A 130,373-nucleotide genomic window follows, 5' to 3' on the forward strand; every position below is an offset into this window, starting at 1 on the left:
CATTTTTTGAATTTGATATGATACTAAATAATAATAATATATGATATGGTAATAATAATAGTATAATCAGGGGCGTATTTTTGAACAAAAATGTTGGGGGGGGGAGTGTCCAATTTTTTTTTTTTTGTTCTCATTTATACTCTCAATCTAAGCAACCCCCCCTCATTCGATACTGACCACTAAAAACTTAATTATGTTAGTAAATATTTATATTATAATAGTTTGTATAATTATAAATTAAAGATTTTTACTCGGAACATTTGGTTATATTCATTTTTTGTTTTTTTTTTTAATAACAAAAACTAAATTAATTAAATTATAGAACGAAGAAATCTTTTTTAATTTAGTTTTTGCAGTACATCGTCGGTCTCTACGATTTGTCTATGTATTGTTAAATAAGTGGTTTCATTATAAGAAAAAATGTAATTATTTGTTGTATATTATTTAATACAAATTTGTCATGTATAATACATTTTTTTTAGCCAGGGGGATGTCCAGACACCCTCCCCCCAAAAAAAATACGCCACTGAGTATAATAATTATAATTTATAACTCATAATATTAAAAATTATTATTACAACAATATATTAAATAATTAGTTCTAATTAAATTTGTATTTTAAATTAATAAAATTTAAATTTGCGCATAGAAGCTGAAATAAAAAAAAGCACACACGTTTTAAAATATTATATAATACCTTTTCAGAGTTAACCAACGAATATAATAAAAAGTAGCATAATATTTAAAAAAACAACACATTTTTTTAAAATCAGTTTAATGAACTGTTAATTGTTAATTATCGCGTTAGGTTCAGTATACGGGTTCTTAAAATCCACTCAAGGTTAATATATACTTATGTATATTTATGTAGGTACATTGTAAGCCAACACGCTATTCACAGCTGTACGTAGTACGTTTTAGTTTGTAGTTGTTACTTTAATCGAAATAGTAAACGAGCGTGCATCATATTATATTATTCTGTTTGTTGTTTGTATTATGCTATTCAGAACATTATATTAAAATAATATGTTTTCGCGGCCTATTTATTATCGTTTGCTATAAAAAAAAAGCCTTAACGTATTGGAGTATCGAGTATAATTATTAAATATAAATAATCGATTAAAAAATTCCATATATTTGTAATAAACGGAAAATCGTAGGTATTAAATTTTTACAAGAAAAAAATTTAGCCAAATTTTTTTATATTGTGTGGAACGTTAAAATATATATAAATTATAATAGTTTATTATTCGATACAATACGATGTCCGTGTGAATAGTCGGGGTACTATATACCTATATTCTCGTGGATAAACAGCTATAAGCGAAAAAGGTAAGTGAAAAAATATTAATTTTAGAATTTAAAAAAATTGACAATTTTAATTTTTTATAATATAAATTCGGTTTACTGTAGTTTTCGATTTTCTCGAGTTGTGTACAAAGTATAGGCAGAGGGCGGGAAGCCATTCCTTCACTTTTTTAATTAGTAATTTCCACCACCCCCCAATTTAATTTGTTTAAAATTATCTAGACGTTAGTCAGTTGTGTACAAGTGAAAATACATAAATTTCATTTTTTTTTTTCATGAAAACACAAATTTTAGTAATCAACCAGATTAGTTTCATACCCCTCCCCCCACTTATGGTAACAAAACAAACCCGTTGAGAATAAGACAAAAACTAGAATAAATGATCGTGTACGGCAATCGTTCGGTTTGTTAGTTGTCACAATAAAGAATAATATAATTATTACACTGTTTACTTCATTGTGCGGTCGTTAATAAAACTCGATATAATGTACAGACTGTGTAGTCGATGTCCTTAATACAACCAGTATAATATTGTTTGTTATGGGCAGTATTTGAACTCGAATCGTGACGAATTTTTTGTAGTATTAATTATATAAGAAATCGAAGTTAGTTTTTTAATAATTGTAGCCATTTTGTTGTTTGCGAAAAATGCCTAAAGTGATGGCTGATCATTTTTCATTTGAAGACTTTTCAACAGAAATGCTTCCTGCAGCCAATTTAGGGTTTTAAACGTTTGAATGCGTTAAAGATAATTTTAAAAGCCAGTATAGTGGGGGCGGGGTGGGTCGCAGGTCTGCAGGAATTAATAAATTATGCTGAAAGTGATAAAATTACTTAATGATAAAAATTTCGATGCGAATCTGCAAATGGTAGGAAAACACCTATTAAATATAGATTAAAGCATTGTAAAAGCGAAAATGTATTTAAAATATTTATACTATTCATAATACCGCCATTATCCATGTTTAAGGCATAGACAATTTTTTTTACAAAATCTAAAAAACAACTATCACAAATAATTCTGCGCTGTTTGAGAAAAAAAGGGGAAAAGTCAAAGTTTTGGGTGATGGGAGTGTTAACATTTAACACTATTAGCAAATACCGACCGTTAAGTACCTAGATACTTATTAAAAACTATAATAATTATAAAAAGAAAAAACATAATATAATACATATGTAATTTTATTAATTTGGGAAAACCATGGGAAAGTATTTTGGTAGTATGATTGACCAAAATTATTTTGGTAATATTTAGCTTCACTGTAATTGCTTGACATTGAATTATCATAGTCTAAATACTAAATAGTCGCGTTAAATAAACAGGTGTCGTTTTTATTAAATTCACATAAAATGTCTGTGTGTAATTCAGGTATAATTAATGTATATTAGGTATTATAATGCAAACTTCAAAACGAGTTTGTCTATGATGAGCGATTTTTGTTGTTCGGAGGCCACTTGCAAATGCTACTCCGAGTTTATTGGAAATTAAAAACAATACTAATGAAAATAATTATTACTTATTCAAAACAATGATAATTAATAATTACACATATATATATATATATAATTTTATTCAATCGGGAAGACCGTGGGAATGTTTATCGGTAGTACGATTAAAAAAAAAAAAATTAATTAATTATAATATTAGCTTCACTGTAATTGCTTGACATTGAATTATTATACATACAATGTTTGAGTAAAATTCAGATAAAATGTACATACATACTGTGTACAAATTTTTTATTTTAGAATATTTTTGTAACGGTTTGAAGATAAGAATCATGTTTAGTCAGGTACCTATACATAATTTTAGCACCCCCTAAAATGTAGGTCTAGTTGCGCCTATGCTAGCTAATTTATCTATTTTACGAGTAAATTACTTAGTTAATCCATTATTATTTCAATAATTATATATTAGCAACACAGAACACGGACTAAAATTAATTTTAATTTTTAATTCTAGTTCGTGACATGAACATTTTTTTTTTTTTTTGATAATAAAACCCCAATGGCAGGTCAGGTCGTTATCAAGGGCGACGATGATAATCATGATAACGGTTTTCCTTGAACATAATAGTTTTTAATTTTAAACGCATCGATTTGGTGATGAAAACAATTAGAATAGTTATTTCTCTTTTTCTACTCGGAAAACGGGTGTACAATGACTGATTTTTAAATGTTTAGCCATTGTTCGACAAAAACAGGTTTATTCGTTTTTTTAAATTTGTCTCGTCACCTGTTGTGTATTAATTCGTGTTTGAAAATGGAGGCTGTGGAAGTGGCAGGCTTATACAGTTATACCTAACGAAATAGAAAGTTCCATAGTGATTCATTCAATGTCTCCCTACCATTATTAGTATGTATAAAATATTTTTTTTTCTCCATCATGTTATTCCGTCTTATCATTCGTTTTGTTGGCCTTGTTATTGAAAACTGTTAAAACATTTTTTAAAGCAGTTAGAAACCAATTTATAGTACAAAACATTTATAGTTTAGGAATATGTATTTGTTATTAACAAACAGTATGTTAAAGTTAAATTTTTCTTCCAATATTCAAGGTGATTTCATTAAATCATAAGACTTGTAAATAATGAAAATTGAAGGTCAGAAGAGCACGCTCGTTTCACATGGAAGCAGGGATATGGATCAATTTACGTAAGTAAATAACTTGTATTTCAAGACGTTAAAAAAATTTAAATACTTAATGACTTTTTTTATTTTTCAGGTTTTACGTTGTCACTTACAATGTATCTTCGAAATCTCCGAACCGATCGTTGATTAATTTATTACAATGGGAAAGCCAAGACGAAAAAAATTTACCAGACTTTTGTGTATTCGGGTTAGTTGCTTCTTGGATTGATATGTTTCCATTAATTGAGATGGCCGTTGCCAAGAGTCGTATGTTTCGTTTGCCGAAAAAAGTGTAGTAAATTTCCCTATGCCTTATAAACATTTATATTTTCATATTTATTCTAACATTAATTCTCCTTTATTTGCTTTTTAATTGAAGTACAGTCCTGTATTTAGTTTTTGTCGAACAATTTAATATTTTTCTAATGTAGGTATACCATTTGTTTTAATAAATATTGAATATAATAAATTAAAATGCATAATTATAGGCACAATTTTAAACAGCACGTTCGTGTATATATTGTATACTATTTTGGTGTTTAACAAAAAAATACTTTTGACGTGTAGCTGCATAATTTATTTGTCCTAGTTATTAAAGGCTCGTTTCAAATACCAAATATCCTACTAATATAGTAACTAATATTGCACTCGATGGCGTATTTTTGGCGGCAAGGGCTCGTTTGTTTTCGATTGTCTGGGTTTTTGGAAATTTGTTTTATATTTGCAAAGTACCAATACTTATTTTTAGTCATTGACATATTGTTTAAATAAAAAACAAACACTGAAATTAATATACGTTTTAGTTACTACACGTTGCATAAAAAATAACTTTTGCATTTGCGCAAAACTTAGTTTTACTTTATAAATTATAATACTGTTGTTTATTATATTTTATGCAACTTCTTTATTATGTCGTTATATGTTTTATATGTACATTTTAATTGCCAACATACGGTGTGGACCGTCTATTTAATATTTAATTATTGTTACCTCTGTACTATGGGAAACGGAAAGTCATCATTATATTTTATGTAGTTTTGACCTTAACTTGTAATTTTACAACAAATTCATTTTTATTTTATGTTATGTTATAGCTTCCAAGAAATCAAATCACAACCGCAAAACTTATTGTTAGACTCTGTATTCGATGATCCCTGGACCACGGCAATTAGGTATTTAACAAATAACATTTTTATCACCTTATCATTTTACATTATTTAGCTGGTATTGTTTTATGTTTAAATTGTACATTTTTTAGAGACGTATTGAACGGCTTTGATTATGTAAAAATACGTACTGTGAAAATGGTTGGACTGTTACTCAATGTATTTTGCAGACGAAAACACGTTCCCCATTTGACGCATATGGAAACGTCGGAAACACGGACTGGTCTTTTAGGTCTATGGGTAATTTTATTAATATCAATATTTATTTGATAAAATTAAATTTTTTACTTAATTGATATTGTTGCGAGTGAAGTTGTTTTGACTAACAACTATAAGAATAATAAGTTCTGACTTTATTAATATTTGTTTTTCTGTTTAACTGTTAAAGTAAAAATAATTCATTCTCTTTAATCGTTATAAATTCAGCCATAATTTTGAATATTATATTTCTATTTCATTAATTCAATAAACTATAATGTACGGTAACTTTTCATAAAACTATATGTTGTTATCGGTAAAAATAATTATTCATTCAAACAATTATTATACTCTCATTATTCCTAGTGTATTTTTATTTGCAAATAATTGAATAATATTAAATGAATACCGTTAAAAACTAGGTTTATCAGTAATCAAATTTTCATGTTATTATTTTTTTTTTTGAAAAATAAAGAAGTTACTGGCAATAATAAGATTAATCAGTTAAACAATAATGTTTGTATTGATAATTTTATTTTGATTTAATTTAGTTTAAGACAATGTGAAAATTTTAAAAATTATGTGAAATCAATAAAAAAAATGTATAACATTTATAATTAGTGCTAAATTTATAATGATTAAATATTAAATTATTCTTACTTTAAAATTTAAACAAAACACAATTTTTTTCCTATTTATTTAAGTAATGAATAAAGAATATATTGATGTCTTTTTAAAAAAAAAAAACTATCAAATAATGAATAAACTCTTTTAAAAATCTAATTTTAATAAAAAATAGTATTCAAATGATATCACTCTACTTGGTAACAATAATAATAAAACAATAAAGTTTCAATTGCTTGAAAAACATGCATTCCTTTTGTGCCACCCGGTTGGTCCATTTAGTGTAAGACACTCAATTTTTTGGTAAACAATTACAATTTTGTAGTTTTTTTTTATAAATGCTTGTAATTCTTAAGATTCTGATTATTCATTTTTTTATTTCTTTATAGGGAAATAAAGGAGCCGTTAGTTTCAGTTTTAAAATATACAATACTACGATATGTATCGTGAACAGTCATTTTGCGGCACACGAAGAATACTTAAACGACAGAGTGAATAATTATCGCACTATCGTCAATAGTCAATTATTTGGTTTGTCCAGGAAAACAATTTTAAGTCACGAGTAAGTGATGTATATTTTATATTAACAACGACTATTTCAAAAGATGTTTTAGGCGTTGAGCTTATATTTTTTTTTTGTTATAAAATTGACATTGGTCAAACTCTTAAAAGACGCTACTTTTGTCCAATTGTAGAATTTCGTGAAATTGTATTACTTAATTATATTTTGTGTTTTAGTTATGTGTTTTGGATTGGCGATTTGAACTTTCGCTTGGACGACAGCAGAGCTTATTCGTCCGAACTAATAGCACAGATTATTAGCAGCGTAGAACTGACTCGTCGATCAGCAAACACATTGACTGACCTTTGGACGCAGGACGAGTTGCGTACAGTCATGGAAAACGGAAAAGCTTTCGAAAACTTTATCGAACCGTTGCCAATGTTTCCACCGACTTATCGATTTTTAGTCGGCCACAGTCAATACGATCTCAAGTATTGGATTTTGTTTTTATTTACTAGTTTATTTTCTGGCAACAAGTTTCATATATTATATGTGCATTTTTTTCTATAGGAGAAGGCCCGCGTGGACGGATCGTATATTGTACAAAACTAATGCCTCGTCACAAGGTAAATCCTTGTTGGATGTGATGTCGTATAATCATATAGATTCTATAACTCTAAGCGATCATAAACCAGTTTATGGAGAATCTCGCGTTCAGGTAGTGTTTTGTTTTAAATTTTTTTATATACCTATTTTTGTGTAAAAAACTGTATTCTAAAAGACAATTTTATAATAGAATATTTAAATTATGAATAAAATTCTTTTTGAGAAAATATGCCTAAGCTATTTAAAATTCTAACTTTTTTTTTATTTTTCCCTACAATTTAGATAAGTAATAAAAATTGTGTGGAGAGCAACATTCAGACCGTCGTATTCCATCCAATTCAAGAATGGCTTTTGGAATCGGAAAACGAAGTCACTCTTCGCGTCAAAGGATTTACTCCTAATGTGAACGACTGGATCGGTATTTACAACGTAAGTGTCCATACGATTATCGTATTATTATTGTTACTGGTTAACACAATAATATTTTGTTGAAATTATAATATTACCGTTTACAGGAAAATTTCACTAGTCTAAACGATTATTTATCTTACGTTTATTTACCGTCGGAAACCATCGATCCGGAAGAGGACTCCATTAGCGATCCGACCAACTTTAATTCGATATCGCCCATATGCCGAGTTCAGTTCCTCCCGGAAGTGTTTCCAGATGGTTCCAAAAGTGTCTGTTTGAAATTTTCAGAAACGTCAGTGCTCAATCCCGGCAAATACATTTTAATTTACTTCAGCGCCAATAATCATTCGGTGCTCGGAGTGTCGCAGACGTTTGTTGCCGTGCATCGTCAAAACCTACCTTTAACGCCCCCCAGAGAATTTGGCTGGTGATATATTTTTATTTAATGATAATCAATAAAGAATATCTACTTAATGGTAAAAAAAATTTGTCGCGGATTTATATTTTTTTCTTATCGCATTTGGTCTTTCGGTTAAAAATAACAATGTTCCGCTCGTTAACACGTGATTAGTATTGTGCAATTAAGATAGTTTCTAAAGATTATATCTAATAAGCCAGTATTTTAATTTTGTTGTTGTCTTTTTTTTACATATTTATAGGATTGTTTACCGTTGTTAATGTATGGAAATTCTATAATAAATAAATTCTTTTTTTTTGTTGTACGTGGAATTGTTTTTTCTATTTTACTTATTAATATGTAATAATGTACCTACATATTTTTTTGTACGCTATAACTTTTGTTTGGTGTTTTTTTAAAGTTGTCTGCTATCTTTTATATGATATCCAATTTCAACAAGTGCGTCTAAAAAAGAAATTAAAACAAATAGTTTCTATTCGAATTGGGAGAAAATAGTTCTGCTGTCAACATTCTATGATTTTTTTCAAAATTTATACTATAAGTAAATGCTTTAAAAAACATTTTTGTTATAATTGTTTATGCATAACTTAATTTTTTTTTTTTTTAAAGGGAAGGGAGAGGGGTTATATATAGTTTTTGACATAATTTAAGTAATCTATTAATTTATGATTATGTAGTTGGTAACACTTACACAAAGTTAATTGATGCAAAATACACATTGCATAGTAGGAAAAAAATTTTGCTTTGTTATGTTTACGTCAAAAATGCATCTTTAGAGTGTGGGTGAGAGTAGAAAATATAAATAAACAAATAATAATTGTTATTAAAAAAAAAAAAAAATGTATTACAAGTAAATAATAATAATATTGTATACTACAAAATAATAATTGGTATAGGAAGAAAATATGTTTTTTTTTACTATGTGTGGAAAACACGACCTATGATTATTATATACAAAGTAAAAATAATATATATAAAAAAAAAATTCTAATGGAAAAAATAAATAAAACTTGTTTTTTTTTAAATATTTATATAAATATCTATATATATCTAAATACAAATACAATTAAATAATAATATTAAATATATATATAAGTAATTTTTCGTTAAGATTAAAAAAAAAACAAACAAAACAATGAGCTTTTATTTTCAAATGTGGTATAAGATAATTATTAATTATGACGATAAACGAGTTACTTTTTCACATTTTAAACTCGATGATTTAACAAAAAAAAGGACATAAAACGATTACATAATAAAAATAATATAAAAAAAAAGAAGGTGGGGTAGGACAAAATAAATGGGGAATGTAAAAGCTGCAGAAGTAATAATTTTAATATAGAATTTTTTTAATTACATTTATTGCGTATTATATATATATATATATATATATATATGTATGTATATATATTGCACAAATAGCTAATATATGTGGACGGACACAAGCTTTATGTCAAAATACGGATAACCTAAATTTTTTTTTATGTATATATATATATATGGTAATTTATAATGTTAATTATATTATGTTTACTAGTCTGGCCGAAGTAAAAAAAGTTGTCTGATCGTTTTTATGCGGATTAATTTTTTTAATAATTACCATTTCAAGTTTAAATGTATGTTTTCCCGTTTGGAATTACATAACTTGCATCTATTTTTATTCTATAAAAAAAAAAAAATTCAAAGAGTATGTCCGCTAAATTTTTTGTAATTATATGTATACATAAAGTAAAAAAAAAACAACAATGCGATGATGATTTATGGCCGATGAAATCTGAAAAATATCAAATGAAAATATTATTGAAATAATTTGAAATAGGTAAATAGGTTGTATATATTATAATATATAAAAACAAAAATTATATTATGGATACCTATTTGTTTTTGTTTTAAACTTCATACTTAATTGCTTTACTATTATTATTGCTTCAAAAGGAATAAAGAAAAAAAAAATTAAATGATACCGTTAACGTTTGTTTGTTTGTCGGTCGGTAATTGGTAATTTTTGTTATATTATTATCGGATTAATTAAAAAAGCACCTTAATTTCTCAATCGATTAAGATTAAATTAGTTTTTTATTAGTGGAAAACGGCAATTATTTACCTCGTGAGATGTTTGCTTTCTTGATGAACTTCCATTTCTGAACTTTTGAATTCGTTGAGTTCTTTTCGTATAGCTGCTTTGTCTTTGGTTGTTAATCGCGTCCACGGTTTGTCTGCTCGTCGGTCGTAGTCGTGCGCCTGCGTCACTTCTATATAATCGTTGAATCTGATAATCTGCAAGTTGATTTCAATTAATAATGACAATATTATTATTCTATATAAGAAATCTTCTAAAAGTAACAAGGCTTTGCAAGACCCGTTACACCCTGAGCTCGATTCAATAACCCATAACTCGTATTCTAAAAATATTACAATTATCAATAAAATATTATTTGTTCAAAAGCATCAACTGTTTGAAATGCTTTTAAAAATTTAAGTTGAGGATTGTAATTTTTTTTAAATTATCACTTTGCCATCACATCAGGCTATACTTTATTAGTACCTACTATATGCTCAATCAAACTTTAAGGGCATGAGTATTGATAACCGTAACTCGATTTGGGTGCAAAGCCTCAATATTTTTTTTGTAATTTACTTTTTTCTCTTTCAACTCGTCAACCGTAGGCCTAAAACTCAGTTTTCTCAACAACATTCGTTTTTTTTCTTCTTTTAATTTTTTTTCCTCCGCTGCTGTTTGTTCTGAAATTATTTGGATAATAGTTTGTTAAAATTTTCCTTTTTAAAAAAATGTACAAAAATTAAATTTGTTTACTTTTCAATATGTTTCTTTCTTCGAGTTCTTCTTGTGTTGGTCTCATGCTCAATCGTCTACAAACGATAATAATAATTTATTATTAAAAATATGAAAACAAATTTTTATTTTTATCTTATTAATGTTTAAATCATTAATTTTTGGTACCTTGTTAGGCGAGCACCAATCACTTCTTTAGTTTCTAATCGTTCTTTATCGCTTTGAACTTGAAGAATATTCCGATTTATCAGCTCTTGTCGATCAGGACGTAAGGCCAACTTTATAGCTAAACTATCTTTTCTCGCAATTTTTTCAGCCAACCGATCTATTTACAAGTGGAGGATTGATTAATAAACATAATAATCACTCAAAAACAATCAATAGTAAGTTAGCTTATTAATTTTAACTTACTGCTGCCTATATTGTCGTCCCGGTATAATATAGGCCCGTCACCCGAACTGTCATCGTCGCTAGACTCGCTGGGCCTGGCGTTTTCTTTGTTCTCTTGTAAAGAACAAGGTAGCGATATCCCAAACACTACCGGGCGATTGGCCCCGCTAAAAAACAAAGCAAACATGAAATAAGCAACAATTTAACAGACTAAACGAAAAAATTTACCAAAAACGTATCCTAGGTTTAAGCGGAGCCCTTCTGTTATGCAGCCGTAAAAAACAAATCGAAAAAATAAATAGTGAAATCAAGAGCCAAGTCATTGGCAAATAATTGGCAATTGAACAAATTATATTTCTTTTTTTTTTTATCTCTAACCTCAACTTATGCAATTTAGTTTTAGCTTTCATTTTTTTTTTAAATCTGTACTTTGTCATTAATTTTTTTTTTAATAGATTTGTTTGTACTTACTTTGTCTGCGATGACTCTTGTGGGTTTTGGTTGGGAGTCGATGGTTTTTTCAGTGCTGATTTCAGCGGTTGTGCGTTGAACGCGGGCTCTTTGGCTGGTATCTGTTCAACGCGGCTAGGGTAGCTATGGCGATTGCGAGTCCTGAAACCGTTTGAATCGTCTTCGTCATCGACTTCTTCTTCGTCGTCCTCATCGTCTTCTTCTTCTTCATCGTAATCATCGTCGTCGTAATCTTCCTCATTGGTCACCATCTCCATATCGTCGTCGTCATTTTTATCATTAGAATGATGGTGATGATTTTGACGATCGTTATTATCTGTTAGAGAAATGAGATATAAGGAAACAATTCTAATGACACATTAAGAGTGTAATAATTATTTATTTTTCAGAAGAAGGGGAGGAATTAATATTAATTGTGTTATGCTTTTCTTACGTTGATATAAATACGATTGTTGAGCTGGTGAACTAAACATTGGCGGCGGGGGAATGGGACCAACTTCCGACACGGGAATAGGTGGTTCAGGTAGTTCGGAAAGCATTAACGACGATGGATGTCCAGAATGATTGTACATCGTTCTCGGACTGGAATGATAGTAGCCGGTTCGCACGCCGCCGCTCATCTGAGACATATTTTGTCCGGTGATAATCATCGACGACGCTCTATCACAATTAAGTTTGGGGGATTCACAACCTAAGAAATAAATTAAGAGCAAATTAAGATTTGAATAGATAAACTTACAGTTAAAGTTTTTTGACAAAATCAAAAAAATACCTGACGGTAAAAGCGAATTGGGAGGCCTAGTCGGCGACTGGCTTGATGCCGCTAGTAAAGATTGATTGGCTATGGTGTTCGAATGGTAGCAGAACAGACGTCTGGTCAGCGTACCACCGGGCCCGGTTAGCGAATTAGGCCGTTCAGGCTTCGAGCTGCTAGGCTGTTCGACAACATGTGATTGCTGTTGCTGCTGTTCGTAACTCACGTCTGTCGAATCGTAATGGCTTTGTACCGTTTCAGTCTTGTTGTCTTTGTTCAGATCTATGAAAACATACAATATTAATTATTAATACCCATTTAACGGAATAATTTGTAAATTAACAACACAAATATTCACATTTTTTGTTTATCAATTATAATAAAATATACTTTATTGTTCCAAACACGAACGCACAGTTTCATTATTTCAGTTATTATCTTCTCATTAATAGAGAAGTAACAAAAAACGTTTTTCTGCCACCTCGGTGGAATTTTTCATGTAGTATGGTTTTTCTTATTTTCGAGTTTTATATAAATTATACCTATCAGTTGAAAATCCATTTTAAAAGGCCGGATTTCCGGTAAGAAAATAACAGATAATTTGTTCATAGGTAAAATAAGTGTTAAGTTTTTCTCCATTTTTCACACAACAATAACTTCCAAAATATAAAGTTAAATATTTCAATTAAAATTAGTTTTTAATAGGCTTAATATACTTTTTAGGCTAGCCCATTCAGCTGATAAGGGACTAATAATAAGAGACCGCTGATAAGAGATTAGATCACTTTTTGTCATAGTATATAAAAGTATATTGTCAGAATTATTTACGCTGACAGTCTTTTAGTCTGAACTAAAAGCCTTATTTAGTTTGTTGACAAACTTTATAAAACGGTCAATAAATACTTTTAACGATCTAGGAAACGAATTAAGCGAAAAATGTATTCGTTTTAATTAAATTTTACGACAGAAGAAAATTATCGCAACGTTTCCCAAATTGGACACATAAAAAAAATATATTTAAAAACTCTTGAATGCAAGCAGGTTGTAGAGCCTTCAGTAATTTTAATACAGAGTAAAGACATATTCGAGCCATTCTATTGCTGATAAAAAGTTGTAGAGTTTGGCATGGTTTAGCGCAATTTCAGAAACCTTGATCTTGATGAAACATTTTATTCATATTCATTGGATTTCTTAAGGTGTACATAAATAATACTATTGTTATGAGTGTGTACTTAATTCCTATACCTACCAATTCAAACCAATCGGCATAAAATCGTCTCATATATTTAAAAAAAATATTCCAAATTGGAACAAAGAGTGACAATACTGACTAGTTATGAAATAAGTGAATAAAAGTGAAAAAAACTTTTCAATTAAGTCACTAAGTTGCCACCACTATTAATTGTTTAACTTGATTATTGAAATTTAAAAATGTAATTATAATGTATAAATACTCAATTTATATTTATTAATTAAATAATTTATTATTCAACACGATTTTTGACGTATTGCTTATTTTAATACAAAACTTGTTTTTTGTATATTACCTATAAGACATTAATAATTGTTTGTAAATAAAATAATTATTTTACCTAAAAATGTGATATTTTTTTTCTAAAAATTATTATTATTGCACACTAATGTTTTAATCGACGTAATTGTTTTCATAATGTGAATATTGCCGTTAAATCAACTTTGAATGTGTACCAAGAAAGTTTGTTCACGTTAAAATTCAAAACGGTAATCGTTAGTGAAATTAATTAATAACCGTTAACAACGGTTGGTCAGATTATTGTTTAATTAAAACAATAATTACAAATATTAAAAAACATGTTTAACTTGTAAGTACATAAATAGGTCTCACAAGGTCAGATGCGCTACACGCGCCATGTGTTGGATGTGAGTAATAAAATAAAAATGTAAAAAAATTGTATAATTTTTTTTTTTTTATTTATTTATAAGTAGGTACATCCGAGATTTCAATTTTCAGACTTCAGTTATGAACAAAAACACATCATTGTTAAATATTACTACCCACTCAGCATCCCACCGAAGATAAATATGAGCATAATGTTTGTTTACTTGAATCGAGGCAATAAACTAGGTTAAGAATGATAGCTCAGTATTTTCTAGATAATATTAAATAATAATAATGATAAAAACGAGGAACGTCGACTTTATATTACAAACAAGCCATTATATTATGTTAATATAAATTTTTTTAAACTATTCAAAACCGACTCTATTTACTGACAAATGTATTAGGCCTGGGGATATTACAAAATATTGAGCAACTCGAAACAACAATGGACATTAAAAACGCGATTTGGTAATATAAATATTTACTATCATAAATTAGTGTAGCATTCCTCAATAGAATAGAGAATATGAACAATTTTTTTTTAAAGTGCGAAAATGTTTATTTGCTTATAGCTTTCAATGTAAGTAAGTTATTGAATTTATGTCTTCAGCCAGTGGCGAACTTAACAACATAATGCAACTATTTTTCAGATACCTGTTAACTGTTAATTTTACTCTCACATAGCAGCCTAGATATATAACTGCGGTCAACGTGTAATTTTCCACTTTTGTTTTGGTTTTTCTTAAAAAAAAAAAAAATGTAACTAAAAATTTAAAAGGAAATCGAATACGTTATAGCTTCAGTCTAATTTTAAGGCCTTATGCTCTAAAACTACACCTAACAAAGCGAAATAAAGAAAATTGTTCAACCCCTTCTAGAGATAGGGGTTTTGATATTTTTTTTGTATGTTAACGTTTATCGATAATAATAAATAATTTGTTCATAAGTTTTATCACATAAAAAATAATTTTATAGTAACATATTGTTTTTATATTATGTAATATATTTATACAAAATCGTGTTAAAAAAAATTGGTTAATAACAGCACTTAAAGTAATTTGAAAAACATAATAGAAAGTTATTGGAATAATTTCAATTAGTTGCCTAGATGATTATTTAGATAACTTTTTATTCGAATAATGCGCAGATTTGCTAGTTATTTAGTATTTTATTTTATACAAAATTTGGGAATATTGCTTATTAGATCTTTGGATTTCTAAATTGTTGTTAATATACCTATTGAGAAATATTTATCAAAACAATCGACTTTTTTTAGTAGATTATTTGAAATTAAGTATAAATGCAGAAAAAGTATAGGTATATTTAGAATTTTATTTAATTAAAAAAAAAATTTGTTTCCTTTCACCAAATTTGGAGAACGAAATCGTAGTTTCAGTGAATGTTATTTTAAAATATAACATGAATGGGTCGAGTACAATATTTTTTAGAGACACCATATTTTGCAATGCATGCCGCGTATTATTGTTAACATAAAGTTTGAACATTAAACCATGAATTCGCTAAAAGAACGTCATACCCCTTATTTGTTAAGGAGTTAGGTATAGGCAATTTTTAGAAAAATCTTAATTTAAAGGTTAAACTGCGGTGTGTAATTATTAGTTTAGTAATTAAAACTTTTTTTTGATAGTTAATTTATTTTTCCAACTATCACAGCATCCTTGACAGCGGTTTTTATTTCCACGCAAAACAGAAAATGGTAACCCCCTAAGTAATTTTACAAATAAAATGCCTGTAATAAAAACGTATAGAGCACAAGATTTCATACAAGGAACCTGTTTTTTTACAGAAACTTTTTTCCCGATATATATTTTGAAAAACGCACACGAGGTTCCCTTGGAAATCTTGTCCTATATCTTTTTTTATTATGGTTATAAAATCACTTTGAATGGTACTTTTATCAGTTTTACCATTGAAAATCATCGATGAGACGTTCCCTTAAGAGTTAAAACCTAAGTGGGGTATGGGATGGGAGGCCTTTACGGGGAAAAACAAATAGAAGCCCCCCTCAACGTTGTTTTTAATGGATTTGCGCTCATCATCGCCGTGTCTATTGATCTAGCTATAAATGCGTTACCTTTAGATATCCTTTTTTTGGGCCGTACAGAATTCGGTGCTCGGATTTTCACACGGGCCACGGGGGACCCGTACCTGTCCAACGGGAACCCCGTGCGGGTCCGGGGTCTTACGACGATCAGCCTCTCGCGAGCCACTGTGGAAGTCATTTGTCGTGCTTATACTTGACGCGCGCAACGAGAGAGACAAGTACAAACCGTGGTTTACCAACTAATAGACATCAACCCACCAACGCGGCGGGACCGTATCGACTGAGATGGATTGTGGAATTTCGCAAGCGTCGCCTTCGCGTTAACTGCGTTCAGTCGACGGTACAGTGTACGATAATATAATATTTATTATGATTATTATTATTTTTTTTTTTTACAGGATTCTCGCCGTCGAGTCCTATCCCACTATTATTACCACTGCGACGACACCGCTTGGCGCCGGATCGATTGATGAATCGGCACACGGCTGCCATTGCACGCACAGTGTATGCCGTGGAATTTTCTATAAATAAAACGAGGGGCCGAGAGAAAATTTACATATTGTACACGCCTCCACCGCCTCATGGTCCGCGAAACGCGCAGATTTATACTGAGACTTTGTTGTTGTGTCTATTCGCCATTTGCCACAATTAGGGTTGGTAAAAAAAAAATTGAGCAGTATTTCGAGTTTTTAAAAGATGACTTGACCAAGACGACGTTTTTAGGAAACCATTGTTATTTATGTCCCTATCCACACTAAACAGTAAACCATGTATCGCCACCGTGAAGATCATTCTAGTCCATTAAGTCTACAATCAACCAAAAACCGTTCCTATCTAAATGCATTCGATTTATTTTTGTGTAAAGAATTTTGGAACGTACAATCGTTGTAAAAGAAAAACCATTTTTTTTCATTGGGTTAAAACATTCCTCTGGGTTAGGTTTGACCACGTTTCTACAAACTGTACATGGGTATGTTACAGCCCACTGCTGATCTACGTCCAGATAGATTTTTCTCGTTTTTTGAAGGGTTAGGTTAGGTGAAAAGTGTGAACTTTTTTAATGATAATTGGCACAATAAAGTATCTTTTGGGAACGATTTTTAATCTATAGACTTGCTTCACAAAGAAATCGGTTCGGCGGCTTAGATCCTAAGCCTTAGAAGGCATCGCGGGTTCACCCACAAAAAAATAAAAATAAAAACAATGCCTTCTTCTCAGCTACGCATCGAAACCAAAATGAAAATATCATTGTAAAAACAATACATTCTCGGCTTCGCATCGAAGCTAACATATAGAAAACGTATGTATAAATTAAATATTAATACGTTTCGGGCGCAGAAAGGAAAAAAACAAGTAACAACGACCGTGAACAATTCGAGTGGGAGGGAGTAATTTTTAGTTTTAATTAAATAACTAAACTATAATCCGAAATTCAGGGGACTGCAGGAATTTCAAAAATGAAAAATAAACAACACTAATAATTACAGAAGGCAGAAACAATTAACAAACAGCGAGCATGTATTTTTTATTTGAACTTTATACTACTAGCCAAATTTATTGTAATTAATTGTATGAAATTACCGATTTAATAACAAAAACACATTCTCGATTTTGCAATCATAGTTAAAATGTGTATGTGACGTATTGTGACATCACGTTTGAACAACTTTTATGATTTATATTAAATAGTTTTTTGTTGTATTTTCTTCGCTGAATTTGGAACTGGTTTCCAATTTAATGATGAATCTTTAGTTTTTTTTTAACATACAAAGAATATTAGACTATTCTGATTATTATTTTGTAAGTCATGTACGACTTTAGAGGCAATTAAAAGAAAAAAAACAATTAACGTTCTGGAGAAATGTTAAGACCAGATGAACCAAATTCATCTAAAAAAGTTACTAATACACATTCATATTTATTCAGAAGGTCATAGTAGGAATGTCAACTACTTTTGTTTAGAAGTTTATTTGATTTAGACATATTTTTTATGTCATATGTTCATAAATTTTTAAGTGTTAAATAAATAAAAAGTATTTCCAATACTTTTTAATTATTTAAGTAAAATTAATATTATACACAACACTTATATATTTTGAATACGAAAACTATTTTCTTTTTTAATTAAGAAAAAACAAGTTGTTAAAAATAATATTATGTAATATAATTACTAATTAAGAAAACAAGCCTATTATCAAAAATAATTGTTTATAACTATTAAAAGTTTAGTGGTCGGCGTATAATTAATTTTAGAAACATACTATTGATATTATTAACTATGTTTGGACCATAGTATACATAGTATAACCATTATATAGATAAGGCTATAGTCTATGATATGTATATAAACTGCTTTTGCAGTGTATTATTAAAAATTTAAGGAAGCCACGATTAGTCACATTACGTACGTGTTGTTGTTAGACGGGTTTTTGTCGGCATCATTAGAAATATCAACACTTTTATTATGTGTTACCGAAGAGTTTGTTTAAATTAAAATATATTGATTGAATATAAATTAACACTAATGATTCGACATAAATAATATCTTGAACTTGAATTATAAAAAAAAAATACAATTAAAATTTAGTTCTTTTCTAAAATCTAATAACATTTTTTAATTTTTTAATTGTCTAACAAAAAGAAATAACTACCGATAAAATACCTTCAATAAAAGTACCACCTATTTTTTAATGGGATGCATAAATGCACCAATTAAAAATTGTACTTAATACATTTTTGTAATATACAATTAATAGGTTCCAGGTGTTTTTTCATCAAACAGTGCATATTTGAACTATAAGCTATTTTTTTATAATTCAATAAAAGTCCCAACAATTTGTGTCTTTTGACTTTAGTTTTAATTTAACTTTGAGACGCTTTCAAATCAGACGGTTAAAAGTTGTCGTAAATAACTGCTTATTATTTTTATTAAAGAACTTGGTAATAATTTAACTATAATTTTCACCTGTATTCACAAAGTAAAAAATATATAGCTTAAATATCGTTTTTTGTATATACATTATACATATATAGAGAGTATCTGATGTAAAGATGTAAGACACTCATTTTCTCGGAAAATATAAATATTTTAAAAATGATTTGTTTTCTATACTTGTAGGTACATTTTACATTTTGTTAGTATATTTTACTATATTTTTTAATATTCTGAATTTTTTTATTATCAACCCTTATACGTAATATGGGAGCATATTATTTTTTTCAAATTTCATAAATAATATGTAGACAAAAAATTGTTTAGCGTTTGAATAGTTTATTTTCATCAATCTGCTCGATTGCTATGTATGCTGTGTCTTGTAACAACCTTTGTAAAAAAAAAACAGCTCGCATTATGTATTTACATTTATAAATAAAGTTATATTTATTGTCTCTTTTGTTTATACAATTACCCATCTGACCATAAAATATGTTTTCTAATAATACTACCTTTTAGAATCAATTGCACAGTACTTTTTACTAGATGTACATACCTATTTAATATTAACAACCACGTTCTTTCGCAACAATCAGAGAATCACATTCCGAAGGAAAAAAAATATTTCAGGTTAAGTATTTCATAGTGAACAAATATTTTATACATTTTTACTAGAATTTCTGTGAAAAAAAAAATGTGTACGATACGATAATAGGAGCGTAATACGCGGTATGTCATATTATTTGGCCGTCGCTGACGAATCCAAAAAGTATATACCAACACACGTTATATAGATTCTTCTGTGATGTTTTGAACATCCTCAGCTATTTAAACGACGTGGACGCATGCACGGAGAGCAAGGCGTGTAGTTATGTTAGACGGTAGACCATTATTATATGTATTGAAGTGAACAACAAAGCAGCGTGTTTTCAATGTAAAATTTATTTGAAAAAAAAAATCCCGTTTTAATTTTTCTCGTCGACTATGGAATATAATATTATTTAAAAAATATTAAAACGTGTACTTATACTTTTCAACAAACAACAGGTAAAAAAAAAAAAAATCGCCGCATTTTTCCAGCTACATAATTATGATTTGTGCGTGAATAACACTGTCTTATTATTATTAATACTTTTAAAATAGTATCAACATACTTATTCCGTATGAACAACAACAATAATAAAAAAAAATAGTTGACAACCTTAATAAGGAATATATTATATGTATACAACATAATATATACATAAAATAGTTATAGATTTATATAGGTTGATTTATAATCACCACCTACTCTATAGTATATAATATAAAAAAAAAATTCGAAAAATTTCAAGAATTTTAATTACACGCGGTCCAAATTGAAACGAACAAGTGCAAGGTAAATAGAGACGAGTTCTTGATCAAGGTTAATGTAGTTTTGGCACCTGACACACAAATGAAATCGACCGTACCATCTAGCATACAAGCAAAATGACGTCAGTTATTTAAATAGAAAATGCACGTCAACGTACATAAACATACAAAAAATGATCAGAGTTTACGAGCGGTATGTTGAATAGTGTAATTAAAAATATCGTCGATTATTTCATAAGAGGACGTCGCTATATTTTTAGTTTAGATCCGCAGCTGAGAAGGTATTGTTTTAGTGATGTATTAGTATTTTTGTATTTTTTGTCTGGATCCACGATATTTTTTATAAGTCGATGAACTGATTTCTTAATGTAGAAAGTCTTTAGATTAAAAAAAATCGTACTCGACAGGTACTTTCTTGGGCTAAAAATATAAAAAGTCCACCTCTAACTTTTAAACAAAATAATTGAAATTGTTTCCAAATTTTTATGAAATATTTTTAAGACATAGACTGTCGACATATTATATACCCTTATAAAGGGTGGAAATATTTTCTTTATTTCGTTTTATTAGATCAAGTTTTACGGTTTAAGGTCCGAAAATTAGACCGAAGACAAATCTAGATTGAGGCTAAAATATGTAAAATTTTGTCAAAAATCCGTAGTGAAACTTTTTTTTGAAAGAACCGACAAAAAGTGAAAAATTACACTTTGACCGTAGTCAACAGGTGTTAGAAAATATTTTTATTTCATTGTTAATTAAGATATATGCGTAACTGTGGCAATAAATTACCATAGACTTCCAATCAACCCTAACATACTTCAGCTTTAAGAATATTTTTTAAAAATGTATAAATTATTATAATTTAAAAACATTAAAAAAATAACAAAAAATCAACATTTTATCAAAAAGAATACACAAAATTGCAATTACGTTAGAAGAAAATGAATGACTTATGCTTAATAAATCACCCTGTATATATTTTAATACATTGTGTTTCAGGTGATATTATATTAGAACAAAAAAATCATTGCCAAATCGCATAAACACTAAGTGTTACGCATTTCTTAATGATAGCTCATACACTAAAAAACGGAGTACGCGTACAAATAACCAACAGAACAATATGAATAAATTGAATACTAAAATAGAATTCTTCATTATTTAGGTTACGTAAAAAAAGAATAAAAAGTTATTTTTGTTTAAACGCTGTTACGGATTTGAGCAGTTGCCGGTTGTATATGGCATATATCATCATTTTGTTTTTATAATATTCCATAATCGTTTTTCAATGTTTCAATATCATACATGACAATTAAAATTGGATTTAACATATTACGTACGTGGAAACAAATAAATTAAAAAAATTATTCAGCGAGGTATTTTTTTTTTTATGGATGTGCTAGTTCGATTTCACTCTTTTTGTTTTATATTTATTTTAGTTTTCCCGTTGAAACACTGTATACATATTTCTGGAATAAATTTACAGAGCCTAGCTAACATTCTACCACATAATCTTTAGTGGTTACCATATTCTGTTACACATGCATTTGTAACATACGCCCTTTTAAAAACGTGAAATGGAAGCCAAAAATGCACCAGGAGCCCCTACATGTAACTTTACATAACGATTATACCAGGTGTTCCATTTACGTAATACACTCATTTTCATTTAGGATATTGTACAAAATTATAAACTAATCAAATTTTTAACATTTTCCAAAACTTAATCAACATTGGAAATTTAAATGGTATATACTATTTAATTGTTTTAATTGAGAACAATTTACTAACAATTTTCACTTGTCGATTACCAGTTTTGAATAGTTAGATAAAAATAAGACTTGACTACTCCACCCTTTTTCCAGTCCTAAACTTTAAGCTTTAATAGCATTAAAAGTAATTAACTAAAACTGGTTATTGACCAGTCAAAATTTTCAGCGAATTATTCTTATTTTAAAACTTTAATTAGATATTATATATACGTTACCATTTAAATTTCAAAAGTTTATAACGCTCTGGAAAGTACTAAAAAAGATAAAAAAATATTTATAATTTTATAATGTTGTGCAAAACGGTAATGTTTTCGAAAACAAAAACTGAAATTGCAATTATTTCCCGAGAACATGAGTGTCTGCCGTTAAATTGATCACCCTGTATGTATGAATCCTTTAAAAAACGGAAACTCTTATGCGTAACCAACACGAACGTACCCGACGCGACGGTTGGCGTGTCGCATAATTATTAACAAGACCATATATGTACATACATTTATGAGTCAGCCAGACGATCATTAACCTTTGGTTCGCTCGTTCGAGCCCGACCTTTAACTACAATCAAAACTCCACAAGTTTGTGTTATTTTTTAAAGTTTATACATTTAAAAAAACCAAACATATTACATAGATACATTCAGTAATTTAGGAGTTAAATCTACACGTTTCAAAGTTTCGTTGGCATAGTGCACATGTGTCCTAATGCCATATCATAAAAACATGTACTTAATAAAATTTGTTATCTTCCTCTTGACAATGAAACTATAAATCACTGGCTTCCTAAGTGTTTACACAACATGTAGAAGGTACCTATCAATAGATATGCGTAACGCAATTTCCCTAAAAAATTAAAAACCACTGCCTTTATGCTGTCGACATAATTAGTCGTAGAATGTTAACATTATTTTGAAAGTTAAACGCGAAGAGAGTTTAAGACAAAACGTTAATTAATAATCATTTTTAAAATCGTTAACGTCAATCAACAGATAACTACTATCACATAGAATAAATTTAATTATCGAATGATGAAATGTCATTTCTTCTGTGCTACTACAAGAGACAACAGAATTGTTCGATAATCATTTTGGCGTTATTATAAAGAATTGCAAATAATGAAACGCTAAGATTTAAATGTCAAATTTAACAATAATTATTATATTAATGTTTATAATAACAAGCACAAATTAGCCTAGGCCTAAGAACGGCGACGTTAAACTATACTTAAACTCTTGTGGAAAAAAGATATTCAGTAGTGAAATAGATTTCTAATTAAAAAAATAAAACAAAATATGTACCATAAAAATAACAGCTGTTGTATCGAAGCAAAAAAGTGTCAATATTTGATTAATAAGCACTGCGATGTTTGTAAAAATAAAATCACAAACGAACGAACGAGTGTAAACATTTTAAAGAAAAAATCAAAACGTAAAACAGATATCGAGACGAATCTAAAACCTACAATCGTTTTTTCGGGTATTCTAATTTGTCGTTACTTTCTTTTCGTTGTCCGTAGATTTAACATTGTAACGTCTTAAAAAAAATGGCAATTTTTAAGGTAGGCAGATTTTTGCAATTACACAAAAAAAAATAGCATTTGTAAAACGTCGGAATTAAGAAAAACAATTTCTAAGTTTTCGATTCGTTTCGGTTAGGTATATCGACATTTTTATAATTAAACCTTGATAGGATATGTAAAACATGCTATTTCTAAATAGCTTTAAATACAGTTATTGTATTTAAAGGGCCTGGCACTGAGGCCGTTTTCATAGGTTTCATTTTGGTGTCTTAAAGAACAAAATTTTATCTCTGCTGACTTTGAAAAAAAAAAAAAAATTCAGTACTTTATACAAACAAATTAATTTATAATTTCATAAATATTTATTGTCGCGTTATTAATGCAGAATTGAAAATTTTTTAAAATATGTTTTTATTTGGTTTTAAGAGTATCGACAACCTAACTCATAGGCAAAAATAAAAAAATATTCCATAACCACGGAAGGCTAGCCCTCTCGTTGACAATTTTCAAAGGATTAAAAACACACGGAAATACAAAACAATAAACGCTTCGTTGTAAATACCATGTTTTCCGTCTACTTTTTATAAATGCATTAGTATAACAAGCAGAACGTGTTCAAATGGTCACTGCCATAAATTAACTTGCCTTCCTTAAATAGTACAACCTAATTTAATTCAACATTACTGCGTGCAATTTTAAATACGTCAATATGTAGGCAGGCAAAAATAGTATTTAAATTAGTAACATTTTACAATTTATAGAGCTTCGTTAAAACTGCTTAGTCACTAGAAATAGACATAACGTGTTCCGTATTATATATTTTACAAGTTAAGTCGTTTTCTAAATGTATATGTAACAAACGCAGGTATTTTTCGTAAAGAACTGTGCAGAAATAAACGTTAATTTTTTTTGTTTATACTCATTAAATTCTGTTCAGTTTTGGTAATTGGCCGTGGTTTAAATTGTTATTTTAAATAATAAACATAAATGGTGAAGTAGAGCAAGAACAACCCAGTGGGAGTGTTTTATATTCCAAATATCCTTAATTTTCTTCTATTTGGTAAAATGATAAATATTGTAATTATTTGTCTGTCAATTCACTAAAGACTTGAACATCGATGGCTAAATTAAAAAACGTCACAAGCACATTTGGTGATAAAAAAAAAATAGGGCGGTATTTGACTTGCAAAAATAGTAAACCCGATAGATGTAAAAATTGAGTCAGTTTTTGTAAGTAAATGTAAATGACAAACTTTCAAATGCTCTCTTTAAAAAAGTCGTCATTTTGTAAGTACAACTTGTTTGAACTAAATTACCGATATGAACAAATATAAATTCAACTCTATTATTTATTTTAACCCGCGATAATATGTTAAAATGTTTAGTTTTTTTTTAAACATTTTTTTCAAACCTAATTTAAACAAAAATACAAATTAAATTATACACCTACGTAATTTGGCTAAAAAACATATACAAAATTAATTTTAATCCTACTCTGAAAAGCGTAATCCAACAACAGTTCGGAAAACAGATACTAGATTTTTCAATAGTCTTCGATGTATATATATAGAAGTACGTTTTTAAACTTCATTTTATACACTACCTATTGCAAAAAAACGTTAAAAAGCAAATTATTAAAAATGAATTGCAAATATTCACACAGAAATAATAAACTAAAAATAACTTTAAAAAACTGAGCCTTGATCGATATTGCTTTGAAAAAATTGTTATAAAGAAACCAAAAGTGTTTTCAAAACTTAAATAGGAATATTCTTAGAAACAATGTGGAAACATAAGATTTTATAAAAGGGTCTTTATTTATTATGAGTTATAAAAGTTGAAAAAAATTAACAACAATATTGATAAAAATAACTATCAAAATAGATTCACCTTTTCTTTGTTAATATATATGCGTATAAATTTAAGCTTCAAGTTAAGTTTTAATATAAAAAATAATAAAGACGATCGTAGGTAAATTAATGATGAATTAATCATAATTCATACCTCGGTGAAAACATGTACATTTCATTATATATCCCATCATTGGACGTATCGACAGCAATATTGCACCGATTGGACAACCTCATCAATGACAGTGTAGTAGACAAATTCCAATAAAACCAAAAGGCTATCAGTTCGAAGACCACTCGTCAGTTGTATTATATATACAATGTACACACGGTGATAAAGGTGGGCCTTTGTAAATTATTAACTGTATCCCGTGTATGCACTGTCGAATACTTGTCAAAAACGAATTAGAGTACCGTGACGCCGGCGATGGCGACTGCACGGCGGGTCACGTCACGTCAAGTCTGAAAACCTAACTACCGTTGCCGTGGATATGTGATTTGAGGGGGCTAGCACACGGCACCGTATTTGTGAATGCATATACATTATTATAATATAATAATGTTATACCTACTACGCTATACCATTTCTCTTTCCGGTGTGTAATAATTCGTTTCCGCCATACCTAAACGCAGGATGACCAACGCAATAAGCGGCGTCTACCGTGCGGTAATTAAAAAGGTTTAATTCAAAAATGTAAACTGGTCGCCCCGCCGACGAACGGCCAATGCAATCTATTTTTGAAATCAATTCATAATTATTATCGTAAATTAAAAAAAAAAAATGAGTAAGAAAAAGCCGGTACAGTGGCAGGTGAGATCGTCTCACGGGTCTGCAGGAATTTTATACTTGAATGCGATGCAATCCCCTTCAAATAAAAACGTTTGGATGCGAATCCGCAGACGGTTGAAAAATTAAATATCGATAAAAAATCATTGTACAGACATAATAATAATGTGCTTCAAATTGTAATTTTAGTACCTATTAGGGTGGATACGGTTAGAGGGTCGATCGTCTGCCTATAATAATTTATTGGTGTCGCAGCTCAAAATTGATTAATTTTTAGATACAACCGCTTCCGAGTAATTAAAAATTAGCTCTATACATAATGTAAGAACGACATATAAAATATAATTTTATTATTTGGCCACCAAAAATATGTGTCACCGTTGAATGGTATTCGAATTAGTTCCAAATTCATAGTGCAAACCATTTATAATACCTTAGTTTTAAATTACAAATAGATTTTTCTCAAAACTATACATTTTGAGTTATGACGGTTTTGACCTAGGTATAAGAATTTTATCGTTATCAACAACATTACGAACCTACTTTCAGATACCCGTTGACTGTTAGATTTACTCTCACATAGCAACCTAGAAATTGAATACGGCAATTTTTTAATTTATTTTTTCTAGATCTACTCTTTGTCTAATTTTAAGACCTTAAGCCCAAAAAACTACGGTCGAAAAAGCGAAATGAAAAAAAGTTTCCACCCGTTTTAGGCAAAAGGGTTTATGGTAATTTGTTTGGGTGTTTTAATAGATTTCATGAGGAAAGGTGAACTTTTTATATTTTTGAATCACCATAAAGTGTCTTACAGGTACGGTTTTTTGCTTTATGAAGAAATCGGTTTAATACAATTAGAAATTACAAAAATAAAAACACTACATTTATTCTAAAATAATGAAGCGGAAACAATTATTCTACTTTGTAATTATTATTGTTATCATCACGACATCGCGAAAAATTACTCTATAATTACATCAACTAGTAAACATAATATTATTATTTAGTTTAGCTCAGAGGGCTGGGCAAAACTTTCATTTTATTTTCTTCGACTAAAATAAACATAAAAAAGACGTTTTTTCGAAATCGGAAAATCATACTATGGCACATTTATAAGAAAGTTTTAAAACAATTTTTGTACTCAATTATTGTTTTAGGAACTTTATTGTAACAGATGGATGTTGAACATTTTAAAAAAAAAAAACAATTATTTAGTTAGCAAGAGAGTAAAATATAATTTTTCTTTATTCAAGAATTAGTCAACCAGGTGTTAAGTTTCATTTACGGGCTAAACCTTAATACAAAATTGATTTAAATGGTAAGAATACAGTATTTAACCGAGTGCCCATTTCCGTTAATAAATATAATAAAGATATTTTTTTTATTCATTTTAATTTTTAGCGCACCGTGTCAAGACTTCATTTAACTACTGCACCATATATGCGACATGATTATTTAAGTTATTACAATACATTTGGGACAATATGAATTATTGTCAACTTTATTACTTCCTAAAATTCAACATAACGTTTCAAATATATTAATATAAATCATTATTTGCAACATTTTGATAAAACATTAAAATTCACTACTAGTAAATTTCTCTTAAATGCGTACTTCCTTAATTATTAATTTAAAAAAAACATAATTTTACTTACCACTCATTACATGATTAGAGTATCTGTTTTGGTGCTGTTGAAAAAGGAGTGAAGAACCAATAGTGGGAGTGACGGTAACGCAAGTAGTTGTGCCACTTGAAGTTTGATTTTGAGGTGAATTATCTGAAAAAAAAAAAATGTAATTCACTGAATTTTCTAAATTGATTAGTTTTAATGATAATAATAATGAAAATAAAAAACATCATCCAACAGTATTAAAAAAATATTTATACTTTAAGAGTTATCAAACCTTTTTAAAATGATTTGAATTTGAATAATTTTTTTCTAATGTACAATAAAAAGAAATATAAATCTGTTTCCACATTGTTCCAATTACACACAGATACGCAAATAATGAAAACTGAATACAAAGACACAGTGTCCAATCATTTTTTGTTTGTTAGGAAATACAATTTAGTTTTTTTTAGTATGATCAAACAAAAAGAACTTATTTTTAGCATTTTATCAATATTTTTTTCAGAAATCAATGTGTACATTTTAATAAATTAGCAAAATATGAATAACTGGCATTGTGGTTATATTTAATGATGAAACACGTCCTATTGATTAATCAAAAATTGTTACAAATTTAGTAGTAAAACTAAAAAGTAGCTTGATTTTGATAATATTATAATATATCTTCATGAAAAAAGATGATTTTTATTGTTAGGAAGACTTTTGTTCAAGTTCAATTAATTCTATAAATTATAATTTTCTAACATAATTATTTGGTTTTTCATGACTGAAAAGTAGAGCTGAGACCTTGAATCGAATTTTTCTATTATTCAAAATATTCGAATATTCGAATAGTTATCGAATAATTCGAATAGTAAAAATAGATTATTAAAAATAGATCAAGAACACCTTAGTTGTCTCTTAATTATTATTTTTTTTAATCTAATCAATCCTCCAAAGAAAATGATAAAATATTCGAATATTCGAAAAATCAGATCGAATATTCGAATAACCCATCTAATATTCGAATAAAAAATTTGAATATTCGTTATTCAAATAACGAATATTTGTGCGAATAAAGTATTCGAATATTCAAATTTTTTTTATTCGAATAGTCCCACCACTACTGAAAAGTTATTAAAAGTAGATTGCATAAATACCAGTTTCGGAGATCGAATGTGTTTGAGCCAACGGACTATCTAAATACAGAATTCCTTTTTGAATTAATTCATCTCGATTAGCCCTAACCGAGATTTTTCTTTCTAAATCTGTAAAACAAAAATTAAAATAAATAACTCAAGTAATCTAAAATTTAATTATTTAATGAAATACATTACTTCTAGATGCCGCTTCAAACTTTTCCGATTTTTTTTTCCTTTTCCATTTCCACGGTTTGAAAAGTTTACCTAAAGCAGAAAACTTGCTCGGTTGTTTTCGATCCAACTGAAGAGGACTGGTACGCGTGCCCGAACCCAAACTATTCGTTCTAAGAGTTGTACCATTTTGCTTTTTAGCTGAAATAAATCAAACAACCAACGTAATTATTTTATTATGATATTATATTATGAGTATTTGACTACCAATCATTTTTAATAGCTTTACTATAATTATAGGTTATAACTGATAGTAGGGTTCAAAAGTCGATTACATATGTATTTTCTCCCCTAATAAATGAATCGGCTAAATAACATACAAATGTAAATCACAAAATTTATGAAGAGGATCCATAACTATTACTTTGCTTTTCTTTTGTCATTTTTTTCCCGCTATTTTCACGTTTAGGTCATTATAAACACTTACAATATATGATATAATCACTTTTTAAATTTATTAATTTTGTTTTAAAATGCACAAAAAAAAAATTATTACTATTAAATTTGTTTAGTATCTATAAATAAGTATCATCTATTCTTCCCCTATCCCACCATTGATCATGGATTTTAAGAATCTGTAGGTTAATTTTATGAAGAAAAAAAAATGGTCTACTATTATATAATCTAGATTTTAAAAAAAACCAAATTTTTTTTTTAAAAAATCTAAATTTAAAAACCTGTTTGTATTTTGTTTGCATTATTCAAATTTGTTGATAATTTGAATAATTCAAACAAACAATATTTAACCATTATTAGGTAATTTTGATTTGTTATTTTAATTAAAGATTTGTCATTTTTTAAGGTATTCATCATCCTTGTTTAACTAAAAAATTAATATATCTAGACAATTATTTTGCTCGATTTTTAATATATATGTATATTATATATCTACAATAGGCTTAGATAAACTATACTGAAGAGTTGACGAGTGTTATGATAGAAGAGTCAGAGTGATTTTTTTTTTAAAGCAATACCTTGCACGATCACATAATATCTAACAATAGAATGACCAAATAATTTTTTCTTTGGTAATTTACCGTTACAAACAGTGTATATGAAAAGATATATATACATATATATATATATATATATATATCAAAAAGTATTTTGAGAATATGCAAGCATGTAGAACATGTTATAAATATATTATATATACTTACAATAATATATTATACATACTATACACTCATATTAGTAGTATACAGATTTTTTAACATAGGTCATTAACATTGAAGTAACTGAAGAGCTTATATTATATTAAGTTATCCATACAATAATTACCTAATAAATATTATTTTAATTATAGTTGAATGTTCATTATTTTTAATTGTTTACGCCTTCTAAATTCCCAAATGCATTATTCAATACTTAGGTATTTAAATTTCTTAATAAAAAAATAACCTTTAATTTTAAGTATCAAAAATTAAAATAGATTTTTTTAGAATTCTTAAAGTTTAAAAAAGTTTTTTTTTGGCAGTAATACATTGATTATTTTTAATCCAACATAATATTTAACAGAATAAAAAAGCTAAAATATTAAAAGCATAGAATAAAACAATAAAACTTAATGATTCACCAGAATCTTAGACCATCCCAGAGGTATTTTTTTTTAAACTATATGAACTTTGTTGGAAAAAATCATAAAAAAATATTCATAAACATTGGGGGCTGTGCTGTTAATCAATTCATATCAATAAATTACAAATAAATTATTATTTTTTTATTACTTTAGAAAACATCATTTTTTGTAACCTTATAACTTTAATACTTATAAAAAATATGTCTTTCGAAATATTTAATATTACCAATATGTCTATATAAAATTATTACTTATTGCATAAAACTATATTTTCATAGATAATTAGCAAGAAAATTGAGAAGAATATTAATTCACTCGGAATATATTTTAAATTTGCACTTTATTTTACGTTTGTTAGACCTTGATATTATACTACACTTATTTTTTTTTTTAACTATTATGGGTACAAGTAACAACAATCATACAGATACAGCGCATACTGCACAGGCAAGTGTTTGTTAAAAATCATGAAAATGTCAACAATCATAAAGATACAGCGCATACTGCACAGGCAAGTGTTTGTTAAAAATCATGAAAATGTAATTCTAATGATCTATCTTTGTATAACTTGACTGTCTATTGTAAATCATAATTATTCTTACAAATAAAACTAATTAATATATTATTTTTAGTTCATTTGCTGAAACGAAATCATTGGCTAGAGGCCAAAATAATAAATAATTGTTTTTATTAAAAAAATAAAAAACTAACATACTAACATAAATAATATTTTATTTTAGTGAAATGTTACTAACAAATTATTTCTTAATGAATATTATGTGATTTAGCTTAATGAGAAATGTATAATTGTCTTTATTGGTTTGTTTACATAGAAGTTAATAAACAGAACAGAGAATTTTGTTCAATATAATTTTAAAATATCCAACAAAATGGGTTAAATATTATTTTGTAACTCGAACCAACCAAAGCCTGGACCAAAATTAGGCTATTAAAAACCTGACCAATCCGGGTTTTTATTTTAACTATTATTTATTTTAAAAATATTTATAGTAAAATGCACAGATGTTTTAAGTATCCATTTTTTTTTTATAATTTTACAAGAATCCCATTAGAAAATGTGTATATATATATATATATTTACACATTTTTTTCAACGCCTACATAAACAGAATAATCTTTTGCACGCCTAGAGTATTTCTATGTTTATTGAAGTAGATAAAGAATAAAAATAAGTATCAATGGTTTGTCACAAATCAATGTTTCGAGTTCAACTGAAACTAATATTTTACGTAAAAGATTAAAAAGTATAAAATATACTGTTGATAGATAAAAAAAAATAATACCTACCTAGCTCCGTTTAATTTAATTATACCTAAGTGTTTAGTTGAGACATTAACCATAGAAGGTATAATAAAGATAGAAAATAAATAATCGTTATCAGGTAATACTTTTATAGTCTAATTGGATTATCTTATTTACTCACCAATAATAAACTTGCCAGTGGAAGGTGATGTAGGCGTAGTAGCTGTTCCACTAGTGTGCAAAAAATCCGTCAGCGATAGAGACGAGGCTATGATTTGCCTTTTCTCTTCGAAATTTAAATAATCCATACTGTTGCTCCGGGTTTGTTGAGGCTGTTGTTGTTGATTGACCTGTTGGCCACCATTAGCTTCAACCATATCGGACGACTGTGACGGTGGCGGTTTTTCACCGTTTGCGGGCAAACACCCGCTTGACAATCGCACCGACATTACTTTACCGACACATATTTACTATATTATATCACAACCTTGTTATTAAAATATAAAAATCAACTGTGTAAAAAAGAAAACAGAAAAACTAACAAAACTAAAACGACTAACGAGTAAAAAAAAAAAAACACTTGGGAAGCACTGTTATACTTATTACTTATTGTTAGAGGACCATAATCAAAACGAGTCCGCCTAATAGATCAAGAGGGTACCAAGTTCCATTGGCGCTTTCTGATACTGTTGACGATTGATGATGGATGGTGTTGGGCGACGCCGTTTTCGATTGTTGTGAGCATTATTACAATAAACGGTCGTTGGACGACATCAATATCTATACGGATTACCCCTACGCAGCCGACGGCCTACAAGCACCGACGATTTCCCGAATCTCGTCCCCGGAAAACCAATACGCCCGGACACGGCATACACGCACAACTGTGAAGTGTTTTACGATGGTTATTACTGTTGTTACTACAGTTCGCTGCAGGAAAAATCAACGGGTTGTAGACCGTAGTGGATTTCGATCGGAGAGAGGGGAAGTGTGTATTGGAATTTCGGAATTTTCCATAGATAAAGAGATTAAAACCGAACGCGACGGCGGGAGAGGCGGGTCGGGGAGGGTAAAAGGTGGGTATGCAGTGCTGACATTTGCACAAAAATCTCTCACACTGCTATATCGTTTTCCCGCGCGCCGCACAGGCAGCGCAAACAGATTACACACGTCCTACCGTCGTACACCGTGGTACCCGTGCGGCGTGTCCCATAATTGCCGTCCGGCGTCCGCGGTTCAGTGGCCTGCCGCCCGCGGCCTCTGATGAATGGTACCAGGTTGTTCCGTGCCCGTTTACACTGTCGTGGGGTACTGCTGGCATGTGAACTATATTATTATCATCTACGGTCAAATACCATAGAATAACGTATTATTTTTTATTAGAATAACGCTATACATAAAACATAGATGGTCCAAGGGCATACAAAATACGGCAACCAAACAAACTCAACGAATACACGGTTAATATAGGTTTGCGTCCGAAATCAGGTTGCCAAAAAGATATACGGCGTGGTCTACGTCACAGAAAAGAATAACAGCTCTGTCTCCACATTCACAGGCTGCGGCTATACTTTTCATAAAGCTGTGGCGCCAATAGGCTTCACCCGTCTAGACAATATTTGAGTGTATAATATATGATATTTTCTGTATTTATTATTAAACAAATATGAATTTAAGTAGATGGTATAATGTATTTTATTTTCTATGCATATTATTATAATGGAGGATGAATTAACATATTATTGTTTTTGTCGGTTAAGCAGGGTCTGATTTTAGACATTTAAAACCATAAAGCAAAATATCTTTTGGGGTTTCCCTTCCATAAATCAAATAAATACCTCACCAATTTTCCCCCCATATTACTACCATTAAAGGCTACTCGATTTAACAATATTACAAATTTTTTTTTGAAAGGGCAGCCGCCACAAAAATCATGTTTAATCTTTACTATCAAAGCTCTTCCAAAAAAGTATTTACCTCATTTAAAATTTCAACCCCAGTTAAATAACTTTTTCAAATGAAAAAGCATAAAGCTTTCTGTAGTTAGAAAGCGTATTTAAAAACACTTTTGATTTTGTATATTTATTTTCTTTTTTGCCTAATAAATAATGTATAGATGGTCTTTCCTGTAACTACAAATCGACCGACATTTCACCTCACTATACATAAGAATATAGTTATTTTCCCCTCCTTAAACATAACACTTGAAACGTTATTGCTAGTCATCAATATTGGTCTCATTATGTTTTACCACTACAATTGCATATACAATAATAAATATAAAGTTTTTTTTTCTTTTCTAGCTTCGAAGGTTTTTATTTTATGGAACTAAAATATTTTCTAAGCCACTGAACTGACTTCTTGATGTGTCCAAAAATGAAAAATATCACTCCTTCTTTATCAAAATCGAGAAAAACGACTAATTAATGTATAACTTTTTTTAAAAATAGTTCAATTAGTTAGAAATTTGTATGGAATATTCTTTAGACAAAACACAAAACAAAATATGTTAAATTTATATTAATAGTTAGTATTATATAGGTATTCATCTTAATTAAACTTATATATTAATGCTAATATTGTGTTAATCAAATTTGATTCCTTGGGCTAAAGTTAATCCAGATCCGTAATTAATTGTAATTGTAGATCTCCTCATATATTGTTTCCACGAGTCAGAACCAGATTCACGTCCGCCTCCGGTATGCTTTTCTCCACCAAACGCTCCTCCTATTTCGGCCCCATTTGTTGGAATGTTAACATTAACGATACCACAGTCTGATCCTTTGTGACCGATCCACTAAAGTTAAATTAAATAAATAACTATTAGATTAATAACACGCAAATTAAATACTAAACCTAAAAAAAATAATTGTTAGTCTAACATTTATATGAACCAAACCAAAGTTAAAAAATTTCAGCGAGGAAGTTTTTTTATTAATAGATAGGATTTTTATATTATAATTGTACAATATAAAATTTATGAGGACTATTTTTAAAAAATCTGAAACAATCGTAAATTTTTATTTTTAAGTAATACACAGTATTAAACATACTTTGAAAACGGTTTCAATGCTGTTTGTAAAAACACTAGACGACAACCCTTGATCGACAGAATTATTCCACGCAATAGCTTCATCAAGATTTTTGTATTTTAAAACATAAACAATGGGAGCAAAAGTTTCTCGACGTACCACTGGTGAATCATACTCTAATCCAGATATTATTGTCGGTTCTACAAAGTATCCAGGTTTATCTAAAACCTATAACAATAGTTAATAGTATCAAATAAGTCTAAAACACTGAGTTAAATTTAATTAATAAAAGTGTACTCCTTACATTTCCTCCAAATTCAATTTTTCCACCCTCATCTAAAGCGTCTGTAATAGTTTTTTTAAAGTTTTCCACACTTTGTATCGTATGCAATGGTCCATATAAAGTGTTTTCATCTAAGGGATCGCCTAATCTTTGCAGGACACCGGAGTATGATTTTACTAGGTTATTTAAAACCTCGTCGAAAATTGATTCATGTAAAATCAGTCTTCTGGTAGTAGTACATCTCTGACCTGCCGTGCCACAGCACGCAAATACTACAGATTGGGCAACCATGTTTAAATTAGCATCGGGTTCTACAATGATGGCGTTATTACCGCCAAGTTCCAATAATACACGGCCGAAACGTTTTTGAACTTCAACACCAACCTGAGTAAATAAAAAAAATTATAAGTGATACAGGGTGTAGGATTATTTTGAGTGTTTTTGGAGTTTGAGTGATAACAGCAAAAATAGTCATAAGCTTGAGAGCTGAAATTTTTAACACATATAAGAGTTTGGCTAACAATATAAGCTGTGCAAATTTCAGAAGCCACGAATAATAAACATTTGTTAGTCACAAAGTAAATCAAATGTGAATGTTTTTTTGCTTATGAAACATACTTAAAAATCGATAAAATAATACTGTCTGGCATAGATTATTATTTATTATACATTATTATGTAGAATTTATTAACTGTAATAGTATATTTAAAGTATTCATCTAAAAAAAATCCCTGGAAATTAAAACTCAGTAGTAAAGAACTATTTTAATGTAAAATATTTTAAACGTATTTGTAATATGATAAATAAAAGCGATACCAATTTAAACTTTTTTCACTAACATCAAAAAGATTTACACAAGATATTTTAAATATACTGAGCAAAAGACAATTAAACAAATCTTACTTTGGACTCGAGTGAGTTCAATGTAAAACAAGAAATATACCTGTAAAACAACAAACAAAATATAAAAAATATAATTATACTAACTTTTTGACCAACCGAACAACTTCCAGTAAACGAAAGTAAGTTTATACGTTTATCGTTAACCATTAATTCTCCGACATCTGCATCACCTGTGCATAGAGACAAAACTCCTTTAGGTACACCGTTTCGCTCCAAAACAGATGAAATGATTTTTGTCGTCGCAACAGAAGTAAGAGAAGTTGACGGAGCTCCTTTCCAAATCACCGCATTTCCGCAAACCTAAAGTATATGTGTCATATTATTGTTTGTATCATAGTATATGTAATAAGAACAACAGACCACTAAAATGTTTTACCATCGATAAGGCACTGTTCCAACCATAAACGGCAACAGGAAAGTTAAATGCACTAATGATTCCCACCAGACCTAAAGGATTCCATTGTTCGAGCATCATATGGTTCGATCTCTCTGATGGAAATATTGATCCGTTAAACATTCTCGATACTCCAACAGCGTAATCACATATATCTATATATTCTTGTACTTCGCCGATACCTTCTGGTAAAATTTTCCCTAAAATAAAAGTTTTAATTGATTATTTTTTAAAAAATATTATTTTTTTTTATAATATTTACCCATTTCTAACGATACTAATTTTCCAAGCGGTAACAATTTACTTCTTAACGCGTCACCAATTTGTCTGACAATTTCTCCACGTTTAGGAGCGGGTAAATCGGACCACGAGTTCCAGGCACCTGAAGCAATCGACACACATCTTTCATAATCTTCTTTGCTGGCAGTACGAACTTTAGCTATTGGAAGCCCATTCGCCGGACACACAGACGTAATAACCTAAAATATTCTAGTAATAAAATAATTATCAGATTTATTGCTTGTCGTTTTACGTTTCCATTAGCTTTCCAGTCTCCATCGTAAACTCCTGTGTTTTCTTCATTTAAATCCAATTCTTTAAGAAAAGAATATTTACTATTATTTATTAAAAAACTACTATATCGATTACAATTAAAACTAAGCAATTTTGGGAATTTTAAATTCCTTAAGATATTAAAACTACAATAATGCATATCTTTTTTTCTTAATATTATACTTCCATTAAGAACAGCATTAAAACCAATTGTATAATATGTTATGTAGACAATCAATAGTTTTATATTTTACCTGTTTATTAAGTATGTGTTATCTTATCTTTTATGAGCAACACAAAATAAAATCAACCTTTGCTTTATGTTTATCAGAAATTGTTTATTTATTCAAATATATGCTACTAGAGCATAGTAGTATTATAAAGTAAAAAATGTACTTAAAACTCTAGTACAGTTGTTATAATTATTTATGTTTATATATATGTATATATATTTTTTTACAGATTAATGTTTACTGGTTACATTTACAAAACTAGCAGTATTGGAAAAATATCTAGCCGAACTCGTACTAGTATTTTTAGATTCGGCCGCTTGAGGGTTAACGATTTCCAATCCCTAAATAACATACATATAAATTTGTATTAGTTTAAGAGTATAATTTGTGACGTATACATTTTACCACGTCCACACTAGCGAGCCAAACTCTGAACTACAACACAAACGTTGCAGAGTTGTACATTATTATTCAAATAAAAAATTATTTATAAAATCATCTATAGTGTATTCCAAATGAGAATTACGTGGTTGAAAAACTAAAAAGAGTCAGGTGTAACACATTTTAATTTATGCACCGATTTATTCTTATTTGAAACAAAGCATACTTTTTCCAAATAATATAATATAATACATATTATATACCCACAAACACACACACATATATTTTTATGTTGGAATAGTATGATTCTTCATTCAAGTAAATTGTAAAAATTCAAATCATTTTTTATTTAAATAATAAATTGTGGAAAAATCATTCAATTAACGCGTGATTACACCATATTGCACATGTCAAACGAATGTGTTGCAGTTTGCAGTTTGCCGTCGGCTAGTTTGGACAAGGCTTTACAAATACCTAAGATTAAATATGTTTAAACTCTTCAACATTAATTTATGATTTTTGTAAAAAAATTTAATTATTTTACTCTACCTGAAGTGGAGTAAATGCTACACTTGAAGCAGTACCGGAAACTTGTTTTTTCACTGAAGTCGCACCACCCCACGCTTGTTGTTTTTGTAAATTTTTTTGTAGAGTTTTTGAAATTCGAACCTTGGTCTTTTCATCAACTTGGGCGTGTCGAATTCTACCTGTTCCTGACTTTCCAATAGTTCCACGAGTGTAACCCAAATCTTCTTGATAAGCGTCGTCTTCAATCTAATTTATATCAGTCTATTTTAACTATTTTTCTTACAACCTATCTTGTATGTACATGTATGCATAAATATTTTACAATAACTCACGTCAGCGAAATTCATTCTATTAGCTTGTTTTCGTAATTCTGTAACAGCAAAGCGTTCTTTCATTTTACGAACTCTTTTGCCTCCTCTCTTCTTTCGGCCAGGATCAACGGGCTTAGGTAAAGGCTTAACAAATTTGACCGGAGGCGGTTCCTTTAAATCAACAATAGAAATTTAATATTAGTATTATGAAAAAAACCTCAAATTATTTATTTTAATAGTTACCGTCAATTTATCCAATTTTTTTTCAATATCTTCTTTTAACGTCATTCCAATATGACCATCTACACTTTCATGTGCAGCGTCCACTCTAGCAGCTAACGTACTTTTAGTAGCTACTAATCTGGCTGCTTTTCTCCTTAAATCCTAAAAAAAAAGGAAAATATATATAATACAGGTGGCCCGATTCTCTATTAAACAAAAAACATTTTCCTATTTTTTCAGATTTTTGAAAGAATTTGTAGAGGTTGTTTGTAGCGCTTTTTTTTATAAAAATGTAATTCTTTCAATTTTACAGGTATTATTATCAGGTTATTTTCAAAAATTCAAAGCACATTGGGAAATATATTTTTTTCTATTTTGTTTTTTAACTTTTAATTTTATGAGTGAAAAATCTAGATTTATTTTTTTAACTTATCGAAAAAAATGTAAGGGCAACAATAAGGGTTGTTTTATCAGAATTTTCAAAAATGTCATCTTTTAAAAGCTTGTCTCTATCAATATTGTTTTAATTTAACCACAAAGTAAAAATTTGTTCAGCAGATAATTTTCATGTGTGTGTGATTTTTACTTTACATCTAAAAGTATTTTTATCCCTGAAAACTTGAAATAATTAAATGTTTACATAAAAGCGCTTCTAGCATTCTCTACAAATTCTTTTAAATTTAGGAAAAATATAGATATATATATATATATATAACTTAAGTACAAATAGTTATATTTTAATTAAAAAAATTAATACCGGTGGATTATTTTGGACTAACGAACAATGAAAAATAAAACCAGTATGTGGCATTGCGTTGACTTGTGAAAATCCGGATAAAAGTTTTTTTTGAGATCCCAACAATAAAACATTGCATGCTGGCATTTTGGATAAATTTGTCAATCCTCCTGCTACGCCTAGTTTTAATAACAATAAATATTTAAAAAAAATAGTATTAATTAGATACAATTTTGACTCAATATAACATACCCATAATTTTAGCCGCCGTCGAAGCACCAACTATAACGGAAAGATTTGGAGCGATAAAAGTCATTCTACTTTCTACATACTCGTATACTTTTAATTTCAATTTATTTAGATCAATAGCCATGTCACAGCCCTCACGCACTTCTATTAATTCATTGTCTGTTAATAATTGCCTGTAACATTAAAGTTATTTTATTTATTAAAGCTAAAAAAAAAAAAAATTAGTTATAAAAGATGTAATTATAAAAAGGCTAAATGACAAAAAGGTCTCAATGATCAGAAAACCAAAAGAAGAACATTAAAGAGTAGTAATAAATTTAGTTTTCTTTTTAATAGGGTAAATGTTTTTTTCGACTTACCCTTGGGTAGTAGATGCCGTGACAGAAACTACCATAATAGTAGCTTGGGTAAGGAAAGTAGGAAGTACTTCATTGTTTTTTGACTGTTCAAGAGTATTTCCTAGTTCTTTAACTGTCTGCACGTATTCTAATGGTCCAACTACGAGGGACTCTAATTCAGGAAATCTCTTTGAATACTTATCTCGAACAAATTTATGTATCACCACTAAACAAATTTTTTTTAAACTGTTTAGAAACTTTACCGGTTACACATTATGACTCTCTTAAATACATACAAATTTCATCATCAAATTCCACTATTAAATTATTAGCTTCGACAATTAAACGATATTCAGGGTCGGTTTCAACGGGGCCTAAAACTTCATCGGCCCTCCTTTGTCGATTTTGAAATACGTCTATTTGCTGCATAATGTCTTCGAGCCGCTTGGAATCTCTAAGTTTGGCGAGATCACGTATTTTGACATTTTTGAATTCTACAAACAAAAAAACAATAAATGAGTAATTAATAAACATACCACACACACATGCTAGTGCATAAAAGAACAAGCAAATGACTGTTTTTTCGATGGTTGGATATCTTTACACGACAAAACTTCCATGGTATATTAAGAAATTGAAAATGTACATTACATATTTTTTAATTAATTGAACAATGTTTTCATACAAAACAATACTTTGTCAGCGAAGTAGGATAATACAATTATATAAAGGTTACTTATTTAACATAAAACTTACCAGATTGTTTCAAAACTAATGCATTATCTTGTGGTATATCATTGGCTTCCTCTTCAACGACCATCGGCTCAATGTCATCGTAGCCATCCTCTTCCAAATCCGCAAGCAGTTCTTCGGCTAAAGACATTGTCAATCACCGACTGTGGAATTTGTTTTTTTTTTAAATAATTAGCCCGGAAAATAAATAATAGCTTATGTTATTAAAAAAAAAAAAATTGTTAAACTTACTCGTAAAAAAACAAATATTATAATAAACGCAAATGAAGCAAAAGTAATTTTAATGGACTCATGTTATTGAATTAACTTAGACCACTGAAATTGTAGATAATATTAAACTTTGTAATTTGCATTTTGTTTACATATTTTAGAAATCATTATAAATCCGAAATCGTAAAACCGAAAAAGCTTCAAACCGCAAGCGTGTGATGATTATCGTCAATCACCTATTCGGTTACGGCACGATTGATATGTTAAACCACGGTTGCAGTATAGTCATGGAAAACAAAAAAAAATGTCCGAATAGATAAACTGATAAGCCATTGCTGATAACGGTTTTAAAAAAATTTTGACTTTTCAATTTTTGTGAAATATGTCAATTGTCAAGTGTGTCTCTTCACTCTTGCAGTTAGCTTTCCCATTAACAGACGAAAACAGTTAACCAATAGCTAATGTAAGTGTAAGATTTTAATTATTTTATCTAGAAACATAAATTCGAGTATTACACAGGATGGTTCCTTAAGTATAACATGCTCAATTTTTCTTAAAATAATAATTGCGATTTGTAGTTTTTATTTTGGGAGACACTAGTTTATGTTATTTTACAATATTAGGCAATATTCAAATTTGTATTTTTACCCAAAGCTCTATTAACTTTTAAAACTTCAATGGTAACAAATAGTATATATTTAATTAACTTTTTATTAGAAAAATAATTTGCTGAAAATATTTATCGAACTATAACTAATTTTGCATAGGTAAGTATGTTTAAAGTTAATAAAATTTTAAAATTTGATAAGATGAATACTTCGCTCTACCCTTCAGACAATCCTAAGCTCTAAAACTTTAATAGCTTTAAAACTAATAATTTAGTATTGTAAAATGACATACGGGATAAGGGACACTTCATACATTTGTACGGTTTGCGCATAACTACATCACAAATCTCCATCGACAGTAGAAATCGAATAATATTAAGTTCCTTCATTTTTCATAATATTTAATTTTTCTATAAAAAACATTACTTACTTTTATTGTTAAACTATATAATTTTTGGCTTTATAATTAACAACTGTGATGTTTTAAAAATTAACTTAAGATTTTTTTAATAAATAGATATTTTATTAATTAGTTTTAACTATTGACAACAAAGCCATTGTGAAGTAGTTGCCATTGTGCAAATAGTTTTATTGCAGAATTTTAGTTTAATGTTATTTATTTTCAGTTGATGATATATGAAGTACTGTTATGAGTAATTCTTACCAAAATAAATGGAAAGGCAATGGCCGAAAAAATTGGAAGAATTATAAAAGGAAAAATAACCAGTTTACTACAGATAATCATGAATGTCATTCCAGTAATTCAGTTTCTAGCAATGAAAATGTAGAAGATAGCTTATTTCAAGGTTGGAAACTATATTTTCCCTTTGAAAAATATGATAAAGACAGTTTAACAGTAAAATATGCATTAGCCATCAAGTCGTTCCTCAATAAAGATAAACAAAATATTTCCATTGAACAGCTTATTGAAAACAAATCATATCTTTTGAATGTCGAACTTTTATATCAAGATGAAGATTTCTCATCAGTTTGGTTAAATTTTTGGGAGGAGTTGACTAATCGACCAAATTACACACTGCTGTGTTTAGGTCTTGCTATTCATCAGTACGCATTGGATGAATTGAACAAAAGTATTGAAAACGATTCTTCTGTGTTCAGAGACTTGCCAATTATACATCCTAGAGTTATAAATTTTGGTCCCCATTTTCAATTGAAATGTTTAAAAGCAGATACTGATGGAAAATTAGTTTTAATATACGGTACAGTAATAAAAGTGAGCAGTCTAAAATTTCAATGTTCGTGTTTAGGTTTTACGTGTAATTCATGTGGGTCTGTTCAAAGCGTACGGCAGCCCGACGGTGTGTTTACAAAACCCAAAAGTTGTGACAACGTAGCCTGCCGCAATCGTTCATTTGTTGTTAATAAAAGTTCACCTCTCACTCAAACCATAAATTGTCAGACGATTAGAGTTCAAGAACTACAAAGTGACGATCAAAGAGAAAGCGGTAGAGTACCCAGAACTGTCGAATGTGAGCTTACTAACGATTTGGTTTACACGTGTATTCCAGGAGACGTAGTCACAGTAACTGGAGTCGTTAAGAAAAAAACATGTACGCAGAATAAACAAAGTGGTCAAAACAAAGAATCTAATACGTTTATTCAATACATTGAGGTTGTTTCTATACAAAATAGTAAAAATCAATCCAAAGGAAACGTAACCAGCACTAATGTACAATTTACAATGAAAGATTATTATTCAATTCAAAAGCTTCATTCTAAACCTCATCTTTTCGAGCTCATGGTTAACTCGTTGTGTCCTAGCATATACGGCCATGAGATGGTGAAGGCAGGATTACTATTGTCTTTGTTCGGAGGTAGTAGTTCAAATCAAACCCGAGGGGATGTTCATGTTTTAGTCGTTGGGGATCCCGGACTTGGAAAATCTCAAATGCTTCAGTCAGTATGTAATATTTCTCCTCGTGGCGTATTCGTCTGTGGAAGTACTTGTTCTTCAGCTGGGTTAACCGTTAGTCTGACACGAGAAAAAGGTATAGATTTTTCCTTAGAAGCCGGAGCAGTAGTGTTAGCCGATCAAGGTGTTTGTTGTATTGACGAGTTTGATAAAATGACACAAGATCATAACACACTTCTAGAAGCCATGGAACAACAGACGATAAGTATCGCAAAAGGAGGAGTAATATGTTCTCTTCCTTGTCGTACCACTATAATGGCAGCGGCCAATCCAATAGGAGGTCACTACGACCCCGGGAAAAGTGTTTTGGATAATTTGAAAATGAGCCAAGCGATGTTGTCGCGTTTCGATTTAATATTTTTGTTGTTAGATACACCAGACGAGTTTGCTGATAAAAAATTAACAGCTCATGTTCTGAACATGCATTCGACTACAATTAAGCCTAGTGAAAATGCAAGCGGTTCTTTACCAATCAATACTACATCTCTTAAAGACAGATTATCGGTAAATTTTGAAAACGGTGAATTTATTTCTCACGCGGAATTGCGTAAATACATTGCATATGCCAGGAAATACGTCCCGTTTCCGACACTGTCGGATGATGCCAAAAAAATGCTACAGGAATTTTTCATTGAACTTCGCAAAAATAATCTAAGCTACGGTATTCCAATTACTGTAAGACAGCTTGAGTCCTGTATTAGATTGGCACAAGCACGGGCAAAAGTAGATTTACGGGAGGAAGTTACCGCGAAAGATGCTTATGAAGTTATCGAGTTACTTAATTTTAGCCTCGTAAAAACTCAGTGTGATGAATTTAGCGGTTTTGGTTTTAAAAAGAATGCAAAAAAAATGGGTGTCAGAGCACAGTCAAGAAAATTACTAGCTGAACTACAAAGACATGGTAAAACCGAACGTTTATTTAGTATCGATCAGATGAAAATGTATGCGAATCAATTAAATATACCGGTATTGGACTTTTATAACATAGTGGATTTATTGAATAATGAAGCGGTTATTATCAAAAAAGGAAATAATATGTATGAATTAAAAATATAACATGTATTTTAAACATGATGTATACCTACTTTTTTTTATTGGAAATATATGAATCAAGATTTTCACTTTGAGTACGTTTATTCATATATTTTTAACGAATCCTTCCAAAACATCGTCCTGTTTTCATTTCGCAATAGATGTTCAGCGAGCATTCAGTCTACTAATTGTGTGCGGTTATCGATTTGTCTTCTATCTAAGTGTTTATTTATAAAATATCACTCTTACTGGATGTCCTTTGTCATACATTATATAAATTCTTCCATATTAAAATAATATATAATAGAATTATTAATCATAATCTATAACAGTAATAGTTGATTATCTTAGTAGGTTGACTTGCTATGTTAACAACATTAAGTTAACACATTCGTTTTATTATTATAATTCTGTTAAAATTTAATCTTAGGTTTTTAATTTACAGATGGACAGATCTAATTTATGTGGTTGTAAAGGAGTTAGAACTTGTTTCGTGTGTGAAATTCAATTCAATTTAAGTCCTACAGTTGACGCGAATATCCTAAAAGTAAACAATAACAAACACGTTATGCATTTTTGCCTTTAAAAAATGATTTACACTGTGGTTTAATTTTTTCAGAAATTATCTTGCGCCTCTTTTTGTGCCGAATGCAATTCGTTGTGGCAAGGTTGGAATGCCAATGAGTATAAAAACCATCCTGATCATGTCGGCAAGTGTTATGATTTAAATGGAGTGTACATTCAACACGATTTCATCGACAAAGAAGAGGAGCTAAAGTTAATCGAGAGTTTAGATGCTATGCCTTGGGACGTTTCTCAAAGCGGTCGTAGAAAACAAGTAAGTCATATTTAATAAAAACAATATTTTATTTATTTTCTCATATTATTCAATATGATGTTTTAGAACTTTGGACCGAAATGCAATTTTAAAAAAAGACGTTTGTCGATGGGAAATTTCAATGGTTTTCCATTGCCAACTAAGTTTGTACAAGATCGCTTCGAACGGATTCCCCTTATGAAAGATTTTCATACGATTGAACAATGTTCGTTAGAATACAAATCTGAAACCGGCTCTTCGATAGATCCTCATGTCGATGATTGTTGGATTTGGGGCGAAAGAATTGTATCTTTAAACCTTTTAACGGATTCGGTTTTAACGTTAACTCCTCATCGTGCCAAATACCAAAATCAGTATAACATCGACTATATACCAAATGATAAGGATTTGTTTTTACCATTGAACAAAACAGATTACCCCGTAGACGTTATAAGAATACCTATGCCAAGAAGATCACTTTTAGTGTTGTATGGAAATCCTCGATACCTGTGGGAACACTGTATACTCAGAGAAGATATTCAAGAAAGAAGAGTTTGTCTGGCGTATAGAGAATTTACACCGTCGTATTTAAAGAATGGTGAACACTTCCAAGAAAGTTGTGATATTTTAGAAAAAGCAAAAACATTTTGGTGAATAAAATAATATGTGTAGTATTGTGCTATTTTATTACAATACTTACGATTATAATTATATAAATGTATTAATTTAATATTTTTCCTAACGCATGTGATTGTTATAGATTATAATAATTTATATGAGTAGAACATCTGTGGTTTAATAAAATATTATATACCTAACAACTGTTTCAATATAAGTATAAAGTATGAGTACAAAAGAAAAAGAGGAAAAATAGCTGTAAAAAGTAAAAACGTAATTCCCTTTTACATATACATTTTATTAATTTAATACCAAAGAATTTAAGTTATTTAATATCAGGTATATAAAAAATAAAAGTACATAAGTATTAACCTGATTTTTTAAAACGTTAGGTCAAAATATTAAAACGCAATTGTTGTCGTCCTCCAAGTAATTTATACATTTATGTCTGTTCGTTTTTTTTTCGATATTTTAAGTATTAATTTTAAAGAAATGGTCTACAATTCAAATCAAACGAAAATTATCTAGATTTGTTTTATCTTTATCATCTTCACCTTTAAAACTGTATTACTGATATTTTATTATGAAGATATAATTTATTTTGATTTAACTATTAAAATGTATATGCGTACATTGTTGAAAAACCTATTCCGTATTCAAAATATTAAACAGTGAATTCTTTCTTATATTCTGAAGCTTTAATTCTATTTACATATTTTATAGGCATGCTAAATAAATCTGGAATCTAATCATAAAAACCTAAAAAAACGCCCTTAATAATTACACATGAATTATACACCAATTATTGTATTATGGATATCTTATAAATGTGTTTCACATTTAGTTGGTACCCTAGGTAAAGTCTTTCCTGTTTTTATTGTTGGTGTTCACAAGGTACACTTTTTTTAAAATATGATAATAGTTTTGTAAAACTTGTAGAAAATTGACCTAACATTAACTTATTATCCATTTGGAAATAGTTAAGAGTTCATACCTATATAATATAGTGGCTTGTTCAGGATTTAGAGTGCCCTCTTAAACTTTTTTTAAGAGGGCAAGTACCTATTATATATAAAGCACGTACGCGTTATAAACAAATAATACAAGTTATTTAATTATAAATTAAAATACAGTAAACGAATCCGAGGATTAATAACGGTAAGAAGAAGAAGACCTTTTTTTTGACAAATTAAAATCACTCGCCAAAACACACGAAAGCACGATGCCCAACATCTGAAACACACAACACGTTTCGTACCAATAAAAAACAATTATTATTAAACATAATCGCGTTTTCAATTTTATTTCCACCAGACATATACCTGCAAAAAGCTATTCCCATCGCAACACACCCCAGAGTGCTGGCGTTCATAGGACTATAGTCATTTCTCCCCATAAACAGGGCATTAGCTTCGTGTAATAAAATCAATAATAAATATATATTTTTCATACAACTAGTGGGATAGATACTACTAACATTAATATGTATAGTTTTTATCTGTATTTTTATGTTTTAGAAGCTCTGTATTAGTTTTTTTTATGATTTGTAGTCTGTAGTGAGCTATGAGGGAAGGAGATTTTCTAATATTTTCATTGCTTAAGCACCCACCCAAACAGATATAATCTCTAGACTATACTTGTACACATAATAGCTCTGTATTCCCTCTTCCACCTCTTCGACGCCACTTTAATGTACCACAACACATCTTCAACTATTTTTTAACCTCTTCTAAATATATAAACTTATGCTGGGTCACAAAAAACTGGGTATTTTATGAACAACATTTGAGGATGTAGGTACGACTTGTATCGACTTTTTGTCAACGTTTCGGTGTAATGACCTTTTGGGTCTGATGTGAAATCGGCACGTGTGGTACATTCATATTTAACAATGAGAAGTTATATAATATAATATATAGATATATGTACATGTTAGTCCTAATAAGTTGTACAATGTAATAAATATGTATATGTATCTATTAGCCCTGATAAGGGTGGGTCCGTTACATCGGAGAGAAAATTAATTTTTTAAGTATGAATGTACGCATGTTCGTAATGTAAATACTATAAACACACTCCATATTGGTACAAGGCACAGGCTTATTAACCATTTGATAATAGCAATTAAGTATTTATTAATAAATGATAATCAGTATATGCGCAATAATGTACCTATAGGCTATACTTTACATTAGACAACCAGTGGCGAAGCGTCATAGGAGACAAAGAGACAATGTCTACCCACTTATAATACAGACAAAAAATTTGGTTTTATTTTATGTGTACAAAAAAGTTTTAACCAATTTTAATGTAAAAGTATATTTTTTTGTAATAGTATTCTTAGAATAGAGTAGTTGTGGACGCGGATCAGCGGGCGGTCGCGCTGCCGGCCGCCGGGTCTATCCAAATTTAGTATAAAAATAAATGAGACAATTTCAAAATTGTCTCTTTTGCCGGGCGCTGTATGCAGGGGGAAATGGAAAACGGCGGGGATTTATCGTTGCGCTATGAGACATGTCTCACCGACCGCCGTTCATATTATTATTGTTTTAGTAGACGGTATCAGTTATCCGTTATCGATGTACGTCGTATCGGTTGTCGTGTTGTACGTTTTCAAATATGCCTATGCCATTTAGTTTATTAGTTTTTGAACATTTATTTTTTACAGTATAGATAAAATAACATATACAGGGGGCGCAGTCCCCCTGTCAAGTCACGTAACACCATTTTTTTTTCAATGTCTCCCCGATCTAAAGATCCACGCCTCGCCACTGTAGACAACACATAAATATTAATACATATATACTTACAAATATCATCAAGTTGAAATGTAATAGTAAATATTTTATCGCAAAGGAAGCTTTGCTAAACATTTTAAACAGTTATTATGCAGTTTTAATATTTATGTAAATACTATTAGCACACCCCATATAGGTACAAGCCTATTAACCATTTGATAATAGCGATTAATAAAAAAATGATACTTTACATTATACATACATATTAATACATATATACTTACAAATATTATCAAGGTGAAAATGAATAGCAAATATTTTATCGCCAACGAAGCTATGCCCAACATTTTAAAACTGTATTAATAAGCGGATCAATTTTTAATGACTCTAATAACTGATTAATATCGATAACAAATCTTTATAAAAAAAATATTTTATATTTTTCAAGTAGATACAATACAAAAAATTACAATATCTATGCTAAATACTATAGTTGCAGTTATAACAATGTCTGCCACGTATTTTCTACTTAGCCTAATTTGTATAACTGTTCCTTCCTATAACTCTAAAATTCCACTTCTTTATACATAGGACTATAGTACTGTTATTCGCCCCATAAATATGTTATTAGCTTGGTAAAATAATAATAATATTTTTCACACAACTATTGTGGGATAAGATAGTATATTAACTTTAATATTTATAGTTTTTATCCGTATTCGTTATGTTTTAGAAGCTGTGTATTAGTTTTTTTTTAGGTTTGTAGTTTGTACTTTATTTTAATTTTAATGTCTCCATTAGTTTATATATTGGTAGTTTTATTTTATTATTGTTTAAATTTGTTTATAGAAAACTGTACCTTGTGACTACGGGCGTTAATGTACCTACCGTGTAGGAAGAGGAGATACAAAAATAATAGCGATAATATAAACAGCACAAAAAAATATCAATATACAAACTATATTGTTTGCTTGAACTACATTATTTGATTGAAAAATATAACTTTTGGACGATGAATAATGATTTGTAAATTGTAATATGAATATTTTGTACAAACCTGTTAGGTACTCGTTTCTGTCGGTTAAACATCTTAATGAAGTAGATGCATTGCGTTTTAAACAGTGAAATCAAAATATAAAGTTAGAGATCCCACTTAAACTTTATTTAAAGGGCAAGTACTGAAGGTACCTATTAAAAAGCAGGTACGTGCTATGGATAAATAATACAAATTATTTATTTATACATTTTTAAGAATTAAGCTACAGCAAACTAATCCAAGGATTAATAACGGTAAGAAGAAGAAGACATTTGTTTGGCTAGTATTAGAGTCACTTTATAAGTTTATTTAATACAAATACAGGTGCGGTATAATATAATATTAAAATAGATAGATATATAACTTGTAATAAATTGTCACCAAAACATTTTAAACGGGTGAATTTAATTTTCGGTAATGTCTTGTGTATGCTTAAAAAATGAATGTTATCTAGCTGCTTTAATTTCGATAACATTTTATATTATTATGGTTCTTTAAACTGGCTTGTAACTGCTCCTTATGGATTTCGACAAAGAACACGAAAGCACGATGCCCAACATCTGAAATACACGCCACGTTTCGTATCAATATAAAACAATTATTATCAAACATAATCGTTTTCAATTTTATTTCCATCAGACATATACCTGCAAAAAAGCTATACCCATCGCAACACAGCCCAGAGTGCTGGCGTTTTCTCTTACTATCATGGAAAGCGATTCGTAACACGGTTGTTTGAATACATCCGCCGTCGGATCGCTTGTTGAACACGTCTGATGGTCGATCACCCCATATCGTGTGCCACAGCATGACATGGGCAACTTGTTATCCAATATTGGATACCAGTCTTCCAGTTTTTCTGCCCCGCAACAATGTAGCTTTAGTAGACATAATAAAACAAAGTACAATCGCAATTGCGTTAACACATATTTCAAAGATTAATTAAATTCAATGGATAAAAAAAAAAAGTTTTTTTTTTCAATTAGAACTTTTTAAATTTAAATACTGGGTAATTATTTTATCGTGGGTCACTCAATATCTCACTGGATTTAATTAAATAATTGTCTTTTATTTTATTTTTACACATTGTTATGTTCTTATCCCCATTCCTAGTTAGTTTTTTTGTTTTGATAGCAACTTTTGAAACTTAAATAGTAATGCGAACATTTCATTAACTTTTTAAATTTTGAATAATGTACTAATTATTTAAATCGCTGTCAAGGATGTTGTGATAGTACAAAAAATAAATGAACTATCAAAAAAAAAAAAGAGTCCTAATTACTCAACTTATAATAATTACACATCACAATTTAATTTTTTAATTAGGATTTTGTAAAAAAAATTCCTATACCCAACTCCTTAATAATTGTAGGATATGGAAGGATAAGACACTTATTATCTCTTAAAATAATTGTAATTTTATAATGTTTCTTTTTGGAAACATTTTTGTTTAAAATTATTTTACAATATTAAAAAATTACTAAATATTTACCTTTTTTAGTATTTTACAGAACCCTATAAACTTTAAAAACTGAAATATAAATTCAACTAACTTTTTAACAGAAGAATAATACTAATATTAATGACCAGTTTTGAATAATTACTTTTAAATTTATTAAAGTTTGAAATTTAGGGTGGGAAGAAGAGTGGAGTGTAGTATAATTTTTATCAAATTTTAAACTTTAGTAACTTTAAAATTAATTATTCAACACTGCTTATCGAACGACGCCCAGTCAAAATTGTCAGCAAATTATTCTTCTATTAAAAATTTAATTAAGTATAAACGTAACCGCTTCAGTTTTAAAAGTTCACAAGAGCATTTTTTGAAAGAAAATAAAAAGATACAAATTTGAATATTGTTTAATATTGTAAAAACTACAGAATTGCAATTATTTTAAGAGGGAAAAGAGTGTGTTATCCTTAATGAATCATCCTAGGTATAATATTAATTTTACCTTGTATATAATTATAGATTGTAAAAATAGCCAGTGCAGTGGTGTCAAGAGCATAGCGGGGAGTGGGGACGGAGTAAGGTGTACAAATGTGAGTAAACAATTATTTAAAAAAAAAAACTATTAGTCATTATATTATTATATTACAGTGGTTTGTAGTTTGTCCCAAATATGTGTTATTTGCGTTGTTTTATTGTAAAGTTTCATAGTCTCATGTAGATTTAGTGTGACTACAGTGCGAGCTCTTTCCGATAAAATGAATCCTGCTAAACCACCAGTCAATTCCATTATAAAGCACGTTGCTAAAAGAAATCCGAACTGCGAAAAAAGTGACACATAATAAAAATGTACTTATAAATCCAATATATTAGATGGTAGTATCGTTGATACTTGAATACAGTGGCGTGTTCAAGAAGGGGGGATGCGATAGGGGTAATACATTTATTTTTGAATTTAGGGAACTATTAACCTTTATTATTCGTAATTAATTATATTAAATAGCTCAAATTCGCAGATAAATTTTTTTTTATATGGTTAGATAGTTTAAAAACACACATCGAAACACATGTTTTATTAGCCACAGTCTAATGTCTCTATGTATTATAACATATACAACAGCCCTTCCTTCTCTTGAGATGAACTCTCTAATACGCCACTGGTTGATTAATAAATTGAATACAATTTATTTTCGTATATACAGTTAACTTACAGTAAGCATCATGCAGTAGTTTTCTTTTAGTGTACCACAACATCCGAAAAACGATACCGTTAAAACGATAAGTCCCAAGATTATCAGCAGGGACGGTGCGGTAAAGTAATGCTCGTTAAGAAATTGTTCATATTGATTAAAAACATTTCTGATAGACAATCCGACCGATAAAAGTAAAATACCACTCAGCTGAAAAATTAAGTATCTTTTTTTTTAATTTAAACTTTTAGCATATTACATTATTCTAATATCTAAATTCTAATACATATACGCAATTTCTGGGGGGTGGATTCTTAGGGCGTTTAGAACCCTCATACCCCGCAGTAACTACATACAAATAAGCTACCCTAAATTGTTTTCCTCATTTACTATTATATTACTATTACTAGGAACCACCACTTGAATGAGTAATAAATACTGAGTTTTTTCAAAGGTCGGCGACTACATGTTATGATTTGTAGTTAGTACTTTATTTTAATTTTTTAATTTGAATGTCCCCAATTAGTTTATATTATATTGGTAGTTTTATTTTATTATTGTTCAAATTTATCTATAGCAAACTGTACCTTATGCCTTCGGGCGTTTATTAAATAAATAATATATTCATATATTTATAACAATAATTGCCAATTATACTTAATAAACCAGCAAGGTAAGAAATTACCAAAGTAGGGTCTAGTACCTATCCACAAATTCGAATCGAAGCGTTTTCTTGAATGTGATTTTATGAGAACTTTACATAGGTGCAATTTGGGGGGGAGGGGGTAGGTGGTCAGCACCCACAAAATTGATTTCCATAAGTAGTAAAGAGAGGAGATTTTCCAATATTTCCATTACTTAAGCACTCACTCAAGCAGATTATAGTCTCTTGACTATACTTGTTCATACTGAGCTAGTTTATAGACTGTGCTTGGTTAAGACTATACTTGCGGTTTACGCTATTTTCTTACTGTCTACAGATTCGTATCAACGCTTTGGCGTTTGACAGTGTTTAAATTTATTACATTTTTTTAAATTTTATATATCTTGGTAGTTGTCCATCATTACTTAACAATAGCCTCAGCTCTAACCAAGGAAAATTTTAATTATACTCAATTTAAATGACACTTTAATTTCACACAATAGCCTTGTATTTCCTCTTTCCGCCTTAACCGACTACACTGCTGGGTCACAAAGAACTGGGTATTTTAGGAAAAACATTATAGAAAAATACATTTTTAAGTATTAATGTACGTATGTTCGCTTAATTTGTTTTAATATTTATGTAAATACTATTAGCACACCCCATATAGGTACAAGCCTATTAACCATTTGATAATAGCGATTAATAAAAAAATGATACTTTACATTATACATACATATTAATACATATATACTTACAAATATTATCAAGTTGAAAATGAATAGCAAATATTTTATCGCCAACGAAGCTATGCCCAACATTTTAAAACTGTATTAATAAGCGGATCAATTTTTAATGACTCTAATAACTGATTAATATCGATAACAAATCTTTATAAAAAAAATGTAATTTATATTTTTCAAGTAGATACAATACAAAAAATTACAATATCTATGCTAAATACTATAGTTGCAGTTATAACAATGTCTGCCACGTTTTTTCGTATACTACGAATGTTTAAACAAGTGTCGTTTGCCAACAGCTGTGCTTTTGATTCGGTTCTAAACCTACATACCTACCCATATTCGCCTAACAACTTTGAAAAAAAATGTACACAATAACAACATGCACTTAAATATTATGTGTCTTTTATTTTATAAAAAAATATAAATTCATATTATAACAATTGTTGATCCATTGATTTTGGCTCTATAATATACACAAAATTACCTTTTACAATTTTTTTAGCCATATAAAACTTTGCATTTTATAACTGTAATATGAATTACGATTTTTTTATTTAAAAAAATATTGGTTATTTGTTAAACTAACAGAGGGGGATAGGATAGATAGTTTTATTTTGTAACAAGGAAGAAGTTTAAAGAGGCCACCATAGTCGAAAAAAATATACTTTACTTTTAATAGCAGCCTTATCAATTATTTCATCCGAGTCTACACGACCGTTTAACAACCATTTCTCAATAAACATTATCATAAAACTGTCTTATGACAACAAGGTATTCTTTAAGTATCATTTGACATACTATAGTTTCGGGAAACTACGCTCACATCTTAGTTGAGTGACTGAAAGATTAGGCAAAATAAGAAATAACATGTAACATAATATGTAGATAGGCATTGTTTTATAAATAATACTTTACCAAGAAATTAAAAACACTTTCATACTGTTGAAAAATAACAAACGTTCATAATTTTAGTTATACATGTTGAATTAATTTTATTATAAAAATATTAGTGATACCGTGGGGGCCACCGGGATATCTATTTTTTTTTGGATTTTCCAAGAAGTAAAATTTTTTTTTAAACTGTGTATTCAATTGACAATTCCTGTGTCTAATGACAGGAAATCTTAATGAAAAATTACACATTTTTTTTTTAATTCTATAATTTGTTTTAAAGATTTTTTGGAGAATGGCGGTTGGGGCTTGCTATTTAATGTATATACTAAGACCCTCCAGGCAGTTTAAGTTATTAAGTTAATAATTTCGGAGTAAGACATGCCCGTTTTCAAGTCAGTGGCGCAATTAGTCTTACAATTAGTTGTATGTGTGAATTTTCTTCTTGTATACATTTGTATATTACAATACAGCACAAGCTAATGTTTTGCACCCTGGCGATTTTAACTGTAATTATAATTTGTATGCCACTGTACTGTGATTTAAATAAAAAACGGTACACATATAATTCAAATGTGTTGCAGAGAGTGTTTAGATTATTCTTTTTGAAAATTAAAGTCCTAGTGCTTACGAATGACTCACTCAATACTATATTGGCCTAACTGAAGGTAAACAATCGGTGTACCTATATTTTATGGTAATAACCGTTAAATAACGATTGAGCCTATGTACGGTTGTGAAAATGTCAAATGTGAAAGCAATGTTAAAGCTTCGTGAGACACCAATGTGCTTAAAATTTAAGGTTTTTGTATATTTTTTAATAATTAAGTATTATTAATAAATAAATGTATAATATATTATAATACATATCGGGTAAATACCGATATATATATATATATATATATATATATATATATATATATGTTTAATACCTATAAATAATTTATAGGTTTTAAACATTTAGTTTTCTTATTTCATGATATTTTAATATTTATAGACAGGAAAAATACAGTTGGAATACCTAAATGAAAAGTCGGGCCAACTAATTTATTGTTTAATTTAACTATAAATTTAGTTATTCCTTCTAAACATATTTTATTGTGTCCCTTAAGTAACCATACTTTTGGTTTGACCAACTATGTATATTTTTCTGTGTGTGTACCTATTTAATAAAAAAACATGATAATATTTTTAATTATAAGTCAACTTATACCGTTACCAAGTAGATACCTACGTTATAATTTTTCTTATCTCGTAAGTCGTATAATACTAGTTAATAAAAAATATTAATATATTATACATAACATAATGGAATCATAAATACCACACATAGGGTATCAGTTTATGTTCATTTTTTATTCATAATAATAAAAAAGTACATTAGTTAGTATATTAGTTTAACAAGACTCACAATACGATTTATGAATACATACAATTTAAAAAGTGACTGGAAATAATACGTGAGCATTATTTTTGAGACACTACTTTATAAATATGTATACATAATATAATTTGATCAAATCATTTTCAATCGTAATAACGTTTCGACGAAAATTCTACACACACAAATACATTTTTTTTCGACCTACCTCATTAGCGTGGCTGTTTTGTTTTTACAATTGATTAGTATTTTTTTTCTTCGAACATCGTTTGTCACTGACGTTTTTCTTGGCAGTTTCAAACACGGCACAATAACGTCAAATTATTTTTACGCTCTTTGCTCTGTTTGCGCGTGTTATGTGCATAATTATTGTTGTCGTGAGTTGCGGTAAATTTCTTGTAGGTACTAGGTATAACTACTGTAGTACCGGCATGGAAAATAACCTAAGAAAAAATTGTCAGTTTACAGTTCAAATTGATTGAAGATGCGCTACAACGGGGGCATTTTTGATGTTTATTCAGCATCGGCCGTTACCAATGATAGTTGATCCTGAGTTAAGTCAGCTCTAACGAAGTGTTCAAAACTCTACCAGATCAGGTCGACCGCATATGCGAACACGGTAGGGCGATTAGGTAACTTATTGTAGTCGCACTATGTATTTATGAATATTGTGTAAATTGTGTACTAATTAATGAAGGTCATCTATTTCCCATCAATATATTGAATGTAATAATAATAATAACAGTGTAATACAATATTGTTAAAAATATAATGGTAATATTATCTCGGATTGATTTTTCGGAGTTATTCTTTGCAATAGTAAATGTACATAAAAAAAAATGTTTAGTCAATATATAGAAATTGAATTCAAAATATAAATATTATTTTTAATTTTTCGTAGCAGTTCCCGATTGTCGTTTTATATACTTGTGGCGGATGAATGCAATTAAATACTGCTGTCCACTGGACACCGGCCAGGCAACTTTTTGAGTGCTAACTCACGTTTGATCACACAAATCACAATATATCTTGTTATTGTTATCTTAGTATGTCATAATAAATAATGACGACAGAGAGAATTCAAATGATTGCTATCAACTAAACATGCAAATGCTAGATTTGTCCCATAAGAACGCCGGATAATTTTTTTTTAATTAATTAAATAATTAGTTAGTATTATTAGTAATAATTAATTATTAATTATATCTACATTTTAAACAAAATAATTTCGATCAAAGATTAAAAAACATAAATAATTTGCATATTATGTCTTTATATTATGATAAATAAAATATTTAATAAATTTAAATTTAAAATCCTTACCAATAAAATAATAGACTCTCCGTGTATTTCGGTAACAAAATATTATGTTCAGTGCTAGCGACAGACTGAGAGTGTACTATTTCATGGTTAAGGGTTTTAAATTTAAATTTATTATTTATAACCATAAGTTGCTCAAGTTTTTTCTACATAAAGGATTTAATTAAAAATTAGATGAAAAATACTTGAGGTTTTTAAGGAAAACGGAAAATGTAAAACTGTTTACATAAATAAAGATTAAAACGTGAAGTCACTTTCTGAATAGATTCCACCAAACCGATTTCAACAATTTTTTTTATTAAAATCACACCGTTTTTCTATTTTTGTATCGACAAAATCTAAACAATTATATTTTAAGGCACTATTTTTATACAATTTTATGTGTTTTATCGAAAAAAATTAGTTAAACCAGATGACGTTTATAAATAAATAATTTTTTTAATTGAATAGCTAATAGTTAATTTAACAAATTAGATTATATCGGACATAAAAACTAGGCATTGACAGTTTCTTATAATTGAATACGACTAGGATTAACAGATTTAGCGCCTTAGCGTCCACTGGTGTCTGCTCTACTCTTTTTTCACTTCTGACAGAAAAATGTATGAAAAATGAAAATCATAGATGATATTTATTAGTAGGTAGTATAACATGAAAAAATCTTTGTCCAGAGAGAAGTTTCAGTAAAATATCCTTGGCGATTAATCTGTTACGAACTGCCTATGATTTTGTAATAAATTTTGCGAATTTGGGGTATTGAGTTGTGTGGTTTGTTGACCAGGCAAACTTTCAGCATATCATTTATAATTTAATAAGTTAGCTATGGATACCAAAAAAAAAAAAACTAAATGAATGTTTTACGTTAAATTGATCACCCTGTATAGTTTTAGGGATAAAACCAAATCCAAACGTTTTATTGAATTATAATTATTATCGTTTACAATAATTACACTCACCGAATAAACTTTGTCCTATGTTATAAATATATATAGAAGGTTTGAAGTGGTCTGTAAAAATGTAATATACCTTTAGTGATGTGTCAGGGTAATCAATTATATTGGCTAGGTTTTTTTCAACATAGGTTCCGGTCTAATAAAGGAAGTTTACTAGTATTTAAAATTAATTAACGAAGATTTTTCCAGTTATTTAATCGAGATAGTTCAAGAATATTAACAGTTGTTTCAAGAATTATTGTAAAGACAATATTTATGGATAAATAATACTTTTTGCTTTGTTGACTTGTTGTGCAATCTGCATAAAAGATTTGCAAGAAAAATAAATTTTCAGTTACAAAAGCTTTTTATGCTCGTCAAATAATATGTATTTTCGTTTTTATTTATAAAGTACTTACTTCTTTTGTTTCCCATCAAAATATAATATATATATATATATATGTATATAATTTAGATAACCTAATTTATTTACATTTTAATATAAATTAAATATGATTATTGAATTATCGAAGACGTATGTAGCAAAACAAAAATAAATAAAAACTTTTTCTATGTTCTATAAATATATTTTTGTTATATAGGTACAAATATTATAATTTAATTTTAAGAACTAATGATCATATCCTAGATGTTTAAATTGTTTTGTTAAAACATTAATTTGTTGCATTTTATAATAATAACTGTTAAAATCCTGCTTAGAAAAATTGCAAGCATTTACTTTTTTTTTGTATTTTGATAAAATAATTATAATAATGTGATGTTTAAGTTATGCCTGATGTTCCTCTTTATATAACTTGCCTGTGGATATCAAGCTTGGTTTTCAAAATTATATCTATTTATATTGGCTATTTTGACACTGTTAAACTGTGGCAGATAAATTGATTCCACCTTCCAGTCTGTTTACCATTGTTTGTATTAAAGCTAAAATTAGCACACACACAGCATTTTTTTTTATATACCAACCAGATTCATTTGAAAACCGCATAGAATTCTAAACACCATAGTTTCATTAAAAAAAAATCATAAGACTTCCACCGTTTGGCAATAGCTGAAAAAGGACTACTACCAAATTGTACATTATCGTTAAATAAACACAACACAGTAGATAATTTGAAAATATTATAAATTATTTCTTTATTATATTGTCTAGTAGGAGTATAAAAAAGAAGAATATTTACTTGAACTAAAAAAAGGCCAAAAACAAATATCTTCAAATACACAAATATACATTATACATTCACAAGCCTTATCAACTTTTTTCTTTACTATTGAAACTATCACAAGTCTTAATACAATTGAAACAAAATAGTAAAATGTACACAAAATCGTTTGCAATCATAGTATTACATATATGTAGAACTAATTAAAACAAATAGTTATAAAATAATAATTGAAACGCCTAAATAGCTAAAAAATTTAAATCAATTGTTGAAATAATACAAAATATATTTTACGGTCGACGACAATCCAAAATTTAGATGTTATTAGGTTTATTATACGAGAATATGGTATGTAATAATATATAATAAAAATAATAATTTAAAAAAAAAAAAAATTATAATAATTTTATTGTAGGTATAGTATATAAAGTATATAATATAATATATTAAAAATACGGATTATTTAAAGCTATAAAATAAGTAATGTCATTGTAGAGGACAAGCATGAGTTATGTCACTAAAACTATTAAGTAACAACACATCTCCACCGTGTAATTTTCATTAAAAATTGTGCGTAAATAATACTAATTATCATGTCCGATAATTACATAAAGCACAATTTTTAATAACGAAAGCCGTCTAGTGACACAGTAAAAATATCCTTTTTGAAAATATACCGTCATACAAATTAACAAATTAAATATATTGAAAACGATATAAAATTAATATTTCCTTTATATTTACAGGCGATAATCAAAATATAGTTTTGTAAGCGTTGATAAAATGATATTCAGTAAATAGAGTATTAAGAATAATTGATAAGTGTGATGAGTTTTTTAAATATTAAATAATACTTATTTTATAATGATAAAAAATATATAATCATTTTTTAAGACTTTAAACAAATATTCGAGTTTTGTAAAAAATTAAAATGTATTAATCATTATTTTAACAATTATTTTCCATACCACATTGGAAATATTCGCTGCGCTCAATACTTAGCATAAGTTAATTTTATTTTTATACAACACACTAAATAATAGATATCGTTTTTAAATTAAACCAAATTTTATATATATTATGTTGTTTTCAACAATATAGCAATTCACTACGAGTCAGTCGAAATTATTTTAAAAAGAAGAAAAAGTTCAAATTATTCAATTTGCCACGATTACAAATTTAAAAAAAAAAACACATTATACATTATTTTAGTTTAATTTTTACTAAGTACCTCGTATACAAATAGTCACAAACTCTGTATAATATCCTGAACTGAATTTTGTATTATTTTTTTTTAAATCTATATTATAAACAGTCTTCTAACAATATACATTTTAATTTTTTTTTATTAAGATATTACGTAATAGGAAAAACAAAAAAAATTATATAGGTAAATAACATTTTTGATAGAAATATTCCCGATTTCGAGGACATTTCACTACTTTTTAATTATTATATAGTTCATTAAAAATAAAGATAAATAGCTAGGATATGATTAGCTATTCCTCGACCACATAGTTATTTTAAAGTCTTTAAAAACATATTACACTGTACAATTTAAACTTAAAAAGTTAACGTTCTATACAATTAATATACCTGTTTATACAATATTTGGCCTAATGATTTGGTAAAATCATTTTTTTTTTTACCTTTTTAATTACCAACGGTTTAAACTAGTTTATTGATTGTGATTCGACTGACCGTTTACTGTTTTTTGTTTTTCACGGTTGTACTGGTCCAACATGTCTGGTGGAACCAACATCCTCAGGTTGGAGTTTTCAGTTTCCAGCAGGCCGACTTTATCCATCAGCTCGGCTATTTTCTCCTTGAGAACTTCTACTTCCTCGCGAACGGCGTACATCAGATGGCTTTTGACCAAATCCATCGCCTGTTCGATTTTATTATCAATGGCCACCGTGGTCGCAGCGTTGTTTGACACACTGTCGACGTCTTCGTTGTTGCTACTGTCTTCCTGCTGTTGGTTTACGATTTCCACTGCCGCCATTAAAGGCTTATAGGAGGACATCTGTTGCTGTGAAGGAATGTAACAATGTTGAATACTATCGACGTAGTTTTGGTTGATGGGCACGTGCTGCTGTAATGAGTATGTCATTTGTTGTTGAGACATGGGCACAGGCGTTTGCATATTGTTTTGCGACATGACCGACATTTGCGGCTGTTGTAACATGTTGGACTGTACGACCGGCTGTTGTTGCTGTATGTGCATTTGGCTAGAAGAAACAGAGTTAGAAGGAATTTGCATTACGGCTTGTTGAAGTTGCATAGCATTTAAACTCTGCGCTTGCGAGTAAGTCGGTTGGTGCATGATCGATTGATTGGTCTGCAATGGTATTTGTTGTCCTTGCGGCTGCATCATTTGTTGAGGCTGCTGATATTGCTGGCCGGGCTGTTGCAGGTGTTGAGGTTGTATGACTTGTTGGTTTTGAGATTGCGATACCATGGTCGGATTCGATTGTGTCATTCCCAGCTGTTGTGGTTGAGTTAAAACTTGATTTTGTTGGGGAATACTTTGATTCGACTGCAAAATTTGCTGTGTTAACGATTGACCGGATTGGCTGGTCTGTGTTAATTGTTGGATTTGCTGCTGTGGGGGCTGCTGCTGCTGCTGTTGAACTTGTTGATTTTGTTGGTTTAATTGTTGACTCTGAGGCATCATTTGTCCTGGATGTGATATTTGTTGGTTACTTTGATGGATAATTTGATTTTGACTAATTTGCTGTTGTTGAGGAATTTGTTGTTGATTTATTTGTTGAGGTTGCGATTGTAACTGAGTTTGCTGCATTTGCTTTGTATGTTGTAATTGAGTTTGCTGAGTAATTTGTTGAGCCTGTATGGACATTTGTTGAGGCTGCTGTGTGATCTGTTGATTTTGTTGAGGTATTTGTTGCATTTGAGTTGTTTGGGCCATTGATTGCGGTTGGTTAGTCATTTGAGGAATCTGAGTCATATGATGTGCTTGTTGAGGTAATTGCTGTTGAATTTGAGAAGGTTGCGGGCCTTGGATTTGTTGGCCGACTTGTTGAATTTGTTGAGGTCCTTGTTGTTGTTGTTGCTGTTGTTGTGATGAAGGTACCTGTTGAACATGGGTTTGTTGTGTTTGAGGTGATGGTTGTGATTGTTGGATATGCTGCTGTGATACTTGTTGTGGAACAGGCTGAGATTGTTGTGGTTGACTAGGCTGAGCGATAGATGGTTGATGAGGCAGCTGTTGATTTTGTTGAACTATTTGAGGGGGCATTTGATTTTGTTGAACCATCGTTTGTTGCGAACTAGGTTGCTGCTGTTGTATCTGTTGAACAGGGGGAAGCTGTTGTTGGTTTTGTTGTAACTGAACATGGTTTTGTAACGATTGGTTTTGAATAGGTATTGATTGAAACTGCTGCTGTGGAATATGTTGATTGGACATAGAAACGGACGAAGGTTCGGATGTCACATTTTGCGACTGAACTGCTGCAGGATTATAATATTGAGAAACTTGTTGGTTAATAATTTGATTTACCGACTGTTGCAGTTGTGCACAGTTTGGCAGGACTGATTGATTTTGCGGTACATATGTTTTTTGGAATTGCGCAGACATAGTATGTTGCATCATTTGTTGTTGAATATTTGCCTGCGACATTGACTGTTGATATTGTTGTGGAATTGTTTGCGAGACGTTATGTTGGTCAACAGAATTCATGTGTTGAAGAGTTTGTGAATGCAATGGTTGATTTTGACTATGCAAAACACTCATTGCGGGTTGAGCTTGTTGCAACTGCGGCTGCATAACTCCAGCATTGGCTATTGCTTGCTGTAGTTGATGCGATTGTAGGCTGGAATGTTGCATACAACTTTGATTAGTGTTGTGTTGTGTAGGCAATTGTACCTGTGTCAGACTCTGTGGTTGAGTTACTTGCACAGAAGATACGACGGATTGGCTCGTTAAAACTTGTATATTATTTTGCAAACTTTGACCTGGCGACACGCAAGCACTATGAATAGGAGTGGTCACACCAGACGATACTATGTTGTAAGTAGACGTTTGACTCTTGTAATTGTCGGTATTATTACAATTGGTGGTATACGTACTGACATTATTATTGCCGACTCTATACTCGGGACACTCGTGATGTCCGTTGTCCATATTTTGTTCAGGCGTTTCTAAATCATTCAATTGAGAATACGTCTTACCGTCGCCGTTGACCATTAAGGGTTTACCATTTCCCGATTGTTGATTCATTGAATGGTCTAAAAAATCCATACAGACCCAACGACCGCGCTTAAACGGTTCCGTACTTTCGATCTTCACGACTTTGAACCGCTCGTTTCTATTTTTATTTTGCAATCCGTTGATATCACAGTCGCTCTTTTGCGAACCCGAGTCTATACCGTGTAATTCGTCGCTTTTGACAGAGCCAAGCGAATGCACGCTATCCGAATTATCGACAATAGCTAGGCCATATTGAGAGCTGGTTGGAATAACCGGCGCTGAACTGCCCATATCGTTGCCAGTATTGTACACGACCATGTTGTCGGTGTAGTTTTGCAATTCTACATCATGCCTGATATCCGTCCTGTTGTCGTGAATTTGAGGTTCGGTATCTGGCGAATCGTCGTCATTATCGTCAATGTTATTTGGTTCAGTGATGCTAGTTATTTCGAACGATGTCTTCTTGGTAGGAACGCAGTTGTCGCCGGACGGTGGCAGGGAGTTGGCGTTTTCCGCACACTTTTGCTTGATGTCGGACTGTGTGTCGTTGAGCTTTTGATCGGCGTTACCGTCATCCATAACGGTACGTACTAAATACCGAATCTACGATACACGATCCTGGCGAACGCGAAAAAGGCTATGTGCGCGTAGCCTACACACACAGACGCGATTTACAAACAACAGTATTATTATTATTATTATTAATGAGTGAAAAAAAAAACAAAACAACAAATATCGTTTTGATAAACAACAAAAAAGGAAAGTTCGCGTTACATACTTTTTGCAATTGTTGTCATGTACATATTATTATAATATAGTCGAGAAGACGTCGTCAACAGATTTGATATGAATTATACAAAAAAAAAAAAAAAAGAGAAAATTTTTTAGAATAAAATAATATATTATACGCGCACTTATCCGACCCGACCGATTGCGACATCAATCGAAACACTTCGGTGCAGGGATCGCACAAACGTCACTTTTATAATCGGACCAATCGGAAAAACTCGACGACATTGACAGACGAAACGGTCCGTGCGAGTTTTCCACATTTCACAGACGGACGGCGAACTGCATTTTTCCACGAAAACACGCCTCGTCAAGAAGGAATGCGCGAAAAAAAAAACAACCTCGACCTTGCCAACATATGTCCGGGGCGCTTATCAGATACGGTCCGTTAGCATGGAACAAATTTGTTCTTGTCGCCATGAGAATTACAGTTATACTGCCAGCCGGCCGTTCCGGGTCTTCGTATTGGCTTGCGCATACACACAAACTTTGGGGCGCACTGCGCGGGGCTCGTTGCAACTTGCACAGTGCGTATAAGTGCATGGCCGTTTTGTGAAACTCCCATTTCATGAATGACGTATGCGCAAGGCGCATTGTTTATTTGTCTTCGGTGCGCCGCCAAGGCGGGTAGGTTAAATTTTTGTCACGGGGAAAATGTATAAATGTTTACAATTATTAATATTTAAAACGTACAACGTAAATAATATAATAATTAATATAAACCAACATAATACTGTTATTACACGGTATAAATATTTGACTAAACTTTAAAAATTAACATGGGTAAATTATCAAAGAATAAATCGCAATTTACATAATATTATGTCATAGATTACTGTAGCCAATGTTATTTATAGTTTTCCTACCAATTACCTAAAAAAGGCCTACCAGGTTTTTTCTGGTATCCCGGTGGGTCTATGCCCTATTCGCCTATGTGACAAGGTATTGTTTTGTGTCTAGACATATGGAAATATGTTTTAAAATTATCAAAAACTTGTAAGCAAAACAACAATTTGTCTTTCAAGTGCAATAGTTAAATAACAAAACTAATAAATTAATCTAATTTTTGTGTTTACTGTTATAGATTTTAAATGCTATTTTGGCATTTACTATGGTCCAAACTAAGTGCTACACAATAATCAGATTCATTATAGTTATAACAAATTTAACAAATTAATAAGGGTATAAAATTAAAATCTACTTAACATACACATTTTATACTTATTAAAAACAAAGAACAGATTACAAATTTTTATTTTTTTTTATTTTAACATTCCCACCAAGAAGTACGATGGTTTGAAAATGATTTACAAACTGATCAATGTCATAATTTTGGTCATTTTCAATTTCAATTAGAACTTAAATTAAGTCTTTAATATTTTATTAAATGTTCCTACCTAGTTATTAGGTAAAAGAATTTCCTGTTGTTTGTTTAGTTATACTTAGAGTACATTTGTACTGAAGTAAGTGTTTAATTTAAATTTTGAACGTTTTATTAAGATTTATTAAAAAAAAAGTTAATATTTATTGTAGTTAAACAAAAAAAAAACAACTTGGGAATATACATTTATATGGAGGCACAATAAAAATACTTTAAAAAAAATCTTAATATCTAAAATTCAGCTTATATCTTCGTCTTGTACTATTTTCAGACATCGTTTGGCGAATTCTTCAAATACCGGTTCGGTCATAGCTTTTTCCAGCTCATCATTAGGACAAGAACTGTTATCGATCTTTGCCAAAATGTCTTGCAAATATGAATCGGATAATAATTTTCTTAGCCGACTGTCATAACCTAAAAAGCAAATGAAAACGTTATTGAGTGTATTCATTGGATTATGAATTAGTCATAAAAAAACTGAGTGGGCTAAAAGTCATATTGTGAAACTTTCAGACATTCAACTTTCAACTCTTAGCTCTTAGTATACAAATGAAATTAGTTGAATATAAATATTGGCCTAAAAATTAATAAAATATTAAAAAATATTTACGTTCTTGAATTTTATAAATTTTATCATGTGGCTTTAGATATATATCCACACACACAAATAATTATATTATCTTAAATTTATCTATCAAATACCATTTATAATCCGAGTCATGACTATCTTTAGGCATAATTTGATGATCACTTTAGATTAGACCATGTTTTAAAGACTTTTTATAAGGGGCCAGAATGATCTCTGATTTTCTATGTAATTAGTAATCACCAATATGACCAAAGAACAGTTGATAATCAAAACAAAAAATTTAGAAAATTCAAACACTTGGAAATTAAATATTGGAAAATTGGAGGTGAATGCACTCTGTAGTGGGGCTTTTTTAAATCTGATGACTCCACGAGTCGCCATTCCTATTTCTGTAACGGTTGTTTTTGTTTACGTGAAACTGTGTCGCTTTTAAAAGGCCTTAAGTAAATAATTTACCCATTCCAGTTCTCTGTTTTCTATACCTGCCTTGGAACATAGTTTGTTTACAATACAATTAATACCTATTTTTAAGAACATTGATACATACAAAGTAGATTCAATTTCTCTGGCGGTATTGTGTCTTCGGTAGGATGCAGAGATTGATTGTTTGACATTTCAGCTGTTGCATTATTTTGAATATTCGCCGTACAGTCTTCCGAAGAATGATTTTGGTAACACGCAACCGAACAACTAAAAATTGTAATTTTACATAAATTACTTAAACAAATTATTTACCTATTTCGGTAATCTCAATATTGTAGGTCTTACTATTTGACAATTTTACACTTTGGACATTTGTATTTCGACGGATTTTTCGTACAAATACTGCACTTCATATTCTAAGTTAATGAAATCAAGACAAAATATAATATGATAACATTAGCAATTAACAGGTACTACGTGAACTGTTGGCTAAATTTCATTTCAGTAAAAGCACATACTATACTGTGAAATATTATTATTATACTCTGCGACAATAACTAAAAAATTATTTCAAATTAAAACCCAGCTCAAATTATTTATATACCTTATGGCTTATTGTATGTAAAGTGTAAACCACGAGATACTTAAATTCGAAATTCTTATCTCTCTCATATCACTAATTTGTATTTGTCACAATATTATGGATATCAGATATCAGATAGTATTTGAAACGAAAGATTAATTATAGATAATAATATTAAGGGGAAGGGAAGCAGGCGGTTTTTAAGAAGTTTTATACGGGCAATATTTAAAAAAAAAGTGGTTTTTAAAAAATTTCGACCATGTCAATTAATTTTCCGGTTAACTTGTATAAGCTTCAAGGTATTTTTAATTTATATTTTCCCATCATTTTTTGTTTGAGTAAAATCCATTTTGGTTTATTTTAAACCTTATAAAGCCTGACAAAATTACACCTACTTTGAATAATCAAGTTTCAATTTTTTAGGAAATTCAAATTCTAAGACTTTTTTTATTTTTACTAGGTTATGTTAGAAAACGGTTTTCATTTAAATCATTCAGTTTCTTCTAATTCAATATATTAAATTTGAAAATTGTTCAATATTAAAAAACTGATTTCTTACATAAAAAACGAAAACAGTCCATTTCTGACATAACTTGTAAAGTATTAAAGTTGAACCGTCTTAAAATTAGGGTGGGGGATTGTATTTTATGGTATTGTAATATAGTGCATTATTATACTCGTTTCCAAACCACCCATGAGGTAGAGTATTTGGCTCGTTTTTTTTTAACATGGTATCTCCATCTACGATGATGTTTCAAATTGTATTTACTGTAAAATCACTATGAATGTGTGATAAAGGCGTCTCAGTGAAAAGCTAAAAAGTACTTAATTGGTATTGGGCTATAGACAAAGACATCCGTGTATCGGCAGTTTGAGCGGCCACGCAATAAACTATGGTGGTCTTATACACTGAAGTCGATCCGGGCACAACTTAAGATTAACTTAATACTACAGACAAAGACATCCGGGTGTCGACATCTTTGGCGGCCACGCATCAGACTATAGAGGACCTATGCATAAAATATAGTACCAAGGAGGTTATCCAGCAGGATAACGGGATGATATTGGAAATTTGATTTACAAAAAAATCTTGTTGGTATAATTATGTACAATGTGTTATTACTTTAAAGGACATAGCTGAATGATACTAAAAAATGCAGTATTTTTAATGTGCATTGTAACTACAAATGTGACCTACAGCCTACTATTGTGTAAGTAGTTCAGTTTAGTGATGTGAAATGATGATACGTAGTGTTTAAATAAGTAAATTTACTCAAAATAATAAATGGTTGTTTCGCGGTTGCCCACAATAGTTTATAAAGAGAGAATTGGAACAAAATAGCATCATCGTACATAGACCTAATCCACGCAGTACTTGACTTGATATATTTTGTTCAGGTATTTTAGCGTATTTATTATTATTTTTTATTTCAAGTGGAACCAGAGTAAATTACTCAGAAATGTATCGATTGACTAATTAAAAAAATATATTTCTAAAACAACACTCTTTTTAAAAATTTGTTTGAGGAATACATTATACCAAATAAAGCACTATAGAGGGTTTAGAATTAACAACCCAGTCAAATAAAAAAAGGCTTTTTCAATTTTATTTTGCATCCAATTTGCGAGAAGGAGATTTTACTGAATAGAGAAACGCAAATACAATTATTTCGACTATATAGTTAATTCCGGACCCTTATAACTGTAAATAATTAAATTATTATTAACATTTAAAAGAAATTACTACATGTATTGCTTACCAGTTACTTCGAATTATTTATACTTATTTGGAAATTCACGATCAACCATCAGGTTTAAATAATTGCACTTCTTTGTATGCGTAAATCTAAAAAAAATTATAACAATGTTAGTAACTAGTATTTAGTAATAATTTTACTTTATGTGTTCGAAACACCTACCATCAAGCCTCCAAATGAAGCCCCTTCGAGTTTTTGGTCGCCTTCGATGAATCTTTTTTGGAATCGCTTGAAGGTATGTCCAAACTTATGGTATACTATGGTCTATGACAGTATAATGTTCAAGTCGTTAAAAAAAGTAACGAGTTCCAACGTAAATTATAAATGTAGGCCACTTCGAAGTACTGCATATTGTTAAAATATTATAATATAGGTAGTTATGGACTTTTAATATACTATAAATGTGCATTTGTTACTCACAGCTTGTTATTAAACAAACAATCAAAAGTTAACATATGAACGATTTTATTTCAGTCGTTAAAAACGCACATTGAATTTTGGCCAGCAAAAGTTTGCAAATTTTGTGTTCAAGGAGATCCTATATTATATATTTAACATTGAGTGAATTACATCTACACACCATGGGGGTCACAGAATCACCAGTGTGTAGGAAATGTGGAGAAGAGGAGGAGACGTCATACCACATCATGTGTGAATGTAACTCCCTTGCTACCCTAAGGCAAAGTATCTTTGGTAGACATTTTCCTGGACAGGATGAAATCAAGGATACTAGGATTAAAGAGTTACTGAGATTTATAAAGGAATCAGGACTATTCAACTTAGAAGGTTATTAACTAAGCAGGACATGGGCATGACAAACTATGTGAAACAGGACTTCGGTGAGAGGGTGTGCACAATGGACCTGTAGGTCTAAGTGCATGGGCCCATTCTGGGCCCACCCGTTAACTAACTAAAACTAAAACTTGAGTGAATTAATGTAGTAGCTCGGCCAGCATACACATATAGTTATTGTTGTAGATAAAACGAGAAAAACAGAGAAAATGTCTCTTTTGTAATTATAAACACGTGTAGAAGTTCGTGTAGTTCGTGATGTTCGTGTAGTTATAAGTACACGTGTACCTGTAACTACACGTATTCTTACAACTGTAAGTTTAATAAGACCTCTAATTTTACGTGATACTATTCTTTAATTAATGGTTGTCACTAAGATAAAGTATTATAGCCATTGGGTCAAGTTAGTGGAATATCGGGTCCTACATGTGTATTAATTACACGAACTTCTACACGTGAATCCGAACTACACGAACTTGTCCTACACGTGTATTTATAATTACACAAACTTCTACACGTCAATTCGAACTATACGAACCTTGTTCTACACTTGTATTTAAAATACACGTATAGAATCGTCGGCTCTAGTTGAAACTGATGGATTTCTACAACACGTAAACTAAGTACAATTTATTTTGTAACCATATTCAGTAAGTATAATACAAATACAGTTTTGATAAATGATAAGAAGTGTCGAACACTATTTTTAAATGCATTGTTCTTACTACTTATTACTTTATTTAAATGCATCCTAACCGAAATATGACTAAGAAATGAGTGAAAAACCACTGTATAAAGGATAAACCACTAAGTACAAACACCACTGCTTATACAAATATATTTATATTTTTAAAACCTACATGAATATTCAATAAAAAAAAGCCAATACAGAGGGGTCGGGGCATAGTGGGGACGGAGAGGTCACAGGTCTACAGATTTTATTATAACTGAAAGTGATAAAATCACTTTTAAATAAACGTTTCGATGCGAATCTGTGTATAATATGTTCGAAACAGTTAATAGTTATACGATAAGGGTTGATCGTCTGTCTAAAAAAATGTACTGTCATAGTTACCCATATATCGTAATTAACAATATAATGAAAATATTTTCATTACCTGTTGACTGTTGATTCACTCACACTGACTACGGCCAAAGTGTAAATTTACCCTATTTTTGGTTTTTTTCCTTAATAAAAAAAAAATTTTAATACAGATTTTTGAGAAAATTGTATATGTTATAGTTGCATTTTAGATCTACCTTTGATCTAATTTTCAGATCTAAATCTCTAAAACTTTGCTTGAAAAAGTGAAATAAAGAAAAAAATTCTATCCCTTCTAGAGGAAAGGGTTTATGATATAAAATTGAAAACTTTGAAATTATCCCCTTTTGAAAAGGCCAACTATTAAGGGCTCAATTTTTTACAGTATCCTAAGATACTCGAGCTTAATTTATGCTTCAAATTTCAAAAGCTTATCCTAAGAGGAAATAGAGATATATGGGTTAGAAAAACTGGGTGAATTAGTTCGTAAGAGATACACTGGCATTGCTGGAACTTAGCCTGGCGCACTGCCGCACAGTGATCTGAAATAAAAATTAGCTTGTCTAAACTATGATTTTTAAATAATTGATTTTGATTATTATTTTTAGCAATTCTCTTAAGGCTTAAAGTATATCCTACCGAAGCTAAATATAAAATGTTAAGACCCTAAGTTGATTATATTGTAGTACAGAGAGTTTTGAATAAGAAAGTTTTGAATTTTTATGAAGTTTTTTTGAGTTATTTTTATGTATTTGTTTAAACATTTTTAAACTTGACCAAAGCACACAAATACTTTTTTTTTAATGTTTAAAAATATATCTTTAAACAAATATTAATGAAAAATAGATTTTTTTTTTTTAATTAATCTTTGATATTCATAAAAAAAATATTCATTTTTATAGTTAACGACTATGCTAAAGTTGTATTATATATATATATGTAAGTTTAATGTCCAAAACTATTTGCTTGCCTTTACTTGCCCATGAATCATATAAACTAATTTTATTACAGAGAGGCTAGCTCCGGCTCACAGCTGCCACAAATCCTAAAAATACGATCAAAATTAAAATCTTCTGAATTTAAAATTAAAAAAATCTCAAAGTAAAAGTTTTTGAGGACGCTGAATTCAAATTTTATATAAATTTTAAAACCTGTTCCTTTTTTGAAGTTTGAGGGAGGATTTTTTTTTATTTTAAAAAATGTTCATGATATGATAATCCTCATTTTAAGATCGGTGAAAATTTTATCTCATTGTTGAAGTCAGTAAAGTTAAAATATATTTTTTATTGGGTATAATAATTGGTCTTTTACAATTCTTTTAAAGAAGTACCTCCCTACCGGTAAATTAGGGTGGATATTAAAATTTACTTAACAATCTCAAAACATATATTTTGATATGCCACATGCCAAATTGTAATGTTTTTAAAAAAAACCTTCCCCTACCCCTAAATTAGGGTGGATTTTAAAATCGATATTAAAATTGAAAAAGGGAAAAAGGTAAAAGGGGAACACGTAAATTCGAAACAATACAAACTGTTCGTTAGCTAAGATCAAATTAAAAAAAAAATAAACATATTGCATAGCCAGGCAACACAGCTAGTTATTATATACTATACATATGTTTTATTCAAACAATTATTTATAATAGCAATAAGCTTATATATCTTAGCTTAGTCGTAAAATAATTCATGAAAGATGTTAACCTTAATAATTAATGTAAAACTACTATACTATGTAGAATATCTGGGTTAATAATATTAATATAAATTCAAATATAATCATGATCACAAACCTATATCTAACCTGTCGAGGTACATATATCTTATACTATAATACATTTTAGACTCGTAGCAGAGTCCATCTTCAGAGCGACATAGTGAGCAAGAAACTGAAGACAATGGTACATTTGAAAATGATCTACATAATCATACAAATTGTATGATGAATACTTAATACATTTTAATTTTTAATTATATTATTTTTTTTTTTTTTAATGAAAACATTAATAAAAATAAAAATATTCAGATTAATTTTAAGTAACAGGTTGTATTTATAAAAATTTCAAAAATCAAATATATCGAGATCTATTGCTATCCTACAGATAATACATTATTTGTTTTACTCATCTACTGTGTTAATATGTAATAACACAACGGATTACTTAGTAAGAACGATAACACACATAACACTTAATAGAGCCTAGAATATAAATTTACAGTATGGAAAATACTTTTAAATTCTAACTTAAGTATAGTTGAGACTTGAAGTATAAATTATTAGCATACAAAGGTTAAATTATTAGTATCACAATATATTTAATTCTTAACAAGAAATATTATTTGAAAAGCATTATAATATTTATTTATTTAAGCTATGAGTATAATATTTAAAAAAACTTACACTAATATTAGTATCCTTAGGTATATGGGAAGTATTCTGAAATAAGAATAAAAACCATAATACTATTTTTTTAGTTTATTCCTAATTAGCAGTGTAATTATATAAATGTTTTTTTTTATTTAACTATTAAGTAATATCAGTATGCTTATTCGATTAACATGCTAATAATATGATTCTAAACTTACTTAATTACATATTTAAGTATACTTAGTAATTTTCTTTTAATATTTATTTATATATAACTAAAAATTATAATATAAGTATAATTGTTAAAATAAGTATCTGCAAATTGCAAAACAGAACACATTAAGAATTTCTAATTTCTAATAGTGATTACTTTAACTTTTGTCGATCGATATGTCTAAAAATACATAATAATTTATATTGCTTTTTGACCGCTGTAGGTACATGGTAAAACATTGCATTATACCGAAATATATGAAAATTTGCCGTAAATATCCATACAAATAGATGAAATTGTCTACATAAGTATATATAGAAAATAATTATACAATAATTGGAAATCACAATATAGAATGGAGAGTTAATAATTTTATATTTTCACAAATATGTAATGAATAATTCCAGATTATTTTATTACAGTATGTAATCTAGATTTAAAACATACAAAATGCTTAGGATGTACCTACACGTTAATAATACTAACTATACTTAAAAATATTAATGTAAATACAATACATTTAAAATAGAGATATTAATTACAAAATTGTAATTTATTGCTTCACATAGTTAAAATCGAAGAAGTAATATAATTTTATTCTATGACTTCAACAAAATAAGTTAAAAAATAAGTTCCTAATAATGGCTCTTATGTAGTTTCGTATCACAATTTGTTTTAATAATCTATCCCAGTATACATAGAGTTGACAAAAAAAGTCATTATCGGCATTTGTAAAAAAAAAAAAATAGTACAACCAAAAAAGTTTTTTTTATAGTTTTCAGCGGGCGTACAAAATTTGGGGTTATATATTATAAGTAATAAGTAAAAGAAAAATACAATACTGCTAGAAGCAAACGGACGGAAGATTTCAATATGGAAGAGGGAATGTTTTTTTTAGAAAAGATGTACATATCAAACAATTTTTGACACACTTTTTTCATAACAAAAACATTGCTTACGAGAAATAATATTACAGTGTATGAAAAACATACTAATAGGACAGAAAAGTTCCCCAACTGTGAGCCTCTCCATTTATTGATAAATTGAATTTCCGATAATAGAGAATAATATAGGTATTATCTAATTAATATATGTGACTGACCTTATTTATAATAACTACATAATATAATTTGCATGTTTTTAAAAAAAAAACTACGTACACTTTTAAGTACATCAAATAAGTAAAACTACAAAGCAAAAAAAAAGGTGGGAATACAATGGTAAAATAGTTATAAGGATAATATTGCGTAGGAATAACTAAGTGAATAAATGTTAAAGGTAAGAAGTTAGTATCACAAAGGCGTATGTTACGTAAAAGCTAAACTCTTAAACTTACACTTAAAATAAACAACTTTTTGTTTATAACAAAAATTATAGTTGGTTTAAGAACAGTATTTGTCGTGTAGACAAAATATAAAATACTATGTACGATATCTTTACTACGGTTAAAAAGTTAAAAGATTTACTGGTAAAAAACACAAGACACAAATGTTACACCATAGTCTCGGGATCAGTCCATTCGTACGAATGACCTACACTGCTATCATTACTGTCGACTGATACTCGTCTGGACACCGATTGAAGAACATTGGCGTTACGTGGATAATCTACGTTCTCGTCGAAAGAACATCCACCTCCTTCAGATCTTAACTGTAAAGACTCTGTACTTTTTGACGACAACTGAGACGTCAATGAATGTTGCGAGTTTTCCTTGTAAAACATGCCATTGAATGTATACACTTTATCGGATCTAAAATACAAATTTCTATTGTTTAAAAAATATTGTACAATATTATACTGTAGTAATTACATAGTAAACATAACTGACAAATTTATAAATATTTAATTAATGTAAAGAAATGGTAAAATATAAATGTGAAAATCATTTGATGAGTAGAAGAGGAATTTTATAATTAAAACTATAACTCTTTAGTACGGTTGAGGACATTCAAGTTGCTCAGTGCGCAGCGTGAGACTATTTCTGGGCGACTTTAACACAAAAAATTCATATCAAAACGTGCAACTATTCTCAAAAAGATATAAATAAAATAAAATATTAACATAGACAATTTGGATTATAAATAGGTTTATACTAAATCATTGTTCCAACATTTTATTTTTTTATGAATAATAAATCTTAATATCTTTTAATCTTTGAAATTGTTTGTATTAAATAGTAATAAAAAAAAATAAAAACACAGGGACTCAATGTTGAGTTATCTGGATTCGATTTCAACCCAGCTTTATCTCCAACTGTGTATAAATTATTTTGTAAGATCGATAGAAATTTAAAAATATTTCTATTTATGACATACCTATCTGTGTTTGATTGTACATGATCAGACTGCGGGGAAGACATATCCGACACTAAAGGAGTGCTTTCGTCATCGCTACTTCCAGCTGCACACACTGCAGAAGTGTTAATTTCTTGTGAAGAACTTGTTGGCAGTTTTTCATGGCTACAAACCGGGGAAATTGTCACAGCCGGAGGTTGTATCCAACTAGTGCTGGCCACTAAACAACTCAACATACCGACTGATCCCGCAATACCTTGCTTTATTACACTGCTAGTCTAAACATTAAAATGCATTTAGTTGTAAAAAATACATTGTTTACATAAATAACCCTTTACTTTATGTTGTTTATCTTCGGCAGGACTAAAACGCACTTGGGTTGGGTTTTTTATTTCCAGTACACCCTCCGTATCGTCTAACCTATTCATAACTAGCGATGCTGGTCTTTTGATGGATTTTAGTGAAAACGGTTTCCCATTTTTTTCATTTGCCGTAGTTATGACACAAGCCTAAAATACAAAATAGCATGTTTAGTTTTTACTTATTTCTACAATCTCAATGGTATATAAATATTTGTGGACTTGCTTTGTATTCGGCAAGACTTTTTCTTGATAGGATTGGCGTATTATTCAATGAATTAGTTGGAGCTGAACAAATTCCATCGTATTGCAGTCCCGGATACTGAATGACGCCATGATGGGGCGAACTCTGTAAAATGTATTCATTTTTGAGTTAATTATTGAATTTATTTAGTAATATTACATGTGCTATAAAAAATGCTAAGTCAAAATATTTAATAAAAGCGATTAAAACAAATTTTCTTACTTGAAGTAAAAATGCATCAATGTCCCCTCCATTATCTGTGCTTGAAGTCGTACTGCATACTGACCCATCACCTATACATAAATCAAATGGTTTATAACACAACACGTATGTATTTTATTATACACTTCATGCAATGTTAAATAAACTATTCGGGGTTTGTAAACGAACATAAATTGTTAGACTATTTTCACGAATTCGATCTAGACGTATAGGAAGTCCTTAAATGCTACAGAAGTTGAAAACCAGCGATCACCATATTGGAGATCGTATGCATTAAATATCATTAAAAAATGTTGTTAATAAAGTGTAAAGCCTTAAGACAGTTGAAAATGTTAAATACCAATAAGAAAAAGTAAATGAATTTAATGGTTTTTAACAAACTCATAATGTAATAAATTGGTAGTAGGCACTACCGTGATATTTTTAAGTTTTTAATAAAATTCATACAATTATGAAACTTATATACAATTATACGAATTATAAAGAACAGAATAAAAGCCTGAAGCAAACAAATAATTCTACATTCAACATTATACAATATTGTTCTAGGAGTCTACCAATTTCTTTTTCCTTAAATAAACAAAACTTTAATAAACTACAGACTGCACACATTACAATTTAATATATACAAGTCTTTCAACATGTCATGTAAATGTTCTGTGTTCTGGTTAATTTCAAATCATTATTATAATAAATAATTCTCAAACTTCAATTTGTACTAGATAGGAACACATGTTAACTTTAATAATACCGATAACTAATTCAAAAAGTATCTAATATAATATCAATTGGTTATCAACCAGTCATTATGTCGTTTAAATATCTCAATTAAATATATGGGTTACTATTTTAGACTTTTGGAAGTTATACTCTACAAAACTGACATTAAAAAAAAATAGTATTTAATTGTGATTGATCTTTAAATGATTTTATTGGTGACAAAAAGAGCTATGAAATTTTGAAAGCCTTGTTAATATATGTCATGTTCAATCTAAAAAAAAAGCAAACATGCAATGCTAGAAATTGCATACCATATTATGGAATCATTATTAGTATAAAATATTATAGAATTTTCTCAATATATTTTATTGAATATACTTACTATGTAGTTTTAAAGTATCAAATAATTATTTAGAATAACAACGTGCATACATGAAGTGACATAATTTCTATATATACACAATAATTAGAAATTATTTAATTTCGGGTCTCTCGGACTTTATACATTATCATATTATATTTACTAACAATAAGTATCGTTTAAAAGACTATTATTGTTATATGCAACACAGAAATACTTAAGTACCTAAGTGGGTCAAATATATTATTCATTATTATAATTATATTTAGTTGTTGTGGGATATTAAAACATTTGAGATTAAGTTACCCCGGATTTGTTACATATACTTGTTCTTTTTGACCTCAGAATATATGCTAAATGAATCCTATAATTGGATTTGTATGTAATATTTAACAACAATAAACGCATATTTAAATTTTAAACAAATCATTTTTTATCACCGGATACATTAAAAATGTATTAGGTGTACAAGTCATTTTAGTTTGGCTGTTTATCTATATTTTTTGTTTTAGAACAAAATTAAAAACTTAAAAGGTTAATATTTTAATGGTCGTTCCATTTATTCCATAATTAATTAACCTATAAACTTTATTTATTTGTTTGTATGTACCTATACTTTGTAACAGAGTATTTACAAATTTATTTTTATGATAGATATATATTTATTTTTTTATTAAAACATAGTTACAACAATAAGCAGGATAAGATAAAAAGAGACTTATTTGTATCCAGCTAATAAAAAATTTAATTAGAAACAGCCTTGAATTAGTATGTCTACGGGCACTACCCGAGTACGGTTACATAAAATGACTTTTGTCTGAAACTTTCAACATCAGAATAATTTCAATACTAGTCATTAGGTAAATTGTTTGAAAAATAAATAGGTACATCTCGAGTACTAAATAATAATAATTGTTCCATATAGGTACATACGTACAGGTAGTAACAGTGCTTAACCTGTTTAATATTCTTTACGTTATAAATTACAATGTTTTTAAAACATTAACATGTCTCTATTATTTATTTTTTGTAATCTGCTTAGACGTCAAAATATTTGTAAACCATTGTATTCTGCGGTGCTCATGTATTTAAGAGCAACTATTTTTCACGGCCAATTGAGTATGCCGTATCTGGAAAGTACCTGTTAGTTTATCTGACTGTAAATTTACAATTGAAAGATAAAACACAAGAGTGTTACTGTATGACATTTAATTAACTGTACTGTTTTACAATACATAATTAATATCTATGTACAGACACTCGAATTTTTTTTTTTTTTTTGAAACTGTAAAATACTTGACTTAGTAAATGATAAATTTTAACTTTAAGTCAAGTTCTTGCTGAAAATTGTGTTATTTACATGTTATGTATTTTATAAGTATATTATAATAGATATCACGATATTCATGAATTGGTAATTATTAATGATGAATGTGTCTATTTTTATTTAACATTTGTAAAGAGTTGGACGTTATGGTTAAATATGGATATCGTAGACCTATGTATTCATACTTTTGGTTACAAAGTAGATATTGCAATGAACTACACAACAATCATAACTAATTGCTACGCGATTGAAACTATTAAAATAAAAGTGTATAGGTATATAATTTAGACTTCTATTACAATATTGTATTCGGGATAGCAGGTATCCGGTATTATAGGTATACTATACTTGTATAATGGTAATACATTTTTAACTGACCAATGTAAATTTACTGTACCTGAAAACTAGATTAGAAAACAGAATTGAGTTGAAAATAATATTTAAACTCAATTTATGTAAAAACAATACATAATTAGTTTTTATAATGTAATATCGTACAGTAGGTGCAGGTAATATAACTAAATTGTTATATAGTACAATAAAAAATTCATAAAGATACCTACCTACTTATTGTGTGGTTAAATTAGTCATTAAATGTCACAAAGACGAGTAATAATTGTGAAATTGTTATTGACATTCTGCTCCAATATAAACTAATAAACCCAAATGAAAGGAATAATGGCATTTTTTAACAACGGATATATATATATATATATATAATATGTTAAACTGAAATTACATTAGACACAACTATACTCAATTATTACCTATTTTATTTGATTAGTTATTACCTTTAATAGCCTGGTAGTAGTGTTTATGGACTGTTCCAATTAAAAGGTTTTTTGGTAATCGGTGATAGATACTTGTACCACCGATTTACCACATATAATGTTAGTACATTATTTTCCCCTAATTTTTAGTCGATAACAATTTGAACGTAAAAATATGTCAGCTTTGTTGTTGTAAATGTTTGCATTATAATAGCTTAACAATTACCGCAGATAAAACTAATGATTTTACAATATGTCAATTATTTAGAACAAAAACAACTTAAGCAACTAAAAAAAAAATACATATATTCAAACACAATAAAATGTAAAAAACCTTTTTCTACGTTAAGCTGCAAGAGAAAAAAAATGTTTTATTCGAGATTTGGGACATTAATACTACTTTTAAATTAAAGTATAAGACCTTAAAGCTATTTCATATTATTTTAAATATGAGATGACATTGATTAGGAACGATGATGTATACATGCGCTTGATACTTTGCCCAAAAATACCATTACTATCAAAATATGTAGATAAATATGAAATATAACGCAGTATCTTCAGTCTTGGCCAATAAACAAACATAAGAAATATTTCATATTTACTACTGCATGTAATTTAATAATTAAAAATAAATATTAAATGTAGTAATGTAGTTAAGTTAAATCTTAGACCAATGTAAATCTGGTCTAAGATTTACCTTAACTACTTTACAATGTGCACAGTTTTATTAAAAGGAAATGGAAAGAGCGATCATATAAAAAAATTAAGAAAATCTAAATATTAAAGTCAAACAAATAACAATTATTCATTTTTTCCCCTTAAACTTAACGCCTCCTCTAAAATGTTGAAAAAGGCAATTTCTTATTTTAATTTTTAAAATCGAGTTATATTTTCCTATTTTTTTTTATAATGTAATATGCAAATATTAATAATTGTCATTTATCTTTAAATAAATTGTCATACTTAATTATGGTTTTTCTTCAAATATTTTGCCCTTAAATAAATAACATGTTTACGTTTCCCTCCTATGAATTACTTAACCCAAAGTTTACAAATGTTAAATGTTAGTTGATTGTAAAAAATAATACATACCATGAAGAATACCGTGCATGATTATTTTAGATTTTTGTACATCTTACAGAACTGATTGGCCAAATGTGTTACAAATGTTTAATTATTGATTTAATTACATTTTTTTTTAAAATTTACTCCCTTGTAAAAAAAGAAAACTATATTAAAAGTTATTGTAAGGTGCAAATTGCCTATTTAAATTTGAGCTTGCCCGTTTTGTGGACCAAATACAGATCGTGCTACTATAAAAATTATAACTTAACACATAAAAGTTTACTGCTTTATTATCCTGAACTGTTGTATTTTAAAACAAACAGTTTAATAATTATAATAAAACTCATTTTTTTTATTTTACACAAATGAAAACTTAGTTATAAATTATTTATAGTAAATAAATATTTTTATGCAAACTATACATAAAACTATAATAAAAAAAATGACGTAAACATACTCCTGTAACTACCGATTGCAAACATTTCCTATAAATAGGTCGATAAATATTTAAAAAAGTATAATAAATAGCAATATTATGATGATTGATGAAAATAACAAATTAATAATATCATGCATTCATGCTCAAGAATGTTCACCGTGCACCTTGTCATTACTATACAATGCATCGGAAGTTTCTTCCATATCTACAACTACAAATGGTTTGACCTCTCCTGCTTTATAACTATTATTATGCATGAGTCCATTTTGACTTAGCAGTTCCGTCTGCTCACCTGTAATTATGTCGATTGGCTGATGAGGTACTTGCAAATAAGTAGCCGTTGCAATCGTACCCTGTTCTTCGGATTCTTCCAAAACGTCTTCACACGCTTCTTCATTAAGAGTTTGTAATGCACCACAAATCATTTGCTCTTCCAGAGTCACCTATTTTTTTTTATCGTATTTTTTCTTATTATTTAAGTAGTTTCCATAAGTGTACACCAAGATCTAAGCAAAGTCTATTTAAGTTTTAACCGATTGGTCGATACTGTGTTAGATTAAATTGTCGCCACCGAGATCTTGGTGTACGTTTCGTCTGAATAGAGTATATAGTGTAGAATAAAAGTTTAGTAAAGGATTAAAATAAATAAATAATAACAACAGCAACAAGACAAAAAGTGTATCGCTGTTGTACTTGAGTGTATGTCTAGGTCGAAAAAAAACACAAATTAAATTTAGAAATAATGTTTTTAAATAATGACCATGTATTTTGTTTATAGTGAAGTGATAAGGATTTTCGCCATTCACTATAAACAATTATACAATGCAATTTTAACTTACTTGCTTTTCGACCGATGAAACCTTAGCGGTTTTACTATCTTTTTCATTCATGGCTGTAGCTTGAGTACAACTATTGTTATGGGCAGAACCTAAATAAGAAAAGAAAATAATTTTATTAAAAAAATTTTTAAAAATGTTTATTGGTTAACTTTTGTTATCTAGACTGTTAAGAAATAAACAATTATAAAGAATACCTCTTCTATCGAGTATTTGAGATTTTGAACTGTTCGATCTTGCATGTTTGAAACTAGTATTGTAAGTAATATCATTGTTAATAAAATATTCTTTTTCGCGTAAGGCCATTAGAACAATACGAAACAATTCCCAATCGCCAAAATTCATTTTCAACACCTGGAAAGTATATTAAATATATCAAATTATCTGTGTTAATTTGTGAGACAATTATTCACACATTTATCTTAATAAAAATACATTTTAGATCTTTAATTTAGTATTAAAACACGAATACAAATAAATGCATGGGTCATTTTCAAGAGTTTTAGACTCTCTCAAATATCCTTTCCTAATTATAATTTTTTTTTTTATGGACATGTGAGGAGGTCTCAAACTCTTAAAAAACAACAGAACATATTGAAATTTTGTTGATGTTTTATACATTAAATGTAAACTGCTTAATTTTTTTTTTTTTAAACTATTGTACTAGCTTTCTGTTACCGCTCGAACACCATATTATTATGTAAAATTAATAAATCTACTGAAATTAACTCAGAAATGTGAGATTTTTTCAAACAAACAAAATTCATATAAATTGATTATTTTGATTAATTTCATGGTTTAAAAAAAAGTAGATTTTCTAAACTTTATTTCATAAAAAACTAATCGATTAATCGTAGTATAACCGATTACTGATTACACTACAACTGTTGATTACCTAGATTTTACACCTAATACCAATACTTTTTAAACAATCAAAAAATAAATTATTTTACTATTGATAAATCTACTGTTTGAAGAGTTATGGTTTGATAACCGATTAATCATTTTCCAATCTGGTAAAACAGTCACAGTCCTTATTGGGTGCCTTGAAGTATTATTATAGGAGAATTTTATATCCCGTCAATGGATAAAATCAGACTAATGTTCGTATCTATAGTTTCTAGAGGTTAATTTTTAATGAAAATATAAACATGCTGGATTTTTTGACACTTAAAAATGTTTATTGTTGCCCATAGGTTGCACTACCTGCGGTAAGGCCATAATATTGGTCCCCCATCCAGATTCAAGCAGCAAGATAATTTTCCTAATCAGTTATTTTATTAATTTTTAAATATATAATAAAACAATATAGTTACATTTTTTAAATCGTCCAACTTGCAATGTAAAAGTACACAACCCGTAAGATTATTGTCTTTTATTATTTGCATATACTTTGGAATGTTTGATTCTTGCAAGTCTTTAATCCTAGTTAACAACTTACACATATCGTCCACACTAGACGACGATAGTTTAACGTTAGTTAACTCATCCTAGAAAAAAAAAGAAATTAAAATAATTATTTTTACAAAAAAAAAAAATTAATTAAATTTTTGTTTTACAGATAAAGAAGAAGGTGGTAAATTTTGATGACTCGGTAATTCTTCAAAAGTCGAAGGCCATCGATTGGGCATTGATTGGTTCCAAAATGATGAATATTGTTCGTTTAACATCATACTAGTTTGTTGTGAAGTATTATCCGGTTGACTGGCAGACCTAGCTCCAGATTTCTAAAATCAAATATTTTGTTATTAGCTCTTATGTTTATCTAAATGATGATTTAAACACATAATAAATATAAGATGCTAACTTGTTTCCTAATCAGTTGATTATTTATTCTACGGGATTGGAAATCATTTTGTGTTATATTAGGTCTACAAATCCCACTAAGGAGTGAAGACTCATCAAAATTTTGCATTTCGTCTTTAATTATTTTTCTTAAATATGGATCCAAGTTAATGGTGAATGGCAAAAATATCCGTAAGTCACTAACTAACAACGTGTTTCGGTGAAATGTTAAGAATATTTCAAATTTTTTTTCGTCTTTATCCATTTCAATTAAAGTGTCCACGTCTTTTGAAAATTGTATTTGACGTCTTACTCTGTCAACATTTGTCAACACAAAGTTGTAAATTATTATAATTATAAAGAAAAAAAAAATCTTAATACTTCTCATATAATGTTTTTAATGACATGGAATCGTCGATAGTGTCTTCGTTGGTGTCATGAAATATTATCATCCAAGAAATTCTATAAGGCCACTGTTCAGTTATATTTATCCAGCTGGCTAAATGGTACCAATTAAATTCTAAATGAAACGCTTTCAATAGACGTCCTAAAAACCAAAACCAAAAACTAGAATTTTTATTCATTGGTTTCAGACAATATTTTTGTTTTAAATACCTGTTATATAAACTATATTCATTAATCGTCTCATACTTCTGGGATTCACATCGCTAAAATAATCATCGGTCAATAGTATTTTTGAAAGATCCTGTGGTCCACCCAATCTATGTATGTTGCTCGCTATACTGCTGGCAATGCTTTCGCTAGATTTTAATTTGCTTCTTGTAGAATTTATGTTACCTTTGCTTCTACTGAGTCCGGTAGACGACCCCATAGAGGGCTTTAGTGCTGTAGACTCGCTAGATAATCTTCGTGTTGAAGCCTTAAAAAAAAAAAAATAGAACAAAATAAAGTAAATTCAATAAAATCAAAATATTACTTGTTCAACCACCACAAAACATATGGTTTTAATAAATATATTATTTAATATTATAGCTTTACCGAATGCACTAATCCACAGTCATCCATTTGGTTCGTAACGCTCTTTCGGTGTGACTGAGACGATTTTTGAGCCAATTTCACTTTTCGTAAACCAGAGTTTTGAAGAAAGAATGGCAAATGTACCATATTTCGTAGATAATCGTGTCCAGAGAAATTCACATCGCTCAATAGCCGTCGACTGTTAAGTTCAATTACCTGAAACAAATTTTCATTATAAATATGTTGTATTTTATAACTAGCTTTTCAAACTCATCAAACCTGAGAAATAGCATGAGGATCGATTGCTAGGACTACGATAAAAGGTGTATTTTGTTCAGAAAATAACATTCGTACAGCATCTAATAAAAGCAATATCTTATCTTGTTCGCATGAATCAAGACCGTCGATGATTATTACCAATCTAGTCTGTTGTTGAGTAAAGGCATCCAAACATCTCACCTTAAAAACCAAATAAAAAAATTATACTTTAACGAGGGTTTTTATCTTTGAATACAATTTTAACTCTAAAACGTACCATTTCAGTCATCAAATTTACTTCGGTCCTTAGAGCTTGAATAAATCCTTCAGATTTTAAAGTGTCTAATTTTGAAGTAGTTCTTCTTAGTTGTTTGCGTTGTGAAAATACTAACGACTGTAATAACTGACTGAACGTATACAAATTGCCTATGAAGAGAAATAAAATAAATATTCCACAACCAAACAGTATAACATTACCAATTGCCTGGTCAAACGAATTATTTCCACTAGAAACAAATAACAGAATAATTATTATGATTCATTTTAAATCTAACTTTAATAAATAAAACATACTCATCAAAAGAAAGTTGTCCATAATGAATGGCAACAACAAGTACTGCTAATAATGCACACATAAAACACATCTCAAATAATATTATATTCGGCATACAACATAATTTGCGCCATTTCCAAGGTGAAGTCGGTTTAACTGTCAAATGAAATTTATTATTAGAAAAATATGTTGATCGATGGAAACCCAAGTAATGTTACCAGGTTTGGGACGAAACGCTCGATATAAACGAGTAGATATTGATCCAAAATCTTTTTCAATTGAATCATACAGTGATCCAATCATTTGAACGATTGTACTTTCCCCAGGTGTTGTGCTACTTACTCTAGTTTGGTCAGTGAAATAAAATCTGGAAAATAAATACAAGAAAAGGTTAACTAAATAACAATAATAATAATAAAAAGTAACCATAAACTGTGAAATTTATAGTTGTTGTAATACCTTATTGGCTGTGCTGTAACCGATGTACCCCAGCTTGAGCCAGGTGGATGACAAAATATTATCTGTAGTATAATTCGAGTAGTGTTTACTTGTTGTGTTAGATAATTAATTGAATTATACGCCCAGTCTAACCTAAAATGTAAAGTATTCATTTGTAATATAAATATATTAGCCAACATTAGACAATATGACTCTACCTGTGACTGCAGTAGTAGATTATAACCAGAAAAACAAAAACAGCACCTAATAAAGTTAACGTTGCGACAATTGCCAATAGTGTAGACGATGTTAAAACCACAACTGCAGTACCAGTAATAAAGCTAAAATGAAGAACAACGCCTAATATTAACCACGGAAACTGAAAAAATGGATCCGTCCATTGATGAGCAAAGTTTTTCATTTCCTCTGAAAATTAAATCATACTTAAATAAGCAATTAATCCATCCCTCCAAAATACAAAACAAATTATCAATCATTAAAATAACCATAAAAAAAATGCTATTGCTAGGCTAAAAATTTTACAAAATTAGTATACTCTTCATATAATTACCTCTTAATTTGTTTAGTAAAAATGATTTGCCACTACCCCATTTAGCATACAGTCCAACAGTAATTGGCATTGATAAAGTAGGTTCGCTTAGCATATCTGCCAATGCACTGCTGTAGAGATCATAGCCTAATAAATTCTCATTGTCTTCGTTAGTGTTTAGTCTTCGTGAGCCAAAAATCTGACTAAGTATAGGCTTTTGGGCATTTACATCCATATTATAAGGTGTTTCGCCAGCTCTGTTCGGCCTGTACAGTAGTTGACTATTTTTTGGATTGCGGAGTAAAATTTCTACAATTCCTCTGGCTCTTGCTCTCATTGCAATATGTAGTGCAGTATCACCACGTTTGTCAGTTGCCGATACTCGAGCACGTTTCTCAATTAAAAGTTGAACAGCTTCAGCATTGCGGTTCCTGACGGCTCGCATCAGTGGTGTATCACCATCCTTATGACAAAAAAAAAAAAAAAAATGTTGTGAGTTAGAAATGGTAATATAAAATTCATATTGGTAGAGGTCTGGATAAATTTCTCAGAAAAATACACATTTTACGCTACACTCTAATTACAAAAAAAATTAAAACAACATCAGAACAAATAGATTTAATTAATTACATTTATTGTCCCTTGCATAAAACCTTTAGAGTTTTGAAGATAATGATTTACATTGTACAGTTAATTAAATTAGTTAAACATTTTAGTTTAATTTATTTATTACAATTTAAATTAGTATAAAAAAAAAAAAAAAAATAGTCAGACATAAAAGTTTGGAATTTGACCTTAATTAAAAATTGTGGTTGAAATTAATATTCAAGAGTTTAATAAATAGCTCTAATGCTTATTTAACTCTAAGTATTTTTTAATTAATACTTTGTTACCTTTAAAGATTTATATCTAATTTTTTGTTCTAAGATACAAAGTACTTGTTAAAACTTTAATAAGTTGAAACAATTAAAAAAAAAGTTAATATATATATATAAATGTATAAATTGATAGGTTTTTATTTAAAATGTTTAATATATTTTTATCATCTGATTATTTAGAAGATTTACTTACTTTTGTAGAAATTTCTAAATCTGGATTGGCACCAAGTAATAACTTTATTATTGCTGTATTTCCCTTTTCAACAGCTATATACAAAGCTGTTTTGCGTTCCTTAAATTTCAGATAAAGTATTTATAAATAAAACATACAAATAATGAATGTCATAAAATTGTATTACTTTTCCCATAACATCGACATCCGCATACTTTTTTAAAAGAGCTTCAACAATATTTCGATGACCTCCTTTGACTGCGTGTATTAAATTAGTGTCCGAACTACGATCCTAAATATTATTTCATTGTTAGCATATAGAAATTTAAATTTATATTATTATAGACCTGTATATTAATATAAGCTCCAGAGTTTAAAAGGGAATTGGCAATGTCGTAATAACCTTCTTTACAAGCAATTGTCAAAGCTGTGCAACCGTCTTGATCTAAGGCATTAACATTAGGTTTTCGCTCAAGGAGAAGATTCACGACTTCAGTATGGTTGCCCATAGCTGATACTAATAATGCAGTCCATGAATACTAATAGAATAACACGCAAGACACATTAAAGTTAATTTAATTTTTATCAAGTATAACTATCTAATTTACCATTCCAGCAGTATCAACGTTGGCTCCAGCTCTCAATAAGGCGTCAACAAGTTCGATATCACCTTTTCGACTTGCCCAGACCAATGCAGTTGTTCCATACTAGTTTATGACAAAAAAAAAAAAGGGCATTTATTCAACTTTTGTTGTTTATTTTTTAAATACTGGATTAAAACATTTTCTAAAAAACGGCATGGTCAATACATCGGACAAATATTTATATTTGTCAACATGTCTTCAAATAAAAACTACAAATTTTCATTAGAATTTTTTAAAAAGATTAAATTTAATACTAGAATTCAGGACTTTAAACACTTACAAAAGCTCAAAATATTAACTTTCCCCCTTAACTCCAGAAACGAAAAAATAATAGATTATCCCCTTGAAACTTCCATTTTTTCCTTTTTTGTATTATTACATACTAGATACCTTTGGCAAAAATAGATATCTATTTATCTAAGACTACAAAAACCATTTACAAAGAATATTGTACTATTAAACGAAAAATGTTTAAACATTTATAAAGTTCATTTTTGAAATTGTTGTAACATGATATACATTTTCATAGCATTGCTAGATTTTATTCCAAGCCAAAAAAAATAAGCAAATGCTTTAGTCCCGAACCCTATTTGTTATTATTATTATTTGTAAACTAGGGAATACTTCTACTGCCAACTTTACTTAAAAAATTAACTATGTTATTTCCTTTTTTTAAAAATTGATTACATTGTTGGCCTAGTTAGTAAATGGCATAATGGCTCATAGAACAATGACAAATTAGACAAACCTTATCGCCTACGTTGACCTTAGCTCCGCGTGCTATTAAATTGCAAGCTAATTCGGTATGTCCTCTACCAGCAGCCCACACAAGGGCTGTAATGTGAAAATTTCCATGAGCATTTATGTCAGCTCCTCTGTCCAGTAAAACATTGGCCAAATTTGTGTGTCCACAATAACTACACCATATAAGTGAAGTCCATCCACCCTAATGAAAAATACGAAATTACAAACATATACACATACAAACGATTTACAGGTAAAATGTGTAATATTTATCTGCAACATGACTTGTTGGCTGGCTTCTAGGTATAAACAAATACTAACTATTATACAACTCAAAGAGAAAAATCAATAATTTGATTTACAATAAAAATAATGATTTATAAATATTAAATATAATAGAGACACGGTATTGATTTTAAAATGTTTTTAACTTTGTGTTTAGACCCACGACATCTTTTAAGCTGCTGAACTTCTTTGTGTAAAAAGTTTAAAGATCATAAATTGTACCTAAAAGGTACTTCATTGGGTTAAAAATTACAAAAGTTTATCCTTTCCCATTCAAAATTGATGAATACATCCAACCAAAAATGTACATATTTTTCAATTTAACATTACACTATACATTTTTTAATAATAGTCAAATTAGTTCCAAATTTTTATGGGATATTTTTTAGACATAGTACTACCGATAAACATTGAAAAACCAAAAAAAGATCAAAAACTCATTTCTCTAAGGGGTGGAAACTTTTTCTTTATTACTCTTATTATAAGGAGTAGTTTTAGTGGCAAAGGGTCTTACAAGTTTTAAAACATTTGTTTTTGTTCTAAACTTTACTAATAAGTGAAGGTAAATAATATTCTTAATATTACCATATCTCTGTGCTCGATATCGGCTCCATGACTTAATAGTTCTGTACATATATCGGTATGTCCTTCTTTAGCTGCACATATTAATGCAGTCCAATTATCCTAATAAAAAAAGTATTGCATAAAATTAATTTGTATAAGGATATTATATTTTTAAGTATTAACCTTTTCACTGCTACACCTGAAATATGCGGGTCACAAAATATAAACAAATTGTTAGCAAGTGTAATATTCAAAATATGTCGTAGCAGTGAATGGGTTAAACAGATTAAAACATTTATGTTAAAAAATGCTCACGTTATCCTCAATATTAACGTCTGATCCATGATTAATTAACTCTCGTACAAATTGTAATTTCCCTTTACTCGCAGCATAATGAAGAGCAGTAGCACCATTCTAGTAAAGAAATAATAAAAAAAAAATATTAATGAACACACTAAGTTTTAGTTACTTAGTTTACTAGAAATGTAAAAATGGGTACATCTTTTTTACCTACATTTCTAGTTTTTGTTATTAAACTATTGTGAATTAAAAAAAAAATCAATAGTTAAATATATATACCGGCGTTGCCTATCTATACTGCATGTTTACGCTGATACTTAAAAAATTTGTAAATATCAATTTTATTAAAAAGTTGCAAAAAAAAAATAAAATAATTACATCATCGCGATCATCAACAAGAACACGGCGGTTTTCGAGAAATCCTTGAAGACCTTCTAGATTGTTTTCCGAGATATAATTGTGCAAAGCTCTGTAGCATAACGACACCATTGAATCGCTAGGATGCAAGTTCTGTAAAATAAAGCATGGTCAATAACGACACAATAATGAACAAACAATTATGTACTCTTTTAATAAAAAAAAAACAACTCAAGTTAATCAAATTATTAATTAACATACAAAACAACCTCTACTAGATTAAAACAGAAATATAACATAAAAAGCATTTCCTTTTTGCATAGAATTTGATTTTCTATAGACAATAACAAAGACAACAAACAGTGGCATAATTAGCTTCACAATTGTTTTTTTTTTAAAAGGAGAATATTAAGCCCAACGTAATTCGAACCATAGAAGTTATCCAAAAAAATTTTAGTAGGGAGAGCTAAATGCTCTTAATTGTACCACTAGTTATAAATTTATCTAAATTAATACACTAAAAGTGCATAAACTTAGCTTATACATATATATATATATAAAAACAGACAAAATTAATTGGCATTTTAGTATCTTTTACTTTTACTGTATCATAACAATTTCTAAATATGAATTGTGATACCTTATATTGAACTATACTTTAATTCCTATAATTTCTTAATATTTACACAATAATATTTTGTTGTTATTATTATGTCATATTATTACGTTAATGAGAATTTAAAAAAAATTCGGAGCAATGTATTAATAGCCGATTTAATTGCAGACTACAGTGCGCTAATCTAAACAGCATCATTAAAAAAAAAAATTGTATGTTATACTGTTTGGTAGTGTATAACAGTTATTTGCTGAATATCACTCAATATTAGTGGCAAAATTCAAGTGTTTTAGTGTGGTTGGTAATAAAATAACACAATGATAAGTGCTACTGACCGCCGATGAAAATTTTCTGAAATTTGCAAAGCTGAATCGTTTGCTTGTATTACTAGATGGTAATTGACTATCATCGTATAATGGACCAGTTATAGAAAACGACGGTAAACGATTGGACAAACCAGTGAGAAAGCCTTGACTATGGGATCTTTGTGGCCGTCTTAAATCACTAAACTCATTGGATGTTGGCAGTTGTAAACGTAAAAATGAGAAACCCCTAGAGTAGCGTATGTTGGCAGGTACACTCTGACGATCCTCGTGTTCTGACATAGTTATTTTAATGGATCTGTATAAAAATTGTTGTGAATAATTTAAAAAAAAAAAAAGTTTGTCTGTAGTCTATAATTGTGAGTGAATTTTACTTATTATATTATGCTAATAGATAATAATAGGAAAAACAATTAAAAATCAACAATAATGTTAGGTTAGGTATGTTAAAATAACATTAGTGATTAGAAAAGTATGCGTAAGATTATTCACATTAGGTACCTTAATACCTAAAAAAATAAAGTAAATAACACAAATAAACTTTCTGTAGATTAGTAGGTACCTACTTATCAAGTAACAAAATTATGTTTTAATAAACCTACTTTAAAAAAACCAATTTTGTGTTTCGATGTTATATAAATTATAATAACAAAATAAATAAATAATTTAATAAAACTCAAAAACATTTTGTTTACCTGATAATAGAAATTTTAATGTGGAGTAAAGCACATGTAAATATTTTAAATTTACACTTCAACAGTTTAATACTAATATACTATTTAAATCGGCTAAGTATTATTATGTAATACAATTACTTGTATTAAGAAGTAGATATTATGTACTGTGAATAATATTAATAATTGTTTTTTGACAATTGTAAAATCTACAATTGTAGTTTCATTTAGAAAAGGTTAATATTTTCAGTAATATTGACACATAACAATTTTTCATACTTCGTCTTACGCACGTATACAAGTACTTATAACAAATTTATTTATTTAAATTGTCAAGGTGAATACTCATTAGTAAAAAATTATATTTCAGTTGTTACATTATTCTAATGCACAAGTAATAGATATATATTATGTTCTAACAAATTAATCAACATACATACCCTGGTATTTTATTTTTTTGTAAAACTATTAACCAATGTATATTAAAAGATGTATAATTTAATCAGCATACCTATTATCAATAAGATAATAAGCCAAAACACTTTTAATTGTTCAGTCTTATTGACACTAATCATTTTAAAAACATTACACTTAAGTAGTGAACCTATATCTAAACGCTTGCACTGCAGGTAAGTGTAAGATAGTGTTACAAAACCATAACACCCATCATAAATGTTTCTTAAAAATAAAGTAGTTTCATGTATAATTTTCAATTTTAGCAGCAATTAGAGTTCTTTAATTTAATTACATAATGTGTCAAATTACCTGGTCATCGCCATTGATTCTTTTTAAAAAATGAAAATAACTTAAAATACTGCCATAACTTCTGCTTACGTTATAGCTCTGTGACAATGGTATAAGCTCTATGGAACTATGGTTAGACCTAAATTTCCACTGAAGATTAGGCATAATAATTATTTCACATGTTTTTTTTTTAATAGAATATCAAAGTTAGGTTGTTCAGAAAATATTGCGTCTCAAAATTTTTTTTTACTCTGGAAATTAATCACATTCAATTGTAGTACGAGTTTATCACTACAGGTGTATTAACCTGTTGTTGACCAAAAACATATCAAATGATCATTGGAATACCCCTCCTGAATGACGTTAGAGTTTAAACAGTATTAAATAGGATTTCCTTATCAAGAGTGTGTAAAGAGGTGTGTCTCATTTGTAATAGATTTAAATGTATCAACATTACTATAAGATTATACAAATTAATGTTATTAACACATGGAATGTGTTTTAATGTCTCAATAATCTTATTCTTCTATACTAGAAAAACATTACATAATAACTATACTCACCAGTTAGAATGGATAACATAATATACATGTATACTAATTATTTCTATAATAATGTATTATAAATAATTACAATCACAATTAAAAATGTGTACGCACTTGGTTGTGAAATAATGAATAGCCACCAATTTGTTCATAGAAATAATTACGACAAATTTCATAAACTTTAATAGATGAAGAAAACATTTTTATTTTTAAAAATTAACTGATAAATTATATGGAAAGCCATCAATATGAGCTATATCATATTATCAGTTATTAGATAAATATGTCTCAAAAATTATCTAATTTTACTTATTATTATTATTGATACTAAAATATTTAATGATGAGTTACTTGTCACTGGTGTCAATAAAACCAAACACAATAGTCAACAGTCAGCGTCTCTTTATATTTATAATTAGATTGGAGTTTGATTTCTATCAAATTAAATGTTATGTACACAAAAAAAGATAATAATTAAGACTTTTATTATTTATGAAGGATAATGAGTACTAATATAATATACATTACAGTAGAATAATTGTATTTGGGAAATAATGATAAATATAAATAAATACAAATATTAATAACATGTGAATACTTACAGACAACTTTATAATATTTGAACATACACAATTACTATTACAAAACATTATAGCTACCGAATTAAAACAATATTCAATGAAATATTTTTGAATTCTTCATGTAACTTTAGGATAATTGTTTTATTAGTTGGACTCTTAAAATACTATTTTTTCCTCTATTAACAAGTTTTAAAAAGTAGAACATAAAACCGAACATATTTTGTAGTGTCTATACTATATCCTACAGACCTTTATAATAAAAAATATAGGTCAAGTATAATCTATAAACGCTCTTCAACAAGGGGATGATAAATATAGGCCATGAAGAGTGGTTTTATTTACATATTCAACCCTTCTGAATAAATTACTGTTTGAAAAACATTAGTGCTTAAGACAAAATGTATTTACAGAAATTAAAAAGATAATCAATCAATAAATAGAAGTAGAAATTTTAAGTAATGTATTAAACTATAGTGACTTCTAGGTTGGCGTGGAAGTGTGATAATAATACACATATTCATGTCAAATATCTAGGGTTAGATTTTAAAACTTATTAGTCCTGGCCGTAATCAAGAGGTTTTAAGGTTCAACCACCCTTTGAAATTTCTTTGAAAATTTGAAAAAAAAAATGCCTTTAACAAGATAATAATGTATCATAATTCATGTACAGCCATTGCTGCCTCCTCCAATGAGTTCAGAGTTTTTTAAACTAATTCCTTTACTGTTCTGGGTGGTTAGTCCACTGCTAAAGAGGATTGGCGGAAAAATTATTTGCCCATTAAATTGCCGCCTACAGCCAGCCTGAACATATCTGACAGACACGCAAACGCTAAAGCTGCATTTATAAAACCAAGACATTTTAGACTCTAGCGGTAAAAAGTTATTTTCTATCAAATACAAACTACCTACACACTATTTTACTTAAATCATTGGGCAACTTATAAAATATGTAAAAATAAATACTTCAATCTCAATTAGACCCAACATTCCTTTTGTTTGTTGTTGTGTTATTGATATCAATGGTAAACAATGTAGTTTTGTAGGCTAGATATAAAACTATATCTATTTTATAAACTATAAAACTATACTAAAAAACTCACTAGCACAAAAACACATTTAATTTCAAAAGTAATAGAAAATTTATAACTAATTTGAATATTTATGCGATAAAACCACAAATTTTAAATATGAAATTGGGGGAGTTGCAATGTTGTTAAACACATATTAAACCTACCATATTGTTTTTTTTCTATATAAAAAAGTAATAAAAGAAGACATAAAATAGCATTAACAGTGATATTTTTTATACATCCTAGTTTGAAGCCAATTACGAGTTTTATTTTTAAATAACATAATTACAAATGAAGATTAATCTACAATTTCACTGTAAACTAGGAGATAATTTGACTAAACAACTATCACACATTAGTATTATAATTAATATAACAAGTAGTCAATTGACAATCGACTCTTTTCTTTAGTTATTTTATAATTATTGTGTTTGATAGTTTACTTCTATATTGATAAATACACATTTAATTTTGTAATTTAAAAATCATTACAATAATATGTACATACATTTCATTAATATTACTAATAATCAAAAGTACTTACTCTCTTTCTTTATAAATCTAACGAGTAGATTTAAGCATTGTGTACTGGATAACAGTTATCCGATTGCTACTCTGTACTCTAACGAACTTATGTACAATGAAAAATGTACACCCGATTCACATGACACAAGTCATTAAAATGGTCACCGATTTATGTATTTTAACTAGGTGAAAAATAATGGGCGACAAAACTCAGAACTAGGAAATACGAATGAATAATAATTGTTTCTCTTATCATCGTCACCTATCTTCAATCTACTCGAGAATTTCTTCAAAGGAAACAATAATCATTTGTCAAATGGCCTCGGCGGACGAAACAGCTGTATTTAATAATGATAATTTTTAATTTAACAGTATTTTGCAATTTGTCAAATTGAATAGGTATGATAGGACAAAATGATAAAATCTGTGATAAAATTATGTCAACAGCAATCAACGCTATGTTATTGTGTAAACTCACTAAACTGTTAAGTATAAACCGTAATGTATTTTGCTTAAACATTTGACGAAATAAAATTATTATTACATAAAAAAATACAAGCAAATAGCAATGTAATAAATATATATATATTTATATATGTAGACAGAGTAAATTAAAATGTATAAACATTTGTATTATTTACAATTCACATTAGATTTAACTGGTTTACATAATAACTGAATAAATAATTGTTAAAAATGGAACAATGTCAAGTTGATCATGCGGATGAACATAAATTACCAGATGTACACTCGGAAATACATACAAAGTAAAATGTTTGAAATTGATAACTTAAAGTAAAACAACTTAATTGTATTACAACTATGAAAAGCTGTAAAACTAATACCTTTTAACTTAGATTTAAGAATAGACTTCATGATGTCTGTGTCAAAATAATTAATAACATTACTTCCCAAATCTTTACTTATAATAATGGCACAATTTTACGGGCTTATAATTTTGAATAGATATAATGTAATCAACTTATACCTACTTCACTTCAAGTTTTAATTATGCATGTTGTTTATGATAGATTGTACAAATAGTTTATCCAAGAAACAGCATACGGTTTAACTTCATTGTTAACTTTTCTAACAGGTAATTGAACTAACCTGTAATAATTGCAACTTGAATAATCTAAATCAAATCTAACACAAAGATTATTTTGGGTTTTAATTTTTTTCTTATGAAACTAACTGTGCGATTCCTAAATTATCTACAAATATGATAATTATATTATATCTTACTAGACATGAGTAAAACATAAAATATACCTGAAAATTAAATCAAGTCTTTTCAAAGTGTGTACAATTGTTGGCCTGATAAAAGGTATAACTAAAATTGTAAATGAGAAGTTATACATGTTAAATGTATTTTATTATATTTCAGGTCAATAAAACAAATAAATATAAAAAAGGTAAAATATAATGTTAAATATGATATTACTATTGTTGTAGGCAAATCATGATATAAATATCTATAATTTTACAGAATAATTCTGATTCCGATCAGCGGTCGTCAAAACGCAAAAATGACATGATTAGTTCAAGCAATATGAAGAAGAAGAAAAAATATGAAACTGCATTAGCTGCTATCTTTCCTGAAAATGATCAATCTTATTCTCAATACTCGCAAGGTGACGTATTAGTAATGTTTATGTATAATTATACTATATTATTATAAAATTAACTGTAGTGATGCTATATAAAATAAAATGAAAACTTAAAGAAAGCTTAACGATTATTATTGTTGTTATTAATACGTTACCAATACAATAAATAATAATATTTTTTACTTATCAAGTATACTTTTAAAAATATAAAATGTAAAAACAAAATATATTATGACACAATACAGTGTGTAAACTTGCAAAAGTTTACCTTTTAAATTAATAATATTGTTTTTTTTCTTTATTATCATTATTATAGATTATGCTGATGGATTTATGAAAAAAATGCGAGAACGTCTAGATGAAGAATCGTTTAATCAAGCTGTTAAACTGTTGGCGGCTTTTAATGATGCTGATAGTAGCAATATAAATTTGTTGTATCAACAATTAATAAAAATATTCACTTCTAAAAACGAAGACTTGTCCTATGAGTTTTTGGGGTTTCTTCTCCCAGGCCAAGCTTTAGCGGTTGGAAAAATTTCAGAATATTTAGAATTGACAAGAATTAAAGAGTTTATTAGGAAATTACAGGTGAAATATCTCCAATATTTACATATAAACTTGATATAAAAATATTTTACAATTAATCCTTCATTGGTCTTTGGTTCGTTAATAATTCAAAATGGTTAAGAGAATTCCGCGATAATTGGTTATTAAGGAATAAATTATAAATACATTTCACAAAATATTATTAGCATTTTTTTTATATATATATCTGGTTTATAAATCGTAATTATGAATGATTGTAATTACATTATTTACTTTAAATGTTATATATAATATATTAATTGATATTTCAATTTATTGTCTTTTTAGGTTTGTATGAAAAAACAGCCCACACAAGTTCGTAAAATAATGGACAATTTGTATCATTTGTCACAAACCAAAAACGTAACACCTTCAGAAGTGCATCTAATTATGCTTCCTTTGCTAAAAAGCAATCCAATTTTGGTAGATTGTTTTTTCCAACTTTTTCCATCGGAACATCCTCCTGAAAGGTATAGTAAATAAAACCTTAAATTAATGTGTAATATTGTCCGATTACATAAATACCAATCGGTTAGGTTAGGTTTAGTTAGTAATAACTGTTATTGCAATAAGCCTATGCCACTAAATGGGCTTACAAAAACAAGTTTTCTTTTTTTTCAATTATTTAAAAAAAAACTACATTTTATCATAAAATTATTCACAAGTAAATCTTATTTAACAAAACTGTATTTACTATCCAGAAATAATATAACATGTTAATATATTTATTTATGTGTTTGATACTTCGCTGATGTTTCCAAATTGTTGCAGAGTCCATCGTCGGAGCGATAGTCACTGTTTCCTTATGCTATATATACTATAAGTAAAGTCTATAGGAAAACAGTGACTATCGCTCCAAAGAAGGACATGCAATGATTGCGAAACATCAACAAAAAAACTGAAAAATAATAATAATATGTATCATTAATGTAAGTTACAAAAAGCTGTTGAAATTAATTGTACACAATTTATAGCTTTTTTTCTGACGACAACTGGGAAGATTTGGATATTGACAAGAGTATCAATAGCGGTATAGACTGTGAAGATATAAATCCATTGGATTCAGAAGATACTACATGTTTCAATGTTTGCCACTGTGGATGTCATAAGAATGGTGTTAACTCTCATTGCAAATCATGTGGTCTTAAGGTAATAACTTGCATAAATTACTAATTATTTGAATTATTTCTTAGTATTCTAATTTTAATTGTACCGTACTCGATTTGTTTGCAGTTTTTTAAAGGACGCATATACTTTGACACACCTGAAGGATTAAAACTCGCCAAAATAAAGTTTGAAGGGGCTGATCAAAATGTTGTACAATCTAAATTTGACAAGACCGAAGAAAGTGTTACCGTAAAACAAAAAAGTAGAAAAGCTCTGACAAAAAACCATTCTCCGGGCTCCGCAGAGGATATCAAGGGCAGCACAGGAACAGGTTATAACATCATCTTTTCATCAAATAATAATTATGTATTTTGATAATTAAATGAAATGTTACAGAGTCTGAAGAAGATCTTATCGATGTGAAACCAAAAAAACGTCAAAAATCTAAAGTTGTTCAATCTCTAAAACTAAAATTTAAAAAAGAAGAAAGTCCCAAGTGTAAAGATGAACAAGAAATGTGTGTCGAAAGTGGAAAATCTATTGTGCATGTAAATAACGAACAGTTGAATAGCAGCGAAATGGTATTTTTTTGTATACCAAATTTTGATTCTAAAGTAGCAATCACACCAATGACAATAATAAAACCCGATATAAAAGAAAACGGACTAATGGATGAAAGCGAAGTTAATAAAATTACTAGAATTAACTTTGACATACCTGTGGTAAACTCAAATTTTTTTGAAAAGGAAGTTAAAACTGAAACTACTACTAACATAAATAATTTCTTAGAGATTAACAGAAATTTAAGTAGTGATGAAATCAAACAAGAAGATTGTGATAATAACAAGCACTGTCAAGAAGACAAAAAAAATTTATTTTCTGATGACAAAGAAGCGTTGAAACAATCGACAGACACTACAAACAACAATGCTGAAAAATGTGATGTTCCTTCCAAATTGGAAACGCCAGGTAACGAAAAAATTACTTATGAATCAATCAAGTGTAAGAGTGAATATGAACCAAAAAATTTGGTTTTAAATGTTGTCGATTTAAGTAAAAGAGATGATAAACCTACTATAATTCAACCAAAGATTGAATATAGTACAACAGAGATTAAAAGTTCCAACAACAATACCACAATGAGGAGCCAGGATAATAATATACAGGAATTACCAAATATTAATTTGGATATTGTAAAACATAAAAAAGATTTACTTGAAGAGCAAGCAAAAAACAAATGGACAATAGATGAAGACAAAATTATTTTACAAACATGCAAGCGTGTTGAAGATATTGAAGTATTATTAGAAACAATTAAAAGGCGAATACCGCAAAGATCAGTTTCTGAGGTGAGAATTTCATTGATCTTTTCCATAACTATTATTATACTATACCTAGTATTTTTAATAATTTTTTTTTTACTTAACAGATTCAAGCAAGGTATACTACGTTAATGACTTTACTAAAACTTACTAGAACAATTGATGTTAAACAAACATAATTAAAAAATAAATTGTTTATTGACTGTTAAACTAAAAAAAACAACTACTACATTTTGTAAATATATGAAATCTAAAGTGTTACAGATATATTTGTTTTAATCTTCGTATCCCGGTGGCCTCGGTATTCTCTTATTTTCATATTCATCCAAGTTCACTTGTTCCAATAACTTTTGATATTCAGTCTCTATTGTGACGCTTCCTCGAGGTTTCATTTCAATACCTTGTTTCCTCAATTCTTCTGGACTTAAAAATTTTACTTTTCGATAGTCGTATCGAACCTGTGAAAATTCTTTAAGACCGAAGGAACCTCCGACGATCAATATAATGAATGGTGCACCATAACGTAAAAATTTATTTTTTAAAATCACATTAACCGATTTATATATATGATTCATATTCATCTAACCATCGGTTTTGTCGGATTTTATATAATTATGCTTCTTGATTAGTAGTACATTTATACATATTTTCACTATATTATAAACTATTAAGGTTTGACCTGTTTTTCTGATTCTTTTTACCACGAATTATAAAAAAAACGGCTAACAGGTAACAATTATAAAATTCGCCACTTGAGTTGCTTTCCTCTTATTTTTTTTTTTTGAGATAAACAGTAATTGTGATAATATAAATGTGGCTTTTCTTATCAGTGTGATAAGACAGTTCATGATAATGTTATCATTGATTTAATTAAGTTATCATTATTCAATATTTTTTTATTTCTACCACATGAGATCGTCCATTTAACATTCGTAATTCGTATTATATACCTACAGTTAGTAAACATACAAATTTTTTAAAAACATCCATTCAGATTGTTGTTAAAAAGATGTTATTTGAAATTATGCTATGTTATATTTGAAATAGTACTATATATAATTAATTACGCTTAGTTTGAACAACTAATTTTTGTAAGTGTTCGTTTCAACCTAATAATAATTGTAACATTTTTATCCATATCTTTGTTTAGTTGTGACTTTGTTTGGCTTTTATTGCATAATATTTTTGTTTTTAGCAAAAAAAACCAAAATGGGCGATCTTCCTGAAGAGTTCTTTAAGTCGTTTCGGACACATGCTATCCATCCAACCATGAATGACATTGATTTTGTAAAATCACTTCCGTTTAACCTTGACAGAGGCCCATATATATCTGAAGAACACTATTTAGACACACAGTTTCAATTGTTGCGCGAAGACTTGATTTATCCATTAAGAAAAGCAATACATAACTACCGTAAGAATAAAAACATGGAAAGTTCACATTTAGTTATAAATAGTGTTTACTTCGATGGATCTAGAGAATTTATTGGAAACAAATTAGGCTTTGTTTTTAAATTCGATCCAAGCCATTATAATATGAATTTATTTGTTAATGGCTTTTTGTTATTATTCTCTAAAGATAATTTCAAGACATTTTTTACTGGTCTTGTATTAAAAGATGATAAAGAATACCTCAAACTTGGTATTTTACACGTTGAAATGTTATGTGAAGTAGAAATTAGACCGAACACTACATTATCGATGGGTCAGTTTGAACAATTTTATGTACCTTATAACTGGACGTTAAAAGGAATCCAGCAGATGGATGCAGAACGATTTCCGTTGAAGAAATATATTATATACGCATCAAAGGCACCTTCTGTTCCTGATTATTTAAACGATCCTACTTTTCAAATTTATGACATTGATGATTATAGATTTAATATACTTAATAATGAAGAATGGCCAACGGAAGTATATTTACAACAAGAAAGTAATCAATTTGGGGCTTTTAAGGCAGCTCTAACAGAAAAACTAGCTTTAATTAGAGGTGTGTCGGGTACAGGTAAAACCTTTATTGGTCAAAGAATTGTTAAGACTTTACTCGAAAACTTGTACGTCACTGGTCGTTTAAAAAATCCTATAGCAATTATTTGTAATAATAATCATACGCTGGATCATTTTTTAGAAGGAATATTGAAATTAACAGACAAACTCATTAGAATTGGAAGTCAATCTAAATGTGATAATTTGAAAAAATATAGCCTAAAAGAAATCGTTAAACTTCATAAACTTAATATCGATGAAGATTTAGAAATCGCTATTAAAATAAAAGAACAAGCAATTTTAGACTATTATAAAAAATGTGATCAACTGTACACCGGCATCTTGGATTGGAATGTTTTAAAATTAGTCGTACCTGAAGTATCGAATTCTATATTTGGAGATTCTTGGGATTTTCTTAACTGGTTGTTTCATCCGTTTTCAGTTGACACAATGTTAAAAAATAGTAAACTCCAAGAAGGACACAACGATCAACATTGTCTCAAATCTAGCGATATAAAAATATATTTGTCAGAACTAACCGATCAAGTAACCGAAGGTAGCGAATATCATTCTTTCAAAATACAACAGCATTTGTCAATATTAAAAAAATTTCTAGAGCATTTTGAATCCATGTTAGCGTATGATCACTCTCAGGTGAAAAATGATTCGATAACTGTCGACGATTTGCATTTAGTACCAGCCAACCAGAGATGGGATCTGTACTACAAATGGGTACACAGGATTGTGAAAAATTACAAAGAAATTATAAATCCAATCTGGTGTGAATATGTTGAACTGTACAAACAACTTGATGAGAATAGGCTTAAACAAACTTTAGATTTATTCAATGGAACTCATGTCATTGGATTAACTACGACCGGAGCAGTAAAAAATAAAGATCTATTAGAAAGATTAAAACCACCAATTGGTAAGTATGTATTGACATACAATTACACCATACTTCTATAATTTTAGGTGTAAAAACTAGATTATTCTTAATTACATTATTAATAAATATTCATTTTTTAAATTACACATTTCATATCATAATAATATAATATATACATTTATTATTTAATTTTCATATTTTAAATAGTGGGTGCACCCATTGCAAAAGCACGAGCTGCCACTGTTTTTAGTGATGTAATGAAATAATTGATATGTTAGATGAAGATGATAATTTACAAAAATGTATATAATATAATACCATACTTTTTTTTAGTTATTATAGAAGAAGGAGCTGAAACTCTTGAACCGTATGTAGTTTCTTCTTTAACTGAACATGTACAACATTTAATTTTAATTGGTAAATTATAATGACAATAATAATAAAATTAAAAAAACAAATATATTTATGGTTTGCTGTATTGATTTTAGGTGATCTGAAACCAGAACGTCCCAAAATATCGTCTTACAATCTGGCGAAAGTACACAATTTCAATCAAACCTTAATGGAAAGATTAATAAATAACGGATTACCGTTAAATAAGTTAACTAAACAATTCAGATTGCGGCCTGAAATAATGTCATTAATATTACCATGTATTACTTATAGTTTAGAATGCAGTGAAATAACTAAAAATTTACCAAATATAATTGGTATTACCAAAAATGTTTATTTCATCGAGCACAAAGTTGTCGAGGTAAGAATTTTTGATAGTATAAATGTAACAAACATAAAAATTAAGAAACAAATTTTTTTTTTATAATTTGACATCATGTTTAGTTGTATTTATCTGTTTAGGAATCAGATGTTGGTAATCATACAAACATGCATGAGGCTAAATTTTTAATCGGTGTTGCCCGATATCTTACCCTACAAAATTATAAATCTGAAGATATACTGATTTTGACCACTCATAAAAATCAAATACATCAAATCGTTAAGGTATATAATATTGTAATTTATAATAATAAGACATTTAAAATTTAATTTTATTACAGCAAAAGGAAGAATCTTTGCTTTTAAAATATGTAAATGTCTCGGCAGTAGACAGTTGTCCAGTAAACGAATGTGAAATTGTATTGTTGTCGACGGTATATAGTCAAGAAGATTGTTTTTGGAAAAATGAAAATAGAATCTGTACGGCGTTGTCTAAAGCCAAAAGCGGATTATACATCATAGGAAATATAGAAAATCTTATTAGCCAAAGCGATCTTTGGAATAAAATTTATACTTCACTACTCAACCAAAAATGTTATGGTAAAATAAATATGAATTTTAATGTCTTTATTTTGTGTCTGTATATTATTATTGAATAATTAATTTTGAAATTAAACCAATATTGTCTGTAGGAAGTGATTTGACTTTGGAATGTTCGGTTCATAAAGGAACATTTTCAAAAGTTTTTAAATCTGAAGACTTTGTGACAAGGAAGTGTCCACGTCCGTGTTTACAGCAGTTGAAATGCGGTCATTATTGTCAAAGTGTTTGTCACACTCGCGATCGAGATCATACTTATGTGTTCAAATGCAAACATATAAACTGCAGGTTTGTTCAAATTGACGTGTGTTTTTTTGTAATAATTTTTTCATCAGATTTACTTGATTGACTAACTAAATATGTATAATAATATGTAAAACAATATTATGCGTATTCTAATAATATATGATGTTTGATTTTTTTTTCAGATCTTCAAAATCTTTAATTAGATACCCTTTGAGGGATATATTTCTTTTGCTTTGGGAGTATACTAAAAATATTTTATACGAAGTCATCAATCAACCTATTTAAAATGTATGCATTTTTTTTCACTTGGCTTAGGTGTAAAATTTAATTAACGGATATAAATATTGTAGTCTGGTTAAAGCGATATAATTATTGTACATCGGTAATGTTAATCGGACACATGTAAAAAACTAGTCATTTTGTGCATTAGACTCGATTTTAAATAAATGTTCCTGCATTCAATTAGTTTTATATACGTCCAAATGTGTATTTTTTTTTTATAACTTATTTAATATTTCTTCCTATGTATATTTTGTTTTGCACAAGACAAATCTACACCAGGATAGTTTTTGTGCATAATATGTACTTACAATATGATTTGATCCGTTAAATAGAAAATAATCGGCCTTTTCTGAAAATTTTTCTTCCTAAGATATTATTAGCCAAATTTATTATTAAAAACATTATTGAAACAAGCTAGAAAAAGTACTATTTTTTAAATAATGGTAAAAGTACAAATATTGTTAAATTCTTTTGTTTTTTTTTTTTAAAAAAAAAAAGTTTGACTACAGAGAGACTTGAGAAAATGTTGTACGTATAGCCCTATTCTAATAAACACATTCTAAGTATATTTTCAGTCTCCTTTTTAGACCTTAAGCCATACAATGACAACTAAAAATGTGGAATAAAGTAAAAGTTCCTACCCTTTCTGGGGTAAAAGGCTTTTGATATTTATTTGGTTTGGTAATGTAAATTCATAATACATGTCAAAAGAATTTTCAATTTGGAACTATTCAAGGCTATTTTTAAAAAGTTATAGCGAGCTGTAATTAGATGAACAAAATACCTTCTCAGCTACGCATCGAAGATATCAAGTGCAAAGTAAATTCGCCAAGGTTGTTTTTCTATAAAATATATTTTCAATGCTAATTTAAATATTATTAGTGACTAACTTTCTTTTTTACATTTATTTGATACAGTATAAAAATCGATCGCAATGTTCAACAATAGAAAAATAACGTTTTAATAAAACTACAAATTGGGTTACTTAATTAAGTTGACTCCCATATACGTTGATATTCCTTTACTATGTGATCATGGGGTCTATCTTCAACTAACATAAAATAACCTTGAATTTGAGCGGCACTTGCAGGCTTTCCTGCTTTTACAACAGTCTCTGCAAATTCTTCTGCCATTAGATCGTTATTGTTATTTTCTAAGAAAAAACGTTTGTACATTCGTTCAATTTGTGATTTTGAACAATGACCAATATATTCTTTGACATCGACTCTTCCAGGGCGAATTAAAGCAGGATCCAGTCTATAAATTAAAAAAATAATGTTATTGCATCAGAACTATACGGGCTGGATAAGTTGATTAATAATCCATCATAGACTGAATTAGAATCAAGTTAAAAAGAGTTGAGTAAAAGTATGTAAGTATAAATCTATTTTAACTTATACAACAATTTCTATGAGTAAAAGCCATTTTGTTTCTAAAATAAACAAATTTAGACCTAAAAGCCTAACAAAATTACACTTACCTAACCTTCTTAACTGTACTTTTAAACTTTTAAATTTAACTGTACCAAGCTTATGATGTATTAAGTTAAAATAAATAAAACCATTTTAAAAGTTAAGTTTACCTCTCAATGAAATTGGTAGTCATAAATAATATTCTTGCTTCAGATGAAGCTGCCCCATCAAGAGCATTTAACAAGCCACTTAAAGTGACACGACTTAGACCGTCATAAGCGGCAGTTACTGTAAATATAAAAATGTTACTGATTAATGTATTGGATTTTTTACTTTAATATTTGGTATACTCACTTTGTTTAGACTCATGTCGTCCTCCAAAGGCTGCATCAACATCTTCTAATAATATAATCGTACTTTGAGGTGCAGCCGACATTAAATAGTTAAGTCGATCATCAGTAAGCCCACGTTCGCTCAAATTCAATAAACATACTCCATACTGTAGTTCACCAGCTAATGCTTTGATAAATGATGTTTTTCCACAACCCGGTGGACCATGCAATAAATAACCCCTCCTATAAGGTATACCACGTTCAATATACCAATATGGTTTATCAATAAATTTCTGTACGTCTTTTAAAATACGTTCTGCAACACCATCTTCCAATACTACTGACGACAAAGGCCTAGGTTTTTGTGGATGACCAAATGGGCGCCATTCTGAACCCAATGCGGTATAAACTATTGTGCGGCCTTCCAAAGATTTTAAAGCCATATGACGAGCTACCTGGCGAATTAACAAACTGGTCAATATATTTTACTGCATTATCCATTATTTTTTAGTCAATAGATTCACCTTCTTCGAGAATATTTGTAAACAGAGACTTATTTCTACCAAATGCAGTGAGTACGACATTTTCCCACGGAACACCTGCATGTAAATCCAGTGATTGCTGTTCTCTAGTACGCGTCACTTGAATAAATTTACCTTGGTATCTGCAATAGATTTGTTTTAACTTATTAGCAAATATAACACATGATTATACAGAATATTAAACATTTTTTTTTTAGTTTAATGGTCCATCACTGCCTCTTTTGAGGAGCGGGTTTCGTATTGTTTTTGTTACTAGAGTCGGGTGGTTAATCTGTCACAGGTGAGGGACATGGCGATGCCTTTCACTGGACAATTACTCGTCCAGCAAATGGAGCCACTTGTGGCTGACATGTCAAACCGACAGCAGTGTGCACTTGACACTGTCGTCTTAACCAATCACTCGTCCTCCTGGAGAATATAATATAACTGTATACATGCATACGAAAAATCAATTATTACTCAATTAAATGTACTCCGATGCTAGGCAAAAAATGGTAGGTCGTGTTCACACGGCCCGTGTCCATTTGCTCGAAAGTAGTCTCGACGCTTAAATGTTGAGTACGCCGAGCAGCCTTCTGGGTGATCCACAGCAAAACCCATTGGTAGCTCTTGTCGCGGCATGGCACTTCCAGCGTCATCATGAAATTCCGTCGAAACAATATAAGACCGGTGGTGGCACCTTTTCGGAGGACGGCGGCTCCCAGGCCGAGTCCGAACAATCCGAAACCTGCCCCGAAATAAGGGTTGTCTCCCAACGTAGACAATATATCCATCAGCGGCATTATTTTGAAAAAAAATACACCAGCAGACACTTTAATCAATACTGTCGACCGTTTGTACGTTCAGGACGGTCGTAACGCGCCCAACTTCAATTGCTGCGGACATAATAATATTATTTTGTACTATTCTTTCGGCGATTGTGCAACTTAAATTATTACGCGGACAATCTTGATCTGTGTTTTGACTTGAGAAAAAAAAGCTATCCTTTAACTTTGGCCCGCGGTCGCCGTTTAGGCGGACTGGCCGGAAACGGGTCGCGTTTGGGAACACCTGACCGACATACGTTTCCGCCCGACGGGAAACCCGCGCGCCCCGCCCCGCCCGCATTTGTCAAACCGTCTCCGTCGCACCCTTGCCCTATCTCCGTCTTTCACGCGCGCGCTCACCCGTCCCGTCTCCCGAGCATTTCGCATGAATGGGAACGCTTTTCGGAAGGAAGGACACACACAAACCATGAATCAATTACTTTTTTGAATGAAACGTCGTTGATGAATTGGCGACGGACGTGCACCGGGTTTGCGCGAAATGACGATGGCCGAGGGTAAGCCGAACTTTAGGGTCGTCGAGAGGCTCAAGATTAAAATCGGTAAGCGCTTATTCTGTCTGGACATTTGGGGCCATTTTTTGGCCTCTGTGGATTCTAACCCGTGCGGACGGGGGCGTCCAGGCCCCCTACATACGGGGGACCTGTTAACCCAATTCCTGCGAGTTGTGTACTGATGTACTGATTATTCATCTTGTTCCTACTTCAGGTGATGCCAAAAATTTAGGCAAAGGGCACTCATCGCTTAGGGACGGACATTGTACAATCACTCTCGATCAGGAAGAAATATTCCGTACAGCGACCATCGAGAAAGCAATAAGGTGAGTAAACTTTGACTTTTATTCAAGTGCGATATGTACACGGTGATATTATTAAGTATTTAATTAGAGGAATTTATCAAATTTGTATAATTCTACTTGTAGTAATAATTTTACTCGTAAGTGATCTTTAAAAAAAAATCATTTTTTAATCAAACATATAATCATAAAGAATTTAATTTAATAATATTATAATAATAACTGTTTATAAAGCAGTATTATAATACAATAATCGTATAGTATAATCATAATATTATAATAATCATACAGTATTAGGTATAATATAATAATATACTTATATGTACTTTTTAGACAATTTTTAGTAAAAAAATACGATTGAAATCAAATGTTTGTTTAAGTTATGAAAAGTATTTTTCAAAATTTCCTGAAAAATAAATGAAATGTAATATTTTAAATATAATCATTGTTTTATTAATAATTAGGACCATCTAAAATAGTACTAAATAATTATTATGTATGATATTTAAAGTCTATAAATTAAAATTGAATGATAACATTGTACGTTAACTATAAGTCGTATTTGTTAAACGATTTTTTAATAATAATTATATGATTTGCTACATTTTCTTCAGTACATTTTACTCTTAACATCATACCTTACATTTAAATATTATAATTTGATAATCAGATAATAGCCAACCTACGATTTCTAGGCAACTCGTATTATACCATTTTTTTAATAATCATACCATTGGCCCTTATGTGTAAAAATACAAATTCATTTTATAAATGTATAACTATTTGTGTAATTTTGCTAGTTATAAAATGTCTTAATAAAATTGTGTTTAATTAGAGAAACTAAAACTTTTTATGCTTATCAAAAATTAATAAATTTCTTTATTTATATCATAAATAATAACTTTTCTTATAAAAAAGAAATAATTGTATTTTTCCCTATAATTATACGTTACATTAATATACTTTCTTGTTTCAGTTTGAAAAGTTATTCCCATAGTATTGTTAATTGTAGAGCTAAGAATTCTCACGCTAATTAAAATTATGATTAGTAAAAGTTTTTCTCATATAGGATTATATTATTGTTATATAAACTAAATATAGTTATGTTACTTTGTTAACAGTCCGTTTTGGGGTGAAGAGTTTGAATTTGAAATACCTCGTCGTTTCCGTTACCTGGGTGTATGTGTTTATGAGCGGGATAGACCTTTAGGAAGAGTGACTGTTCGGCGTGACCAATTGACATCATTCAATGACAAGGATCACTGGTTTCCTTTACGACCGCTCAACGTTGAATCTGAAGTTCAGGTAAACAAACGCTCATTCATGGATTGTTAAAGTAACCAAATTTATTAACCTCTGAATTTAATTATTCATAGCATGCGAATAAACTTAATGTTGTATTTGGCCCTAAGTAGTTTTAAAAAATTGCATACACTCGTCACATATTTTCAATGTTTACATGTCTACTTTTCACATTGTTTAATTAACACTTCATTTTTAGTAAATACTTTTCAATATAAATAGGTAATTAAGTATTTACGGGTAATTGAGTAATTATTCGAAATTGAAACATCGTCTAAAATACAATAGAATTTATTGATTTATTTTATGTTACTATAAACTGCATATTATTTAACAATAACCGTACACTATTTATAATGGAAAATTGATAATCAAAATTCCAGTTTTGGCGTAATAATCTTCATAATACTGTTAATGTCATATAACAGTATATTTTTGGATGTATAGCAAAGCTATAGGATTCCTTATCTCATTTTTCATTCGGTAAATCTTCGTTTGCATTAGAATACACATTATTTTTATGACAAATAATTTATGTCAATTTTCACTTTTGTACAATATTAATAGTGTTCGGGTCAAATTTCAACAATGCTGCTAGCAAAGTTTTGTTACCCAATAGAAAAATAAACTAATTTATTCATATTATATAATATACACAAGATACTATAGATATGCCCTGACTCGTTTAATGTTAAATTTTTGTTCTATTAACAAATAAAACATTCTGTTTACTCTATCACATTATATTAAATAATATCTATTTATATATCTATTTTTACTAACATTACACCTATTGGTCACTTATTAAATTATGTATGAAACTTTTACTAAAATAAAAATGTATACATATAAATATTGTCTGACTTTGTTTTTGTTTAGGGAAAAATTCATATTGAAATTGAATTTAGTGAAAGCCGGGGCAGTCTTAGAGTACGTTTAAACGAAGCGTGTGAATTAGCTATTACGAATGGAAATTGTGATCCATTCGCTGATGTAACAGTTAGATACACAAATGATAAAACAGAAAACCAAAGGACCAAAGTCAAGAAAAAGACTAACTCTCCTGTTTTTGATGAGGCTTTTGCGTTTACTGTAAGTTACCTATCATTTATTTCTAAAATATAAATGGAAGAATATTAAAATAATTTTAATTTAGCTTCCTGGAATGAGTGGAATGCACAAACAACACAATATGTCAAAACAAACCCCTACTGCTGATTGGGCTGAACTTATTGTCACGCTCTACCATGAAGTATCTAGCAGCAATACTGTATTTTTGGGTCAGGTAATCATACCGTTGCAAGGAAGAACTGTTAGTGCGTGGTAAGTTATTGTATAAAAAACAAACCAAAAAAAAAGCATTTGACATAATAAAAGCATTATAATTTTAGGTACTTTTTGCAACCACGTAATCGAAAAACCAGTCTCAGAGAAGACCCGGGTTTTAATTATCCTACTGTTGGTTCTTTGCGTTTGAAAATTCATTATACGGCCGATTATGTACTTCCATCTCACAATTACGAATGTCTAAAACTCATGATATTGAACAGTCATTCTGTACAAGTATGGTTTTCTATTAACTGCATGTCAACATTAATAATTTTTAATTTGATATGTATATTTTTTTTTTCTCTAATATTAGCCAACCACTGCTAGTTTAGTTTATCTACTGGGTGAAATCATCCCGAATAAATTAGATGCAGCTCAACCTCTTGTACGTGTTTTACTCCATCATGGGCAAATAGTTCAGACAATCAGATCCCTTGCTATTTGGGAAATATCAAAAGTTACGTAAGTATCTAGATAAATGTTGACTTAAAAAATTGGAATAATTACATTTTAAACGTTAACAACTATTGTTTTAGTGATGCCAATACTATTTTCCGTGGTAATTCGTTGGTATCAAAAATGATGGACGAATCCATGCACATAGCTGGGATGAGGTATTTGCATGAAACTCTCAGACCTCCGTTGGAGAGATTATTGTCCGAAAGAAGGCCATGTGAAATTGATCCTGCACGAGTTAAAGACACAGCAGTTATTAGTCATAATTTGGCCAACTTGAAGGTATTTAAATTTAATAAATGAAACCTTACTGCCAATTTTTTTTATTCATTACTTATGCAATTTTTATTACGACACTAGATTTATGTGGAAGATGTTTTCAAAGCTATTACTACGTCGGCTCTTAAATGTCCTACGGTAATGTGCCAACTCTTCCATACGCTGAAAGAAGTGGCCAATAAATTTTTCCCAGGTATTTAATTTGTTTAAATATTTTGTTTTGTGTTTAATTTTGTTTTGGTATTTTTTTTTTTCAGAGAATAAAGAAATTAAATATTCTGTTGTATCTGGTTTTATATTTTTAAGATTTTTCGCACCTGCTATTTTAGGCCCCAGACTCTTTGATCTCACTAAAGAACAAATAGTAAGTTTTTCTTGTCAAGATTTACTTTACGGATGTTAACCATGTACCTCTCGATTTCAGGATAGTCAAACGAATAGGACCCTTACGTTAGTATCCAAAACAATACAAAGTTTAGGTAACCTTGTTTGTTCACGATCAAATTTTAAAGAAGAATACATGTCATCAATGTACCAATCTGTATACACTGAACAGCATGTTACAGCAGTCAGACAGGTTAGATTCAATTAAAAATAATAACTATAAAATTAGTATAAAATATTATATTTCTGTTTGTTTTAGTTTTTAGAAATAATTTCTGCCTCGGCTGGTCCCGCACAGTATACTCAGGATACTCCTGTTACACTTAAAGAAGGGTAATTATTATTTAACCAACTTTTTTTGTTTATTTTTGCACTTCAATAGTAACACTCAAATGGTATGGTGTACCTCTTTTAAATTCATATTCTGTATTTTAGCTTTCTAAGGAAAATTACACAGTGGTGAGTTTTATTGTGGAATAAATTTAAATTGAGTGTTGTAAAATAATATATGTTAGGTACTTAATAAATGTATATATTTATTAATTATTTAATTTGTTCTGTTATAGGATGTTAACCAAAAGAGCTCAAGGCCGTAAAAGATTTGGTAGGAAAAATTTTAAACAGCGATATTTTAAATTAACTACTCGAGATTTATCATATGCCAAACAGAAAGGTAGTATAAAAATAAAAAACTTGTCGTTATGGTTGGTTTCAACTGACTTTGTGATCATAGGTAAAGAACCTCTGTGCACAATTACGCTGTCAGATATTTTAGCTGTAGAACGCCTGCAACAAGAGTCATTTAACAAAAACAATATGTTTCAAATAATACAACCTGAGAGAGTGTTATACGTGCAAGCCAATAATTGTGTTGAAGAAAAAGAGTGGGTGGATTTGCTAACGAAAATGTGTTTTTCAAATAGCAAACGTCTCACCCTTTATCACCCAGCTGCATTTATAAATGGCACTTGGCTTTGGTATGTACACTTTGCATTTCATTGTTCCATTTATTTTAATAAAAATATTATGCTGCTTTTAAATATAGTTGTAAATCCAACAATGAAAGGACCAAAGGGTGTCAAGAAGTTTCAATGTCTGCTGATTATATCCAAACGAGTAGTGTCGATGTTGATAGAGAGCTATCTAGATTGCACGCACTTTGTGTAACGCACATTGATCGTTTTGATAATGTTTTAAGTAAGTTTGTTTCATATAGGTATTTTTAAATATATTTAAACACAAACAAAATTGGTAAAATTTACATTCTTCATCATTATCTATCATTTGCTCATTCTTTCTAATCGAGACCTTCTAATAACTTGAATCTTTCAAATCTAATCGTTTCTATTATAACGAGATTCTGAAGTAACAACTATATTTTTTTATTTATTTACAACTCATTGGCCAGGTTTTTGCTTCATAAAGTATTATTATTGGACATGTAAAGCTAATGAATAGCATCTTTTTTTATTTTTTTGACAGTAAAGTCACTTCCTTCAACATTGAAAGCTTATAGAAATTCTTGTTGCCTGTTTGTATTTCCAGCTGTAACTTACTCAAAATCTCATTGCTCTACGTCACCACTTTTCTATGATATTGAAATTGTTCCATTCTATTGAGATTAATCGAAAATACATTTAATAATGTACCTATAGATACGACTCTCTTTTTCCTACAATTATCTAAGCTGTTTTACCTTTGATGCCGAACTGAGAAGGTACCACTACAGATTCTCATAGAAGCGTTTATCTGAAATATATTTTATCAGTGATTTTACCACTACTAGGTTTGAAGTTACATCAACAATTGTAACTTTCACCTGGGTCACTTTTGATAACATTTTCTAAAAATAAACATTTAATCTATTGTCGATACTCCTGTTCTGAACCTTTCCTGGTAGTCACCAATAGTTTGCCGAGCCTTTTCTTTTATTCTAGACAGAACGATTTTTGAGATTGTCTTATAAGCCACATTTAATAAAGAAATACCTCAAGTTGTTGTGTTTTTCTGAAGTCCAAACGTTACAAATCAAATGCCAAAATTTTCCCCTTTTTTCTACAAGCTCAACAAACAAAAATTCTTCTCCTGGGTTTTTTTTTGTTTGTTTGTTTTTTAACCTCAGTATTTGTGTTTTAATTACCTTAAGGGTCATTTCTGCATATTCCGCATCATATAAATTTTCCCGAATAAATATGAAGGTCTCATCTCATTCATCACAGTTAAAAAAAAATAAACCTAACAATAGGTTAATTTTTGTTTTCTTTTAGAAGCCTGTGAATGCAAATCTGTATATCCTGGAGATAATAGATTATGTCATCCATTGTTAATCGAAGACCCAAAAACTACATTTAAGACTTTATCTACTCTACGAGAAATTATTTATAAACTAGAACAAGAGCACAGAACAGTTATAAGAACAATTAATAGAGAAACAAAATTAGGCAGCAAGTAAGTAAATCTTAGGGTGAAATCGGAAATTAGATAAAAATATTTTTTGTTCTCTAGGCAAGCCCCAATTGGAGATGACAATTACCTCCTTCTTGCTGGCCGCAACGACCTAAGTGCACATCATCATCAAAAAGTTTGGTAGCACAGGCTTAATAGATCCCGCTCCATATGAGTGGGTTACAATAACAAATTACATTTTATATATATATTATATACATATATAAACCTAGGTTGTACTAAAAAAAAATCTACATAACTTTTATACAAATTTAATTCGGAACATAATAATTATTAATATTTTATTGTTTAGTCTAATCCTTAAAAACTTATAAAATGACAATTTTAAAATTTTACAAAAAAAAATTAACCAGTAGGTATAGTGTTGTTAATGACATAGTTTTAAACATGCTTCTCTTTAACATAAAAACCTTGTGCCAACAGTAATTAACACCCTTGTGTTCATATAATAGTATTCATATTAATTAAGTATATGTATATAAATTGTCTTTATAATAATTATTATTTTATATATATTTTTTTTATTATTTATTTGTTTTTTCTCTTCTTTTTTTTTTTTTTTTGGCAGCTTATATTTTTTTACGAGAATTCTATTTATCAAAAATCCTTGAAACTTACCAAATTATTTGTTTAAGTGTTTTATATAGTTTAAAAATAGATTAATTAAAAGAACCTTAAAAATTATAATATCTGTTATAAAATATTGTACATACGAGTGAATCGACTCCACATTCCCTTTGTTTTCTTTCTTCTTTGTATAAAAAAAAATTAAAATTATATTATGAATGTACAGTATTTATTATTAGCGAACAAGTTTCCACCATCTTTTTATCTATAGAGTCGATTGTATGTTTTTCTAACACCAACAATGTTGTGATTGTTTATTTTTAATAACTGAAACACCAAAATATTGAATTAATGTTTAAGATTAAAGTGTCGTTAATGTTCTTTAAACAAAAACATAAAATTACTAATATAATATAACGTTAGATGTGTTAATGTTTGATCTATTCTTCTTTGTTTTAATGTCTTCCTTTTTTTCCGTTAAAAAAATGTAACAGTTTTTAGTTACCTAACAAGAATTCAAATTTTTTCATATAATTATGTAGAAATAACTGTATGAAAATTATTTTGATTTATATGATATACTTTCGGTATTATATAAACTAAAACTTGAAACTTACCTGTAACAGTTTGTTATTTCTTTGGCTGTTTAAAAAGTTGATTTGAATTTTTAATTAAATATTATCATTTTAATAGTACAAAATACGGTTATACAGATTATATGCCCGAACAATGAACACCATTCATATTGTATGTTATCTGATAATATGTTGAATTAAATAATATAGTTATCACATTCATGCGGTTTTACGCTATGGTGTGTTCTTGCTTATAGTTTCCATGTAAAAAAATAATAAAAATAGTATTTATTACATGACTTGTATTATTTTTTTTATTTACCTCCGAACAAACATAGTTACGAATAACTCCAACCTTTGTAACTATTATAATCGGGTATATACTTATTAATTATTATATATATATCATACTTTAGACACTGCACGTTTTGTAAAAAATATCATAATTAGGTACGATTAAAAAAAAGAAATCTTATTGAAATTTCTCCGGTTGGCAAACCCACTACATATGCATTATAAAGTATTAATAGGTATTTTTTTGTTACTATTAAAATTAGTAATTACACAATGGATATTTTATTTGCCTTAGTTAACATATAATAATATAATATTATAATTTATAAATAGGTATTATTACGAATTTTTTTTCCGACTACGTAAATCCGACATATTTTATTACTTTCTGCTGCTAATTGTAAAAATCTACTTAAAAAAGTCAAAGATTAAAAATTTAAAACAATAAACTGAATATTTTTACAACTGCATAATAACCTCTTAAGGAGCACATTATAATAATAAATATGTGTTGGCCATTAACAAAAATGTCACCTGTTAAGAAGCATATAATAATTATTATTTGTTAATTATTCCCAAAAAAAAAAATATCAGACACTCGATAATGCTTGTATTTTACTTTATTACCATATTTTATATTAATAGTTATTAAGTCGAAGAATTATAGGTTCGTTTTTATTGTAAAATGGTATTGTAGACATAGATGCAAAATATACTCCTGCGGATCTGTAAGCATAATAATAATTATCAACAAACTTCAAAGAAATGTGTTCGCCAAACACAATCGTATAGTTGGCCGGCTTATTCGAGCACGTTGTACTTATAGCGTTGTTGTTATTATTAATGTCAATGGCCAGCACATTTATTTTATTTTTAATAAGTTCTTCTATTTCGCTGCAAGGTATCGCCTTTATTCTCATGTTGTTTATCGATTCGGCATAGAACAAAACGGCGCTTATGTGTGAACATAAGAAATCTTTTGAATTTTGATCCCTGCCTTTAGTAAAACCATTGTTATAAAATATACACACTGCCTAACGGCTAGCGGCACGACTCGCCCCGTCGTTACCGCCCCACCACTATAATTAGATAAGATAACTGAAAATGAATATAACAATTATTACTGTATTATACGCACAGATATTATATATAAATTGTATATTAAATAGTTCTAATAAACAAATAAATAAATAATATATTACAGATTTATATCTGTGATTACACTACCACGACCTTTAAACGTGGTACTTACCATGGTTAAATATTCAACGATTGTCATGTATCCTCTATGGTATAATTTTCTTCTTCTTAACCGTTATTTAATATAATAATCAAACGGTTTTACAATTCGGTCGTTTGATCAGCACAAATTATTTATTTCTTATATACTTATAATTTATTAATTTAAGTAAATTAAGACGACAATATTTTTTCCAAGATTATATTTATTTCAACAAGACGTAACTGACTGTATGCAATGAGGTATGGATATGTATAAGTATCATAATCATAATAGTATTGTAGTACCTACTGAGTAGTAAATTTTAACTACGGTTCTCTGGACATTAGGTTTTATGATATGTATCAAAACAGAACGAATTGGCATTTTGTTAGTATGTGTGTTTGTTCATATGTGCAATTAGAGGGCTTGGGGCAGTAACCATTTTTATTAAAAACTATTATTTATTCGTGGAAAATGTTTATAGAAAAATTATCTACATTTTAGTTTAGTGCAACAAAACCGTGTACATGGTTCACTACTTACAAAAATATTACTAAATTTCCCCCTATTATAGTAAATAGGATAAGGCATTTTCTTTTGAGCGCCTTGAAGAATTTATAAAAGTGAATTTATCTGACTGTTGCTCCAAGCCCTTCAATTACCATGTTCGTCGATAGCGCCTATACAGATTAGAATTTTCACTGAAATGTTACCAGTGTGTTTGTACAATTGTCTAGGAAAACTGATTAAATTCGAAGGTGATGGGGTAATTTTCATTTTAACGGGAAAGTTTTTTCAGATTATACTGGACTATTAAACATTAATTGATAAAAATAGTGACAAGGACGCTACACCGCCCATTTCTAAGGAGTAAAGAACGGTCATTTTTATAAGATGATATGCAAATTTTTCCCAATCAAAACTGTTTTGCGCGAGATAAGTATGTATGGTTAGTATTAACAGAAGACTAATCAAAATTTTCACAATATATAGAGAAGAACTTTATCTACGCCGTACCTAACGTTTTTATTTTGTTGATATCTATGGTAAATGGCAATTATATTATAATTGCCATAGATATCATATATTTATCAACATATTATATTATAATTATAAACTAATGAAAAAAGGGGAAAAAATGAATTTTTATGAATAAATAATTTTGATTGTGTTTAAGTTATCAAAAATTTAAAAACACTAAGGCATAGAGAAAGTTATTCTCCTTCCATTGTAAACATTTTATACAGTTACTATAAATATCGCCCTTACATACTTGTCCTCAGCAAAACTATTTTTTCGCAGACAAATTAAGGGTGTCTAGTGTCCTCTTAAATGTGATCAATTCGGTATTGAGGAAGTCAATGATTTGTGTTTTAATAAAATATTATAAATTCCTATTTAATTAGAATGTTTATTTTATTTACCACAAAAATTTGAAAAATTAGATACAACTTTTTTCGTGGGGAAAATGTATAATATATATATATATATATATATATTAAATTAAATATCATTTATGCAACCATCCCCTGTCTTAAGAGATGTTTTATTTAATATGTTATAGCTTCTGAACTCAATGGATTCATTAGAAGAAAATGATCGTCTAGCTATTGTAAATGAAAATAACTTTGTACATATGGAAAATAACATCTTAAATCACACTTTAGATAAAAATGTGTCCACTCTGCGCATTAAAGGTGTAACCATTTGTGATCAAATTCTTAAAGATGTTGATAAACTCAAAGAAAATGTATTAATTCAAAATTTAAAAATCGCTGATCAAGAAAAGGAAAACATTATTATTAAATCAGAAAACGAAGAAAACAATTTGATTATTCAGTTATTACAACACCATTTTTTACAAGACCCGAGTAAATTTAATTGGTTAAGTGACCAAGTGTCCACCTTACAAGAAAAAAGCTACATCGAAAAGGAACTATTTGACGGAAAGTTACTAATTGTAGAGGAAATAAATCAAATTGAAGGCATCAATGCTGTAAGTGCCGAAGGCTTTAATGGTATAAGTGCCGAAAACTCTAATTTATCTGATCTTATTCATATTTTATTAAGAACGATATTTGAAAAGAAAGAATATTTACACAATGAGAGTAGACAACAATTACAATATAAAGAAGATCAAAATCAGCAGCTAACTAAAGAACTCGAAGATCTTAAAGAGTGGCAAAATCATATTGAAAATGAGAATGAAAAACTGTTAAATGAAATTGAAGAATATAAACAGAATAAAATAGCTTTTATGAATAATAAAAATGAGTTGTACGAGCTAAAAGAATGCCTTCATAAAACGCAAGCTACGATTGACCAATATCATAAAGAAGCCAAGACTCTAAAACGGTTGCTTAATGAACGACAAAATGAGTTGAACGAAAAGGACATCAGATATAATGATGCAACAGAGTTAATAAATTTGCTTCGGTCTAATCTGGCAGAACAGACCAAAAACAATGAAGAAATGTGTTTGTCATATCACGAAGAAAGAGAGAAACGGAACAGCGCCTACAATGAAATCGAAAGTGCCTCAAAAGAATTAACCATTAGAGTTCATGAAAAAAATGACATGGTCACAATGTTACAAGAGGAAAATTGTAACTTACAACATGAAATGTTATTGTCAAGAACACATATAGAAAATTTCAATATTAAAATTGAATTACTCGAAAACAACGTACGTGAAAAAACTCAAACTATCCAAAAACTACAAGAATCTAAGTCGAGCTTGAAGCAAAATGAAAATAGTTCGTATTTTATGCAAGAATTAAACCACTTGGTATACCAGATGGATACTATGTTAAATGAATTGTCCATATTTGGAAAAGAAATGTTAAAGTGTGAAAAATTGTTGTTCGGCATACAAGAGGCAATTGAACGGAGTTTTAAAACCAAAGATAATTGGGTTGCAAATCAAAACAAAAACGGTTTCCATCCATACGCTAAAAAAAGAGCATCACACTACGATAAAGGAGTAAACAGTTCAAGTTTAAATAGTAAGTATAATATTAATTTACAACAAAATAAATTTAGTCAAGTTAAACGCAATTTTAAAATTACTAGGAAATTCGCAATTCCCCCAAAAATATATATTTAATAAAGTAAATCTAAACATTTAGTATGAACGATGACCCCATTCGTCCAGCGTACACCTGCTATGGCCACTTTTGGCTGATAGAATAGGACAGAATATTTTATTTTATAGTTCTATCATTCCTACATCAACACATTTCAGTTTCACAATATTTTTTTATTTAAAACAAATCTGTAAAACCCCTTTTTATTTTCAAATGGGATAAGGCGAACGTTGTCTGTCGTGACAAACATATCTATTTTATTTTATCGATAATATTCAGTCTGCCTTATTAGGAAGTACAAAAAAAAACATATATATATGTTTTATTATATATTTTCTAGATAGTTACAAAGACGAAGATATAAAAAACCTGAAGAAAAGTTTGATGTCAAAAAATCGTCAAATTCTTGCAGCCGAAACTATTGCACGATGCCATATAAAAACAGCAAACGATACTATTATTGACTTAACTAATACTATAACTGAAAAAGTATGTACAATATTAGCCTAATTTCAGTATATTATGTTAAAACAACAATATATATGACAAAAATGATTAATATTAATTAGATGTATTCTGACAAATCGACTGATTTTGAATTAGTAAAAATAAAAAGTAATTCAAAAACATAAAGTTAAGTTATGGTAAAAGTTAAAAATAAGTATTGTTTCTGTAATGTGAACGTTAGTTTAATTATGTTACTTCTTAATGCTTTACATATTTATATAGGTAACCTGGACCGAATTTCCTAAAGCTTTCTTAGGCTTTATTGTTTTTATTGATTTTCGCACTTCATCTTTCTTAATTTTATTTACTATCATTCCATTCGTTTCTTCTTATAATATGTATTTTAAAATCTCTTCATTTAACTTATAAATATATTCTTTCATATCTTCTTCAATCTTGTCTTACAACATAATATGCAGTATGCTGGTTTTCGACTTTAACACACCTCACATTTGTATTAAAGTAATGTTTTTATTTTTGTTAATGATACATTTTTTAAAAAATATTTACTGTTATACTATACTTACTATATTTATGGACTACATCATTGTCTCTAATTTATTAATTTTAACCATCTAAAATAGGAACTGCAGTTGGATTATGTTAAAGACAACATGAAAAATCTCGAAATCCAGGCAATAAAATATGCAAACAATGCTGACAGAAACCGAATTCAAGTAAGTAACTTATTTTTAATGTTGTAGACAGTTATTGTTAAATATACCTTGTACTCCCAGATCGAATTTTTAACTGACTTGGTTAAAAAAAAAAGAATTCAAAATGAATTGTTGAAGAGGATTTGTACCGAACGAGGAGACAAAATAAAAAAACTGGAAAAGAGCATAATAAATATGCGAAAATTCCATTAGCTTTAATTGAAAAAAACGAACAGCGACGTTTCTTTGTTTAATTAATTATTAATACATTAAATTTTTAATTAAATTGAATGAAATTTATTTATAATCATTTTATATATTTCATATTTTATGTATAGGTATAAACTATTTAATTGTTCATTTGTTAAATTTTAAATTTATAATCAAAATGGAGTTTTTTAAGTATTTCTTTAATTTTATACTTAGTAATTTAGTATTAAGATATAACTTCACGCATGTGCAAGCAATTTAATTTTGTTACAATCAAGTAATTCATTTCTAATTTATATGTAATGTTTGTAAATAAATTCTTGTTTTCACATTAGACGAATACATTTGTACGACTTATTAATAGATGTATGAGTACTTAGCTAACTTATGAACTTACACAGTACTGCCCTATTTTGTCTGTAGTAGTTGCTTACATTATAATAAATAGAATAAAATAATCAAGATACTGAAGCTGGGCATTCAAGAGTTAGTCAGTTTAGGTACGTCTAATAAGGCCAATTTTTCTAAAATGTATTATAGTATACAGAAAATTTCGGATTATTTAGAAAGTTTGTATACCTTTTCACTCAATAGGGTGATTTTGATTGGTGATTATTATTATAATTATTAGTAGTTTTTGATAACTTTTAAAATATAAAAATGTGGTAAAATTTTATCGCAAATTAAAATATTTTATAAAACCCATAAATTAGATTTTTATCTCACATCTTTTGGCCTCAAGGCACAAGGAACCAAAACCAACAAATGAGTAGAAACCACTCTTCAATACTTATAGTTAACTAAAATTGGTCAAATATTGTAATTTTGTTAGTGTTAATGATGTATATAGTAATTGAACTCTTACCAAAATAATATTATGATGGTTTCCGTCTTACTCATATTCGTATTACAAAAATGTTTTTATTTTTGCTAAAGATACTAAAAATTCTATACGAATATGATTATATTATTTACTGTTTATAACGTTAATTTTAATTTCTTAATTTTGAATATCTAAAATAAGAAATAGAGAGTTGTGCCATAAAAACAGCATGAAAATTGTTGATAGACAGACAATAAATTATGCAGACAATGTTGCCAGAAACCGAATTCATGGAAGCAGCCATTTTTTTATTTTGTATAACTAAAGATATCCTTTACTCTCAGAATAAATGTAAAGCCAACTCAGTTAGGTTGAAAATAACCCCCAAACAAAGAGTAGAATGCGGTAGCACAGAGGAACGATTTTTTTTGTTAAGATGATAATTTAGGAAACACAAAATATAGAAAATATATAAGGGGACTTTTAGATCTAAAAGCCAGATAAAATTACACCTACTTAGGATGATCCAATTTCAATTCTGAAAAAAAAATTGAGCTAACATCCTCTTTCGTAGGTATAGTGGAAATAAATGATTGATATTGCAATTGAAATTCTAAGTTTTAATTCTATTTTAATTTTTTTATGATTCACTTCCTCGTCTTTATAAGTAAATTAAATAGTTTTCCAAAAATCTACTACCACAATAACCTGGAACAAAACTAAAAAGGCCAATGATCTTAAATACTTGTACAGTTAGTTAAAATTCCATCATTCGTAAACATATTTTTTCAGGCTTTTAGATCTCAATAGGTTACATCCGTCTTGGTGTCTCAATTAGTTTTGTAAAAAATTTAATGATAAGGTACGATTAAAAAAAAATATCTTGCGGACATTTCTTTTATTGAAATTTCTCCGGTCAGCACTAAAATGCACTAAAAAGTATAAACGCTCGGTTTTTTTTTGTTTTTATTAAAATTAGTAATTACACAATGAATATTTGCCTTAGTTACCATAGAAATATAATAATAAAAATAATTATTGTTTGCAATTTTTTTTTTCCGGCTTTCTGCGTAAATCCGACTTATATTTTATTACTTTCTGCCGCTAACTGTAAAATCGATTAAAAAAGTCAATAAATAAAAATGTAAAACAATAAACTCAATATTTTTAAAACTGCATAATAACCTCTTAAGGAGCACATTATAATAATAAATATGTGTTGGCCATTAACAAAAATGTCACTCGATAATGCTTGTCTTTTTATTTTATTACCATTTATATTAATTGTAAGATACTTATATTATTAATTATTGACTCGTAGAGTTATAGGTTCGTTTTTGTTGTAAAATGGTATTGTTGGCATGGATACATAATAAACTCCTGCGGATCTGAAAGCATAAAAATATGTACAAGAATTAATAGCGTCCATTAGAGGTAGGTATGTTTGCATTAAATATAAATAATTTTCAACAAACTTCAAAGAAACATGTTCTCCAAACACGACCGAATTGTTGTCCGGCTTATTCGAGCACGTTGTACTTATAGCGTTGTTATTATTATTGTCAATGGCCAGCACATTAATTTTATTTTTAACGAGTTCTTCTATTTCACTGCAAGGTATAGCCTTTATTCCCATGTTGTTTACCGATTCGGCGTAGAACAAAACGGCGCTTATGTGCGAACATAAGAAATCCAGCTTTTGATCCTTGCCTTTAGTAAATCATAATTGTAAGTAATTATCGATATTGAAAAATTTGGAAAACGCAAATAAATTCATTTTCAACTTAGTAGTTTTATTTTTTTTTAAATACACACTGAAATCTGAATAAGATTTATAACATTAGGTATATCACCATTATGAAAAAAAATCAAATTGCATTCAAAAGTGCACACTCATAATTTTTAGCAAATAACAGAGCCATCGTTGAACCAAATATTATGAAAACGTCGGTCATTAAAGAAGAATACAACTCGTACAGTAACAGTAAGAAAACGTTTTAATTATCTTCCTTATGCCAATACCAAGCTTCAGCACCTCCCAACATTGATATTCTAGAGGTAGTGGATTTCTACCAAACGATTTTGTTTGAGTCGTTATGCCTTGTATTTTATTCAAAGGAAATTTTAATGTAAGAAACGCATTCTTCCTAGGCATACCTATATAATATGGGACACGGATCTGTTGATTGTTAGAATTTAATTTTAGGTAAGCTGTATATGACTTCAAAACAAGTTTTTACGATATTTAGTTGGTACAAATCTAACCGTCAGTGTCGTTTAAATCGGCTAGTTTAGTTCATCGTCGATATGTTGCGGATATTTTTTGGGTTTATGGTCTAATTAATAGTACTATTGACTATGCTGCAATAATAAATATTGTTCCTTTTATATGCCCTCTTTCAAACAGAACTATATAAAGTTATTATTCTTTGGTAAACCGAAAGGCTAATGGCTTCAAATAAGGCAATACATAATTGAACAGCTGAGTGGAAAATGGATAAAACTCCATTAAAACTTCATTTATGAATTATATATAGAAAATAAACAGATTTCTTTCATTTTTCCGAAAGTTGAGCGTTGAAAAATATTATACCTTTTCCACTCAGCTTTTCAATTATTATGATTTGGATTATAATATCTTTGGTCAGGTTAAAAGTTGTTTTAAATAACGATTTTTTGACTTATTTAAACCAAATTTTTCAAATTTAAATATATTTAATTAATCATTTTTTAAAAATCATTATTCTGTACTCTACCGCCATTTGGGCGTCAATTATTTTAAATAAATTTCTATTGTTTTCATTATGTATTCACCTCCGAGACATGCCGTTTGTATCACACCGTTGTTCATGTAGAAATCAACGGTTCCTATGGGATCTACATAGCCAAAGAAATTGATATTGGTGTGCACCACGTCTACGAATTTAGCTATGCGAGCACTCACTCTTGACGATCGTTCGAAAAAGGGACCTGCTGGGTCCAACGCTAAATAAAAAAAAAATGTTAACGATCGAATCACTTATTTCAGGAATACATACATATATTTTAAGGGAATCGTCTCATTCTAACTTTAACCGCACTCTCAAAAACGCGTTGGCCAACAATAGTTTTGAAAACGGATTGTATAGGCAGTGTGTAAAAGAATACATTAGCCATTATTCTCCAATATTTGTGGAAATATTTGAAATTTCACGCTTATTTAATTAACAATAGCAAAAAAATTGGATTTTATTTTTAACTTAGTAGGCTTCTTTTTTAAATTTTGTTGTGAAAACACCTTAAGTTCACAATTACGTTACTTAATGACTAATTATAATATCTAACTTTCACTGAACAATTTAAATTTAAGTGTTCTTTTTCATGATATACTTGAACAATTTTTTTTTTTTTAAGTACTTAAAAATTGAAAAACAAATTGTAAATGTTATGAATTTCATTCAATTTTCTACTAACTCAAGGTCAAAATTACAAAACTTTTTTTATTTAACCTCATATATTTACGACATGAACCAAAAATGCTGAAATTTTTTTAAAAAAAAATTTTCTTCACTTTTCTGATTTTATGGTATTATCTGCATAGCATATTGCAAGTTTGAGGCATTTCAAAAATCCACTGGCACCAACATCGGGTGATTTGGCATGGAATGATCCTACTATGTGTTTTATATGCTCACCAGTCACCCTGTCCACCAAATTTCCGGTCAGTTGCACATAGTGTTTGCCTACTTGGCCGGCTATTTGAGCGCCAAGGCTGTGGCCGATCAGGTGTACGTAATTCATATAGGACCTCGTGGTTAGCGTTACAACGACCAGGTCGGCAATCTGCTTGGCTATGTCCGGTACGTCGCAGAGTACCCATTTCACGTACAATGTTCCCAAATCGAATATGGAAACGTTGGCGGCAATGCTGGAGTAATCTACCAGGACGACGTTACGGTTTGCCGCCCCGTTTAAATAGCCTATAATATATTATAGAGAGCAACAACAAAGTAAGTACATTAAAATGTTTTAGATTCCCCCCTCGACCCCGTTCGTTTGTTTAAAATCCAATGTCGACACTAAACATAATATTATTGTTATTGTGTAGGAGCGTTATTGAATAGTTTAATTATGGAATACTGCAAACGTCAACAAAGGAAAGTGAAAATTGGCTTGTTCTCGTTATCGACAAGGTTGTTTAATAATTATTGTTATCTACATAATATCGTGATTTGAATTTTAATGGAGAAACGTTTGTGTTTGTAGATGTTATAATAAAAAAATATAATATTATATGTACGATGGATTTTCTTGTGTAAGATTAAAAATATAAAAAAAAAGAATACACTAATGAATATGTTTTATTCTGGTCAGGTGGCACTGCTGAGAGCCTTCCTATTCTTATATTATCGTCATTGTGTTTTTGTCATCAGACTTGTTGGTTATACATATTTTGTATAGATTGTAAATAAAGAAAATTTTTAGTAAAAAAAAATGAATGTGTTTAGAATATACTTACAAACAACATTACTGCAAATTGTATCATAGTGGACAGTGGCGTATTTAGAGGGGGGGTAGATCCCTCCCCTTAGTCTTTTTATAATAGTTAGAAAATAGATGTACTTAAAAGTAATATTATATTGAGAAATACGAAAAACAGAAAACTTGACTACAAAAAAAACCCAAAAAAGGTCAAATGATCTATCCCCCATACCTCCCCCCCCCATAAATACGCCACTTATGGTGGGGTTTAATTAACAGAAGAAATAATTGAGTAGTCGGCTATGCGAGCTTATTTTTTTAAAAATCAAGAAAGTTAAATTTCACATAGCCGCCACTGAAAATATCTTTCTTGCGGAGTTAGACGATGATTGATAGTTATTCTTTCTTAAAGCCATCAGTGCCTTATATACAAACACGAGTATGTGTATAAATTATAATATTATAGTCACAAACCATTTCGTAAGGGAGTGATGTATGCGTCGTCATAGTGAGCAGTATAACCGTGAATGATAATAATAAGACTTCTGCTGTACACAAACGGAGCACGTTTGATTGTGTCCTCGTCTACCGCCAATCTAGACATTCTATTTCTGTAAAATGTTAATGACTTGGGTTCATTAAACGACAAGAAATACAGTATAAGAGGATGAGTACAGGAGGGTAACTGCGAAATACCTTGACCATATTATGAAGACAAGAGATTCTCATTGTCTCTATTGTTACTTCTTATTATTCCAAGAGAGCCGCCCTATAAATATAGTAGTTGAGAAACACTAACGTGGTGTACTAAAATATCCCCCGGTTCAATGGAACTCAATAATGTGCTAAGGACAATCATATTTGTAAGACCCTTTATGAGCTTAGAGTCTTATGTTTAAGATAAACGTAAAGACTATTTCCATTTGCTTACTTGGTGTACAAGAAGTACTTCATGTTATCAATATTAGACGGCCTCAACATACAAACGGGATTCGTCAAAGTTATGCCTTCGCCAATCAACGATAACACAGTTAAAACGGTCAAAATGCAAAACACAGTAAAGTCCATTGAGTCCATATTTATTTTAGAATATCGGCAACACCTGTAGGATTCAGACGTCTGATTTAAATACCAAATATAAATAACAGTAGTTCAGTATAATAGACTATAATATTATGACACCTGTCACCTGACCCAGTTCAGATAGTATTGTAAACGAATAAGGTGAATGTAAATGTGATTTTTTTAAAAAAAAAAAAAAAAACACCATTTGAATTGAATATTTATAAAAGAAGTAAAAATAACCGTTTTCACATACAATTTTACTTGAAAAAAATTATTTAAAAAAAAATATATTATTCTTATTTAAAATTGTGAATACAAATTTTTCAAATTTATTTTTTGACTAACAGTAAGAGTTTTAATTGTACAAATATGATCCTTTTCATAAACAAATGTGTTACTCAATTCTTTTTTGAAATAACATTACTAAATCGTAAACAGGATTGTGTGCAATATAATGATGTAAATCAAAGCTACTTTACCCATATACTTTATTATGACTTTTAAATAAATGTTTCGTTGTAAATGTTTAAATCGCCATAATCGAAATATGAACTATGAGCTAAAGTAAACGATGCGTCTATAGCCACTGTTGTGGCCGAAGCGCACGGCTAGCCGCTCCCTCTCATCTTCATCGTCTACACACTGTCACTACCGGGCTCTGTTATCACGGAACGGTTTTTTTTAATTGTAATTTGTAACGTTATTATAGTAGTAGATTTTACATTCTGTGATTTTTATACAATTTTTGATTTTTCATCTAGATTTAGTTGTGTGTTTCGTCTCCGTATGAATTTTAGTTTTTGTGTATTTATTAAGCCAAAAGAGTATTGCTGTGATAGATTATTAGTTAATTGTGTATTATTATTGAGTTGTATTTATTAAGTTTAATTATTGTAATTTTATTGTCTAGATTTAAGTGAGTTTTAGGTATTGTTGTCGCAGCTGCCCAGTGCACACATACAAATCATCGGTTCTGTGAGTTTTTATTAATATCGTAATTTATATTTTGTTGAGTTGAGTATTAGCTAATCATCTTGAGCAAATGATCTAGTCTATTGAGTCCATATCCTAAATTAGTTAATTTTTACCTCACAGTTACCAGTTAAGCTTTAAATACTTAATAGTTATACAATAAGATCACTATAAAAAGATTGAGTTGATTTTTGTGTTATTGTTAAGATTATTAAAAGAGCGAG

At 29.0% G+C, this 130,373-nt stretch overlaps 17 protein-coding genes across 26 annotated transcripts; 8 read left to right on the plus strand and 9 right to left on the minus strand.

Annotated features, from left to right (window-relative positions):
* Nucleotides 1-917: 917 nt before the first annotated feature.
* On the plus strand, nt 918-8,168 carry LOC126839461 (inositol polyphosphate 5-phosphatase K-like). Of its 2 annotated transcripts, none has more exons than XM_050574789.1 (10): nt 918-1,332; nt 3,867-3,963; nt 4,034-4,147; nt 5,034-5,111; nt 5,198-5,345; nt 6,317-6,489; nt 6,666-6,920; nt 7,000-7,147; nt 7,318-7,464; nt 7,551-8,168. In XM_050574789.1, exons 2-10 carry the CDS (start codon nt 3,899-3,901, stop codon nt 7,875-7,877), a joined length of 1,455 nt encoding a protein of 484 aa, XP_050430746.1. In that variant the 5' UTR covers nt 918-1,332; nt 3,867-3,898; the 3' UTR covers nt 7,878-8,168. The 2 variants fall into 2 exon arrangements, with proteins under 2 accessions (XP_050430746.1, XP_050430745.1); XM_050574788.1 differs by lacking the exon at nt 918-1,332 and adding an exon at nt 3,383-3,664.
* An 806-nt stretch (nt 8,169-8,974) lies between these two features.
* On the minus strand, nt 8,975-33,244 carry LOC126845617 (phosphatase and actin regulator 4B-like). 2 transcript variants are annotated; one of them, XM_050584384.1, is made up of 14 exons: nt 32,418-33,244; nt 29,359-29,535; nt 29,182-29,289; nt 28,067-28,189; nt 12,292-12,555; nt 11,953-12,210; nt 11,520-11,835; nt 11,277-11,309; nt 11,070-11,215; nt 10,827-10,983; nt 10,680-10,735; nt 10,503-10,606; nt 9,969-10,141; nt 8,975-9,638 (listed from the first exon to the last, which is right to left on the minus strand). In XM_050584384.1, the coding sequence occupies exons 1-14, from the start codon at nt 32,683-32,685 to the stop codon at nt 9,623-9,625; spliced, it is 2,199 nt and encodes a 732-aa protein (XP_050440341.1). In that variant the 5' UTR covers nt 32,686-33,244; the 3' UTR covers nt 8,975-9,622. The 2 variants fall into 2 exon arrangements, with proteins under 2 accessions (XP_050440341.1, XP_050440351.1); XM_050584394.1 differs by lacking the exon at nt 11,277-11,309 and having other exon boundaries at nt 32,418-33,243.
* A 1,494-nt stretch (nt 33,245-34,738) lies between these two features.
* On the minus strand, nt 34,739-37,613 carry LOC126839023 (putative aldehyde dehydrogenase family 7 member A1 homolog). The gene is made up of 7 exons (XM_050573940.1): nt 37,381-37,613; nt 37,111-37,327; nt 36,831-37,048; nt 36,539-36,754; nt 35,573-35,935; nt 35,290-35,496; nt 34,739-35,033 (listed from the first exon to the last, which is right to left on the minus strand). Exons 1-7 carry the CDS (start codon nt 37,558-37,560, stop codon nt 34,821-34,823), a joined length of 1,614 nt encoding a protein of 537 aa, XP_050429897.1. The 5' UTR covers nt 37,561-37,613; the 3' UTR covers nt 34,739-34,820.
* A 167-nt stretch (nt 37,614-37,780) lies between these two features.
* LOC126841817 (U4/U6 small nuclear ribonucleoprotein Prp31) lies at nt 37,781-41,568 on the minus strand. Its single transcript, XM_050578484.1, has 10 exons — nt 41,383-41,568; nt 41,155-41,294; nt 40,695-40,892; nt 40,420-40,624; nt 40,064-40,233; nt 39,833-39,990; nt 39,097-39,237; nt 38,875-39,024; nt 38,564-38,788; nt 37,781-37,974 (listed from the first exon to the last, which is right to left on the minus strand). Exons 2-10 carry the CDS (start codon nt 41,279-41,281, stop codon nt 37,864-37,866), a joined length of 1,485 nt encoding a protein of 494 aa, XP_050434441.1. The 5' UTR covers nt 41,282-41,294; nt 41,383-41,568; the 3' UTR covers nt 37,781-37,863.
* A 143-nt stretch (nt 41,569-41,711) lies between these two features.
* LOC126838998 (DNA helicase MCM8-like) lies at nt 41,712-45,089 on the plus strand. The gene is made up of 2 exons (XM_050573885.1): nt 41,712-41,824; nt 42,596-45,089. Exon 2 carries the CDS (start codon nt 42,619-42,621, stop codon nt 44,956-44,958), a length of 2,340 nt encoding a protein of 779 aa, XP_050429842.1. The 5' UTR covers nt 41,712-41,824; nt 42,596-42,618; the 3' UTR covers nt 44,959-45,089.
* LOC126839006 (alpha-ketoglutarate-dependent dioxygenase alkB homolog 4) lies at nt 41,888-46,538 on the plus strand. Its single transcript, XM_050573898.1, is given in 3 exon segments — nt 41,888-42,128; nt 45,380-45,772; nt 45,839-46,538. Coding segments are annotated over 2 exon segments (960 nt in total). The 5' UTR covers nt 41,888-42,128; the 3' UTR covers nt 46,406-46,538.
* A 3,907-nt stretch (nt 46,539-50,445) lies between these two features.
* On the minus strand, nt 50,446-54,402 carry LOC126843162 (CD63 antigen). Its single transcript, XM_050580527.1, has 5 exons — nt 54,185-54,402; nt 52,805-52,993; nt 52,243-52,413; nt 50,791-51,021; nt 50,446-50,703 (listed from the first exon to the last, which is right to left on the minus strand). The coding sequence occupies exons 1-5, from the start codon at nt 54,245-54,247 to the stop codon at nt 50,638-50,640; spliced, it is 720 nt and encodes a 239-aa protein (XP_050436484.1). The 5' UTR covers nt 54,248-54,402; the 3' UTR covers nt 50,446-50,637.
* Nucleotides 54,403-61,107: 6,705 nt separating this feature from the next.
* LOC126845090 (putative uncharacterized protein DDB_G0271606) lies at nt 61,108-65,259 on the minus strand. Its single transcript, XM_050583652.1, has one exon. It carries the CDS (start codon nt 64,664-64,666, stop codon nt 61,556-61,558), a length of 3,111 nt encoding a protein of 1,036 aa, XP_050439609.1. The 5' UTR covers nt 64,667-65,259; the 3' UTR covers nt 61,108-61,555.
* Nucleotides 65,260-66,077: 818 nt separating this feature from the next.
* Nucleotides 66,078-67,926, minus strand: LOC126843562 (zinc finger HIT domain-containing protein 3). The gene is made up of 3 exons (XM_050581166.1): nt 67,615-67,926; nt 67,394-67,536; nt 66,078-66,671 (listed from the first exon to the last, which is right to left on the minus strand). Exons 1-3 carry the CDS (start codon nt 67,680-67,682, stop codon nt 66,496-66,498), a joined length of 387 nt encoding a protein of 128 aa, XP_050437123.1. The 5' UTR covers nt 67,683-67,926; the 3' UTR covers nt 66,078-66,495.
* Nucleotides 67,927-74,574: 6,648 nt separating this feature from the next.
* Nucleotides 74,575-96,573, minus strand: LOC126844213 (kinase D-interacting substrate of 220 kDa B). 5 transcript variants are annotated; one of them, XM_050582204.1, is made up of 31 exons: nt 96,268-96,573; nt 92,122-92,407; nt 91,192-91,323; nt 90,829-90,927; nt 90,535-90,633; nt 89,669-89,866; nt 88,885-88,983; nt 88,624-88,815; nt 88,464-88,568; nt 88,298-88,396; nt 87,248-87,689; nt 86,895-87,102; nt 86,698-86,829; nt 86,457-86,605; nt 86,259-86,394; nt 85,963-86,191; nt 85,707-85,886; nt 85,449-85,643; nt 85,065-85,329; nt 84,831-84,996; nt 84,472-84,763; nt 84,224-84,391; nt 83,981-84,154; nt 82,862-83,018; nt 82,668-82,756; nt 82,121-82,271; nt 77,144-77,214; nt 76,904-77,026; nt 76,657-76,827; nt 76,340-76,596; nt 74,575-75,774 (listed from the first exon to the last, which is right to left on the minus strand). In XM_050582204.1, exons 2-31 carry the CDS (start codon nt 92,389-92,391, stop codon nt 75,516-75,518), a joined length of 5,307 nt encoding a protein of 1,768 aa, XP_050438161.1. In that variant the 5' UTR covers nt 92,392-92,407; nt 96,268-96,573; the 3' UTR covers nt 74,575-75,515. The 5 variants fall into 5 exon arrangements, with proteins under 5 accessions (XP_050438161.1, XP_050438181.1, XP_050438171.1 ...); XM_050582224.1 differs by lacking the exons at nt 92,122-92,407; nt 96,268-96,573 and adding an exon at nt 94,187-94,288; XM_050582214.1 differs by lacking the exons at nt 92,122-92,407; nt 96,268-96,573 and adding an exon at nt 93,549-93,837.
* LOC126844250 (uncharacterized) lies at nt 96,331-101,121 on the plus strand. Of its 3 annotated transcripts, none has more exons than XM_050582298.1 (10): nt 96,331-96,818; nt 96,902-97,015; nt 97,636-97,663; nt 97,738-97,882; nt 98,175-98,446; nt 98,732-98,913; nt 99,418-99,592; nt 99,677-99,881; nt 99,947-100,899; nt 100,980-101,121. In XM_050582298.1, exons 2-10 carry the CDS (start codon nt 96,945-96,947, stop codon nt 101,049-101,051), a joined length of 2,103 nt encoding a protein of 700 aa, XP_050438255.1. In that variant the 5' UTR covers nt 96,331-96,818; nt 96,902-96,944; the 3' UTR covers nt 101,052-101,121. The 3 variants fall into 3 exon arrangements, with proteins under 3 accessions (XP_050438255.1, XP_050438246.1, XP_050438264.1); XM_050582307.1 differs by adding an exon at nt 97,497-97,575 and having other exon boundaries at nt 96,335-97,015; XM_050582289.1 differs by having other exon boundaries at nt 96,331-97,015.
* Nucleotides 101,051-101,637, minus strand: LOC126844269 (cytochrome c oxidase assembly protein COX16 homolog, mitochondrial). Its single transcript, XM_050582335.1, has one exon. The coding sequence runs from the start codon at nt 101,451-101,453 to the stop codon at nt 101,148-101,150; it is 306 nt and encodes a 101-aa protein (XP_050438292.1). The 5' UTR covers nt 101,454-101,637; the 3' UTR covers nt 101,051-101,147.
* A 139-nt stretch (nt 101,638-101,776) lies between these two features.
* Nucleotides 101,777-105,778, plus strand: LOC126844230 (NFX1-type zinc finger-containing protein 1-like). The gene is made up of 8 exons (XM_050582254.1): nt 101,777-101,963; nt 102,068-103,786; nt 104,081-104,164; nt 104,236-104,501; nt 104,603-104,746; nt 104,803-105,061; nt 105,154-105,349; nt 105,490-105,778. The coding sequence occupies exons 2-8, from the start codon at nt 102,082-102,084 to the stop codon at nt 105,590-105,592; spliced, it is 2,757 nt and encodes a 918-aa protein (XP_050438211.1). The 5' UTR covers nt 101,777-101,963; nt 102,068-102,081; the 3' UTR covers nt 105,593-105,778.
* Nucleotides 105,779-106,423: 645 nt separating this feature from the next.
* LOC126844263 (mitochondrial chaperone BCS1) lies at nt 106,424-108,829 on the minus strand. Its single transcript, XM_050582321.1, has 5 exons — nt 108,335-108,829; nt 107,858-107,997; nt 107,356-107,784; nt 107,172-107,289; nt 106,424-106,846 (listed from the first exon to the last, which is right to left on the minus strand). Exons 1-5 carry the CDS (start codon nt 108,655-108,657, stop codon nt 106,579-106,581), a joined length of 1,278 nt encoding a protein of 425 aa, XP_050438278.1. The 5' UTR covers nt 108,658-108,829; the 3' UTR covers nt 106,424-106,578.
* Nucleotides 108,830-109,015: 186 nt separating this feature from the next.
* On the plus strand, nt 109,016-116,169 carry LOC126844239 (GTPase-activating protein). Of its 2 annotated transcripts, XM_050582267.1 has the most exons (18): nt 109,016-109,241; nt 109,408-109,519; nt 110,617-110,800; nt 111,677-111,889; nt 111,954-112,120; nt 112,189-112,360; nt 112,440-112,588; nt 112,663-112,864; nt 112,943-113,054; nt 113,119-113,225; nt 113,286-113,438; nt 113,505-113,578; nt 113,681-113,704; nt 113,812-113,918; nt 113,979-114,222; nt 114,291-114,442; nt 115,513-115,693; nt 115,751-116,169. In XM_050582267.1, exons 1-18 carry the CDS (start codon nt 109,181-109,183, stop codon nt 115,833-115,835), a joined length of 2,499 nt encoding a protein of 832 aa, XP_050438224.1. In that variant the 5' UTR covers nt 109,016-109,180; the 3' UTR covers nt 115,836-116,169. The 2 variants fall into 2 exon arrangements, with proteins under 2 accessions (XP_050438224.1, XP_050438234.1); XM_050582277.1 differs by lacking the exon at nt 113,681-113,704.
* Nucleotides 116,170-119,945: 3,776 nt separating this feature from the next.
* On the plus strand, nt 119,946-121,157 carry LOC126841302 (putative leucine-rich repeat-containing protein DDB_G0290503; the record flags this gene model as incomplete). The annotated part of the gene is made up of 1 exon (XM_050577687.1): nt 119,946-121,157. A coding segment is annotated over exon 1 (1,212 nt), but the record flags the coding sequence as incomplete, so codon positions are not given.
* LOC126846001 (uncharacterized) lies at nt 121,138-122,842 on the plus strand. Its single transcript, XM_050585091.1, has 4 exons — nt 121,138-121,374; nt 121,796-121,944; nt 122,547-122,639; nt 122,700-122,842. The coding sequence occupies exons 1-4, from the start codon at nt 121,167-121,169 to the stop codon at nt 122,829-122,831; spliced, it is 582 nt and encodes a 193-aa protein (XP_050441048.1). The 5' UTR covers nt 121,138-121,166; the 3' UTR covers nt 122,832-122,842.
* The last annotated feature ends 7,531 nt before the right edge of the window (nt 122,843-130,373 follow it).

Source organism: Adelges cooleyi, unplaced genomic scaffold (genome assembly GCF_023614345.1).
Source record: "Adelges cooleyi isolate 19-005CV unplaced genomic scaffold, UGA_ACOO_1.1 ACOO_flye_CR_arks_rails_tigmint_CR_PRNA_108, whole genome shotgun sequence".
NCBI lineage: Eukaryota > Metazoa > Arthropoda > Insecta > Hemiptera > Adelgidae > Adelges > Adelges cooleyi.

What these genes read in the sequence shown, in the direction of transcription:
- LOC126839461 (XM_050574789.1), top strand. Translation starts at nt 3,899, where the DNA reads ATGAAAATTGAAGGTCAGAAGAGCACGCTCGTTTCACATGGAAGCAGG. An exon ending in CTGGTCTTTTAGGTCTATGG is followed by an intron (nt 5,346 to 6,316) that starts GTAATTTTATTA and finishes ATTTCTTTATAG; the next exon opens with GGAAATAAAGGAGCCGTTAG. An exon ending in AAAACAATTTTAAGTCACGA is followed by an intron (nt 6,490 to 6,665) that starts GTAAGTGATGTA and finishes TTTGTGTTTTAG; the next exon opens with TTATGTGTTTTGGATTGGCG.
- LOC126845090 (XM_050583652.1), bottom strand. Translation starts at nt 64,666, where the DNA reads ATGGATGACGGTAACGCCGATCAAAAGCTCAACGACACACAGTCCGAC.
- LOC126844213 (XM_050582204.1), bottom strand. Translation starts at nt 92,391, where the DNA reads ATGTCAGAACACGAGGATCGTCAGAGTGTACCTGCCAACATACGCTAC. An exon ending in GGACAACTTTCTTTTGATGA is followed by an intron (nt 86,192 to 86,258) that starts GTATGTTTTATT and finishes ATTTGTTTCTAG; the next exon opens with TGGAAATAATTCGTTTGACC. An exon ending in ATCCTCATGCTATTTCTCAG is followed by an intron (nt 85,644 to 85,706) that starts GTTTGATGAGTT and finishes AATTTGTTTCAG; the next exon opens with GTAATTGAACTTAACAGTCG.
- LOC126844230 (XM_050582254.1), top strand. Translation starts at nt 102,082, where the DNA reads ATGGGCGATCTTCCTGAAGAGTTCTTTAAGTCGTTTCGGACACATGCT. An exon ending in AAATACATCAAATCGTTAAG is followed by an intron (nt 104,747 to 104,802) that starts GTATATAATATT and finishes ATTTTATTACAG; the next exon opens with CAAAAGGAAGAATCTTTGCT. An exon ending in ACTCAACCAAAAATGTTATG is followed by an intron (nt 105,062 to 105,153) that starts GTAAAATAAATA and finishes TATTGTCTGTAG; the next exon opens with GAAGTGATTTGACTTTGGAA.
- LOC126845617 (XM_050584384.1), bottom strand. Translation starts at nt 32,685, where the DNA reads ATGTCGGTGCGATTGTCAAGCGGGTGTTTGCCCGCAAACGGTGAAAAA. An exon ending in GTTTGAAGCGGCATCTAGAA is followed by an intron (nt 29,290 to 29,358) that starts GTAATGTATTTC and finishes TTTGTTTTACAG; the next exon opens with ATTTAGAAAGAAAAATCTCG. An exon ending in CTCTAATCATGTAATGAGTG is followed by an intron (nt 12,556 to 28,066) that starts GTAAGTAAAATT and finishes ATGTTTTCATAG; the next exon opens with ATCTGAACAAAGACAACAAG.
- LOC126843162 (XM_050580527.1), bottom strand. Translation starts at nt 54,247, where the DNA reads ATGTTGGGCATAGCTTCGTTGGCGATAAAATATTTGCTATTCATTTTC. An exon ending in GGGACAAACTACAAACCACT is followed by an intron (nt 51,022 to 52,242) that starts GTAATATAATAA and finishes TGTCTACTAAAG; the next exon opens with CTACATTGTTGCGGGGCAGA. An exon ending in TGGGTATAGCTTTTTTGCAG is followed by an intron (nt 50,704 to 50,790) that starts GTATATGTCTGA and finishes CGTGTATTTCAG; the next exon opens with ATGTTGGGCATCGTGCTTTC.
- LOC126838998 (XM_050573885.1), top strand. Translation starts at nt 42,619, where the DNA reads ATGAGTAATTCTTACCAAAATAAATGGAAAGGCAATGGCCGAAAAAAT.
- LOC126844250 (XM_050582289.1), top strand. Translation starts at nt 96,945, where the DNA reads ATGGAACAATGTCAAGTTGATCATGCGGATGAACATAAATTACCAGAT. An exon ending in AGTTTATTAGGAAATTACAG is followed by an intron (nt 98,447 to 98,731) that starts GTGAAATATCTC and finishes TTGTCTTTTTAG; the next exon opens with GTTTGTATGAAAAAACAGCC. An exon ending in GCAAATCATGTGGTCTTAAG is followed by an intron (nt 99,593 to 99,676) that starts GTAATAACTTGC and finishes ATTTGTTTGCAG; the next exon opens with TTTTTTAAAGGACGCATATA.
- LOC126844263 (XM_050582321.1), bottom strand. Translation starts at nt 108,657, where the DNA reads ATGCCGCTGATGGATATATTGTCTACGTTGGGAGACAACCCTTATTTC. An exon ending in TACAAATATTCTCGAAGAAG is followed by an intron (nt 107,785 to 107,857) that starts GTGAATCTATTG and finishes TTCGCCAGGTAG; the next exon opens with CTCGTCATATGGCTTTAAAA. An exon ending in ACTACCAATTTCATTGAGAG is followed by an intron (nt 106,847 to 107,171) that starts GTAAACTTAACT and finishes TTTAATTTATAG; the next exon opens with ACTGGATCCTGCTTTAATTC.
- LOC126839023 (XM_050573940.1), bottom strand. Translation starts at nt 37,560, where the DNA reads ATGCATTATTGTAGTTTTAATATCTTAAGGAATTTAAAATTCCCAAAA. An exon ending in GGAACAGTGCCTTATCGATG is followed by an intron (nt 36,755 to 36,830) that starts GTAAAACATTTT and finishes CATATACTTTAG; the next exon opens with GTTTGCGGAAATGCGGTGAT. An exon ending in GTTGTTCGGTTGGTCAAAAA is followed by an intron (nt 35,936 to 36,538) that starts GTTAGTATAATT and finishes TTATTTACTCAG; the next exon opens with GTTGGTGTTGAAGTTCAAAA.
- LOC126843562 (XM_050581166.1), bottom strand. Translation starts at nt 67,682, where the DNA reads ATGAAGTGCAGTATTTGTACGAAAAATCCGTCGAAATACAAATGTCCA. An exon ending in AAGTGTAAAATTGTCAAATA is followed by an intron (nt 67,537 to 67,614) that starts GTAAGACCTACA and finishes TACAATTTTTAG; the next exon opens with TTGTTCGGTTGCGTGTTACC. An exon ending in AGAGAAATTGAATCTACTTT is followed by an intron (nt 66,672 to 67,393) that starts GTATGTATCAAT and finishes TTTGCTTTTTAG; the next exon opens with GTTATGACAGTCGGCTAAGA.
- LOC126844239 (XM_050582267.1), top strand. Translation starts at nt 109,181, where the DNA reads ATGACGATGGCCGAGGGTAAGCCGAACTTTAGGGTCGTCGAGAGGCTC. An exon ending in ATGAGGCTTTTGCGTTTACT is followed by an intron (nt 111,890 to 111,953) that starts GTAAGTTACCTA and finishes ATTTTAATTTAG; the next exon opens with CTTCCTGGAATGAGTGGAAT. An exon ending in CCTGTTACACTTAAAGAAGG is followed by an intron (nt 113,579 to 113,680) that starts GTAATTATTATT and finishes TCTGTATTTTAG; the next exon opens with CTTTCTAAGGAAAATTACAC.
- LOC126841817 (XM_050578484.1), bottom strand. Translation starts at nt 41,281, where the DNA reads ATGTCTTTAGCCGAAGAACTGCTTGCGGATTTGGAAGAGGATGGCTAC. An exon ending in GACGGCGGCTAAAATTATGG is followed by an intron (nt 39,991 to 40,063) that starts GTATGTTATATT and finishes TATTAAAACTAG; the next exon opens with GCGTAGCAGGAGGATTGACA. An exon ending in TAGTCCAAAATAATCCACCG is followed by an intron (nt 39,238 to 39,832) that starts GTATTAATTTTT and finishes CTTTTTTTTTAG; the next exon opens with GATTTAAGGAGAAAAGCAGC.
- LOC126844269 (XM_050582335.1), bottom strand. Translation starts at nt 101,453, where the DNA reads ATGAATATGAATCATATATATAAATCGGTTAATGTGATTTTAAAAAAT.
- LOC126846001 (XM_050585091.1), top strand. Translation starts at nt 121,167, where the DNA reads ATGGATACTATGTTAAATGAATTGTCCATATTTGGAAAAGAAATGTTA. An exon ending in CTAATACTATAACTGAAAAA is followed by an intron (nt 121,945 to 122,546) that starts GTATGTACAATA and finishes CATCTAAAATAG; the next exon opens with GAACTGCAGTTGGATTATGT. An exon ending in CTGACAGAAACCGAATTCAA is followed by an intron (nt 122,640 to 122,699) that starts GTAAGTAACTTA and finishes TTGTACTCCCAG; the next exon opens with ATCGAATTTTTAACTGACTT.